At 40.9% G+C, this 144,179-nt stretch overlaps 7 protein-coding genes, 2 long non-coding RNA genes and 1 pseudogene across 12 annotated transcripts in view; 7 read left to right on the top strand and 3 right to left on the bottom strand.

Moving 5' to 3' along the window:
* Window positions 1-17,245: 17,245 nt before the first annotated feature.
* On the top strand, window positions 17,246-29,989 carry LOC117439748 (sine oculis-binding protein homolog B-like). Of its 4 annotated transcripts, none has more exons than XM_034075783.2 (7): window positions 17,246-17,533; window positions 20,142-20,271; window positions 20,577-20,771; window positions 22,008-22,159; window positions 23,329-23,424; window positions 23,621-25,522; window positions 27,714-29,989. In XM_034075783.2, the coding sequence occupies exons 1-6, from the start codon at window positions 17,435-17,437 to the stop codon at window positions 25,511-25,513; spliced, it is 2,565 nt and encodes an 854-aa protein (XP_033931674.1). In that variant the 5' UTR covers window positions 17,246-17,434; the 3' UTR covers window positions 25,514-25,522; window positions 27,714-29,989. The 4 variants fall into 4 exon arrangements, with proteins under 4 accessions (XP_033931674.1, XP_033931676.1, XP_033931677.1 ...); XM_034075785.2 differs by having other exon boundaries at window positions 23,642-25,522; XM_034075786.2 differs by having other exon boundaries at window positions 17,246-17,527; window positions 23,642-25,522.
* Window positions 29,990-31,035: 1,046 nt separating this feature from the next.
* On the top strand, window positions 31,036-61,463 carry LOC117439793 (rho-associated protein kinase 2-like; annotated as a pseudogene).
* Window positions 61,464-69,605: 8,142 nt separating this feature from the next.
* On the top strand, window positions 69,606-71,097 carry LOC117439792 (leucine-rich alpha-2-glycoprotein-like). Its single transcript, XM_034075868.1, is given in 3 exon segments — window positions 69,606-69,688; window positions 69,953-70,316; window positions 70,318-71,097. Coding segments are annotated over 2 exon segments (996 nt in total). The 5' UTR covers window positions 69,606-69,688; window positions 69,953-69,954; the 3' UTR covers window positions 70,952-71,097.
* Window positions 71,098-73,346: 2,249 nt separating this feature from the next.
* LOC117439791 (rho-associated protein kinase 2-like) lies at window positions 73,347-92,549 on the top strand. The gene is made up of 27 exons (XM_071201920.1): window positions 73,347-73,356; window positions 74,118-74,277; window positions 75,457-75,544; window positions 75,644-75,723; window positions 76,203-76,251; window positions 76,340-76,475; window positions 76,858-76,949; window positions 77,177-77,423; window positions 78,872-78,978; window positions 79,212-79,371; window positions 79,730-79,890; window positions 80,665-80,849; window positions 81,181-81,250; window positions 81,427-81,530; window positions 82,232-82,418; window positions 84,872-84,965; window positions 85,259-85,353; window positions 85,643-85,831; window positions 86,361-86,529; window positions 86,772-86,993; window positions 87,620-87,687; window positions 87,810-87,898; window positions 88,029-88,107; window positions 88,211-88,478; window positions 89,296-89,575; window positions 90,824-90,934; window positions 91,712-92,549. The coding sequence occupies exons 1-26, from the start codon at window positions 73,347-73,349 to the stop codon at window positions 90,906-90,908; spliced, it is 3,474 nt and encodes a 1,157-aa protein (XP_071058021.1). The 3' UTR covers window positions 90,909-90,934; window positions 91,712-92,549.
* Window positions 92,550-96,567: 4,018 nt separating this feature from the next.
* On the top strand, window positions 96,568-98,061 carry LOC117440102 (leucine-rich alpha-2-glycoprotein-like). Its single transcript, XM_034076353.1, has 2 exons — window positions 96,568-96,650; window positions 96,915-98,061. Exon 2 carries the CDS (start codon window positions 96,917-96,919, stop codon window positions 97,913-97,915), a length of 999 nt encoding a protein of 332 aa, XP_033932244.1. The 5' UTR covers window positions 96,568-96,650; window positions 96,915-96,916; the 3' UTR covers window positions 97,916-98,061.
* A 2,528-nt stretch (window positions 98,062-100,589) lies between these two features.
* LOC117440061 (phospholipase A2 inhibitor beta-like) lies at window positions 100,590-101,917 on the top strand. Its single transcript, XM_034076282.2, has 2 exons — window positions 100,590-100,697; window positions 100,823-101,917. Exon 2 carries the CDS (start codon window positions 100,823-100,825, stop codon window positions 101,789-101,791), a length of 969 nt encoding a protein of 322 aa, XP_033932173.1. The 5' UTR covers window positions 100,590-100,697; the 3' UTR covers window positions 101,792-101,917.
* A 22,356-nt stretch (window positions 101,918-124,273) lies between these two features.
* Window positions 124,274-144,179, bottom strand: part of LOC139433155 (uncharacterized) — a 130,016-nt gene continuing 110,110 nt past the window's right edge. The window contains exons 2-3 of the long non-coding RNA XR_011642728.1: window positions 125,025-125,048; window positions 124,274-124,383 (exon numbers count right to left, since the gene is read on the bottom strand). This is a non-coding gene — a long non-coding RNA (uncharacterized lncRNA). The remainder of the gene's footprint in view (window positions 124,384-125,024; window positions 125,049-144,179) is intronic.
* Window positions 126,283-127,375, bottom strand: LOC117439484 (uncharacterized). The gene is made up of 3 exons (XR_004551163.2): window positions 127,185-127,375; window positions 127,017-127,086; window positions 126,283-126,671 (listed from the first exon to the last, which is right to left on the bottom strand). It is a non-coding gene; the product is annotated as an uncharacterized lncRNA (long non-coding RNA).
* Window positions 134,410-137,296, bottom strand: LOC117439681 (voltage-gated potassium channel regulatory subunit KCNF1-like). The gene has a single exon (XM_034075665.2). It carries the CDS (start codon window positions 137,128-137,130, stop codon window positions 135,631-135,633), a length of 1,500 nt encoding a protein of 499 aa, XP_033931556.1. The 5' UTR covers window positions 137,131-137,296; the 3' UTR covers window positions 134,410-135,630.
* Window positions 139,445-144,179, top strand: part of pdia6 (protein disulfide isomerase family A, member 6) — a 9,367-nt gene continuing 4,632 nt past the window's right edge. Inside the window, exons 1-8 of the mRNA XM_034075666.2 lie at window positions 139,445-139,552; window positions 139,863-140,004; window positions 140,644-140,701; window positions 142,140-142,266; window positions 142,893-142,996; window positions 143,113-143,246; window positions 143,619-143,733; window positions 144,144-144,179. The exon at window positions 144,144-144,179 is cut by the window's right edge and continues 105 nt beyond it. Coding sequence (XP_033931557.1) covers window positions 139,534-139,552; window positions 139,863-140,004; window positions 140,644-140,701; window positions 142,140-142,266; window positions 142,893-142,996; window positions 143,113-143,246; window positions 143,619-143,733; window positions 144,144-144,179 — 735 coding nt within the window. The 5' untranslated portion in view covers window positions 139,445-139,533. The remainder of the gene's footprint in view (window positions 139,553-139,862; window positions 140,005-140,643; window positions 140,702-142,139; window positions 142,267-142,892; window positions 142,997-143,112; window positions 143,247-143,618; window positions 143,734-144,143) is intronic.

Raw genomic sequence — 144,179 nt, forward strand, 5'->3', positions numbered from 1 at the left:
TACAGTCTTTAATTAACTATTAGTAGAGAATAACGAGTAATGAATATACTTTATAGGGATCCTATTAATAATAAAAATAATGAAATTCAATAACATGCTTTAACCACTAGGTGTCCCTTTATATCAGCTGTGCACCTTTATGGTGTAAATACAGCCTATCTACCAATTGGATCAAATATAAAAGTCAGCCGAATTAGTGTTGATACTGCAAGGAGACGTATTGTGTGAAAAGAAATGTAAGATGTTGTTTAATGGCTGATATATTTATGATCCATGTCACGTTTTCAGTTCCTCATGTTTGTCTTCTCATCAGGGCTCTATAAATACAGAACTACGGCAGATATGTAATATGTAATGCAGCCGAACCGTGTATTACAATGCCGTTATGTGATGACTTTCAAAGAGAAAAGCAAGCACACTTCTGGGTAGTGTAGTGTCTTCTGCCATCCTTTACTCCGAAAAAATATTTGTTTCTCCGAATCGAAGGGGGAAAATACAGAAGCATTGCACACAATTTAAACCAATCAATGTTGTGTAATTAACATAAATTAATTAAGGATAATCTGGGGGTTTTTAGTCGATGAGTAGTGCAGATATCACTGTAAAATCAATCGACAGTAAGAGGAATACTTACTTCCGGGTGTACAATTATCCGTTATCCAATGGGAATGGACGCTCACATTGCCTTTAAGGGCAGCCGACACAAACGAATGCCGTGCTTCCATGAGCGTCAAATCCCGCCGCAGATGGGAATACATTGCAATCAGTTGAAAGCTATTTGCGTCCCTTTATGACGCTGAAGGAGCCTAGGAGCGTCACAACTGGACGCCACGGACACTGACCAAACGTCGCTCCTGGACGAGGAGTGAGAGTGTGTTGACAAAACCATGAACATTGATTTATCTGTTTTCCCGTTTTGGTTTAAAAAGGTAATAACGTTGGTTTTCCGTTTTTCGGAAAAACCAAAAAACGATTTTAAACGTTATTAATATGTTTTGGATGCATATTGTTCTAGTATTTGTTCAGGCTGTTGCATACAATTAGCCTCTGTTGCTACCTGCTGGTGAGTAAATATTAAAATCAGTTAAAATTGACAACCGGTCCGCGATTTTTTTTTTATGTATCTGCCGGTCCTTGGCACAATAAAGGTTGAGAACCCCTGGGTTAGATAACAGGTGTGTGTAAGTCCTGCATCTGTATGATACACGTGTGTGTAAAATGATACCGGGTGCTGTAATCACTCATCTGGTTACGTTATTGCATTGACCACCACACGCCCCCGACCCAAAAGAAAGGACGTATTATTGGCTTCCCCTAATTTTTTTCCCACGCCACGCTACTGCATTGGACCCCTTTGTTTACTTCAGCAACATAGTAAGCGGTTGACCAAATACTGTATTACAGATTTGGCAGGCAGCATGAGAAAGATTAAAAACTTTTTCAACATTAAAGCATCTAAACATGTCACAGTATAGGCAAAAAAATACAATTATGAAACCTTAAAATTAGCATGTTAGGGCCAAAGTTAGCATGTTAGGGCCAATGTTTTAGCTATGCATGCTGAAATTCAAATCGATTTTTTGAAAAATGTTCCTAGCATTGAACAATATAACTTCAGTTTTTCAGTTTTTTTTAATGAGATCCCCTCAGACATCCCTGGCAGGAAAACCACTCCTGAGTGTGTTCAGCTTTAAAATTGTCGGATGTTTCTGACAGGCGAGTGCAGCTTAAAGTAAAAGCATTGATTCTCTGTTGCCTCGTAGACCAGATGGTACTGAGACACGGAGTCTCCCTCTCACAGCTCCAATGTATTCAACATTCATTGTTTGCAGGATTAGTTCATGTACATTGAAGGTTCCAGGCTGGGGCTTTATCGTGTGGTCTTCTTTCGACACAGAGTGGGTGGAAGCTATTCCCAGCAAACAGGTGCCATCTTGTGGCATCAGGTGTCCCTCAGAAAGGTTAGACAGAGAGGGGAGGATGGTTTGTCCTAGATATGCATTTAGTTAGATCAGAGCTGCTCTCAGAAGAGTTTGGTAGCCTGTGGTGCTGTAAATCTGGGGTGCAACCTGATTTGCTTTTGAAATCAGGTTAGTTTTGTGGGTGCTCGTGTCATGTTAAACAGGTCACACATCACTCACAAGACGATGAGAATTAGCATTGAGTGTGAAGTGTACTTACTTAAAGCCCCACCTGTATCACAGACAGACATTTGAGTGTGTTCAGCGTTAATAAGGAGGATGTGGCCCCAAATACTCAAGTGTGCATTTACCTAGAAGGACAGTTTTTCAGGATTGGTGTCAAACGTCTTTCTAATGTTTGGTTTCCATGGCGACTGCAGCCTCTGGACATGAATCGCTGAATCTGCAGACAGGGACAGAGGATCCATTTATGCACCTAATTGATGAGCCACACTGTACATGTGATTAGTGAAAAATGAAAGAAACCGAACAGCTGTATGTGAGGTCTACCTCCATCATGCTAATCGGGTTCCTCTATCTGTCTGTTTAAAGAGCAAAGGAAAGCCTCATTGTGTCTAAAAAGCAACACGTCAAGGGCAGAAACAAACGCACAGCTGACCATCTGGCAGGAAGGACCTGTCAGCTGATTTACAACCTGTTGTCTTCTTTTTCCTTTTCCTTCCTCTATTCAATTCATTAGGGTATACTGTTATTGAAATGTTTTATCCTGAGCAAGTTTTGTCCCTTTGTACTTTGGTTTGGCAGCTCAATTAATGAAAAACAGAGTTAAATAGCTTGGTTAAAAAGCGTGCTTTCAGGAGGTAGGAAGAGCAGAAATCTTCGACAGAGGCAGTAGAAAGGAAACAGTTTTCCCCGGTCAGAGATTAATCTGAGCAACGCCCTTTTGGTGCTGCAACAAAAACAATTAAAAGCACATATGCCTCAGCATGAGCCCTGTGTTTAGCAGGGATGAGATGACTTTATATTACTCTCTCTTGAGCTATTAAATGCTTGTCTGGTCCATTAACTAATGTTGGTCCATTTAGATGACAATCCTTTGTCTTCTATTGGATTGTCTTTGCTGATTAATGTTTTATTATTAAGGTTTTAATTTGTACGTAAGGGGTTTGTTGCCTTTTTTGTTTTGTTTGTTTTTGCATTGATAGGCCAATTTATCTTTTCAACTATATCTGTCCGTGTTTTTGGCTTATATCGAAATCAATGGAAAATGGCAGTGAGTCCAGTTAGCCAAATGGAGCAGCTTTAACAAGAAATGCATCTGTAACTGGTTTGACAGTTTCTTGGTAAAAACAACTAAGAATGATGTAATTAATTGAATTTTGCTGGCTCAAATTGAGGATAATAAACAGAGGAGGAACATGTCCTCGAAACAAGGACAGCAACATCTCGTTCCAGTCCAGACAGTCAAATGCTGACAGGAATAGATGATTTGCATAAAGAAAAAGATTAGGATAATCGAATCATCGCAATATGTTACATTGCCAAAGCCATGAGAAACCACAGAGCGTTAACATGTAAAGCTTTTGAGATAACAGTTAATGATTGAGTTATAAAACACATCAAATGAAATGATTGATTGTATTTGTGCAGTAATGTGGGTATCCAGGTACCCTAACGACATTTGACAGTACTTTTTAAATATGCAGCTTTTCATTACCATCATCGTAACTATATGTATTTAGTGTGCTTTGGATACAAGTACATAGTTGCTGATGTTGTGATGACTAGAGTCACCATTTGCTTCTAAATAAACTAGTTTATTTGAGAGTAAAGGTTGAACTCAAAGTTATAAGTGCATGTTTATGAAATGGAAAACTTGCAAATGTGAGAGAGAAGGTTTGCAAGAATGTAAATGTGTGTAAATGTCTTGGGTAAACAAGTAACTCAGAAGGTGCTTTTGTGCTTGTGACATGGTTTGTTGTTTGCTAACGAATTTGGGTCTTCAGCAGCACGACAGTCATTTGAATGGGTTTGTTTTTCGTGAAAACACACCTGACTTGGAGAGACTTTTGGGTAGTCCATTTAACTTCTATAGATACACAATTGGTTGAGAATTGTTAGAGAATTATCCCAAGGAAACCTCAGTTAGTAGTTAAAATATCTGTTTGGTTTGCTTCAGTGTCGTAAGATAATGGATAGTGTTGTAAAAGGATAATACATAAATATATAGATTTGTTAAAAGACCTTAATAAAAAAGGGTCGCCAGGTTATGATCTTCTGGCAAGACTTGTGTTTTCAAGACCCACTAATGGACCACTTAACTGTTGTAGCGGCTGTCTTCACCAGGAAGTATGAAAACCCACAAATACTTTTGATAAAGCATTTGTAAATCATATTATTAACTATTAATACAATCCATCAGTTACAATTTATAAACACTATGCAAGGGATATAATAAGAGTGCCATTGTGTAATTCCCTTTATAGCATCTGTAGGTCTAGTATGATCAACTAATGTGTCCCCTATAATAGATTGTTTTGATCTAGCTGCCATCTGTGTTCTTTTTAATTTGTAACAAGCAAATTAGTGGTTGCTGTACTGAGGTTACTGTGAGAACAGCGTGTGAGCAGCTGCTGTTTCTGATTTGACCATTTGAGAAGTCAAACAATTATTATCTCCCATCTATGAATCCTCCAGAGAAGAGAGAGTTTTCTTGGACACTAGGCAACAAGCACAGGGTTGGACAGGTGTGACACCAAGCCTCAGAATTGGGTGAGGTGTAAACTGGATTATGCATGAGCCCAAAACCATCTCCATCAGACTGAAAGCTAAACTCTCCCATATAGCAGAATCATTGCAAATCAAGCTACAGTATTTGTAGTTTTGGAAATGGTTAATTTTAGGACATATGTTTTATTGTTGTCTGAAAAATATAAGCGTGTTGTCTAAAAAGATACTTTATTGTTCCTGAGCAACTCAGTAGGGAGTCGTCTTACTACAGTCCTGAAATTTGGCGGCTGTCTGAATAATTCATAAAGCCAATCAATGATTAAAGGTCTATGGGTGTCACTCCTAAAACCAAACGAGAGGTCACTGTATGTTATTCAGGTATATAGGGATAGTATGTTTTAGTAAACTGACAAGATGTAGTAAAGGAGAATGGAAGTGAAACTGTACTAAAACATAATTAAACTAAGATCTTTATTTTATCTATTACTAAAAGTCATAAGTGTCATCGAATAGACACAAAAATCCACTTTTAAAATGTCATTTGATGTAACATGATAGCGACTTACCTACATCATGAAAGCTTACAGTTCACGACTGATTTCATGGCTAACATCCTGTGTCTAATGGATCTTCACAGGAAAAAAGAATAACACTGGGGCACACAGGAAGTCATGCTTATGATGTCAATGGAAGCAGCAACTCTGGCTTATACAGACATTCAGATTGGACTTGACACAATGGATAAACAGACAAAGCAAAGCACTGTAAACTCTATGACTGATGGGAAGTGCTTTATGGTAATGTTGCCGCAATGTGGCTAAAAACTCTTGTCCTGAGGCAAAGAGATGTTTTACTTCCCATATTGGATCTCATAATCATAAAAAAGAGGAAAGGAGCACTGTACTCACTGCACTCTGTAGAAATGACTCAGCAGTCCTGTATTAGTAAGTATTACTGTACATACTACATTCTGCTACTCATAAGCCAAATTCTAACAAGTATTAGGGAGACAGTTGAACGTTTTCTGCGTAACAGGCGTCATTGTTAAAAATGTATCAAGGTTGGAGATTGGCTCTCTGTGGAATGAAAGCAAAGGGTCATGTGATTCATGTTTTTAATGATTTGGTAACATTTTGTGTTTGTTTCAAAGTCTATATACTGTATTTGAATTTGGTCACAAACAGTGGTTGCTTTAATGTGTCCACAGTAAATCCATAGCAGTAAGATTGCTAGATGACAACTGACTTTCTTCATTGAGACCTCCATGCTGATGACACAGCTATCCACTGACAAAATAAACGTAGTGTTTTATACAACTTTATTAGCCTTAAATTAAGCTTTACATTAAATGTATGAAAGTATACAAGGGATAGAACAAATGTAGTTGACACATAGCCAATGTAATCCCACAAACTAAAAGAGGAAAATACCATACTAAACTACTACCTTTTTAATTACATCTATGTTAAGTTATTCTTTCACTGAACCATGGACACCTTTTTATAGCACAATGCAATCCAATAACAAAACTGCTTGCAATGACTTTAAAGGAATGGTCCACTCATTAGATAATTAATCAAAACTTCAGTATTTAGTGAAACGTTATGTTTAAACCATACCCTGAAGAAATCAGCGATATTCCCCGGTAAATAATGATTTTATAGCTCTGGCCGCCGCCATGTTTGCCATTTTCAGTAGTCACGTGATGGTCGTGACGTCATCCATGCGTTCACTTTGTCAACACATGGAAACATGGTGGAGTATTTCAGTTCGGACTCGTCAGCAGAGGAACAAGTTTTGACCAATGTGAAGAGATTGGATGGGGGAATTCAGCCATACATATCAGTATGACAATACGACACCCTCTGTCCTTAGACCCTCACATCGTACAAGGAAAAACTTCCGAAGAAAACCCACAGTTTAAAGGGAACATGGGAGAAACCTCAGGGAGAGCAACAGAGGAGGGATCCCTCTCCCAGGACGGACAGACGTGCAATAGATGCCGTGTGTAAATTGAAAAGATAATACATTTGCAACATAGGTAGTCCAAATGTTTGGAAATGCATGTGTGTATAATGGGAAGATGATATAAGATACTATATGTATGCATGTAGTACCACCCTTGCTAGCGATTCCCTCTCTAGTTTAGCATACTCAGCTTCGTTGTCCCTGGCCATAGAATCACGATTTTATGGGGCCGGAAAAACTGGGGGGAAATACACACTAGCCGGTACTACGCTATATGGAAAGGCCACCAAAAACTGTCCTGGCCTGGACGTTAAAACGGGGCTAGCCGCTGCAATGGAAATGCGCTATAACATACCTTATTCTTACTCCGAGCACTACTTCTGCTCCTCCGTCGCTTCACACTTGCAGAGGGCGATTTCTCTACTGGCCGAACTGGTGTCCTGGTCGGTGATGACACCAGAAAGACCGATGGTACTGCATCTCCATTGAGTAATGGTTGTTCTTTAAATCCCATGTTATGTTTGATCATACTCTCAGAGTAGTCGTCCGGAAATGTGAAATGTTCGCTGCATACATGAGCCTGTAAATCTCTCGGTTCGGGCCGGCCACATTTCGCTAGCCACTGCCTCCGAATGTACTTCTTATGCTTACCTTTTGGCAACAGATGGAACCGAGCATTCCGTGGATTGTTCCTATCCGAATTATGGCAATATTTCGCGATACAGTGAGGCATATTTGAATAGAGAAACTACAGTAAATAACATGGAGATCAACGTGTCTTCGAAAACCAAACGCATGGATTACGTCACGTCCGGGAAATGGCGGCGCCCACAGTGTTGATGTTATTTCGGTATATAATCAGTTTAAAATCACTGATAATGTCATCGGATTAAAAAAAAAAAAAGAGAGACTGGCAGAGACTGGTCTGTTTTATCGGATGATAATTTTTAAAAAATGAGTGTCATGAGCATACCAGAGCCATTTAATAGAAGAGTTACGACATCTCCGTTCACTCCAATGGACCACTTTTTTACAGCAATGGCGGATCGTGGAGCCTCTCAATCGTTCCCCGGAAGTTAGCGCCAAGGCTGGCAGAGCTGTGGAGTTGCAGCATAATACACCGTTCGTGACGGACTTTTAAAGGTAAGAAGACGTTTAAAGATGTATATTGCGGATATTATCAGTACATCTGATTCAAATGAACATGTGTATTAAAGGATGTCAGTGGATTATCCCTAAATTAGTAGATTTAGGGAACGTTTACAGATAACAGATTAAGCTAGCATACCGAAGCAAGTTAGCAACACACGTTGAACAGCCTTTTAATTGTAAATTCCGTTCTCTTAATGTCATTTCGTCCAACATGTTGAATTAGAGAAGAGGGGCTTCTAAACGGGATTGTATGCGGGGGTGGAGGGAGTTAAATATTAGATAAATATAACTTTGGTGCGTGTAAGAGTGAGTGTTTTTAGCAGAGCCATATTGTGTCCTTGTGATTCTGTTGATTATTACCCGTCTGTATAATGTTGCAGCCCAGCTGATTCTGGATTGATGGCAAAGGGAGAGGGACTTAAGTGAGAGTGAAAACACAAGGTACGTTTAATACTACTGTTTTATATAAGTAAACACGTTATCTCCCCAAGGCAATAGGTGTGCTATATAGGTGTGTATAACCCTTTCTCCTGTCTGTTGCTCCCTCTCTCAGCACAAGAACCAGAGGGGGATTCAATGGAGCCTGAATACCTGCACTGAGACCCTCACCCTGCACCCTGAGTCTCAACTCTCAGTGTTTTTTCAAGCCTTTCCCTGTTTTTTTGTATTAAACAAAACATTAAGCTCTCCCAATGGTGTGGTTTTCGTTTTGTGAAAAAGTGCAAATGCAGTGTTTGTATATAAATCACATATTTTGTTGCTGTTGGTCGTGAAATTGCTCCTGCTGACTTGAGCCAGCCATTTTTTCCTCCGCTCTGTGTCAGTGGGGAAGCCGTACATTCGTACTCCTTTCTCTGAGCGATTTGAGCATCCCCAGGCAGCACATCAAACCATGGTGGCGACTAGGAGGCAGCACAGCAAACCATGGTGGCGACTAGGAGGCAGCACAGCAAACCAGGACAACACGGAGGAAAAGGCACCGACAAACTGCATGATATGCTCTTCTATGTTTATTGAATTCCATGTATTTGCAATGGATGTTCCTAAAGCAACACATTTAACATCATCATCATCATATCCTGTCGGTCTCCTGTCCTTTCTGAAAGCCATAAAGACAACATTAGTCATTTAGATAACTTGTGTCCTCAATTACCAGGGGATTACTGAAACTACCATGAATTTAAGAAAATGGTAGAAATGAATCCAATCTGAATTTTAAAGCATTACTTTAGATCCCCTCCCTCTAAATGTATCAATAAACATTAGAAAGTGATCCTCCTGACTACCATACAAGTTTAAGAAGATAATATTGGTTTGAAAGAATTCAAAGCTATAAATAAACAGCAACAGGCTCTTTAACCAAGGCACTGTTAGTAACATGTAAACTAGTTGTTCACACTAATCCTAATATTATCACTTAATATTAGCAAATTCGATTTTATTTTTGAAAACATATTGATGTAAATACATACACATATCGATTTGTTGTATAAATATTGCAAATCAAAACCTTTATTCACTAATAATTACCAAAAATCGTAGTTCTATCTCCTGTTATCAATGCATTCACATTGCCCGCCATGAACTTCCGGGGAACGATCCCTCGTCTACATGAACCACGTGACGATAACCGTTTTTGGACTTCCGGTGTCGTAACTCTTCTATTAAATAGCTCTGGAGCATACCATTCCTTTAAAGACTGCAGTGTGGTGTGCAGGTGTTCATTACCCACGTCCCTTTTATCATAAGGGCTCAAATACTACCATCAAATGTCAGTTCAAAGCAAGACAATTTCTTAACAAACATGCTGTATTTGTCCATTTCCAGACCATTTAAATGTAATTAAATCAATTATAGTGAGCTCTGCATGCATAGGGCTGAACAAAGAAGCATTTACTTCTGTTTTTAGAGTGTCACAATGCAGCCACCTACGCACTTAAGCCCTTAAAGATGTCATGTTCATTTACAGACAAATGATTGTGTTATCAGCAATGCCAATTGCATTTGTCAATCCATGTTGTATCAAAGAGTGATTTGGCAAACACTTTATAGCTATGACATAATAGTATGAAGGGTTTTAGTGAAGTAATTCCACCAAAAGATTTGATAGTGGGTTTATTTTTGTATTGATTTCAAGTCCACCACATTCACCTGATGTACAAGGCATCATACGAGAAACATCATTTCACGTCATTATCTGGGACTATCCAAACATCAGATAAAGCAAATTATAAGATGAATGCTTAATAATGTTGCATGGGCTTTTTGAATTGGTGATGATGAATGTTTCAGTTAGTATTCTTTTTGTCACTTCTTAAAATCAAGTAAATTATTATCATATAGAAGTGAAATACTTCCACTTTAGCAAAACTCTTCTTCAACAGTGTTTAGGAGAAGAAAAGCCTTAGTCATTTTTGAGAGCCCACGTCTATAGGGTCCCTGCAGACCAGACTGGTGGACAGTAAATGGATAGATCCGGAAAGAGGATGTTAAAAGGGAGCGGAGATGAGGGAACAGCGTTGTGCGGGTAGAGGTTAATAGTGCAGAGAGGATTGAGAGACAATAGGATGAGTTAATGAGACATGAGGCTGGCTTTACTGGTGCTGATGCATTTCCGAGCTGCACGCTACTCACTCTGCCATCACTGTGATCAGCCACACATGCATACAGTAGTGCTTTTGTAGTTTTGCTTCCCGTTAGTCAGGTTTTAATACTTGCCAGAAAGAAATGCACCGTGAAGGTAGGAAATGGAAGAGGTTTGTCTCAAAACACCACATATTTTATTGCAGTACTGCACAATACGCATTCCTCTTTATTATTCTACCTATACAAATGTGCCTTTTTAATAACATATTCTACTTTAATGCTGGCAAATTACTATATAAAATGATTTGTTCCCAAGAGCATGACTTCCTATTAAGCTAAACTCTTTCATTTGTGTGTATTTAAAATAAATATGTACGTATTCATCTCTTTACTATTAGTTTTTGTCTATACACTGTATATACGTTTTCCTTGCTTTGAAGCTGTTAGAGAGTTGAACAAAGACAGTGTTAAGTAATAGCAACGAAGCTTTAGTTGTTCACCTCATCAAATATGTTATTGTTACCCCTCAGGGAATCTTAAGGATTACATTTTTTCTTCCAGTTATTGAAAGATTTAAATAATGATATACTGAAATAACAGGTTCCTGCATGCTAACAGCTTACATCGCTTCTGGCTTCCTGGTAGAGACAGGGGAAGAATCGTTCTCTAAATGTTGTATGCAGGCTTGTTTAGACCTTGTAAATCACTAGAATACCATAGAGCCTGTACTGTTTCATATCCAGTTAGAGTCACTCTGACACTTATCCCGTGGAGATCAAAGGGGGATCAGAGAAAACTGAGTCCATCTTTGGTCTCAAGCTCAGGCAGTTGCTTGACATGCTGGCAGCTAAGAAATGATGAATACAACATCACCAAACCAGTCAAAAGGAGAATATTGGCTTTAGTGCTGCTTTCCCTGAACAGATAAACCAATACAGATATCAAAGAAACAAGTAAAGTTGTCGTAATTTTTCATTATTTATTGTACATTTTCATTTCTTCCATTATCATATCCAAACTAATAAACAGTACAACATTTCCATGTATACAAAATATAAACTATAAGGGAGAAATATAAATCTAACATCAACCCTTCCCATATGGTTATACAGACAGTAATTTCCTGGGTCTAACCCATGGATGAAGGGGGTAAAGGTGTCAATCAAACCCTCATTGTAAAAGACCACGCATCTTTAAAAATCACAAGGCAGAACTGACACAAGTCTTGTGGCAACTTATTTGCTACATACATCTCTTTGACTTTTCTAATAAAAAGACCCAAGAGCCAAATTTATGAAAGAGCCCAACTAAAAATCCGACCCACCATTTTGTTTTTAATCGCCTCTGATTGCGCGGTGGATTTAAAGCCACAGAAAGAACCTCTGTACACTCAAGTGGTCCGCATTTTAATAAGACATGTGACATGACAACCGCAGCCCTGAGCATCTCCATAATGTGATGGTGTGACTATGGAAACAAAAGCCAAAAGGGAAGCTGGGTGAACGGCCATTCATTTCAATTCCATGCAAGGGGCTGAGGGGGTGACGATCTCCATGTTAAACCCCCTTTTATTGAAAGAAATGTCTTGAATTATACATAATATTATCATTACTTAAGGAGGACAAAGAAGGTTGTGGTGTGTCCATCCATGTTAGTCTTGTGGTGTCTGTGTAGTGCGGCGAAGGCGAGAAGAGGGAGGTTGGACTGGGAGGTGCAGAGGCAGAAAAGAGGGGGCTTTGGGGTTGGGGGTCCAGGGGCTTCAACAGTAGCGCTGCAGGAGAGAGGCTGCCATGGTGACGGGGATCAGAAAGGAGAAGGTGCCTGCGTGCAGCGAGATGCCTGCTCCGGTGGTGTCTGTGGTGTTGGCCGAACTGCTGTTGGTGTCTGTGGCCATGGTGGTGGCGTTAGGGTTGGAGTTGGTGGAGTTCATTGATATTGGTTCTGTGTTGTTTTCTGCCGCCTGTTGTAATAATAAGAAGAGGAGGGGTAGGGTTGAGGGTTTGAAACTTGACAAACTGTACTGCAACAAAGCCTCTTTTTCTGTGCTGAGCTGAGACGTCATACAATGGAATCCACTGATGATAAACATCTGATGCTTTACATAGAATGCAAATTGCCTGATACATTTGAACAGAAAGAAGACGGAAGTACTCTTATGATGAATGCTTTACATAGAATGCAAATTGCCTGATACATTTGAACAGAAAGAAGACGGAAGTACTCTTATGATGAATGCTTTACATAGATGGCAGATTCCCTGATACAGTTTACAGGAAGCTATTATCTGGACTAAAACTCATTAATGCATACTGAGATCTTGCACACAAAATTAAATGCAAAACAGTGTTCAATTAAAATGTCAATCAACCTTTACCAAGTTTCAAATTGTTTCCACAGTTGTTTTTGATTACTCATCTTACTGTAATAGGGTGTGTGCTTTACAACAAAAAAAACAAAAAAAGGGACCTAAGTTACTGCTCGTGCGTATCAGGTTGCGTTTGGCACACACCGAAAAGAAACTTTAGATTCTCACCCCGCCTTTGCACAGCAAGACAATACACGGCACCTGAATCATTAATTCACCCGAGTGTACTCTGAGGTAAAGACAGGCTAAATGTGAAAAACAGAATTATGGTAGAGAATAAAGTTTAATTAAAGACATAAACCAATTTAAAAATCGACTGATTCAGGGTCTTGTTAATTTCCCAGGAGAATGTATACTGTCTAGCCTGATGTAATCCAACCCATCACACCGACTATTAGCGTCTAAACTCCATCTAAAAACATCATTAAAGTCAAATAACCCATCGGCACACGGCCATTTCCATCCGTAAAAAATAAAGATCACATCCAAATGAATGTCAACCTTTTCCTATTAAATACAAATGTAATTGGAAGCGTATAAATACACAAAAGATATATCAGCATACCTGTGTTGATAAACATATGGCGAACACAATCACTCCAAGCTGAACGATCGTCATTTTGGACATTCTCTCGCCTTTTTTGTTTTGTTGTTGCAGTAATTTGACCAGATGGAGGAGACTGCCCACAGACGCTGCTTCTCTCTAATGTAGTCGCAGCATCAGACGGAGCTTTTTATATCAGCTACAGGTCTGTGACGTAGCCGATAGGACCCTTACACAATCCCGGACATGATTGAAGAAAGAGTTTACATTTAATATATGTAAATATATGCAAATAATAATGGTTTTGAACACAGGATTCTTAATTGTGCACACGATGACACACGTCATGCTAATTGTATTCAGTAGCGGGATTTTATAAAACATTAAGGAAGTCAGCTGAGCGCGCATGCTCTATCCAAGCCCCAAACGGTCCTCTATCTTTCCAAATGATAAAATGCCTTGCTCTGAGGAGAAAACCACTTTCACCAACGTAGTTAAGCCGGACGTACCATCTTTATTCACCTGCACACTGCTCCCACCGTTATGCTGCCATGGTGATACTGATTCAGACCGTTAGATTTCTGATGTCAATACCTATTTCCACTGATATAACTCAGACGTATGTAACTTATATTAAAAATAAAGGGACATAGATCTGAGGGAAAATAAAAAATCTCAAATGGAAAAGTTATCACTACCTGTTGAGCTCTCGTGCCAGGCCATAGCTATACATTTGGCCACAGCGACACCTAGTGTTCAGCACAGGGTTCAACTGTAACTTTGTAATCAGTTTGAAGTAGTCCTTGTTATTAATGTTATTTAATATTAGCTAGTTTCTACAGAGTGCGTTAGTAGGCTATATCAGGTTGCACCGTTAAAATTGTTGAAATGTCTCTTTTTTTCTCTGTGAATGGACAGACATTCAGCATGCAAGAAAAGCAGTGGTGGAAAGTACATTACTCAAGTACTGTACTTAACAACAATTTTGAACTTTACTAAAGTATTTTCATAAAATGTTTCTTTACACTTCTATAAATCTGCGTTTACTCCACTACATGTTTAGTTACATGTATAGCTACTTTTCAGAATGCAGCTCTAAATAATAAACTAGTGGACTTAATGTTGAAGGTAAAAAAAGTACAATTATCCATCATACTGTTGAACAAAAAGTAAATCATTTTTTTGTATCAGAACTTATGAGTAAAATGCAACATGATACACTATTAACTAATAATGTCATATAATAATAAATTACACATGGAGGCATTTTTTCTGCAGAATTACTGCTTTTACTTTTTATACTTTAAGTACATTTAGCTGATAGGCTAATACTTTTGTACTTTTTCTGAAGAAAGATTCTGAATGAAGGACTTTAACTTGAAATAAAGTATTTTGTCATTAATGTATTGGTACTTTAACTCAAGTAAAGAATCTGAATACTTCTTCCCTGCAAAAAAGTGAATGCCAATCAAATTTAGTAAAAAAGTAAAGCAATAACTTTAATTAAGAAAAAAATGTATCTAAACATAATAAATTATTATAACACTCATGAAAAGTAAACAGCTTAACACCTTAATCATGAGCTACAGAGGAACAATCATGAGCTACAGAGGAACATCTTTAAGCTGATTAACGACAAGCTGAGCAACAACTTATTCATTTGTATGATAAGAAGTGTGCGTGTTTGCTTATCTTTTTATCATAACAGGTCAAACAAAGTTAAATTAGTTGTAAATGCTACAGCTCAGTGTATTTTGTCGCTGATCCAGAAACACAGATGCCCTAATCAGGAATGTATTTGCATGTAATTTGATGCAGGGCAAACACCATGGCTATATTCATCTGCACAACTATTCAAAACTAGTAGGTGGACATCGCCCTCTACAGGAGGAAACACATTACTGTAAGCCAAAGTAGATCACACTATTTATCTTTATTCTGTGAAGACCAGTAGGCTATAACATTGTCAATCATCTTCTAAAATGGACAGTATAATCGTATAGTTATGTATTCATGGTAAATAATGCAAGTATTGATACTCAAAGCGACCACTTTTTATGACTCAGTCCAGATGTTGGGGAGTGTAACTTTGGACGTATAGTGTTCTCATTTGTGTGTTTCTTGAGGAACAGTGAGACGGTCTTATCCCTGCCTTCACCCCCCAGAGGAACCTAAAGGGACAGCGCTCCCTGCAGAGGCACCAGATGTGCGCTGTTATTGAGAGCCGGAGAGAGGGGCCTTTTGTAAGGCATCAGATAAGCCCTGTTCCCAAAGCTGGGCCCGGATCGGGTATCATCAGCGGGTGTACGAGGGGGCGAAACCCAAGCCCTGCGCTGGATCGGGTTTCTGTTTACACGAGCCGTGGTCGCTCCTCCAACCAGAGAGGAGAGAGGCTCTGAAACAGGCCTCACGTCCCGCCTGTCTGTCTACCTGTCTGTCTCTCTGCATGGGGTTTAGCCACCAAGTGAAAGTTCTGCGAAGGAAACACATTAAAGAATGCAGGACACATTGACTTTAATCAAATGTATTATGTCAACAGACTACACATAATTGTATTAGGTTAGTTGAAAGCAATAATTAAGTTGAACCTAATATCTTAACATTAAAGTTACATTTCATTTTTTTCAGTGTGGTGTCATCTAAAGCCCATTTGCCTATTACTTGGCAATGTCATTACCAACTTTATGGCCTAATTCTTCATGAGTATGAAACCGATGCGAGTTCAAGTGGAATGGAAATGAAATGCAAAAAAAAAGATTATAACATTATTTATCTCCAACATGAAATAACATGTGGCTGAATGCAACTCGCCCCTCTCCATGTCTTCCTTACTGGACCTAGACACATGATATTGTAAGCGTAATAAACTATCTGGCCCTAACCATTAGAATAATCATAAGCAATGTGCTCGTCCATGACTGGAAATCCAGCCTGTGGTAGTTTTCCAAAACCAAAGGTTGCCCTGGAGCCAAACGTGCACATTACAGGTGGATTTTCTGTATGCAGTGCACACAAATACACAAACAATGTCATACAAGGAATCACTGATCAAACAGATCCCATTTGAGAAAAGCCCCTTACATTCTGTCATGGTATCGTTTAACTCACAGCGTTCTTTTCATCTCTTTATTTTAAGACGAGTTTACAGACAGTGTTTGTACTGTGTCCCCTCAGATAAAACACAGTCTTTGCATTCCTTTTGAAATGTATCTGTTGAGATTTGGGAGGGGTGGGCGCCAGGTGTTGGGTTACATCAAATCACAGGGCCCTCCCTTCCCTATCCGGAGAGGGCAGCGTCAAGTTTAACAGAGAGAGAGCAGGAATTATACCGGAAGCTAGGTAACTTTGATTTCACAATAAAAGCCAAAGATGCCTTCCGTCTAAGGATAACTTTATTAAGACGATACAAAAAACATATCTATAGCCTTTTATTTTGAACATATATTTGCTCAAGGCAATATGTTAGACCTGATACAGAGAACAGAGACAATTAAGTCTAACATGAACAGTTTTATGGTTGACATGGTATTTTGTCAATGATTTGTTTGATTTTAATGTGAGTTAGACTTGTGATCTTTAGTTTGATTAAACCAAGACGGAGAGCTTTCATTGTCAGGTTTGACTATGATTTGTGGCACACATGCTGTTAATATTCAAAATGACTTCAATTGGCATTATTATTTGAAATACAAAAGAAATGATCAGCATCAGCAACGTTTTAGTTTCCTAAAGTTTACGTTGTTCATACATTTTGGTCATTAATCATTTTAGTAATTTTGAGTTTTCTTTTTATTCATACCGAGATCAACTGTTTAAAGTTTAATTATTGATCATAACCTTGGTTGTCCTTAGAAAACACATTATGTCAGGTTGAAGTTCACACTTTAGTTTGAAAGTCTCAACCGGAAGCCTTATCTTTGTTACCTGCAGGTGTTTGTCAGCGTTGCAGAAGAGAGAATGCGGATTGTTCTGCTGCGGAGCCTCCAGCCCGGAGCGCACGCATGTTCAGTCCACTCCAATGGTGTGAAGCCCAGATGAGGGACTCAGACGTCCGGGAATGACAGCCGCTGTCACCGGGAGTGACAGCTTTCACTATAAGCTTCTCCTCTGAAAACCTCCAGCTGACAACCAACACTGATCCGGTTCGGATCCTGCCAGACAAGGACTATGCCAGAGATGGAGAAAGGGAGACCACCGGAAAATAAACGCAGCAGGAAACCTGCGCACCCCGTGAAAAGGGAGATCAACCAGGAGATGAAGGTGGGAGTGAGTTTGTTTCCAACTTCTATATTTCTATCTACAGAGTCGTGTTGACCCAGCCAAAACTGTTGTACTAAGCGCAAAATCACTTTCCACTCAGAGAGGAGAATGAACGGGCAAAGCTCAATTCTGGAAAAAGTTAAACATTCTGTGTTTGTTTTCAGTGAATGCTCTCCTTGTGTCTTTTATGTAAGCATTATGAATATACTTTTGTGGCACATTTAGAAAAACAACTTTAAAATGTGCTCCCCTTTGGAGGACAGAACCTTATTAAACTTTTCTTATAAATATCAACTCGAAATGTCTAACACAGAGACACAGGAAGTTTTGATTATAGAGTTTCGCAGTCATTGTGAGTGGACTGGTCTTGGGAGGCCATGTCAGGCCAGCTGTGGCCGGACGCGCTCACCGTAATGTCCAGCGGAGATCCAGATGTGCGTCACTTGTTCCCCGCTCTTTCAGTGCGCACACTTGCTGTACCACAGAGGCTTGCCCTTGTGCTCACCAAAAGAGAGAGTGCATTTATTTCCTACAAATAGTCAATGTCATACACCGGAAAACACTTAAGCACTATAAAAAAGTTTTAAATTGTGTTCATTTCACACCAGAATAACTTGCCTATAGAGATCATGTTCATTGGGGCATGTCCTTTAAGAATGCCTCCTGTTTCTTTCTTTAAAGGACAGTCACAGTTAAATCACAGTAACAGACTTTGATTCCCTCCCACCATTATGAGCCCATTACTGCATGGAAACTAATCCATGGATTGTCTGCTTTGTTTGGGTTTGGACACTGGGTATTTGAGAGTGTTGACGGTGGTTGTAAGTGATATCTGAAGCTCCTTCAAGCAACAGCTCAGAAATCAAAAAAGACAAGCAACTCTTTTGGGGCGAAGGAAGGAGATTTTGGCCTTTTCGTGAGAGAGGAAATGTGCTCTTAATGTGTAAGTGGTTTGGATTGTAGCGTTTGATATCCAGGGGAGGTGTAGAGTTACAAATCAACTAATTTTAATCAAAACATGTGAAACGCTATCCCCTCTTGATGTGAGCCTGCTGGGCTGAATCTCAGGGTCGGCCCCAGTTTGTTGCCTTTGGCTGCAACTCTCTCTGTGGTTTGGGATATGGCTTGTCACTCTCACAAAGCAGATGTTTGTCTGAACTGCCAAAAAGAAACAAAAACAATATTGTGGGAAGTGGACTGGTGGGGGGGGAAACAAGAAAACAGAGAGACTAAATGAAACTGAGCTGTGTGAATAAAGAAGAGGATACCCAAATTAGATGTGATGGGACAAATTAAAATCATAAAGATGTGCACCTTTTTTTTTAAAAGAGTCAAAGGGGGAGGATAAGGGGGAGAGAAAGAGACAGACAGGAAGGCAGGCCCACTGATTTCTAGCTCAGCTGAGGTCCAGCCTTGTGTTGTCTCTGTAATACATCTGTTTCAACACCACATTCGGACCTACTCCCTCCACGTCAGACCCGAGCGCAGCACCAGACACCGGATACTTCACTTTAATCATCGTTAGGCATATTTAGCTGGATATGATACCACTGCTTGCACTCACCCACACACTCTCCCAGACACACACACACACACACACACACACACACACACACACACACACACACACGCGCACGCACGCACGCACGCACGCACGCACACACACACACACACACGCACGCACGCACAGTAGAAAGTGAGCAAGCAAGGGAGGGATCCATTTCTTTGAGGCCCTAGAGCAGCACAGAGGTCGGAGTGAGGAAAGCAGGGGAAAGAATGTGCAGTCAGTACTACAGCACTACAACACCACCACAGCAGACTGGCTGTGCTCGAAAAGGGTGAAACCTGAGAGGCAGAGCTGTGTCGGGTGTCAGGGCTGGAAGGTGCTGGAGTGGATGGTGAAGATGGGAGGTAAAGGGGGGGGGGCAGAGGAGAGGAAGAGAGGCAAGGGGAGGGACATGGAAAGCAGAGGAATAGAGTGAGAGTGGTGGACACTGGAGAGAGGAGTGGGGCATTTCCGAGAACCGTGGGACCTCGCTGTGGTGTAGGGTGTCCCGCTCTGATTTCTGCCCGTTCCGGATCAGGTTTCTCCTCCAATCCGGTTCGCCCAAAGCCACAGAGAGAGGTGGGTGGATAAAGAGAGAGACCTTTGTGTTTTCTGTTTTTTCTTTTTCATCTGGACGTAATAAAAAAATAAAAAAGGGACCACACATCCCATCTGCGGGGAACAGTTTTCTTTTCTCCCTCTTTTTTCCAATTAAGAGAGATAAACAAAGGATGATTCATAGATTTCACACTGGTGTTAGGTTTTAAACCTTTCCGTCTCAGATTTAGCAAGAGTAAACAACTTGAATACATCATGGAAAAAGCGTCATACTGTACTCCACTGTGCCCATATTCATTTCCCCAACTGGGCTGGGGCTGAGAAAAAATCCCTTGCATTGATTCTGAGAAGGAAGGTCTGATTATGTTTAACATAGGATAAAAAGTTCCACTAACAACCCTAAGACGTACGGTTACAATTTCCCACATGCAGGCAGACTATGGCTCAGTTACCGTATCCCTTTACATAGAGCATTAATCAGTGATTTATGTCCCTCTTTTTCTCATGCAGACGTTTGCAGAAAGCACCATGAACGAGCTCCTGGGATGGTACGGCTATGACAAGGTGGACCTCAGAGACTCGGAGGCCAACGAGATCAGAAACTACAGAGAGAGGCGTCAGCATGTGTCTGTCCTGAAAGGTGAGGGCAGGTGTCAAGAGTTCAAGAGGCTTCTTGCATTTACACTGACAGGTTCTGCAGGTTTCTGTGCAGACATTGAGTCACTGTTCAAATTAGCCAGACATACTCTGCTGTAGTTGCAACTTCTCAAGTTTCATTCACTCAGATGCATCTATTGTTTCTCAACACCACTGTTCTAGAAAGTCAGTGTAGGTCATTGTTATTTGCAAAGAAGACATTACAGTTTCATGTTAGCCATACCGTGGATGTATGCTATTGTATTACATGACAAATATACAGCTTTATATTGTGTTTTTGTCTTTCAGAGAACTCAGTGCCAAAATCCAAGAGCGTCGACACCAAAGTCAGTCACTCGGTACTCGCCATGAAGAGTGGAGAGAGAGAGTCCTCCAGTGTCCCCTCCTCTTCATCCTCCTCTTCCTCAACATGCTCGTCCCTCACCACTTCCAACGAGCACAAGAGTGCCCCTGTCATTGTCCCCCTCATAAAGCCATCAGCAGGTAGTGCTACTCGACTACACATCAAGTGATGTCAATTAGCTCATGGCATGGCTGTAGCTCTCAGACTTACACATGCACATATGATTGTCAATTTGAAGCAGCAATGTGGATGGGGCATATATTGGTTTCAGCATTTCTTCTCATGACATTCCTAAAAGATCTTCAGAGAAATTGTAATACTGTTTAATACAATATGTCCTTTTGCTCCAAGAATGAATTTTCTTCTAAAATACCCATCTGAGATCGATGGTTATTTTGCTTTTAAACTAAAAACGAGTTGCAACTCATGAGGAATCGGCTTAGTTCATCTGAACAAGTTAAATCGGTGCAATATTATAATTTGATATGGACCTATGTGTCTGAAAGACATTACACTTTCTGATGTTTTGACAGCGTACACAAGCCTAGAGTCTAGAATTAAATAATGATAAAAATAGACATGTGTTGACTTCCAAATGCATCTGTGTTATCAGGGTGAACGGGGTAGTAATGGTAACCCAGTGATTGTCCCGCTGCACTGTATCATTGAAGTTATATAATAAGGGCTACAGTTCTTACATTGTACACTCAATGTTGAATCTTGAACCCATCATTGTTTAATTTCAAACATTTCAAACTGTGTCGGGGTTCGTACCCCTATGGACCTCATAAACTGGTGGTGCAGATATTGAGAAATAACAGGGGGTGCAGCCCCAAAGCAAACTTTGAGCATGGTACACCTGGAGTACTGCCATTTTTATCGCTATCTCCGACTGTTAAAAAAAAAAAATTATATTTTATATTTTATTTTTTGATTTCTTATTATTATTACAATTATTTGGTTAATCTCTCAAAGTGTATCAGTATCCCTTGTTGTGAAGCACTTCAAAATGTGTCTTGGCAGATGAGAAGCGCTATATAAATTAAATATATTATTATTATTATTATTATTATCTCTGGCTTCCCTGAAATAATGTTTAAGTACTCCTTAAATTATTTAATTGTCGGAAATATCTCACTTGACGTTTTGGTGGCCCCCCAGCTGTGGGCCAGTGTACAATAATACGTTAACATACTGACATTAAGATAAAGACTTTTAATATGGCCACAGTACAAATGATCTTCTTACACTTGCATCCCTAACTCTGGCTTTACAACTGAAACAGAGATGAGGACTGTTTAAGCAAAGCGCAATAGTAAAACTTTTGCAAAATGCACTCATAAACTGACGTGACTTTATTTCTGTTTCCCCTGCAGTTGAAGATGTACAGAATGTGCAGATAGTGTGTGTTTGGTGCCAGAAGGAAGGAGTAAAGCGCTACTCTCTATGCATGGGTTCAGAGCTCAAAAGCTTCTGCAGTGAGAAGTGTTTTGCCGCCTGCAGGCGCGCTTACTTCAAACGCAATAAGGTCAGTAGCAAACCACAATGTATTCTTCACTAATAAGTTTCACTTTTAGGGCAAGCTTCTTGTTGGTGAGACTTTGGAAATATTTGTATTTATGGCATGATTATCGGTAGATTTATGTTTCGATTTTTCAAATGATATGGTCCAAGTTTTTGCCAGCCATGTTACTCTATACGCAGCAGACCCAGGTATCAAGTTTCTGGCAGGTTAAAACACCTTCAGAAACAGAAACTTCTGATCTTGTGAGGTCATTACTTTTAAAAGAGAGGATCTCTGAGAACACACTTTCTAGATGGACGACCCAGTATAGGAATGGAGCGAGGGAGGTCAAAGTTTGTAGAGGACACTTAGTATAAGTTTCGCGTTAATGGAGGAGGGGCCAGCCATTAAGTGGCTCTGGACAGGAAAGTATGGAGAACCGCTCTGATGCACATTGCCATGATATTTCACCTTCCATTACGACATGGATATACCCTCTTTAGAAGTGCGGTGTGACAAGCAGCTATATCGCCTTTCACCTTCACTGTTGGTTAAACTGTGATAGGTTTATTCACAGAGACAATAATAAGGAGGGCTGAACAGACTATCTGTGAAACAAGCCCTCAAGTTTTTCGAAGGCCGGGAGGAAAACATTGCCGTTGGCTTGTCGCTGCTTGTCTAAGAGGAAGGCCAGGAGGCCTGGGGCGAGGTGTCCACTTTCAGTGCATACCTTACCTTCAGCTGCCTCATGTTTCGTAACTCAACACGACTCAATGGGTCACAGAAATGGGGGAGCACTCAGATCCACAGCAGATCAGCTTTCATGAATCAAGAGGAATTTCCTATATTAATACTGGCAAGGCCATTAATAATATGTCAATACATCATCTACATTATCTCCCTACTCCTTTGTAGACTTGTATCTGTTTCACAACACAGTGGTTTCCCTTTGTTGTTTTGACCTTTAGGGTTGGGTGTCATGTATGAAGTTCAAACCGTTTTTAACCTTTTTTTCTGCATTAATGACCACAGCATGATTTCACTGTAGCACTTTCAATTGAGGCAACCGCAGCTACTTCCTCATAAAATGGAGAATACATCCATCAAAAGAGGGGGGGTTTTACCTCAGGGTTGTCAAACTGCTTCACATTGGTTTATGTCATGAGTGTCATATTGTGGTTTTCCCCTGTCAGGCCAGAGATGAAGACCTCCACGGTGAAAGATCCCCTCAGCACCCCCATACAGAGGACTCGCCCAGACTGGTGTTGAAGATAAACAGCAATGTCAGAGTAAGAGGACACTATCAATGCAATCTTTTGTTTTACAATGTGAAGTGTTATTATGAGTAAATGGCTTTTTATGCTTGTATATTCCAGCTAGACTTTTCTTCTAACCTTAAGACAAGTCAGCATACTATTACTGTGTATTTGTAAACATTTCTTAAAGTTTCCAGACTGAATTTATAACTTAATTGACCCTCCACAGTCTCTCTCCCCTGTACCGCAGGTATGCGATTGGTGCAAGCATGTTCGTCACACTAAAGAATACTTGGACTTCGGATCTGGAGAAGAACGACTCCAGTTCTGCAGCACTAAGTGTCTGAATCAGTACAAGATGGACGTTTTTTACCGAGAAGCCCGTGCCGCTCTCACCAGCTCCAGCCCAAACAGAACCAGCCAGGAGGGGAGGGCGGACACCATTGGGGCCGGGCAAAAACTACTCACTCCTGAGTCTTGGAGCAGCGCAGGGGACCCCCGTCATAGAAACCTTTCTCCCAGAGGGCCTACGACAATCCATGGATCAGCAGAATCCATGTCCCCCTCAGAAGCATCCTTTTCTAATTCAAAGATCCCTGTCTCTGGACTGAAGAACCTGGAGAGACCTATCCTGTCTGCTCCCCCTACCGTGGATATGTCCCCCCGCCCTGCTAACCTTCATCCTGCACATCATCCTCGTCCTCCTTTGGAACACCAGCCTTTACCACAAATCCCCATGCCCTTCATCAGACCTCCTCTTCATGCCCAGGGCCTGAAAAGCCCTCTTGGCAACCCTTCCAGGCACCCAGGCCCACCTTCAAGCCCCATCTACAGACCTTCTCACTCTCCTCACATGCAGCCCCCGAACTCTTCCATGAATCCACCTATGATGCATCCCTTCCCAGGCGCCTACTTCCCTGGCTACTCCCCTCCTCTGAACATGATGCAAAGAGGTCCAGTCCCAATGCATCACATGATGAACTATGGTATTCCTTCCTTTAGCCCTCTTCTGCCCCACCCCACTATCCTGGTGCCTTATCCAATTATTGTCCCCCTACCTATCCCCATACCCATTCCTATCCCTTTTCCTTTCCCTACTAAGGCAAACGTAGAAACTCCAAGTCACAGTGGTGTTATTCAGCCTGTGCCAGAGGGGGTAGACAGAGGTAAATCCAGGGCTACCAGGCCGCCATCTCCAGGGGTCCCTGAAGGAGAGAGCAGATATGTAGCCAACAAATGGGGTGCGACTATGAGTCAAGGTCTCCCCTCACCAAGTCATCCCAACACGGATTGGGTTAAATCAGAGAGGCCATTCGCTTCTCCGACATCCACCCCTCACAGTGGAGCATCCTCCCCCCGAGCACAGTACAATGAATCCCCCTACTCAGCATCAGGGTCGGAGGGGCTGACAGACTTTAAGCAGCATCAGCAGTCGGAGCGACAGGTTATCCAAAGGGTTCTCCAAAGGACCCAGGTTAAGCCAAGTGCCAATGGAGTAGTGGACCTGTCAGGGCTGCGAGAGTCAGGAACTCTGCAGGGTCCCAGATCAGGGCTCCAAGAGGTCATCAGACCCACCCCTCCTCTTCCACAGTCCCCACCACATGACACTCTCTACCATCTCCAGGACTCCCACACACCTTTACACAACCCAACCAGCCCAACAGGGAGCGGCCATCTTTACGATGCCACATCCTCTGCTCTGAAATCTCAGGACCACAGTCCAAACGGGATGTCCTACTCATCCCCACCCGCCAGTCCAGACTCCCCCCTTCCCCTGAGAGTACCAGCACCACCCCCTGACCCTGCGCTCAGTGAGCTGGAGGCCATCAAGGAGAACAAGTGCTCTGTTATTGGCCCAGTGCGAGTTGAGGGGCCAGTCAGTCAGTCAGAAGAGCCTTTAGCAGTAGTCGGGGAGGTAGGAGATGACCCCCATGTTCCTGACGAGGACCATGCCTATGCCCTGCCCACAGCGCCAAAGACAGGTGGGACCACCACCCCTCTGCTCTTGCCCAAACTCAGGGACAAGGGTTGCCTGCGGAGCCCTGCTAATACGGCCAGTGCTGGAGACATGGAGCCAGCTCTGAAGAGGCGATGCCTACGACTCCGCGATCAGAATAAGTAGAGGATGGAGGTGAGAGAGATTCTATTACAAGGCAAAGTATAGATAGACGTGCTTTCACTTGCTGCCCCATCTAATATTACAGAGTCGTACATTGAAAAAAGGAGAACACTATTTTCCCTTGTTATCTAACTCGTACATCAACAACAGAGTTGCCACAAGCTGCCCATGAGTTGGATTCATTGCATTTCCGACATGTGATACAAGAGTATAGGAACTTGACCCTTACTGTATGTTCATACATTTCTTTAAATCCCATGGCTTTGCTGTGTGTGGCAAGACCCATCAATGTGATGTTCTAGTTTGGTTTCATTGAAAACGAGCAATTGTTTATAAACGGCATTTGAAGAGGGATTGGAAAATGGGCGCATACACACATTCACACATACACAAGGCAAGCTTAATCACAGGTCTCACAGTGTGCACATGGTCACTCAACAGCATGGCGCCAATGAGAGAGAATCCTAGTAACCTGGCACTTCTTTAGGCTCTAAGGTTACAGCGGAGGGCACAGGCAGAGAGAGTCACTTTGAAAGGCGATCACTTGAACACAAACTGACAGTCACAATGCTTTGTTTGCATGGCATCCTGTTTCGTAGGCTCAGTTTTGATATGCGAGTATGTGTCTGTTTAAGAGGGAGGGAGACTTTTCTCAATGTGTACCTTTTAGCTGATGCTTTTATCCGTAGTCGTTTGCCATGTATGAGAAGGTAGTAGGTGTAAGACAGATGGTTGCTGATAAATCGAAACCGTGACCTTGAGGTTATGGGATGGTCTTACAAACCTGACACTGAGACAGAGGGACGAATCAAGTGAGGTTGATCAAGTGTCACCCCCAAGTCAAACTCTTGCGTCTTGCTGTATGAACGGTGAGGCAGTGCAGACATGTTTCTGGGGTCACTGCAGAGACAGAGGTGATTGTCAGGCAGACTAGAAGGCGCTGTGAATATGAAAGCTGGCCCTCATGTGATAAGGCTCTGGGGCTTCACTCGAAAACACAGGGGCAGAACCAGAGCGTTTCAATTACACATGTCATAGTGACACCCTGTTCTGGCTTCGGCTCGTCTCTTTCCCATGTAGGAGTTGAGCACTCTGCTCTCTTCTCACATTTCAATCCCTTTCCTTCTCTTCACTCACCACCACTGTCCCCTGCCAACCAGATGTTGTTGTTAGAGTAGAGCAGAAAATTCTCCTTACTTTAAACCAATCAAAGAGCATCTTAATATCCCTCTCCTGATTGGTAGTATAAACGGCTGTAACACCACCCATCTTCCTCACCTGCTAGTATCTCCGCATAACAAGATCAGGTTACCATTTTACTCTACGTCATGAGATTAATCTGCTGATATTACTGGTTTGATTTCAACTGGCCTGGTTTTCTCTCGAAAGGCCACGGGTTATATATCTGTTTTTAAAATGATGGCTGTTGATAGAGAAAGCACAACATAAACCTTTATACTTTACCCCAGATGTTTTGTGTCTAAGTTACAGGCTTCTCTTTCACTCAATGACTTCCAACCTTTGTCATTTGTTGTGGGTCAGTGCGTCCCCTTAGTAACCAATACATATTAAATCACATCATGCTGCTTGTGTCGTGCAGACGGATTTATGGCCCTGCGTTGTGTGTAATGGGAGCTGGCTGCCGTATGCGTATTACTTTAGCTCGCCACCTCTATGCTCTGAGTTGAACATTGCCGTCTTGTTCCATTGTCCCCACTGCTAAAAGTCTTTAAAACATCTCCCACTTTGACAGAATCTGCAGCCAAGTGAAGGATTTCACCTCAGGAAACAGCCCGTTTTTTCGTCTCAGTTTTCCCTGCCTTTATTTGGGATATTTTATAGCCCCGTGTAATCTGATCCCACCACATGGGTATTCGCTGAGCGTTTGAAACTAAAACGCAATGGGACAGAGGGAGTACAGAACCCTGGTTTGGCCCTTACATGACGGTGTGTGTGTTTACGTTTAATATGTGTGTGTTTGAATGAAGGTCTGTGTTAGTGTGTGTGAGACAGAAAGAGGCCAGATGTTCTTAGTTTGATTGTGCCCTGTGCGACAGTTATCTGAGTGTTGAAATGACTAAAAGTGACCAGAGCAGAAGGGGTTGATATAAGATATCTTAGAAATTGAAATTAGAATCAGCCCAGAATCTATAACATCTCATTTCTCTTTCTCCCTCTCCCTTTTTCTCCATCTAATGAACAGACTCCCTGTTTAACACTGTATGGCAGTGCCAGATTCAGTGCCACGCCCTCTTGTGGACAACGCCAGTGTTCACACCCTCCAGCCTGTCCCTCAGCCTGTCAGCCCACCAGAGTGTTGCTCTGCCTGTAGACCAGCAGGGTGCCAACACAGGAAGCAGTCCAGATGGCCATATTATCACAAGTCAACGTGAGGGAAGAACACAACACAGTCACACGTTTTGTCTTGGACCAAAGAGTATTGCTGGAGTGTTATGTTGTGTTCATTGAGCCCTTGAAATGGAGCATCTCAGATCTTCTCCCAGTCTGACATTGCCCTGAAGTGTGTCTGTGTGTGTGTTTGTGTGTGTTAGTGTGGCTGCCCAGATGCGCTCCTCCTCCTACTCCTACTCCTCTCCTTGCTCCATGCAGCAGACAGGGCTCTGATCAGCCTTGTGTGGTCTTCTCAGATGGAGCCTGAACATGATCTCTTTCCAGGGGAAACGGTTTGTTTTCCTTGCCCGGCTTGCACAAAGAGCCACATTGTTCCTCTCCCCATATCCCACGCTGACTCCCCACTCCAGGTTTTGGGTTACCTGGCCGACAGGGGCTCAGACTTCAGGAGCTTTTTTATTTTTTTGACCGACAGCCAGGAATATAGTATACCCTTTTCCCCTCCACCTCACCGCCCAACCTAAATATGATACACAGTAACCCACTGGTTCTGAAGCTGATCCCTCACAACCGATTGCCTGTGATTACTCTGAGACCATTTCTGGTGAGATTAGGTCTTTATTGGGCAGTTTATATACTGCCGGGAGAGAGCCTGGCTCTGAAGGGAAGGATTCTCCCTCTGCCACCTCTAAAACAAGGTGAACACTTCACTGAACATATGAGTGGACACCTACTAGTTGAGAAGGTCTGTAAACAAAGATAACGCTGGTCCCTCAGCTTTCACATGATCTGCCAAAGATTTGATAGCAAATCAGAAATTGAGTATGTTTTAGCATCATGTCAGGCGCAAGACAGTTTACCTGATTCAGATTTGTTTGAATGTCCCTCGATCTGATCATAAAAGTCTTAAAATCAGACTGGTAGTAAAAAAAAAGTAATATTACACTCAACCGTCAAATGCTGTAATACGCAGCAATCAGTATTAGTTTCCTTTGCTATACCGGATACCTGATGAGAGATGATCCTGATTAGATTACTTTGACACTTTTTCAACACTTGTCCCATTGTAAGATGTTCTTCTTGTACTCCACACAGATACTATATGATGTTATATTAATTTATGGATGATGCATCTGTAGATTTTCACAAAAAAGTGCTTTATTTCTTCCTTTGTTTTGTTTTTTCTGTAATTATTGTACTTTGTGAGTGCCGAAGCTCTTAAAAGCCCCTTGTCTTTATGTTTATATACTGGATCCCCACTAGAGAGCAGTGTTTGCCTTTGTAACTTTGCACCTGCCCTTAGTTGAGAAAGCACCAGAAGGCCCATAGGCAGCCTGCTGAAACCCATATGAGTACACAGAACATAACACTGCTCTCAGTGCCATGCCAGTGCCATATGCAATGCCAAGTCAATCGCTTTTCGTCAACATCTCGCTGCCATTATTTTTTCCTTACATCAATTACAGCAGTGTCAAAAGGACCCAGGCTGCCCTTCAAGGCCTCTTTTTAATGAAGAGTTAATCTGCCCCTGGGATAAGTAGTCATCATTACCAACTCCTAGAATAACTCCAAATGTGACCCACCCCTGCCATCATTCCAAAACGAAATGCCTATCGGTTAATGTTTGTGTGAGTGTGTGTGTGTGTGTATGTGTGTGCGCGTGTGTGTGACACATCTCTCCCCACTCATTCCAGCCTACATCTTCATCACAGGTCATGCCATTATGTTAGTGTCATCCTCGGCTGGCCAGGGGACTTTGTCAGTGATGACATCACTCCATGCAAATAGCTGGGTTGTCAACAACCAGAGGCGTAAAAATACATTGTTAAAGACTGCCATTGTTGGTTCTATTGCACATTTTAATCATTGCCATTTCTGACCTGATACAGTGTGTGTGTTAATCCAATGTTTGGACAAAAAAACAACTTTTGTGTCAGAAATGATATTGCTGTTGTTGCCTGAAATGCATTGGTACTTTCTGACCTCCCCTATCAAACATTTAGCCCACTGTCTGAATAGCTTATTCACAGATTGTTTGTATTTGAATATAGATGCAGTAACCAAGAGCTTTGGTGAAGACCTCTTTGTAAAGTAAAATAAATAAAAGTTATTCTAAGAGCAAAATAATGTGTTCTGTGTTCTTTAATTGTTTTCATTTATTTCAAAAAGAAGCAAATGTCAATCTCAACCAATCATTGATCTTGTGTTGTGCTGTAACCTTCTACATTTAAATATTATCCTTAATAATGTATGGCCATAAAACAATTATTTTAGATGTTTAAATGTAGATAAGGACAACTAGCACACCGCAGTCCCTGTCATTTTCTATTTTTAGTGCCAGCGTGTCTGCAAGGCAGCGCATCAGCATTCCTAAAATACTGAAAGTTGGTCGAGGCCGTGTGACGGTAAAAGAGATGAATGAGATAAGAGGTCAGGAATTCTCGGTGAGGGCTGGGGGGGGGATCAGTGATTGGAGGCAGTTAGGGGACTGGTGGTGACCCGGCCAGGGGCAACTTTCCTGGGTAAGATATGGAGCAAAACTGCTGCACAGGAGAACTCTTATCGGTACTCACCTACACAGGGAAAGAAGAAACTGATATGGCATTCATGTGTTTTGTTTTCAAGTAACCTACATTACGGAAGAATAAGCCGGATACATGGGCTTGCCTTCAAAATAAAAGCATAAATCAATCTGACCAATGAGATTGTTTTATGGTAGTATTTTGTCATAATTTAATTATTTAGATCTGATGTATAAAATGAATGCATTCAAAATACAATTGTGAGAAAAAAAGTTATATACAACTTTATAATGAGTTTCATTCAGAATGGTGCTTTTTCGAAAATGTGTTTCTCAGCTGAAATCACACAAAAAGACACACGTTGAAATAATAGCTGAAAACAGACGGTAAATATGTTTAAATAAAACAAATGTCTGTGCATAAACTAGCCATAATTCAGAACAGTTATATTACATTTAAATAAACATATTATTAAGGTTTTAGATATCTTTTTAATGTGTTAATAATAATATGTACTATAAATGTTATTTATAATTCAGCCTTATATTTACCATATTTGTTAACATTATAAACTGCAGCATTTTATTCTAAGGTGTAATGTTTAATTAGAGATTTATTTTGATAGTTCTAACCGGAAGTCATGCTGTCTGACTTCGCAGCAGTCTCTCTGAGTCGACAGGTTGGACACGTTGTGGTCGGATCAGATTTTGTTGTATCTACCTGGTAGCAGGTAGTGGAGCCCGCCTTCTCCCGGCTCTCAAATAAGTCCGCTTGGTTTACACTTTGTTGAGAGATTTTAATGAAAGAAGGAGGGTGAGCCGAACAATGTACTTTGGCAGCGGATAAATAATTAACCTGGCAACTCAAGCAGTTTACAGAAGAGCTGACATGAGGAGCAGAGCCAAGCAGTAGCGGAGTGTGCCCCCCGTACGCCTGTGTCTCGAGACTGAAAACAGGCCTACAGGTGTTTTTGTATTTCTGTTGTTTAATGCCATTTGACCTGGATACACTGCACTGTAATCATGCTGGGAGCCGAGGGCAGACTGGAGAGCCGGCTGGAAAAGCTGGAGTCCCTCATGAGGGATCCACAGTCGGGACTAAACTTGGAAACACTACTGGTAAGTTTTATTTCTTACTACTCAAACTTATAAGACACACTCTACACGTAGCCCACATAGCTGTGCTCCGAGTTGTTGGTCTGTCATGATCAAAAATCACCTGAAGGGAAGTGTCCCGCGTCTCAGAGGACAGCTGGAGTAAACAAATCAAAGACCAGTCTAAAAAAACACGTACTCATTGATGACCAAGAGTGAGAGATTACATCATCTGTATATGATAACAGCTTGTTAAAAGTGTAGTTGCCATTTGTTTATCATTACTTTAGCTTTTAGTCCGGGATGTAGTAGAAGGGGAAACCCCACCTAAACTATGTGTTGCCTCCTTTTCCTGTGGTCAATACACTTTAATCCTCACTGTTACGGTTAAAAGGGAAATTAACAGGGGTTTATAATTATCCAATATTATGATACATTTCTAAAAGGGGCATTTAAGTGAATTTTTACTAACAGTGAGTGCATGCCCTGGGGGGTATACTGCGAAGCAGGATTTTCGCTTAGCCGGCTAAATTCAGGGCAAACTCCGGCTTTCCGGTCATCCGAAGCTGGTTCTCTTTTTAGCAGGCTAGATCTCCATGGTAATATATGCTAAGCAGCTAACCTGGTCGGGACCAGGTTAGGTTGCAGGCTAAGAGATCAACTCAGTGAAAGCACTGCCTGCTGACCAATCAGAGCTCAGTGTGCGGTGTTTAAAGCGATCAAGTCATATTACAGGAGAAAGGAAATACAGAAAAGCTGCCGTTGCAGGAAAGACGGCCGGCAAAAATCACCGACTGTGTGAACGTGAACATTAATAGAATATCACCTCCCATCTTCAGAGCAATCTGACTATTATAACATTAGCGTTAAGAAAGCTTAATTAAATATCGGCCACAACATAAGTAACCGGATCAGAGTAACATTAAGTACAGTCCGCGGCATATCACTTCATAATGTATCATATATCTCCTGATCTGAGTCAGCTGAGCCGTATCTGGCCGTGCAACACTCACAGTGTCACATATTGTATGCAGAAGTATTATTTTAAGCAACACATTAAGTTGACGAAACACTCGAGACAAATGTAATTAAAGTCAGATCGTGTTTTAGACGGGGCAGTGATATCAGAAACCTGTTAATGTACGCATTCAAACACTTGTTCTTTTACCAGCTGTCTTCACCTTGCAGGTGCAGCTATGTGGCTTTGATCCTGGTGGATCAAGTGTTTAATTCATGGATGTTTAAAGTTTAACTTCTTCATTTTTGACTAGTATTAAAGTTCACTTTTCATTCAGGAAGTATGACGCTGCGCTGTCAGTGCGCTTCTCCATGTTTGTGATTGGTCGAATGCTCCAGATACCACCCCTTTCATGTGAACGCGCACCAAACTAGATAGGACACGGCTGGCTTGAGCGATCCACTTGATAACCAGCGTCGTAGTACAGTTTAGCGAGAGCACGTATGTTTTGGATTAGGCCAACCGGCTAACTCAAACATATCCAGGTTAGGTTGAACCAGCTTCGTAGCATAGGCCCCTGGATTCTAATTATTGTAGCCATTCATCTTACCTAGCCACTTCATCATTGTATGTATGTTTGTGATTAGTCTCTGTGTGGCCTCTAATTTGACGTGCCCTCTCTCTAACCTGTCCTAAGAATGTACTGGGCCAACTTTGTTGAAACATACTGCCACTGTTCAGCTTATCTGCCTCAACTTCTGTCAACAATTACACACTTTTGAGCTGATATGGAGCAGCTTTTGTTTGCTGGGCTTCTGTCTTGACAGTATTTCCCACCAGGCCTCAGCTCAGAACTTTCTTTACTTTGTAAGTGTGCACAAAGCGCTCTGGAAGTGAAAACATGTTATAGTTTGCCTTCCAAACAATCCTGAGATACCTGAGGACATTTTCTGACTGGATCAACATGCTTTTTTACATGATCGTCACGCTTGCTCGCAACAAATGGAATAATCAATGTACAAATGTTCTGAAATATCCCTTTACTGTGAAATGTGTTGAGCTGCTTCATACTGGTTTTATATAGCAGGAAGCCACCAGTTGTGTGTACTGTCTGTTTACACAAAACAGCCCTTCCATCTGGGTATTTCCTGCTGGGGGACACCATGTCTATTCTCAGGGCTGATGAGTCACAGGTCCTGTGTAAAGCCAGAGCAATCTCATGGCATTCAACGACAACATATAACAATGTGAACTGATCCATTTTAGCCCACATCATCCCAAACGAACCAGTCATTATTCTCAGTCTTATTTCTAGTCATCTGCATGTTGTTTCAAGCAGCTTTGTAGTGGTCCTAACAATGGCTGCGCAACGCAGGGAGCTGCCACACAGGAAGCTGAGGTCACATCCTGGAATTGAGATGGAGTAAACCTTCCATGACCTCACATCGCTATTTCCTGTTTGTCCACAATCATCTTTGTTGTGTTGGTATCTCAAAATATGTTTTTTTTGGCATTTTGTTTTTCTGTAGAGGAAAGTCGATTTAAGCTTTTGAGAAGATAAGCTGTCGGAACTTTTTCTGTATTGATTGTATTTCTTTTTGGATCAGCACGGCTTACATTTCCATTTGAAGAAGCTCTCCATTGTTGCTGACTGTGCTCAGGCAGTATCCGCTCACAGTGATGGGAGGAGGTGGGAGGTGTTGTCTGAGGAGGACACAACCAAACTCCAGGATCATGTTCAGATTTGTTTAGATGCCTGAATAGAAAATCAAACCAGATAGATCTCATTATGTTCTGCTCTACCTGTTCTGAACCTAGCACCCTCGTTTAGATGACATGTGATGACTTACTTGACTTCATTGACTTAATTGTTAATAAGTAGTTGATGTTATCAGCAAATAAGTCACACCTATCACAACAATCATGATAGAATAATGAATACGATCTAATACCTCTTTTTATCAGTGTAATACATGTGTTCCTCGACATTAACCCCTTGGTATTCTGGCAATTCCTTATAATTATAGCAAGCTTCAGGTTATTCTTGGTCCAACATCCTTCCTCCAAGAAAAAGTAGAAAGGGAACCCCCAGTCGTAGTTTGCTTAAATCACATGTGAGTTCTGATAAAAGCCCAAAGTATACAGTATGGTAAATAAAAAAAAATCCTATGTTTATCAATTGTTAAGGCTGTTTTGGGATTGTCTCACTTCGATTAAATGGAATCCTTGCGTCCCTCACTTGCGTCGTTTCCTTGCGTCTAGTCCCTCCCACCAGGGAAGCATGGAGAGACGCAAGGAAACCACGAGAAGCAGGGAAATTAGTTTTAAGAGCAATGGGACGTCCTTTCTTCCGGAGCATCACATGAAGCGGCGTCCGTTTGTGATGGCGGCGCGCAGCTGATCGTCTGACAGCAGCCAGCTCTGTCCCCGTTATTTTCAACACCCCCGCCTCTGTTAGTAGGCTACACATTTACTGACACAAACATTTGTATCATCTGTTGTAGACCCAAATAAATAAAATAAAAGAAGAACTCATTCTCAAAAAAGATAAACGCCATTCTTAAAATGTATGAACGAACAATAGTTGGATTAATATTGATTAGAGTGCACAATAGAAATAGAAATAAAATAATTGAGATATCTATCAAAACCCAGTTAGATTAACATTCATTGGATTGCACACTTTGTTTGTTTGTGTGGATATGTAACAAATTAACATTTTAAATAGCACTTAATGACTGACAGAATGGAAATGACAATAAATGAAAATGTAAAACGAAAAAATGAAATGAATACAATTATTTTTGACCACTTTGTTGTTCAGATCACATATTTGTAACTAAATGATCCATTAATTGAAACAAAACACAGGATAAACTGAGGCGTGAGTCCCGTGAGGTTCATGTGTTTTCTTCACTCCACTGGGAAACTGAAGAGCCGGCTCTTTTAAGTGAACGACGGGAGCCGGCTCGCGCCCGCGAACAAGCCAAGTCATTTTTACTTTTGAATACTTCAGTACAAAGGATGTATTGAATAATTTAAGTGATATATGTGTACACATATAAATCATTATGGCTACATTTGATTGAATTATAAAAGGTATATTTCGCAGATTAATCCTGCCCCCTTAAAAAAAAAATCTGCTCTTTTGAACGGCTCTCGCAAAGGAACGGAGCCATACGATCCGGCTCCCTTCAAAGAGCCATCATTCCCATCACTAGCTCGCATGTCAAGAAGCAACCGATCAGTGCATGCGCTGCATCGTCCAATCAGTGAGCGATACACAGTAAGGGGGCGGGGCGAGTGCCTGAGGATTTAACCGGAGGATGGTCTGGTGGTTCCTCGATTATCGCTCCTCGATCCTCGGTACTCCGGCACAAATAAGGCCACTGGGTCGCTACTCAAGATGGCGCAGACAAATCAACTTCTGGTGATACCGAGACCGAGGAGCGAGGAAATGAAAAATAAGAGAAGTGAGATGCAGCCAGGCTTGGGTTTAGGAAGCTGGTCAAATAGGCAGATTTGATGAGCACATTTATAATATTTTTTTCATTGGTAAAGAGAAATACAATAGTCACCTATTGAGTGTATCACTCATAAAACATTTGCAAATCAAAATGTTGTAATTTTTAACTGTGCAATGTTAACATCCATGTTTACCTGGTAGTCTTCTTCCTGACTGCCTCTGTTCTTGCTTCGCTGCGTTCACTTTGCATCCCTGCCAACTGTTGATAGTGCAATAGCGTAAAACCGGTATCGTGTTGACGGCATGTTTGTGTGTGTGAAGGTATGTCCTTGTGACCCACTTTTGAAACATAGCTCTGTAGTGTCACCAGTGAAAAAAAAACCATTTAGTTAAAACTCCTCAGGGTTCCTTTTAGCTATCTGTCCAAACTTGTTTTAGATGACATATGTGTTCGTTTGTGACAGATTTGACAAGGAAGTAAAACGTTTTTGAAATTCATTATTAGATTTAATGCTGGATTTAGAGTTGGTACAGAGCTCCAGCATTGGTGGCAGACACATTTTTAACTCTTTAAACATTTACATGTATACTCCTATTTTCTGTTCCAGGTGATTGAATACAAAATGGGCGCGTTCAGCCTTAATGTTTCACAAACGGAAGCATGACAAGATGCAGCAGCCCAAAAAAAAGTAGCCCAAGGAACTCCAAAAGCTTAATTTGAATTTGCTATAATTAGGTATAATTTGCATATGTACATAGAGTTCAACATTTCTCGCAGTCTGTTGAGTTCCCTTGCTACTGCAGTTACCATGGCAGTTATACACACACACACACACACACACACACACACACACACACACACACACACACACACACACACACACACACACACACACACACACACACACACACACACACACACACACACACACACACACACACACACACACACACACACACACACACACACACACACACACACACACACACACACACACACACACACACACACGGTGTAAAATGATCACAGATCCTCGAGCATTCAGCATGAATCCAGTACCATAAGCTGTTTGTCCCACAATAACTTCTGAGCCTTTTGGTCTATTTCTACCCGTCTGCGGTGGGGGAGATCTCTCCGCACCGCTGCTATTTAAAGGTGCAGAATTGTTCCACATGCCCCTGCCCACCCACCCACCCTAACAAACAGACACCGCTGTGGCTCTACCACACACACACTGGGTGTCTCTACATGACCCTTGTTTCTGGGGAACTTAGGGTCATACCACCCCCCATTCCCCCCCCCCACACCTGCCCTGCCAGCCTCATGCGTTTGAATCAAAGAGACATGGTGCCTCTAAGTGAAACTCTACACCGCTGATCTGAGCACTGATGGCACTATTGAGGCTGCCGCTCTTAGTCTGCCGCTGCCCTGTGTTAAGCCATCGGGAGGGGTTTGTGTGTGTTAGGATGGATCTGTGTTTGGGCAGGGGGCTGCAACAGCACCGTGTGACTAGTTATTGTTGTTCGACTTGTTATGTCTTTACAGCAAACCTCCATTGTCCTCCTTGTCCTGGTTTTGTTATGCGGCACATGAGCAGTCTCATTTTCTCTTCCCTTTTAATGTTGCATATTGGAGCATGCAACCTACAAGAATGTAATTCCTTCCTTCCTTCTTTCCTTCCTCCATTTATTCAGTTATCTTTTCATCAGCCAGCAGAAGGTCAGGATTGCCTTACAAGACTTGTCGTGACGGACTAAAGAAAGACTCGTAAAAACATATATTCCCTTCCCCAGAATAAACAAATCAGCTTGAAAACATGACTATACTTAGATGTGTCTTTTGTTGTTAGTTCAGCAAAACCCAAGCAATAATAAACCCACAACATATTGATTAAAATGGGAGGTATGAGAGTGACATTATTAGATAATGTGTTACTACTAGACCAAAGGTAGAGCTAGAAGTTAAATATATATAAAAAAAATCCATACTGTGTTTCTGTTCATTTGTTTGTTTCAAGTTAACCCAATGTTTCGTCTTTTCTGTGTTTCAGGATTCCATGAACGCGCTGGCTCATGATCTGAATTATCCTGCCCTGAGGAAAAACAAAAACATAGAGGCGTTTCTGAGCCGATGTAAGAGCTACAGTGTGTTTGGTGAAGGTCAAGATTCTCGTGCTTAGCTTGAAAAATACCTATAAAGTTGGAAAGTACAAAACAGATCACTCTGGTCACGAGGAACGGAGTCGGTTTCTTGTTTGTCATTGCCCACAAACTAGTTTAAACGAGTTCAAACTTGCTACCTTCTATCAAAGTGTTGTATTTACAGTAGTTGGTGTTTCAGCTCAAGGTCACAGAAAAGATAAGAAACATGAATAAACACCTCTGTAGCATGATTTGGTAATCAACTGCTGTTCAGCCCTGATAGATTTTACAGCCAAAACATCGCTAAAAGTTAGATATGTGTCACTTTTGTACAGACTTGTGTGCTTAATCAATTTGTTGTGGAATCTCTTTACTCTGTTTGAACTTAAAACAAAGACATTACCATCATGGGTCAACCTGTGGCTAAAATGTGTCTTATGTAAGATAACATAAATACATCGGCATGTCCTCCAACCCCAGTACTATTAACCTGTCTTTCTCTTCTAAAAATACTGTGGGTTTAAAGGGGCTCTATTATGCTTTTTAGGGTTTTAAAATGTAAAATAAAGCCAGTTTGGAGCATTAAAGCATGTCAACTTGTCACAAAATAGACACAAATAAAAATGTGATTCTGAAAATTAGCATAATAGGGCCCCTTTAAAACGGCACAGGACTGGTCTAACTTTACATTTTCACTTTGGTCAGTCGAAGAGCATTTCTGTCCCTGTGCAACATTTGGACTCTGACGCTAAATTGTTGAAGCGTGACCTGTGTGTTGCCATAGTAACACGTCTATCTTTCCTGCAGATGAAAAGGCAGCGAGTCAACTCCGAGAGCTGCAGGTGAAGCTTGAAGACTTCGACAAAGTGAAATTGATCGGAAAAGGAGCCTATGGAGAAGTGCGACTGGTGAGAAGTCTTTGTCAATAAATAAAGGGTGTTATTATTTTAATCACGCTGCAGTGGTGCTGTGTGATATTAAGGGGAATTGAGCAGGAGCAGATACAGATCAATTCAGCCATTTTAGCACCAAAATACAAGAAATGTGAACCACTAGAGGGAGCAACAATCTTTCTAATTTACCAAAAATATGCAATATGTAACATCTGCAACTTGTTGTTGGTGTTCCAAGTATAATTGCCACCTTTCTCCTCATCATGGCCTTCATTATGTTTAAAAAAAAAAGTAATTAGGGCAAGCAGTAAGTCCTTGCAAAGCCCCAGTTTATCCAGATGTCTGTCTCTGCTGAGCGTCTTGTGGTAGGAACGAGTCTGGACAGGCTCAGTGTGTGGGAGGGGAGCGTGAAGTCTGCTGTGGGGGTTTGGAGGGGATGCTTCGTGTGTTTGTGTTTGAATTCTTGTGTAAGCATGTCTTTCTAAGGGCGTGTGCCTTCGATTATGGGTTCCCCTCTCTCCCTCTGTGCCGTGTTATCTATGGTCATTAAGACACTCTTACTATCTTGTTCTGATTGTCTCTGGGCAGTTATTGCTGTTTACACGCCAACGTCCCCTCTCTTTTCTTTGTCCTCCTCGGCTGCAGGTTCGTCACAAGGCCTCTCGAAAGGTTTACGCCATGAAGCAGCTTAACAAGTTTGAGATGATAAAGCGGTCAGACTCTGCCTTCTTCTGGGAGGAGAGGCACATCATGGCCTATTCCAACAGTCCATGGGTCGTACAGGTGGGCTCATTCACCGGCTTTTATTCTGCTGAAATCACAAAATATGAAACTTAGTGTTAGGATGAAACATTTAACCATGACAGCAATAAGCCTGTGCTCTGTCACACACCCTTCTTACAGTGAAGACCCTAAAGAGTGTTTTGATAAATGTTTGACCCATTTGTGAATACACACAATACAATTTGTATCACGCTTAAGATAGTTTACCAAATATAATTAGAATCGTTTAAATATTCAGTCTGGTCCCCCTGTCTGCTTAAGTTTTGTTATGATTTTTATTTAGAACTTCTTTATCCCCTGTCTTTACAAATGATTATAGTTCACTTCAAGAGAAAGAGAAGATTTTGCAAATATACCAAATTGGCTAAATATTAATTCTAGCCATCAAGCCATCGTGTTTTGTTTTTATTCTTATTCATTAAACCTATTCAAAGCATGTTATTGAGATAAGAATGTTTACTTTCTTACACAGTTGAAATATGTTGATTCTTCAAAGATTGGCATCACGATTATATCTATTACATTTGCTGTTTGATTACTCTTTTTATATCATCAATATTTGCTTCATATGTCATCGGGGCAATGAAATCAGAAATCAATATATTGTTATATTTTCCAAAAAACAAATGTTATCATTAAACATCGCTATGCCTGAAATGTGGCCATAGCAGTCTGTTAAACATAATATCATTATTATAATATATTCCTAATTTGATTTACTCTAGTAAAGTAATATACTATCTAATTATTTTTCACATGATTAATAACCTTGTGATGTTTATATCAAATTGGAGTTAGTAGTCCATAACAGTCTGTTTTATCTGAGTCACAAATCATCCAGAAACAACAAAGCCACTCCTTGTAGTGTAGTCTGTATCAAAGTAATGGCATGACATCTCAAGTTGGAATTTCAATCACATTAAGTGACTGTGTTTATCGTGCCGCGCAGCTGTTCTGCGCTTTCCAAGACGACCGCCACCTCTACATGGTGATGGAGTTCATGCCCGGAGGCGACCTGGTCACGCTCACCATGAACTACGACATACCTGAGAAGTGGGCTATCTTTTACACGGCTGAAGTAGTGCTGGCGTTGGACGCTATCCACTCCATGGGCTTCATCCATCGAGATGTGAAACCTGACAACATACTGCTCGACCAACACGGACACCTCAAACTGGCAGATTTCGGCACGTGCATGAAGATGGACTCGGTAGGTCACCGTGTTAAAGGTGTGGTGTTGTTTTCAAATGTCTGGGACCTGGATAAGGGGTAAGGTTGTGGAAATATGCGCATTTTTGACTTTTTAGATTTGAATATAGATTGAATGTTCTTTTCTGTCTATAAATACTGGTGGCCTTTTTTTCATGCCCTAATGCAGTGGTTCTCAAATGGGAGTACGCGGACCCCTAGGGGTACGTTGGAGTACTGCAGGGGGTACGTGAGATTTATTTTATGTTAATGAAAAAACAACATAAGTAATGCATTTACACAAACTACTAATAGTAGATGAACTACTTTATTCGAAAGTTTACAGCAATTCTGGATAATAAAATGGGAACAATAAACGGGGTGCTCTCTCTCCCTCTCCTGACATCCCGTCAGTCTCGTGCAGCTCTCTAGGTCGTCCTCAGACGAGCCCTCCATCGTTGCTTCCAGTCATCCTGGTTCTCCATACATCTGGCCAGTTCAGTGGTACTTTGTGCTCCTACGTCATTCTTGAGTACGTCCACGTATGTTTGTGCGGGACGTCCTCGTGCAGCTCGCTGAACCTGTAATAAGTGACCCGACAGCAAAGATAAGAATACACATATTTATAACTAGTATAGCTAGTTCCAGAGTAAATAAACTAGCCAAGTGTGTTAGGTCTAACTCTTAGTGCGGAGCTGTGATCATGCAGAGCTGCGTGTTCTCCGTCAGCAGATCTCTCTCTCGCGTCCGGTTAGACTTCACTCGCGTTTATGTCCAAATCTATCAGATCTAACTAGTTCTAGCTAATGATATGACTGCTTGCTTATCAAAGGACCTAAACAATAAGCGTGCTTGGCAACGGCTTGTGGCTTGTAGCCAAAGTATAGTGCAGCATTATGCATAAAATGCTCATATATTTTTTCTCTTCATTCCACACGCCCCAAAATAAATATATAAATATACCAATTTTAGGGATAGTAACAAAGTTTAAGCAGTGTGGGTTTTACATTAACAGAGTTACACATATTTCAAAGCGCGAAGTGTAATAACTGCAGTTTGCCTCCCTGTCAGAATGACAAAGATCCTCAGTGAAGCACAAGCCCATGTTTCTCACTACATTCTAACTACAACTTATTAAAAAGATCAGTTCAATGCAACTAATGTCGTCTTAGTGTTATTGCATGATGTTAAAATTGGTTTGCCATGAATTTAGTGATGGATTGTAAACATTTGCAATGTAGCATTTAAGTGTTTCTCAGTTACAAGGTTGTTGTTTTAATAAATCAGACACCGATGGTGTTTTCAAAGGGGTTACATTATTGAAAAAAGTTTGAGAACCACTGCCCTAGTGCACCACCAAGTGTTCAGGTTGCAACGTGAAGCTCAATCTGGCATTCTTGCATTTGGTTGTTTTAAAAAGGCCCCAGCAGTTATTGTGCGAAACATAGAAACATACATTCTAGAGAACAACAGATGTCCCGTCTCTGCTGTGAGTCAGGAAGTTTTGCTCCAGCCTTTTTGTTTTGACCACAGCCATTTCTAAGTAGCAGGTTCAACAAGTGGCTGCACACATTTGAGCTCTCTGAAAGTCTTCCAGCAGCATAGCAGTGTCCCATAAACATTTGTCTCAGAATATCTGGAGCATTGTTAACATTTTTGAGATATTTTAAACAAGAACATTTTTTGAGAGGTCATTAAAAGGAGTAACGTGTGTTGTGGTCATGGTGCCTGCATCATGTCTGTGGAAGTATGTTGCATTTTTCTGTCCTCTCTCTGAAATCCAATTCTTGCTTTCTCCCTATAGTTATCTGGGTGTGTTTTTGTGTTTGCAGACAGGCATGGTGCACTGTGACACAGCTGTAGGCACGCCGGACTACATCTCCCCCGAGGTGCTTCAGTCTCAGGGCGGTCATGGTCACTACGGCCGTGAGTGTGACTGGTGGTCCGTAGGAATCGTTATCTATGAGTTGCTAGTCGGTAAGTGACTCGCCATATTCATCATCATCATCATTTTTATACTGTTTGGCAGTTAAAATCCTACACATTTCCGTCCTAACAATCTATTTGTTGTGAACTCCTTCCCTCCCAGGTGATACTCCCTTCTATACTGAGTCCCTGATTGGAACATATGGGAAGATCATGAACCACAAGAACTCCCTCGTCTTCCCAGAGGACAAAGAGATGTCTCAAAGCGCCAGAGACCTCATCTGTGCCTTTCTTACTGACAGGTTCGCACATGGAAATCATATAAACTAACGCTTTAACAACAATTCAGAGCATTTCATAACCTCAGGCTGCCTATGACTCTGGAGTAATGCAGTGACATTGTTTGCACCATGAGAGTGAATATGACACTTCATCTCTGTTACCTACCACTGAATTCACACCGGGCTGTGGTCGCCCATTTGGGATGAGCAACGGCTTAAATAAACAGTGTTAGAATTGTGTTAGCTAAAACTGACAAAAATCACCTAGCACAACACGTTGCACAACCCTTCGTTAGTACATGGTGTCATTAGACAGCTGGGCACTGTAGCTTTTAACACGTGTAAAACAACAATATGCAGTGTCCATTTTAATGAAGAGAAATGAAACCAGTGTAATGGTGTGGCTCTAAGTCAAGATGTGGTGAAACAATCAACTCTAGTTTGTAGGATTGATTCATGGTTGTGTTTGTTTGTTTCCAATAGATTTGTTGACAAAACCCCCAAAATATAATATTGCCAGAAAAATACTTTAAAATAAAACTAATACTAATCAGTTTGCGTAAAACCATATCAGCAACTTCAGTCCGGCTAGTGCTGATCCCAGCAACCATAGTGCCATTTTGACATGTGTCATCAAATATTATTATTAAAACGTGAGTGTGACGGTCATGTACCACTTCCTGTTTACATTAGTAGCCCCGCCCCCGAGTGGACTCAAACACAGGCCCATTCTGCTTCAATACAGAGCGTCCTTTCATTTTTCCTCACTCAGTGTATTTACCTTCTCACTCACCATTCTCTCACCACAGACAGAATCTCGCATGTGTGAGGCTGCCCAGCCACACACACACACACACACACACACACACACACACACACACACACACACACACACACACACACACACACACACACACACACACACACACACACACACACACACACACACACACACACACACACACACACACACACACACACACACACACACACACACACACACACAGCTTGAACACTGACCGATACATTCATTCACCACTTAACCAACATACTCTGTCACTGTCCTGCTGAGTCACTCCTGTAAGCCCACCTCCTTCCCTTCTTTTCCCATGTGTTTTTCATCACTCCTCATGTGTAATTCTCTCTCTTCTACCTTCTCTTGGTGCCACTTTCTGTTTCTCCATCCTTGTCCTTCTCTGGCGTAGCTTTTCTCCTAAACACTCATGCACTTTTCTGGGCATGAGACATGGCCTGTTTTTTTTGCGGAGGTTTAAAAGCATTCTCCCTCCCCGCCCCTGCCCTCTCTTCCTCTTGGCTGGGTCTGGAATGTCCCACACGTGGCAAGCCCAAACTGCCGCACCCCTCCGGCCCTGTACCCAGCTCTGGAAGAGGGAGGAAAGGGGGGTGAGAAAGAGAGACTAAAAGTGTTTGTAGACTTTTACAGAGAGAGAGAGAGAGGAGAAGGAGGGAAGTCAGCACTAGCAGTCAGTGTTTGAGTCAGTGAGAGTTGTTGATGTTGGCTCCTGTGCTCTGATCCTGCTGTCTTCACTCCTCTCCTCTTGGATCTACATTGTCTTGGCTTGGAGGAGGTTCCAGTGCCCACCAGCGGTCATACAGCAGTCCATACTGGTCAGTGTAGTCAGCGCCTAGTGGTCACTCTGCTTGCCTGTGTTTTCAGGATGACATGTTGATGGTGACGGTGGGTGGAGTGGACGAGAGGGGTGTGTTTTGTCTTCAGTCTCTGCTCACACTCCTGTCCTGTTGTTGTGTGCAGGGAGGTTCGTCTGGGTCGCACCGGAGTGGATGAGATAAAGTGCCACCCTTTCTTCAAGAACGACCAGTGGACCTTTGACAACATCCGAGAGAGTAAGTGTGTGCAAGTTTAGAATATTATGTTTTTTTTGTATTCCCTACAATGCAGGTGCAGACTTTTCCATTTCTGGAAATGTACTTCCTTTTCCACCATTCATGGCCATTCCTCTATTGCTTTCTATTTTTGGTTGTTCTTCTTATCATCTCTCGCCCATTCCTCTGCAGATATGCGTCTTTTCAGCCTGAGTTCATAGTTTATTTCCATCTCCTCAGCCATTAGGGCCTGCATATAGGGTCTACATGCTCTCCATACCTTCATCTTTTAATGATGTTGCTGAATGCTGTGCAGAGCAGCAGAAAACATGATGCACAAAACCTACAGGATAACCAGCTTCATACACTTCAGAAGAATAGCTAAGAGACAGGTGAGAGAATATCAAACGAAGCTGATTTTATTATCATTATTATTATTATTATTCTAGTACCCATATTAGCATACGCAGTGATAAAACTGAGATGCTCAATTAAAAGTCTCAAACAATGGAAAATACAGTCAATTCATTTATTTTAGTTTTTTAAAAAAGAAAAACAAAGAACGCTGAAAGACATTGACCAATCTGCGTCAACAAACAAATCACCTTAATCATTAATTATGACATCCATTGGTGGTTATGTTATGAAGCTCAAACCTTACTGTATTCTTTTAAATATTGAAGCTCATTTCCCCTTATGTAGTTGTATCAGAGTCAACATCACTGAAGAAGGAAGGAAGGAAATAAGGAAAGGGATATATATATATATTGGGAATATGACCAGGATCCCTGTGTATGTATATAATCACATACAGGCTCTTTCTCTTGTGCTTCACCTGGCTTTGATTAAGACAACAGACACAACTCCTGACTGAACTCCAGACTGGCTGGCACTGTGTAACACAAAACCACCGCTGTGCCACTGTCCAGTCTCACACACACACACACACACACACACACACACACACACACACACACACACACACACACCACACACACACACACACACACACACACACACACACACACACACACACACACACACACACTCCTGCTCCCAGTCTGGCATCCCGCAGAGCTGCACTTGCCTCCTCACCCCGTGTGTTAGTAATTTCTTTACTCCCTGCTGAGTGTGGCCATGTTTTCCATGTTTGGACTCTATTGAAGATTCCCCCAGTTGTCTTCATGTTTGTAGAGATAATTAAGCAGTGAGAGGGTGATGAAATGAAGCCGGATGGATGGATGGATGGATGGATGGATGGATGGAGGCAGCACCCCTGTAGCGGCGGGTGGGGCAGGCAGTGTGGCCTGTGTGGACTGCTTTAATGAGAGGGGAGCCCCAGTTTGGAGTATTGCTCCCGCTCTCTCACTCTCACTGTGGCCACGGCTGCCTGTCATTAGCCGCCCGCTATCAGAGAGCATTCTGGGAAGCCGTTCCACAAGGGCCTCCATGGAGCATCCCTGTGTCTCTTTCGGTCTCACCACATTTTAGCATTTATTTTGTTCTGCCTCTTCTTTTTATTTACCCCTCATTTGTTTCATTCCTGTGCTTGAGATCTCTCCCTGTACGTTCTCTCCACCATCTTTGAGTCACATTTGTCACCCTGAGGGTTAGGGTTCGGGTGACTTGACCTGACGGTAATGAGCTCTTTGCTCAGAGCCAGAATTGCACTGGTGTGAGGAATTTGATCCGTAATGGCAGCTTTTTTCTTCTCAATAAGAAACTATTTATAGGTTAAAGGACTAGCTTAGTTTTATCTGATTGGCTCTTTTGACACATTCTTGTCTGCCTGTTGTGTCGTGCAGACTTTTGTGAGGCACGCCTGCTCTCTTCTCACCGGAGCTGGCTAGGTTTGTGAATGGCACCGTGTGTGGGGCACAAAGCGAGCACTGTGTGGGAAAAGGAGTGGTGTCAGACTCACGCCAACCTGCAGAGCGCTTACGTTACTACAAGTAGAGCTATACATGGAATATTATTTACTCAGAAACACCTGAAACATGTTTAGTCTGTTCAATATGTACTGTAAATTGAAATACCCGTCTCACCAGATTTTAATCTTTAAGTTTGTGTCAAAAACATTGTTATTTTTTCTCGACCCCTCTTAACCCCTTTTGGTTTGCACCTCCTCCTCTCCCTCTTTTCTCCATGACTCTCTCTCTCTTTTTCTCTCTCTTTCTGTCGTCCAGCTGTGGCTCCAGTTGTGCCTGAGCTGAGCGGCGACATCGACACCAGCAACTTTGACGAAGTAGAGGTTGATAAAAAGGATGTCGAGACCTTTCCTCCACCCAAAGCCTTTGTGGGCAACCAGCTGCCATTCATCGGCTTTACTTACTTCAAAGAGGACCAGTAAGTGTTCAATTCTGACAAAGTATTTCAGGTTGTCGCTGTTGTTGTGCCTGGAAATTGTGTCTGGATTGTTGATATTTTTGATTGTACACTTTGGTAATTTAACTAAATCAAAATGTAGCTCTTTTTGTGTGGGAACTTTATGTACTAGTCTCAGAAAGCAGGTTTAAGGACAGCGCTGTGCCTGTAATGCAAGAGGGAGAAAAGACAGCTTCACACCCTTACCTTTTAATACAGCCTTACAGCAGTCAGACACTGTATGCCTGTTCCTGCTCCACACTGCTGCCTTGTTCTGACAGCCCCTTTTTAAATACCTTTGCTTATGATGGAGTTTTTTAACCACTGCTCTCTTTTGGTTGCAGAAGTAGTCAAAAAAACGTAGCAGATTTATGATCCTATTGTGCTTTTTTTTGTAAGACTTTATTCATACAGCATTCAACTGATTGTGTGCAAGCAATTTATTCTTTTACATGAATCTGACAAAATGGAGACGAGGGCAAACGATGACATTGAAGTCAGTAAATGACCATCAATCAAATGTATACGGCCGCTGGTAAAGATTACGAATACATTCTTGATAATACATGAATGATGAGCAAGCAATACAAAAAAGGCTTACGGTCAGCATTTCTTGGATGTAAGAAACATTTCTGTTGGCTGTATGTATGCGTCCATTTCCATTTTTAGAATTATGAACACAGGCTAAATCTGTTGAAGCACAAATTGTCTTATAAAGATTGTGCCAAACAAATGGCTTTACTTTGTCATTATGAAGCCATGTGGCAGAGTCATGTAATGGTTCCCAGGGAGAGAGATAGTTGCCCACCATGACTAGTCCACCACCATGTTGGTAAACAGTTGGCAGACACTGTGGGTTTCTCCAAAGGTAAACTAATCCAGATGAGGAAGTTCTAATATCCTCAGTCCTTCCTGCTTGTTCTTCACAGCACCACAGTGTTTTGCTTAAGGCATGAATATAATAATGCAATACATTTGGCGAGAATATTGAGTTTCCAATGAGAGCCCAGTTGGCATAATGGTTCTGGTTTGGATCACATGCGTCACTTGGTTGTAGAAATGTGGACATGTGGGTAGTCTTGGATGCTGGTGGGGCTGGAAAGGCTCCACAAGTGATCTCAGCTGAAGACATTAACAGTTCTCCACTTCCTTCTTTATCTGTCAGGCTGCTGAAGGTAAATAATAACTGCTCTGTGGAGGATTCAGAGGAAAACTCTGAGGTAAAGGATCATTGCTCGGACAGTAAGAAAGAGGTGGGCTTCTTGTCTTAATATTATGGTAAAAGAGGACAAAAACAAACATGGAAATTACTCTTATCTAATACCATTTTTATTTTCTATCTGTCTGAGCAGCTGCTGAAAAAGCTTCATGAGCTGGAGGAGCAGGTCTACCATGAGATGCAGGCCAAAGATGAGCTGGAGCACAAGTGCAAGTAAGACCGGACAAATAACAATACTGACCCCTTTTTATTATGTAATACTTATTCCGAACTTATAAACTTGTTAATACAAGATGAAATAATTTGCAAATGTTTCAAACCTTTTGCACTTAGTGGATATGATATTTATAAATAATGACATAATCATCTAATTCAAACCAACATTTTAAAGTTTGTGCAGGTATAATTAAAGTGATCAATTCCAAATGCACATTTTATTATATAGTATAATTACTCAATTTGATTTCATGTTGTGTGCTATCCAGTGTTGAAAGCAGAACATGTTCTTGAATGCTTAGTGACATCCCACAGAGATAGAGATTTGAGACTTTCTCATAATGGACAATGTTGACAGAAACAGAAAATAAAATCACTTTTAACCATAATTAAACAAATAGTACCATTGTTATAGTACACTTTATTCAATGATTTGTGGGAAGAAGTCTGTAATAAAACTGTTATTTCTTTCCCAGAAATGCCAACAACCGTTTAGACAAGCTTGTGGAAGAGTTAGACAAGGAGGTAAGGATGGATTGATCCTATTTAATCCATATACATGTGATAAAGTAGGTACTTAATTCCACTGACACTCTGTGATTTCCCCCATTAGATGAGTAGCAGGCAGAAAGTGGAGGCCTCGCTGAGGCAGCTTGAGCGAGAGCAAGCGCTGCTGCAGCACCAGAGCGCTGAAAACCTACGCAAGGTGGATATGGAAGCGGACAGGAAACGCATCCTGGAGAACGAATGTGAGCGCCTGGGGAATATTAAATCTGAACATTGAGGCATGAAACTCCCCAAAAGGATTAATAAATGCATTTCTTATTCTTAAATGCAATGGTATTTTATCATACGCAGAACATATTGCTGTCAGAATCCATGTAGGTCTTAATTTGTTCTAATTTTCATATATTTCACTTGCAAAATAGGTCTCACATAGCAGTCTGACTCCTGCAGTTGATCATTAAACATTTTAATTAACCACAAGGATATATGGGAGCTCCACATACCAGTGTTCCTTTCACAGTATATATGGTTTTATGTGCTGGCTATTAGTCGGTGGTGTATTCCGTATCTTCTGAATGTGTTATATCACATACTGCATTAACTCTTATGTGTCGGTATCTTCAGTGAACCTTCTGAGGGACCAGCTCGAGGATCTTAGGAAGAAGAACCAGAATTCCCAGATCTTCAATGAGAAGAACATCGAGCTGCAGAGACAAGTGAGACAAGAGCCTTTAACTCCAGCTAACTGTTTTAAATTGCTTCACTGTAGGATACATATTAATGTAAATCAAATATTCTAATGTTATAATCCGTGTTAAAGCAAGAAACGGTTTGCTTTATTCCTCTGCTTTTCCCTCATTTAAATCCCTTTACATTTTGCTGCTACGCTGACCCAGTTTAGCCTGCAGGGAAACGTTTCATCCTTCCTGTTTCTGGTCTGTAGCTCGAGGAGGCCAACACCGTGCTGCTGGCTGAGCAGGAGGCGGCAGCGCGGCTGAAGAAGAGTCAGGCAGAGGCGCAGAAACAGGCTCAGTGCCTGGAGCTCAGCCTCAGGGAGATGCAGGAAAAGTGCAGCCAGCTCGAAAACAGCAAGCAGGAGCTGGAGAAGCAGCTGAGGGGGCTGCAGGCCGAGCTGGAGGAGGAGAGGAGGGGCCGCAGCATCGGAACCGAAACTATTACTGACCTGCAGGGTGAGACTTGGCTTTTAAACTTCACCTAGGCTTTAAGCTAACTACTAAACATTAAAATGTATCTGTCTTTTGTTGCTACATTGACTGCTTTGTAATAAAAGTAACATTGTCTAAGTTAAATAGTGCATTGGAACTAGGACTGCCCAAAGTGGGGCCCATGGTCCAAAGTTGGCACACAGGTGGTTTGCTCTTTCCTGTAGTGAGTTATCTAGGTTTGTGTGCATGCCTCAAAGGCTTATATCACACACCCCCATTCCTTCATTGGACTACTTGTTTACTTCTTTTACATTATGATATCACTATGTAACACCTGCGGTTCTATTGGCTCGCACTCCAATACATTGTATGGGTAAAGCTTAGGGTCGGGACATCCCAAGGCGGTTGACCAATCACAACAGAGCAGGACAGCTAACCAATCAGAGCAAACTGAGCTCTGGTTTCAGACAGAAGGTGAAAAATCTAAAATAGGGGCCATTTCTGAATATTTTTCAAATGTGTCGGGTTGCCAAATGATCTTGATATTTTTCATGATCTGAGCTTGGGGGGGGTAAAGGAAGTCAAAGGCATGAGGAAGACAGTGGCACAGAGACACATATATTACAATTAACTTTGGATCTAGGAAACATAGCATCCATTTTTATTTGAACAAAGCAATAGAGTACAATAGTTATGTGCTTTTTGGCCTGTGGCCCGCTATTAAGCTCCAGTTTTGGACCCCCCCCCCTGACACCTACACAAGGTCGGCCCACAGTCTTTATTTAGATGAGCCAATCAAAAACACTGTTGAAATGTGGTTACATTTGTCTTTAATAGTCATCCCCGAAGCATGCAGCCAGATTACTTCCAAAATCTAATATGCATTGATTAAAATGTTATAATGTTAGTCAGAAAGGTTCATTCACTGCGATAACTGCAGGTAATCAAACTGTGATCTTCATTCAGTAAACATTACTCAACTTGGAGCTGGAGGCTTGGTATTAGATGTGAATCATTTTTGGACCGGGCCTTGGGAAATATCAGATCATAGGTGGAAACATCTATTCAAACGGCCGAGAGTGGAGCAAGAGGCTGTGAAAGCCAAACACGGAGCAGAGCCAGCACCTCTTGTGAGACGATGTTTGGAAACGTGCACGTGCACACGTACAGAGAGTCCAGTCGATGAGGTTAGAGGGGACACAGTCAAACAAAAGTGTTGCCTGTTTGCTGCGATGCCTCATGCTTTTTTCCTAGTAACACTCTCCATGTGGGTGGAGTTAGTTGAAGGAAAATAAACATTAAGAGTTTTTGTTTTTCACACTTTGGAGGCTGAACCTGTGCTGGAGTATATCATATCTTACCTAGAATCACTTTAGTTTGAAACTGAGCAGTTCAGGTGCGTTTTCTTGTAGTGTTAACTCTCACTGGAATACATTTATTCCTTATTTAATTTCCTTATGTCAATCAACCTCAGGACGCATCTCTGGCCTTGAAGAGGAAGTAAAAGAGGTGAAGTCCTCTGTTTCTAAGGTCCAGACTGAAAAGAAGCAGCTACACGACAAGCTCAACGATCTTGAGAAGGTTGGTTGTTATTTCTTATTTCTAAATTCCAATTCCAGAATGGAGAATTAAGGTTAGTCAAGTAAATGTTCTCCTTTCGATCTTCATTTTGACGTTTCTAGATAGCATTGACATTGTTATCCAACAACAAAAGTGCACCATTGCCTGTTCCCATGCCAGTTATTACAGCACAAATAAATCCTATGTATCGATAGCCATTAAAAGACTGTATAATAACCCATTTGAATCCATAGGAGAAGAGCAACCAAGAGATCGACCTGACGTTCAATCTGAAGTCGCTCCAGCAGAGTTTGGAGCAGGAGGAGGCCGAACACAAAGCCACCAAATCCAAGCTCGCAGATAAAGACAACATCTACGAGTCCATCGATGAGGCAAAGTCTGAGGCCTTAAAAGGTGAGCTAGTAGGAGGGGAAATAAGTGAAAGATGAGCATCAGCATGTGTTCAGGAGATCAAATTGTGTTTTACTTATCGTATGATGGACGAAAAGTGGCTGTAAAAGAAACAATACATCACATATAAAAGATTAATGAGTGAGTGATTAAGTAGACATTGAGACACTGCCTTTCCTAACAGAAACTAAAACATCCTGGCTTTCCAATACAATACACTGCCCTCTGATTGTCCTCCTGAACATTTATTTGGTGCTCCAAGCTGTTTTAAACAAAGACAACAACAAATTGTTTTGTCAATACCGTGGTATTGAGTGCAGGGTGGATTATCCCCTGATGGATTTCATGGTTGTTTTGTTTCAGAGATGGAGTGCACTCTGCAGGAGGAGAGGAGCCTGAAGCTGCAGGTGGAGGCGAAGCTGCTGCAACAAGAGAAGGCCCACTCCATGCTGGACTGCGACTACAAGCAGGCGCAGCAGAAACTCAACGAGATGCAGGCGCAGAAGGATAAACTTTCTCAAGAAGTTAGTCCCAGTATTAATGAATTAATCACTTTATAGAAGGTAAAACATTTTTATTTTTTTTATATATTTATTGAATTTCCACAGGGAAACACAAGCAAGATAAGAAGGAGCATGATACCAATATGTACCCCCTATTTTCCACTTATCCCAAACACTGAACACATTCTCCACACATGCAATACAATAATAAAAAGTATAAATAAATAAATGACGTCAAAGAGAAAAGAGAAAAAAAATTATAATAAAAAAGTAAATAAATACCAAAAGTAAATAAGTTATATAAAGAAACGTTCAGAGACAGCACACCAGTAGAAGGAATATACAGATGGGTACACAGAGGGGGATAAGACACAACAGTTACATAAAGGCTTGTTGCACATTGTAACTATATGGAAATAAGCCTTGAAATCTCCGTCCATGATATTATAGTCCAGAAAAAAGTTCCATATGTGAACAAAGTTAAAGGGTTTGCGTAAAACCATTTTTGAATACTTAATTTCAGAATTCTTATACAAAAACACGTTACTTTGTGGATAGTTGCAGCTTTCCCTAGCACATTTCTCCAAGTCCATTCAGATTATTGAACTAACTAGTACATTTGTACTCTTTTGCAATGGGCATTTATCCTTATTTTGAAACTTTTTTTAGACTAAGAATTTCATTATTACACAACTAATATAAACATTACTTGGAGCATCTGTTCTCCACATTTATCACATAACTGTCATTTAGTGCCAAAACTGAAAATGCTTGTGTGTGCGTGTGCGTGCAGGTGAAGAGTCTGAGCCTGCGTCTGGAGGAGGAGATCCACAAGCGTAGCATGACCCAGAGCGATCTGAAGATGCAGAACCAGCAGGTGTCGGTGCTCAGCTCCTCCGAAAAACAGCTCAAACAGGAGCTCAACCACCTGCTGGAAATGAAGCAAATCATGGAGAAACAGATCCAGGAGCTACGCAGGTCAAACACGCAAACTGAGCATAATGCACATTGAACACACACACACACACACACACACACACACACACACACACACACACACACACACACACACACACACACACACACACACACACACACACACACACACACACCACACACACACCACACACACACACACACACACACACACACACACACACACACACACACACACACACACACACCACACAGACCAGAGCAGCTCAATGTGGTTTGTTGATAAATTGCTTTGTGAGAATCTTTTTCATCGTATCTGGTTTGAGGCAATGTTTTTGGCTCTGGTGGATAGTGACTGACAGACTGTTGGTCCTCTTCCAGGGAGAGGCAGGAGGCCGGCGGCCAGCTGAAGGAGCTGAAGGACCAACTGGAGAGTGAGCAGTATTTCACAGTAAGTCTCACCATCAATTTGTCTTTTGTGCACATTTTCTACACAGATATACTGCCAGAACTGCAAAACAAGTCTCAATCGATCATCAATAGGGGACTTGAATAGAAAGATATGCGACTTCATCCCAATAGGTCATGAGAAATACATTTAATCTCCAACTGTTTTCCCTCCGAAGACTCTTTACAAGACGCAGATTCGTGAGCTGAAGGACGAGTGTTCTGAGAGGAGTAAACTGTACAAAGAGGCGCAGCTACAACTGGGACAATATCAGGACGAGAGGTAAGCAGTCACACTGTAACACTGTTTTCTATTATGGTCTACCAGCATACAATTGTACATTTATATGGGTTTAGTTTGTGAATATCCAAACGCCCTACACACATTTATTCTAAGGGGAGACGATAAAGGCTCATCTTATCTTTTCCAAATATCAACTAAAACTAAGATTAAACATACAAACTAAAATACATATTTAATCCAAGCTAAAACATGCACATGCAAAAACAAACAATATGTTAATGTAAAGCAAAGTATAAGTATGTAAAGTTGTAAAAGGAATTAATGCATGATAAAAATAAAACTCAATTATTTAGGTTTAAGAGGTGAATGTTAGTGATAGCAACGCATCCATAGGACAACAATACCAAGATAAGATGGATCTGTTTTTTAAATAATGTACCACACTTTCCAGATTAGTGTTATTTGCCCTCTGAATTAATCTCACAGCCAAAATGGGGGAGTTGAACCTTTAGCAGAATGAGTGAATCAGATTAGCAGCCCCCGATGCCCTGCAGCCAAAGATAACTGTGGACAAGAAGTTAAAAATATGATCCAGTGTAGCGCTCGCTTGGCAAATCGTGCTTTGACAAAAGGTCATTCAAAGAATAATGTTTGTCCAAACTATAGGCAGCCTGCTTCTGACTGTGATAATAACAGCTTCATAATATGGCAATAACATTTCGTCCCACTCTTTCCTCCACAGGAGCTCCATGTCAGCACAGCTGGAGTCCAGTCTGACAAAGGCGGACTCAGAGCAGCTGGCTCGCTCCTTCGCTGAGGAGCAGTACTCGGATCTGGAGAAGGAGAAAGATCATGAAGGAGCTGGAGATCAAAGATATGATGGCGAGAAACCAAACTGGACCTCGGAGACAAGGAGGCCACAATCAGCTCGGTAAGATCAATACATGTTTTTGTTAGATCCAGAGCGTTTTAAACACTTTCAAATACTTTTTTTGTTTTATTATAAGATTCCAGCTAATGATCCTGTACTAGACATTTATTTAACAAACCTATATTGTTGATATATATAAATGGCACATTTCTGACATCCTTGGCATGTTTGCACTACAAACTGCTGTTACTGGTGTAACAGAAACTCCAAGGGTGACATGAATAAGATCAGAGTTTTACTAACTGGGAGGCAGGCTCCCCGGGGGGCTCCAAACTCCTTCAGAAGAAGTTCAGTGAGTAGAAATGGAAAAATACAACACAAGTTATCGAATGAAGATCACATAGAATAGCTTATTATGTGTGATTTACACTGAACAAAAATATAAACGCAACACTTTTGTTTTTGCTCCCATTTTTCATGAGATGAACTCAAAGATCTAAAACATTTTCTATAAACACAAAATAACCATTTCTCTCAAATATTGTTCACAAATCTGAAAAAATCTGTGATAGTGAGTACCTCACAGGTGTGGCATATCAAGATGCTGATTAGACAGCATGATTATTGCACAGGTGTGCCTTAGGCTGGCCACAATAAAAGGCCACTCTGAAACGTGCAGTTTCATCACACAGCACAATGCCACAGATGTCGCAAGTTTTGAGGGAGCGTGCAATTGGCATGCTGACAGCAGGAATGTCCACCAGAGCTGTTGCCCGTGAATTGAATGTTCATTTCTCTACCATAAGCCGTCTCCAAAGGCGTTTCAGAGAATTTGGCAGCACATCCAACCGGCCTCACAACCGCAGACCACGTGTAACCACACCAGCCCAGGACCTCCACATCCAGCATGTTCACCTCCAAGATCGTCTGAGACCAGCCACTCGGACAGCTGCTGCAACAATCGGTTTGCATACCAAAGAATGTCTGCACAAACTGTCAGAAACCGTCTCAGGGAAGCTCATCTGCATGCTCGTCGTCCTCATCGGGGTCTCGACCTGACTCCGGTTCGTCGTCGTAACCGACTTGAGTGGGCAAATGCTCACATTCGATGGTGTCTGGCACGTTGGAGAGGTGTTCTCTTCACGGATGAATCCCGTGTTTCCACTGTTCAGGGCAGATGGGCAGCGTGTGTGGCGTCGTGTGGGTGAGCGGTTTTCTGATGTCAATGTTGTGAATCGAGTGGCCCATGGTGGTGGTGGGGTTATGGTATGGCAAGCGTATGTTATGGACGACGAACACAGGTGCATTTTATTGATGGCATTGTGCACAGAGATACCGTGACGAGATCCTGAGGCCCATTGTTGTGCCATTCATCCACGACCATCACCTCATGTTGCAGCATGATAATGCCACGGCCCCATGTTGCAAGGATCTGTACACAATTCTGGAGGCTGAAAACATCCCAGTTCTTGCATGGCCAGCATACTCACCGGACATGTCACCCATTGAGCATGTTTGGGATGCTCTGGATCGGCGTATACGGCAGTGTGTTCCAGTTCCTGCCAATATCCAGCAACTTGGCACAGCCATTGAAGAGGAGTGGACCAACATTCCACAGGCCACAATCAACAACCTGATCAACTCTATGCGAAGGAGATGTGTTGCACTGCGTGAGGCAAATGGTGGTCACACCAGATACTGACTGGTTTTCGGGACCCCCCCAGACCCCCCCAATAAAGCAAAACTGCACATTTCAGAGTGGCCTTTTATTGTGGCCAGCCTAAGGCACACCTGTGCAATAATCATGCTGTCTCATCAGCATCTTGATATGCCACACCTGTGAGGTGGGATGGATTATCTCGGCAAAGGAGAAGTGCTCACTATCACAGATTCTTTCAGAATTTGTGAACAACATTTGAGAGAAATGGTTATTTTGTGTTTATAGAAAATGTTTTAGATCTTTGAGTTCATCTCATGAAAAATGGGAGCAAAAACAAAAGTGTTGCCTTTATATTTTTGTTTCAGAGTAGTTAAAGGAGACAGTTCAGAGGTACATAAGTGAGTTTTTCTAACTTTCCCAGACTCAAAATCGAATAATGCCTCAAGACAGACATTCTTTATGTATTGATGTAGTCATAAAATATGACAAAACGGCAATATTAGTCTATCTTGGCTGAATTGTTGAGTGTCTGATGTGATCAATAAACTAAATGAGCTCACAGGCATCCAGAAATACAGTCAAAATGTCAGGACAACTAAGAGAGGGTGAGGGGGCGTCATTTTCAGACCTTTGGCCTTGGAGTTACCCACTTGTTTAAATAAGCTGATTATCAATAAGGTGAACTGTCTCTAGCTAGTGGCCCTGATGTCAAATCAACCCTGGACGGATGGATTAGATTCGAACATTGACAACCACAAGAGTTGACATGATACAGTAAAACAAAAAATGGTATTGTTTTTAAATGTTGCTATATCAATTAATTTATCTTGTTTGCCCCCCTGTCACCCCCTGCAGCTGGAAGAGTCCAATCGCACTCTGACGGTGGATGTTGCCAACCTGGCCAGCGAGAAAGAGGAGCCTCAACAACCAGCTGAAAGACATGCAGCAACGTGAGTTAATGAGAACCACATATAGAGAACACATTTACAGGAATGACATTTCCCTCAGTCCTGGAAAACGTGTTCAAAATCTGTCTTACCTATCCAGATGATTTATGGTGATAGGGTTGTTTAAAATATCATGAAATAAGTCATTCATCTATTCAATCAAGAATCCTCTGTAGAACTGCAGTATATTGGTCTTCAAAGTTGCAGTATCATTTATTGATATCTTATCTAAAAGTTATGTTAAGTGAGTAAAGTATATAAGCCCGGATTTAATATTCTTCTCTGCTGTGTATACAGAGCTCCAGAAAGCAATGGAGGAGGAGAAGCAGATGAACTCGCACAAACTGTCCTTTGAAAAGCTGCTGCAGAATGAAAGGACGCTCAAAATTCAGGTGTGTGTCTGGGTGCCTACGCAGGTCTGGAAAGCCTGGGATATTTTCTATACATTTCTACTTTCACTGTCAGACTTTTTACAACTGTTATGTCACATCAATTGTTGTTAATAATACTGTTCAGCTGCAGGGCTAGTGTTGAACTCTGGGCAAAATCACTGAGATCTGAAACTAGTTTTAAAAAGTTATCTCTCAGCCAGGATATCCCTGCAGGCTGCCCTGAGTATATACTGAATTCATATTAATCACATATGGATCCCTGAGAAGCTGCTGTGTTTTTTGCTCCCAGGCTATCAACAAGCTGACCGAGGTGATGAACAGGAGGGAGTCGAGGCGAGGAGGCCAGCGCACGATCGACACTGAGGTGCACAGGAAGGAGAAACTGAACAGGAAGCTGCAGCAGGAGCTGAGGACGGAGAAGGAGAAGCTCAACAGCACCATCATCAAGTACCAGAGAGAGATGACAGATATGCAGGCGGTCAGTATGCGACGCGACACTCCAGCACAGCGACAAATCGCATGAATATATATACTAAGGCTGCACAATTAACCAACATTGGGCTGCCTACAAATAGACTTAACAAAACATATGTTTGGTACAGATTCTCTAAAAAAATGTTTTTCAATGATAATGAGATTAATGTGGCAATTAAAAAAAGAAAGATTCAACGTTTTATTGTCATATGCACATAAGCTACAGTGTAGAAATGGCAATGAAATTATTCCGACCTGAGCTCCTCCAACAATGCAACATATATAAAAAAAAATAAAAATCTATATACATGTAATAGAATATGATATGTACAAGAACAGAATATGGAATTAAATAATGTACATTAAGACAAAAAGGATCTATCCTAGTCGCAATATCGGTCAATAAAATCACAATTACTTATTTTTTCCAAATTGTCCAGCCCTAATATATATATACATTAATGTGTATTATAACAGCAAACAATAGGGAATACAATGAACTCCAATTAAACAATGGTTTGTGTTTCTCAGCTGATAGCAGAAGAGAACCAGGTGCGTCTGGAGCTTCAGATGACGTTGGACAGCAAAGACAGCGACATCGAGCAGCTCCGGTGTCAGATCACTTCCCTCAGCATTCACTCTCTGGACACCACCAGCATCAGCAGTGGCAACGACCTGGACATGGGTGACGGATACCCAGGTAGACAAAGGACACTTTACGCTCATCCTTCTTTAATTTGGCCTAGTCAAATTCTCAAAGCCTGCATGCACTTCCTTCCTTCCTCTTCCTGCAGTCTCTCTTCCTGAGTTCTCACTGTTTCCTTTGTTTTCACTTTGAGTCTCTTCCAGGCCCAATTGTTTTCTGACCTTTTCCTCTTTATGCTTTTTCCTTGTTCCCCGTCCTCACTTCACCTCAAATTCTCCCTTCCTGGTCCGGCACAGTGCGCATTCTCACTCACAAACCTCAGAATCAATGTCCTTCACCTACCAGCGCACACACAAATCTGTCTGCATCGACACCCGGCCAAACCTTCGCTCTGCTCACAATCTCTTCGACTCTGACTCTGACTCTGAGGATGAGGAAGAATACGGCAGGAGGGCGGAGCAGGGCCCCCGTCCCCTGGCCCTCACCTACGAACAGCCCCTGAGGCTGAACCTGCAGGTGACGCTGCATGGCAGTTCAAACCTGGGATGGGGATGCAATAACACTTTTAAATCGACCTAATATCATTATCTATCCATTAAAATGTCCATGTTTTCAAATTGGATGTTAATAAAGATTTAAATTGAGAAAGAAATACTGCAACCTCAACCCTGGTTCAACCTTGCAAAGGTTCTAATTCCCTTTACTCTTTTGACTTGTCACTGTCTCTGCTGTGCTTTAATCCTTTGTAATGCTCACTGCACACGTACATTAAATACTCACAGCGTGATGCTGGTCCCTTTTGGTCTAATTTATTCCTCTGAAAAAAATGGAAGTTGGTGAAGTGTGTTGAGAAAAGTAAAAAAAACCTGCTCATTTTAGTTTGTTTTTCCTCACCAGACACCTGCCCACGTTGTGTGCTGGAGAATTTGGTTTTTTTAATTAGAGATTTTATATTCCTTGGAGCTTTCTGCCACTTGCCCTTACGTTTTAGCGAGGAATCATTCCTTCTTGGCAGTGATGAGGGTCTGTTTGAAGGAAATGCCACCATTTCAAAATGTCAAGGTGTTTTTTTTGAAAGTGGTTCACATGATTAAAGGCTGTTCTCTTTGTGTTAACATCTTCCTGTTTTGTTCTCCTCGAACTAGACTCCAGGTTGCAGGGCTGGATTTCCCTTCCTACCAAGAACACAAAGCGTTTTGGCTGGGACAAAAAAGTAACGTATCGTCCACCACTATATCTCATACCTACAGATTTGTTTTCCTAGTAATCACCATTTTCCATTAGAGCAATTTCCCGGTCTAACCTTTTGACCCTTGTTTTTCCTTTTCCTTCAAAGTATGTAGTTGTGAGCAGCAAGAAGATCCTGTTCTACAACAGCGAACTGGATCGAGAGCAGGCTAATCCTTTCATGACCCTGGACATCGAGTGAGTCATATAAAGCATGGTTTGAACATGTTATACTAGAATACTTGATGCTGCTACAACATTTATGTATTCCTATTGATTACACGTATTATCCTGGGTCCACATCAAGTGAATCTCTCTTCCTGCTATAGAAAACTTTTTCACGTCCGACCTGTCACTCATACGGATGTTGTACCGTGCGGATGCCAAAGAAATTCCAATGATATTCCAGGTGAAAAGCTCCGACATACCCGTCTCTTTCCTTTCCCTCTGTTCAGACTCAATATAAATCCGTTGTTCTCAATTCAACTTTCTCCTTTCCTTTCTTTCCCCAGATCCTGTATGCCAATGAAGGCGAGATTAAACGTGATCAGGAGGGTGGCAGTGGATCCGGGGACGTTTGTGGATCGCCCCTCCTTCATCCCTCACAAGGGCCATGAGTTCATCCTCACTCTCTACCACTTCCCGTCCAGCTGTGAGGTCTGCACCCGGCCCCCTGTGGAATGTTTTTAAACCCCCGCCGGCCCTCGAGTGCCGTCGCTGCCACACCAAGTGCCACAAAGATCACCTGGACAAGAAGGAGGAAGTTATTGTGCCTTGCAATGGTCAGTATGCTCAATCATATAGAAGCGTTTCTCAACATTAAAGGGGAACCTATCATGCAAAATGCAACTTTGTGATGTCTTTTATACATAAATGCGTCCCCGGTGCGTCGGGGAACTCACGCAGCATCAGAAAATAAAACCCTCTTTCTTTTCCTCCGTACCCACATCGTTTAAAACGGGGGACAACGAGCGATCCAGATTCCATCCAAACGGACGTGTCCATCCGAGGTGACGTCGGCGGACCCACAGAAAGATGCTATCAGAAACAATGCCCGACGTGCTTTGGACGTAATCTCGTCTTTGTTTGCGTTAGCCTCGCTAACACTCAGAGCTAACCTGTACTGCAGAGCACGTGTTTTTAAAAAGCAGGAAATAAAAAAGGAACTCACCTTGTGATAAACCCGCAAGAGAAAAGGCATTTGAGCTCCATACTGTTTCAGAAATAATCCTTGACGTGGTTTAAACAGGATGGTGTTTTATCACAGCAGAATTTAACTGTATCTCCGGTAGAATTCTGATCAGGCATTAGCTCCGCCTCCTCTTCTTCTTTTTTTTCAAGCTAAGGACCCAAGATCTGCGTTTCTCTAACAGGGCTTCAAAAGAGGGTTTGAGCAGTATGGAGGCATGGCTACAATGGGCGATCTGTTTGGTATTTTGAAAAAAACACTTCACAGACATGTTTTGTATGTAGGTATGGCCCTACAGTATATTTTTCAAATATAGCATGATAGGTCCACTTTAAGTGAACATCACAACCATTGTGCTTGTTTCCCGGAGATCATCTAACAAATATGTTTTTTTCTTCTGCAGTGAACTCTGACATCTCCACTGCCAAAGAGCTGCTTCTGCTGACCAGCTCTCAGGAGGAGCAGCAGCGCTGGGTCGGCCCACCTCCTCAAACGCATCCCGAGGGAAACACCCGACCATTAGTCCTCCCGCCGCAACACAAAACAACCACCCTGACCCACCGCCACACCTGTCTCCTCGAAACTCCCCGAGACCCTCACCCAAGGTTTCGCCTCGTCTGTCGGCCCATCGCGGAGCCATTAAGATCCAGCCCAGCAGACAGCAGCTGTCTTCAGGGAAGCCCAGGTGAGGACAAGGAACATTTTACTGCGTACAGATATACTTATATTAAAACTCAGTTTGTTTTCAGTGTTAACATGGCTTGAATTACTGTTTTCCCACGATATGGTCATGTTAAACTCAATATGGAAGAAATGTAGCACTTGTTATTTTCAGGTTTAATAATTCTACCATTTTTTGAAGTTCATTTTGCATTATTATAGCAGGTATGTTGGCAACAAGGGAAAAGCTATATAAAGAAAAAAGCCACCTACACAGTGAGATGTTACCCAAAAACAGTTTTTATTAGGAGTCGCTTTGTCGTTTAATTCCTGTGAAGACAAATTGGTGAAATACCGTAGCTGTACCCAATACAACCGTAAGTCATTTTTGTGATAGTAAAACTGTGATTTTATTATTATTTTCTATGTTTTGATTGTTAAATGTCAGATACCAAAACATTAAATGTCATTATAAAGTTACCATTTACAATGCATTTACATTTGGACAACTAATCTGCTAATCTCCTAATTTCCTTTTAATGTCACAAGATGCCTTTATTTATGGTGTTTTAGCATAGAGAAACATTTCTTGTGTGTACAAATATCAGGGTGAAAAGCTTTATATTTTTGCTTATTTTACAAAATATAATTGTATTTTTCTGAAAAAACTGAATCAACAATTTTAACAAAAACCCTAATCTTGTTTTCTCTTTTGATGATTCTAAATCCTGTGCACTTTAAAGGGGCCTAAATCTGTGGCTCACCAATTTGTTGCTTTAAGATTCCTGAACCATTTACATAACGATGTAGCAGCTCAAACATGGCCTCTCACAGCGTCAGTAACAACCTAATAGTAGTAGGAAACCATTTTAAGCGTTGCTAACTGCCACCATCTTGTAAAAGTTTGCTTTCTCCTCCACAACCTAACTGGCTCTCATCCCTCAGCGCTGGCCCCATGCTCCGTATCATCCTCCACTGACCTCTGACCCCATGCTCCGTATCATCCTCCACTGACCTCTGACCCCACCTTCTAACGTCTCTCATGCTGGGAGACTGTAAGTAACAGAGCTTGTCACGCCTGTCCGTCTCCATAACGATGTGCTGCCGTGTCCATTAACACTCACCCCGGTATAACAAGTACTACTCAATCAGTCGGTTAACTCCTCGCAGCTCTACACTGCCCCCTGCTGAACCGGGCATGTATTACCCTGGCAGTTTATGAAGCTCGATAGGCTTTTGACCCTTCGGTAAACCTCATACTTACTTTTCAGATTGCTTGAGTTCGGCCTCAGAGACTGGAGTTGGCCATTGGATGATGAAGATGATGATGATGATGATGATGATGATATGTTCTTCTGAATGAAGTGAAAGAGGGGGGTCAGAGGGTAACTGGACCTCTGCATGTGTTTGCCGTGTGCAGGCAGCCTTACTGGAGACAGAGACATGCTTTGTTGTGATTTCAAAATTGACAGCTGAGTGGAAACATGAACTCTATGAATGTCATCGTGGCTACAACGAAAGTAACAATTATGTCTGCACTAAGCAGACATTTTTGAGAATAATGATTTGAGGATTGGTCTGCATGTTTGAAGTCAAATATTAAAGAAATAGTTGGTAATTTGGGGAAATACACTTCACTTTCCTGCAAAAAGGTAAGTGATGGTACCAGACACATATATGTACATTCAATAAGAAGCTGCAGACAGTTAGCTTAACTTAGCATGAAGACTGTAAACAGCTAGTCTGGCCCGTCCACAGGTTACACATTTTGCCTACCAGCACTCTATCTCACTCAAGCAAAAAGTTATTTAAGAATAAATAACCAGGCTAGTTGTTCCAGTCTTTTTACTAAGCTATATGTCTGCTGGTTGTATCTTTACTTTACTACTGTGAGTGGTATCAATCTTCTCATTAAAAAAGCAATACGCATATATTACAAAATGCTTTAATATTTAACTTCTTTCAAACATGCAGACTGAAGATGAATCCGTCTGCTCTTTTTGCATTTTACTCATGCATTGTGTGGCTACTGGAAAGCTTCCTGGTTTAATATGTGTGGTTCTTGTGTGGGTGTGCCTTTGAAGTCCAGCCATTCTGTTGGTAGCATCACCAGGTGTTCACATCATTTTCTTTCTCACCCTTTTCTCTCTCTTCACAGTTACCCTGGCTCATCAAAGATGTGTATTTTCATCTTTATGGATAAACACCTGCAGTCTGGACTCAGTGCCTTCATGTGTTATTTCATCAGGACAGTAGACTGAAAAGAACCCTGCTAATCATGGACAGAAACATTCACAGAGACTGGCTGTCGTCATGAGAACTGAGGCTGCCTTTGTCATTTTAACAAGATGAAAATGAGCAGTCATATTAGAGTGAGACTACATCCAAAGAAAAGTTTTTAAAAAACGGATTAAAAGTGCTTTATTTATAACCATCATGAAAAACATTGGCGTTTTATTCTGTCAGATGCAGTGGATGACATGGATTTATGTTTGTTAGGCATGTGTGTGAACATTTGTATATAGGATCAAGAGGTCTGTGTATTGTAACACAGAAAGCGTAGCTCATAGAATATGATTATTTTTATGGATGTCAGCCAGCAGCACATTATACAGTATGCTTGCCTTATAAATGAATAAGGTTTCCATTACACAAAGTAGACTTGTATAACATACGACAGAATAATGTGAATTGAATAGAAACCATGTGTCTGTTTCTCGCCATTCATGACAATGACATTTAAATAAAGTTCTGTAACCCTAATAATGAGTAATTCATTTGTAATGTATTGTTTGAAATCCAATGTAGAGGTTTGTGAGATTTGTCTTGATATAACAAAGCATGACTATGACCCTAAATATGTAATCAGTGTATCATGTCTTGTTTGAAACCTTTCAAGGATTAAATACAAAAACTCCTCCCTGCACTATAATCACTTCAAAAGCAGCGGGTGTAAATGAAATGTGTACTGAATGAGTTTGTCTTGGGGTTTTTGACAGGAAGATTAAGGGAAAACCTTTTCCCCTGCTTCTCTGTATAGTAAGGTAGTGTCAGTGAATTCAGTTTCAGTTTTTTCATTGTTCAAATAATAGTTTGACATATTGGGGAATACATTTATTCGCTTCATACCACTCAGCCGGTTAGCTTAGCAAAAAGACTTGATATGTGAAACTTGTGACCAACAAGCCCCTTTAAAGCTCCCTAAACATATCATGATTGTTTAAAGGGGCCCTAATATGCTAATTTCCAGGTTCATATTTGTATTTTGTGCCTTTATTGTGACATGCTTTAATGTTCAAAATGTGCTTTACTTTTCTCATGCAGCACCTCTTTTCCCCCACTGTCTGAAACCAGAGTCCATTCAACTTTGATTTGTTAGCTCTTTTATGATTGGTCAACCGAGGTTTCACCCCTTAGCCAATCCCGTATAATGTGTTGGATCGCTAGCCAAAATAAGAGTGAGTGTTATTTAGTGATGTCACTATGTCACAGAAGTAAACAAAGGAGTCAAATGGAGGCGTTTCAGGCAGGGGGGGAGAGAAACTCCCTCTGGAGTGAACTTTGGGATTGTAGACTTTGCAGACCAGCGTGCAGAAAAACCTATAAAAACACACTACAGGAAATGGAAAGCCCAAAAAAGCATAATTCCTTTAACTCAATGCATTCTACCTAAATTATTTGTGATGCATCAGTGAGATCTTGGTCATCTAAAGATATAGGCCTACTCATTAAAAACTAATCTGTATTTTAGACTGTACAATACTGAATGTTCAGGTCATAAAATGAAGAATACCAAAAAAGACAATGATATTATAAATACAGAATGTTATAGAAACACTGCGGTGATCCTTGGCAGGTGTTAGATCGGACTACTGTGTATTTTAGGAAACTATTTGAACTCTACCAGAATAGTTCTGTATCTCGCAAGTGCACGTGGAGTGAGTCGGCTCGGCTGAAATAAATCTTTCAGAACAGCCTAAAGCCAACTGGCACTCAACATACATAATGTAATGATTCGTCATGTTGCCCATCTGCTGAACTCATATTTCATACTGCAAGTCTGATCCATTCTGTCTATCAGCCGTGTGACTCTATGCTCTGCTTCAATACCCTGAAACCTGCTGTACCGACAGCGGTGACCTCATGTGGCACGCAGCCTTCGCTCATCACTTTCTATATAGATTTGTATTTACATTTCGGAAAATAAAATGTATTTCTTTCAGGAGTGTCAAAACTGTTTTCAAGTATTAATTTGAGGTCAATTTCATGCTGCTACTCTACTTCATCTGGGAGGGAAATATTGTATTTTTTACTCTACTGCAGTAGTTTTACTTATTTACTCTTAACCTATGATTTTATATACAACACATGAAGATAATACAAAATGATTCATTATAAATTAAGGAAACTATGAGCTAATTAAAACAGGATTTACTTCAACAGTACAATTTATATTCTACTGTTAAGCCCCGAGCCTGTTTTTCAGGTCTAGGCTCGAAAATGACATTCCCAGAACAAATGACCATATCTTTCCTCCTAAAAGGGTTAAATTAATAATCTTTTTTCTCAAAGCAAGGTTACATCTGTGAGTTGGATGTAGAAGTGTCAGAATCAATATAGATGTTTTTATTTTAAAGTAAATTCAGATTGAACACAGTAAAAAAACGTAAATGATTGTGTCTGTCCAAAAAATTAAAATTACTTATAGTGAAAACCACCCTTGAACGATGGGATGGTAGACTAAAAGCTTTAGGAATCCAAACTACAACATATAATAAGTACCCTGTATCAAGATTGATGCAAAACAAGTGAAATTTGACCTTTTTGGAGAGATTTAGCAACAAAAAAACACTTCTGGGGTCATTTGGGTGGATTTGACCTATCTCTGGCCCCCTTGCTCGATTTTGCTGATTGACATCTCTTTCTAACCGTCAGAGCCAATGGAATAGAGGGGAACTCCCACATACTCCTTATTTAGTAATGTGTGTGTGTGTGTGAGACTGACGCATAGCCAAAACCGGAAGCTGCGATAACTCTGGTGGCTACCATTAGCAGCTAACTTTTACTCTCCGATGTTACATATAAATGGATTATGGATTATAAATAATTATTTCAGTTCCACTGAAACATTATCAACCTATGGATTAACCGATTCAGCCGCGTTTTTTCTCGTTTTTTTTCTCGTTTTCATGCTATTGAACAAGTCTTTTGATCAGATGACAGCTACGGTGAGACGATCTCCAGTTAAAAGCTCCGTAAAGGTACGTGTTGTGATGTCTGAGTTTGCTTCCCCTGTCACGAGTTTGGATCGTTCAGTGATGATACTATATACCTAAATGATCTGTGGAACCTCAGCTTTAATCGGATATCTTGTATGTGCAGCTATACGAAGTAATAATAAGGGTATCTTTTATCTTTGAGTTCTGTGCCAAAGTGCGTTAGCATTTTTCGCTCAGGGGTCATTTAGATGCTTCTTATGAGACTTGTGTTTTGTTTTGGTAAAATAGTTGTGGGTCATTCCAGAATTGGAGGACATTTCATGTCCCCCATATAAAAAATCTAATAATCCATGCCCCAAAATGCTAAAACATGCACTTGTTGTGTGTTAAACATACTTGTATTGAGACAAAATGTATATAAAGTTGTAGAAAAAGTGGTTTAAAAATATTATTTAATGATCAACAATAGCTCTCGAAACATCCCCTAAATGGCATTTTTCTCTTGTCCCCGCTTCTTGGTGACCAACTTGCATGTCAAATATAACATTTAAAATAGGGATTTTATTTACTTTTGTTGGTATTATTCTATTGATATATGTCTCTTGTAATGGTAAAATCAACTTGTTAAATCATAAACATATTTTAGATAACAGTAATTTTGCACAGAAGGTGTGTCCCTCACATGCGTTCAACCCTGTTACCCAACCTTTTTAGATTGGCACAGGAAGTGAAACAACTGTAAATCAGATGACACAGTGGAAGTGACCTCAGCAAGCCATGTGCTAGTGCCATGGGTAGACCAAAAACTCAGTCCTCTCTTTTATTTTTCATATTTTTACAATATTTCAGTCTTAAAGAGTGTGGCACTCTGACCCACTCAACCCTGTTACTGATATTATCAGAATAAAGCATATTCATTTCAAAGTATCTTTCTGCATTAGATATTCAAGTTTGTCATTGCCTTGAAAGTAGTATTACATGCTACATCTAGCAATAATTCCTGAGGTTAAAGCTCAAATTAGCATTGATTTTCAACCCTGTTACTATAATTAGAGTAATAGGGGTAATTCTTCATTGGAAAATATTAATTTGATGCCTAGCTGGGCAAATCTTTTTTTGATGGTTTATTATCTGTTTTTCCTAAATACATAAAAAAAATTATAAATAAAAAGTTCATTTTTCAAAAATGTTGGTGTCTAAATTGTCCTCCAATTCTGGAATGACCCTTGTATCGTCAGTTAGCTGAGATTATTCCCGTTAATCTGGTATAACACATTAATAGGTTCTTAAATATTAAGATCCCCTGAGACACAGTGTCGTGAAAAACAAAACAAAAGGACCCGCCGAGGGGGTCCTTGGGGCTTAGGGGCTATTTTTCTGCCTTGTGGTTTTCTGCATTATTAAAATGATAATTACTGTATCTGAATACTACTAACATTTTGAGCAAATTAAATCGAATTGATCTCATTTTACATGGATGATATTTACCTATGCCCTATTTCCTCCTTCCCATATCTAAAAAATCCAAAGTGCAAAATAATGTAAACATGTATTTCACTCCATGGCAAACTATTAGAATCATAAACTTCATATGCTCACATTAAAGCACACACTTAAACATCATACTTGACAATTATCATAAATGTAAAATAAACCAACATAAACTAAGTGTCCAGGTTTTGTACTTTCCCTGCAGGTTAGAGTCTCACAATCTGTTGCAACTGCCTGTCCTTGACAAATGACTGTTTTGAGCCGTCCTTGTTTACTTAATAAGTAATGATTACATCGGGGGATTCTGCTCCCCAAATGGCTCAATCATTCGCAAGTGACTGCTGCTGAATCTGATATAAGGAGCGGTTGGAAAACCACAGTAAGTTTTACTTTGTTACTTAGGGAATCTAAATCTTGTATATGGACAAAACTTCTATTATTATTAACAAAAGTCTTATTTTGTTACTCGTGTACATACATTTTACTTTAATGTTCATAAGTTTTATTTTTGTTTATGTTCATGAACATCATACACTGGAAATAATTTGTATGTTTTGCAGTGCTGAAATACCTCGAGATATTTGATCCATTTGATCCATTTGTTATTTTTCTTGATCTTTAACTCTGTGTCCTCTTCTCCTAGAAATGAAGTCCTGGTGTGCCCTCGCTTTCCTCTGCTTTGCATATTTCTTCCATGGCGCTCTCTCCTGTCCGCCACTTTGCAAATGCTACCACAGAAGAGCTGAGGTGGTCTGTAATGCAGTTCCCCTGACAGAGTACCCCTCAGAGGGATTACCGAAGAACACCACCATTCTGACCATCCAGTTTACAAACATCACCTCGATCTCCGAGCAGCACCTAAACGCCACGCCTCGGCTGCGAGGGCTGCACCTGTACAGTAACCACCTGCAGAGCCTCACCCCTCATCTCCTCAGAGGCGTTCCTCTCCTCAACACGTTGGATCTTACAGGAAACAGACTGAGCGACCTGCCTGAAGGCGTCTTTAACCCCGCCCCTCAAGGACTTGGTGCTGAAGAATAATCGTATTGAGATGGCGGTGCCCGAGTGGCTCCCTGATAACTGCAGCATCACCTGGTTGGACTTATCTGGGAACAGTCTAACGAAGGTCCCGACTGCTCTGCTTCAGAAGCTGCCCCACCTGGAGACACTGGACATCGCCAACAACCGTCTGGAGAAGATTTTTGCAGATTCTCTGGTCCCACTGACCAAACTAGAGAGGCTGAACCTGCAAAACAACAAGCTCGAAACCCTGGATCCATCCGTACTCCATAGCACCCGTAACCTCACCTATCTGTTCCTCTCTCGAAACAAACTCAACAAACTCCCCCAAAACGTATTTCAAGAGCTCACTCAGCTCAGACACCTGAGCCTGGATGACAACCAGCTGAGCCACATCCCTGCAGGTTTGCTGGAGCCCTTGATTTCTCTGGAGGACGAGGGGCTGGACCTGACCAACAACCCCTGGCACTGTGACGGGAAGGTGGAGTACCTCTGGAGGTGGCTTCAGAAGAACAAGAAGAAGGTCTTCCTGCCAGAGACCATCACATGTTCCCGCCCACAGCCTCTGGCAGGGCGCTCACTAATGTTGCTGACATTAAGTGAACTAAATCTGTGGTCTTAACTTTTTCCATCCTCATACTGGTTACAATCTATTAAATGATATACCCAGTTCAGCTGTCTTATTTTACAATCACTGAAACATGTTCTTTTGTCAATATCCCTAAATGTATTATTGAATATGGTGCGAGTAAAGAAAGCTTCTAAGAATTTCTGTCGATCTGTTAATTGCGCACAAAATAGGTTAAGCCAAATATGACGCAACAGCCACAAGACATTTCGCTTAGCTTAGCATTAATGCTGTGAGGAAAACTTGGCTATATTTGACGAATTCCCTTACAAACACCATGAGACTTCATCAAATCATCACCATTTTGTATGAGGTTAGCAAACCAGATATAATGTGTGAAGGGAATACTTTGCATACAATTTAAACCACTGTTGACTCGCACTGACAAGAAGCGAGAAGTGTGAGACTGTTAAAGCCAGTGGCGAAACTATCGATGGTGCAACGCACCGGGGCCCAGAGCCGGCAAGGGGCCCATGCAACAACAAAAAATTCCTTTTTTTTTTTTTTTTTGTTTTAATATTCTTTTTTTATATATATATATTTTTGGGGCCCCAATGGCATTCACCGGTTCACGCAGTCTTCAAAGTAACCAAGCAACCTAAATTAATTTGTAATTTCTCTGTCCAATGACCTTGCTCTCTTTCATGTCATGTCACCGTTTAATCAACCTGAACTGTAGCTGGCAGCAGCAAGTTCGGTAGCATTATAAAAAATGTAATAGCTTGCATTTATAATTTGCAGCAAACCAAAGCACAAGAGCGGCACTCAAAAGAGAAAGGACAAGAGAGAACGTGCTGCTGAAAAAGATTTAAACAAACTACAAGTAGCACAAAATAAGGCAGCACGATGTGCACTGCAGTGCTCCTACAGAACCAGTCACTGAAATGCTGGAGACACTGAAATGGTTAACTGTCAGACAGAGGTCAACTTATATTTTATTACATTTTGTCAGAAATATTACAGTGACTCACTCACCAGATATATTATCACAAAGGTTTATAGCGCAATATGCACAACATAACTATCAAACACGACATACAATAGAAGGAAGGTTTGTATTAGCCAAATCTAAATCAAATATGGGACAGAAAACAGTCATGTCCAGAGCCATGATCAGCTGGAACTCTTTACCGGTTCACATCATTCAGGAAAATTCTCAAGTACATTTCAAAAGGTTGCTAACATATTATTTAAGTATTACAAAGTAAATTTGAACTGTGCCTGTGGCTATGTATGCATATATTATTATGTACACTTATTTGTATTTACTTTTGTTTGGCCTTAGGATGGTGATACATTGGATAACCATTTTAGTTTCACTTAATTTCACTGTAAATAGCATGAAATTATGAGCTGTTTTGTTTTAATTTTGTTGTATGTTTATGTATGTTTTGAGTGTGTGAGGACCCCAGGAAGAATAGCCAATGCTCATGCTAGTGCTAATGGGGATCCTAATAAAGACATAAAGACATAAAGAACAAGGAGATGTAATAACTAAACTGACAAAATTAGGCCGTTTTTATTATACCAACCGGTCTACATGTATGTAGGCCTACCGGCCCATTCCCCAGAGACAAACATCAAGGAAACAGGTTGAATCCTCTTCTTAGTTCGCTGTGCCGTTGTCAGGCTGTGGTGGTCTGAGGCCAGGGCAGGCTGTTGTTGATAGCCTATACATGTGGCGCTTCTGAGTGGTTGTGTATGTCCGTGCGTGTGTGAGCGCATCAGTGTGCGCTTATGTTTGGGGCGATTGGGTGGGGGTCCCAAAACAATATTTGCACCGTGGCCAATCACAACCTTGTTACGCCACTGGTTAAAGCAATAGTGTTTTAAATAGGAAGGATATAGCAAGGCATGTTTGTTAGTATGTGACCATACAACTATGCAAATGAATGCTTGTGTGAGGGTTTTGATACATTTTTGCCGTGTGCTGCCCCTAATTTACTTTATTTTGTCATGGATTTCCTCCCACTTCTGGACATTTCTCCACTGTTGAAACGTGAGGAAAAAAAGAAAATGTTCTTCCAAAAGTTCAAGAAAACATAGGGCGAGCAATTGTTATCCAAATGATAATTTTGTGGTTCAAGTATACCTTAAATAAATAAGCTTAAGAGGTGCTGGTATGCTTATTTCTGACGGAGCTGTTTCCCCTTGTTTCCAGTATTTAAGATAGGCAAGGCAAGGCAAGTTTATTTTATAGCACCTTTCAACACAAGGCAATTCAAAGTGCTTTACAAAAAACGAAAGACAATAAGAAAATGGCATTTAAAATCAGTCATTAGGATTAAGATAAGCTAATTAGCTAATGTCTGAAGCCTCACGATGAATTGACAGATGAGTTGAATTGATCTTCCCTATAACTCTCAGCAAGTAAGAAAATAGTCTAGTAATGTCGGCCTGTTAGTTGTGTATGCTCTTTAAAAGTGAAATGTAAACACCAACATTGTGTGATTATTAAAAAAGGATTGAAGGGTCAAATCAAATACCTCATTCATTCTGTTATTTTGCCCGCATTTCATTCCTGGCTTGAGATCTCCCCTGTACGTTCTCTCCACCATCTTGAGTCACATTTGTCACCCTGAGGGTTGGGTTCGGGTGACTTGACCTGACGGTAATGAGCTCTTTGCTCAGAGCCAGAATTGCACTGGTGTGAGGAATTTGATCCGTAATGGCAGCTTTTTTCTTCTCAATAAGAAACTATTTATAGGTTAAAGGACTAGCTTAGTTTTATCTGATTGGCTCTTTTGACACATTCTTGTCTGCCTGTTGTGTCGTGCAGACTTTTGTGAGGCACGCCTGCTCTCTTCTCACCGGAGCTGGCTAGGTTTGTGAATGGCACCGTGTGTGGGGCACAAAGCGAGCACTGTGTGGGAAAAGGAGTGGTGTCAGACTCACGCCAACCTGCAGAGCGCTTACGTTACTACAAGTAGAGCTATACATGGAATATTATTTACTCAGAAACACCTGAAACATGTTTAGTCTGTTCAATATGTACTGTAAATTGAAATACCCGTCTCACCAGATTTTAATCTTTAAGTTTGTGTCAAAAACATTGTTATTTTTTCTCGACCCCTCTTAACCCCTTTTGGTTTGCACCTCCTCCTCTCCCTCTTTTCTCCATGACTCTCTCTCTCTTTTTCTCTCTCTTTCTGTCGTCCAGCTGTGGCTCCAGTTGTGCCTGAGCTGAGCGGCGACATCGACACCAGCAACTTTGACGAAGTAGAGGTTGATAAAAAGGATGTCGAGACCTTTCCTCCACCCAAAGCCTTTGTGGGCAACCAGCTGCCATTCATCGGCTTTACTTACTTCAAAGAGGACCAGTAAGTGTTCAATTCTGACAAAGTATTTCAGGTTGTCGCTGTTGTTGTGCCTGGAAATTGTGTCTGGATTGTTGATATTTTTGATACACTTTGGTAATTTAACTAAATCAAAATGTAGCTCTTTTTGTGTGGGAACTTTATGTACTAGTCTCAGAAAGCAGGTTTAAGGACAGCGCTGTGCCTGTAATGCAAGAGGGAGAAAAGACAGCTTCACACCCTTACCTTTTAATACAGCCTTACAGCAGTCAGACACTGTATGCCTGTTCCTGCTCCACACTGCTGCCTTGTTCTGACAGCCCCTTTTTAAATACCTTTGCTTATGATGGAGTTTTTTAACCACTGCTCTCTTTTGGTTGCAGAAGTAGTCAAAAAAACGTAGCAGATTTATGATCCTATTGTGCTTTTTTTTGTAAGACTTTATTCATACAGCATTCAACTGATTGTGTGCAAGCAATTTATTCTTTTACATGAATCTGACAAAATGGAGACGAGGGCAAACGATGACATTGAAGTCAGTAAATGACCATCAATCAAATGTATACGGCCGCTGGTAAAGATTACGAATACATTCTTGATAATACATGAATGATGAGCAAGCAATACAAAAAAGGCTTACGGTCAGCATTTCTTGGATGTAAGAAACATTTCTGTTGGCTGTATGTATGCGTCCATTTCCATTTTTAGAATTATGAACACAGGCTAAATCTGTTGAAGCACAAATTGTCTTTAAAGATTGTGCCAAATAAATGGCTTTACTTTGTCATTATGAAGCCATGTGGCAGAGTCATGTAATGGTTCCCAGGGAGAGAGATAGTTGCCCACCATGACTAGTCCACCACCATGTTGGTAAACAGTTGGCAGACACTGTGGGTTTCTCCAAAGGTAAACTAATCCAGATGAGGAAGTTCTAATATCCTCAGTCCTTCCTGCTTGTTCTTCACAGCACCACAGTGTTTTGCTTAAGGCATGAATATAATAATGCAATACATTTGGCGAGAATATTGAGTTTCCAATGAGAGCCCAGTTGGCATAATGGTTCTGGTTTGGATCACATGCGTCACTTGGTTGTAGAAATGTGGACATGTGGGTAGTCTTGGATGCTGGTGGGGCTGGAAAGGCTCCACAAGTGATCTCAGCTGAAGACATTAACAGTTCTCCACTTCCTTCTTTATCTGTCAGGCTGCTGAAGGTAAATAATAACTGCTCTGTGGAGGATTCAGAGGAAAACTCTGAGGTAAAGGATCATTGCTCGGACAGTAAGAAAGAGGTGGGCTTCTTGTCTTAATATTATGGTAAAAGAGGACAAAAACAAACATGGAAATTACTCTTATCTAATACCATTTTTATTTTCTATCTGTCTGAGCAGCTGCTGAAAAAGCTTCATGAGCTGGAGGAGCAGGTCTACCATGAGATGCAGGCCAAAGATGAGCTGGAGCACAAGTGCAAGTAAGACCGGACAAATAACAATACTGACCCCTTTTTATTATGTAATACTTATTCCGAACTTATAAACTTGTTAATACAAGATGAAATAATTTGCAAATGTTTCAAACCTTTTGCACTTAGTGGATATGATATTTATAAATAATGACATAATCATCTAATTCAAACCAACATTTTAAAGTTTGTGCAGGTATAATTAAAGTGATCAATTCCAAATGCACATTTTATTATATAGTATAATTACTCAATTTGATTTCATGTTGTGTGCTATCCAGTGTTGAAAGCAGAACATGTTCTTGAATGCTTAGTGACATCCCACAGAGATAGAGATTTGAGACTTTCTCATAATGGACAATGTTGACAGAAACAGAAAATAAAATCACTTTTAACCATAATTAAACAAATAGTACCATTGTTATAGTACACTTTATTCAATGATTTGTGGGAAGAAGTCTGTAATAAAACTGTTATTTCTTTCCCAGAAATGCCAACAACCGTTTAGACAAGCTTGTGGAAGAGTTAGACAAGGAGGTAAGGATGGATTGATCCTATTTAATCCATATACATGTGATAAAGTAGGTACTTAATTCCACTGACACTCTGTGATTTCCCCCATTAGATGAGTAGCAGGCAGAAAGTGGAGGCCTCGCTGAGGCAGCTTGAGCGAGAGCAAGCGCTGCTGCAGCACCAGAGCGCTGAAAACCTACGCAAGGTGGATATGGAAGCGGACAGGAAACGCATCCTGGAGAACGAATGTGAGCGCCTGGGGAATATTAAATCTGAACATTGAGGCATGAAACTCCCCAAAAGGATTAATAAATGCATTTCTTATTCTTAAATGCAATGGTATTTTATCATACGCAGAACATATTGCTGTCAGAATCCATGTAGGTCTTAATTTGTTCTAATTTTCATATATTTCACTTGCAAAATAGGTCTCACATAGCAGTCTGACTCCTGCAGTTGATCATTAAACATTTTAATTAACCACAAGGATATATGGGAGCTCCACATACCAGTGTTCCTTTCACAGTATATATGGTTTTATGTGCTGGCTATTAGTCGGTGGTGTATTCCGTATCTTCTGAATGTGTTATATCACATACTGCATTAACTCTTATGTGTCGGTATCTTCAGTGAACCTTCTGAGGGACCAGCTCGAGGATCTTAGGAAGAAGAACCAGAATTCCCAGATCTTCAATGAGAAGAACATCGAGCTGCAGAGACAAGTGAGACAAGAGCCTTTAACTCCAGCTAACTGTTTTAAATTGCTTCACTGTAGGATACATATTAATGTAAATCAAATATTCTAATGTTATAATCCGTGTTAAAGCAAGAAACGGTTTGCTTTATTCCTCTGCTTTTCCCTCATTTAAATCCCTTTACATTTTGCTGCTACGCTGACCCAGTTTAGCCTGCAGGGAAACGTTTCATCCTTCCTGTTTCTGGTCTGTAGCTCGAGGAGGCCAACACCGTGCTGCTGGCTGAGCAGGAGGCGGCAGCGCGGCTGAAGAAGAGTCAGGCAGAGGCGCAGAAACAGGCTCAGTGCCTGGAGCTCAGCCTCAGGGAGATGCAGGAAAAGTGCAGCCAGCTCGAAAACAGCAAGCAGGAGCTGGAGAAGCAGCTGAGGGGGCTGCAGGCCGAGCTGGAGGAGGAGAGGAGGGGCCGCAGCATCGGAACCGAAACTATTACTGACCTGCAGGGTGAGACTTGGCTTTTAAACTTCACCTAGGCTTTAAGCTAACTACTAAACATTAAAATGTATCTGTCTTTTGTTGCTACATTGACTGCTTTGTAATAAAAGTAACATTGTCTAAGTTAAATAGTGCATTGGAACTAGGACTGCCCAAAGTGGGGCCCATGGTCCAAAGTTGGCACACAGGTGGTTTGCTCTTTCCTGTAGTGAGTTATCTAGGTTTGTGTGCATGCCTCAAAGGCTTATATCACACACCCCCATTCCTTCATTGGACTACTTGTTTACTTCTTTTACATTATGATATCACTATGTAACACCTGCGGTTCTATTGGCTCGCACTCCAATACATTGTATGGGTAAAGCTTAGGGTCGGGACATCCCAAGGCGGTTGACCAATCACAACAGAGCAGGACAGCTAACCAATCAGAGCAAACTGAGCTCTGGTTTCAGACAGAAGGTGAAAAATCTAAAATAGGGGCCATTTCTGAATATTTTTCAAATGTGTCGGGTTGCCAAATGATCTTGATATTTTTCATGATCTGAGCTTGGGGGGGGTAAAGGAAGTCAAAGGCATGAGGAAGACAGTGGCACAGAGACACATATATTACAATTAACTTTGGATCTAGGAAACATAGCATCCATTTTTATTTGAACAAAGCAATAGAGTACAATAGTTATGTGCTTTTTGGCCTGTGGCCCGCTATTAAGCTCCAGTTTTGGACCCCCCCCCCTGACACCTACACAAGGTCGGCCCACAGTCTTTATTTAGATGAGCCAATCAAAAACACTGTTGAAATGTGGTTACATTTGTCTTTAATAGTCATCCCCGAAGCATGCAGCCAGATTACTTCCAAAATCTAATATGCATTGATTAAAATGTTATAATGTTAGTCAGAAAGGTTCATTCACTGCGATAACTGCAGGTAATCAAACTGTGATCTTCATTCAGTAAACATTACTCAACTTGGAGCTGGAGGCTTGGTATTAGATGTGAATCATTTTTGGACCGGGCCTTGGGAAATATCAGATCATAGGTGGAAACATCTATTCAAACGGCCGAGAGTGGAGCAAGAGGCTGTGAAAGCCAAACACGGAGCAGAGCCAGCACCTCTTGTGAGACGATGTTTGGAAACGTGCACGTGCACACGTACAGAGAGTCCAGTCGATGAGGTTAGAGGGGACACAGTCAAACAAAAGTGTTGCCTGTTTGCTGCGATGCCTCATGCTTTTTTCCTAGTAACACTCTCCATGTGGGTGGAGTTAGTTGAAGGAAAATAAACATTAAGAGTTTTTGTTTTTCACACTTTGGAGGCTGAACCTGTGCTGGAGTATCATATCTTACCTAGAATCACTTTAGTTTGAAACTGAGCAGTTCAGGTGCGTTTTCTTGTAGTGTTAACTCTCACTGGAATACATTTATTCCTTATTTAATTTCCTTATGTCAATCAACCTCAGGACGCATCTCTGGCCTTGAAGAGGAAGTAAAAGAGGTGAAGTCCTCTGTTTCTAAGGTCCAGACTGAAAAGAAGCAGCTACACGACAAGCTCAACGATCTTGAGAAGGTTGGTTGTTATTTCTTATTTCTAAATTCCAATTCCAGAATGGAGAATTAAGGTTAGTCAAGTAAATGTTCTCCTTTCGATCTTCATTTTGACGTTTCTAGATAGCATTGACATTGTTATCCAACAACAAAAGTGCACCATTGCCTGTTCCCATGCCAGTTATTACAGCACAAATAAATCCTATGTATCGATAGCCATTAAAAGACTGTATAATAACCCATTTGAATCCATAGGAGAAGAGCAACCAAGAGATCGACCTGACGTTCAATCTGAAGTCGCTCCAGCAGAGTTTGGAGCAGGAGGAGGCCGAACACAAAGCCACCAAATCCAAGCTCGCAGATAAAGACAACATCTACGAGTCCATCGATGAGGCAAAGTCTGAGGCCTTAAAAGGTGAGCTAGTAGGAGGGGAAATAAGTGAAAGATGAGCATCAGCATGTGTTCAGGAGATCAAATTGTGTTTTACTTATCGTATGATGGACGAAAAGTGGCTGTAAAAGAAACAATACATCACATATAAAAGATTAATGAGTGAGTGATTAAGTAGACATTGAGACACTGCCTTTCCTAACAGAAACTAAAACATCCTGGCTTTCCAATACAATACACTGCCCTCTGATTGTCCTCCTGAACATTTATTTGGTGCTCCAAGCTGTTTTAAACAAAGACAACAACAAATTGTTTTGTCAATACCGTGGTATTGAGTGCAGGGTGGATTATCCCCTGATGGATTTCATGGTGTTTTTTTCAGAGATGGAGTGCACTCTGCAGGAGGAGAGGAGCCTGAAGCTGCAGGTGGAGGCGAAGCTGCTGCAACAAGAGAAGGCCCACTCCATGCTGGACTGCGACTACAAGCAGGCGCAGCAGAAACTCAACGAGATGCAGGCGCAGAAGGATAAACTTTCTCAAGAAGTTAGTCCCAGTATTAATGAATTAATCACTTTATAGAAGGTAAAACATTTTTATTTTTTTTATATATTTATTGAATTTCCACAGGGAAACACAAGCAAGATAAGAAGGAGCATGATACCAATATGTACCCCCTATTTTCCACTTATCCCAAACACTGAACACATTCTCCACACATGCAATACAATAATAAAAAGTATAAATAAATAAATGACGTCAAAGAGAAAAGAGAAAAAAAATTATAATAAATAAGTAAAGAAATCCCAAAAATAAACACATTATATAAAGAAAATTACAAAGACAGTACAACAGTAGAAGGAATATACAGATGTGTACACTGAGGGTGATAAGACACAACAATGACATAAAGTCTTGTTAGACATTGTAAACTATATGGAAATAAGCCTTGAAATCTCCGTCCATGATATTATAGTCCAGAAAAAAGTTCCATATGTGAACAAAGTTAAAGGGTTTGCGTAAAACCATTTTTGAATACTTAATTTCAGAATTCTTATACAAAAACACGTTACTTTGTGGATAGTTGCAGCTTTCCCTAGCACATTTCTCCAAGTCCATTCAGATTATTGAACTAACTAGTACATTTTGTACTCTTTTGCAATGGGCATTTATCCTTATTTTGAAACTTTTTTTAGACTAAGAATTTCATTATTACACAACTAATATAAACATTACTTGGAGCATCTGTTCTCCACATTTATCACATAACTGTCATTTAGTGCCAAAACTGAAAATGCTTGTGTGTGCGTGTGCGTGCAGGTGAAGAGTCTGAGCCTGCGTCTGGAGGAGGAGATCCACAAGCGTAGCATGACCCAGAGCGATCTGAAGATGCAGAACCAGCAGGTGTCGGTGCTCAGCTCCTCCGAAAAACAGCTCAAACAGGAGCTCAACCACCTGCTGGAAATGAAGCAAATCATGGAGAAACAGATCCAGGAGCTACGCAGGTCAAACACGCAAACTGAGCATAATGCACATTGAACACACACACACACACACCACACACACACCACACACACACACCACACACACACACACACACACAACACACACACACACACACACCACACACACACACACACACACACACCCACACACACACACACACACACACACACACACACACAACACACACACACACACACACACACACAGACAGAGCAGCTCAATGTGTTGTTGATAAATTGCTGTGGAGAATCTTTTTCATCGTATCTGGTTTGAGGCAAATGTTTTTGGCTCTGGTGGATAGTGACTGACAGACTGTTGGTCCTCTTCCAGGGAGAGGCAGGAGGCCGGCGGCCAGCTGAAGGAGCTGAAGGACCAACTGGAGAGTGAGCAGTATTTCACAGTAAGTCTCACCATCAATTTGTCTTTTGTGCACATTTTCTACACAGATATACTGCCAGAACTGCAAAACAAGTCTCAATCGATCATCAATAGGGGACTTGAATAGAAAGATATGCGACTTCATCCCAAATATGTCATGAGAAATACATTTAATCTCCAACTGTTTTCCCTCCGAAGACTCTTTACAAGACGCAGATTCGTGAGCTGAAGGACGAGTGTTCTGAGAGGAGTAAACTGTACAAAGAGGCGCAGCTACAACTGGGACAATATCAGGACGAGAGGTAAGCAGTCACACTGTAACACTGTTTCTATTATGGTCTACCAGCATACAATTGTACATTTATATGGGTTTAGTTTGTGAATATCCAACGCCCTACACACATTTATTCTAAGGGAGACGATAAAGGCTCATCTTATCTTTTCCAAATATCAACTAAAACTAAGATTAAACATACAAACTAAAATACATATTTAATCCAAGCTAAAACATGCACATGCAAAAACAAACAATATGTTAATGTAAAGCAAAGTATAAAGTATGTAAAGTTGTAAAAGGAATTAATGCATGATAAAAATAAAACTCAATTATTTAGGTTTAAGAGGTGAATGTTAGTGATAGCAACGCATCCATAGGACAACAATACCAAGATAAGATGGATCTGTTTTTTAAATAATGTACCACACTTTCCAGATTAGTGTTATTTGCCCTCTGAATTAATCTCACAGCCAAAATGGGGGAGTTGACCTTTAGCAGAATGAGTGAATCAGATTAGCAGCCCCCGATGCCCTGCAGCCAAAGATAACTGTGGACAAGAAGTTAAAAATATGATCCAGTGTAGCGCTCGCTTGGCAAATCGTGCTTTGACAAAAAGGTCATTCAAAGAATAATGTTTGTCCAAACTATAGGCAGCCTGCTTCTGACTGTGATAATAACAGCTTCATAATATGGCAATAACATTTCGTCCCACTCTTTCCTCCACAGGAGCTCCATGTCAGCACAGCTGGAGTCCAGTCTGACAAAGGCGGACTCAGAGCAGCTGGCTCGCTCCTTCGCTGAGGAGCAGTACTCGGATCTGGAGAAGGAGAAGATCATGAAGGAGCTGGAGATCAAAGATATGATGGCGAGAAACAAACTGGACCTCGGAGACAAGGAGGCCACAATCAGCTCGGTAAGATCAATACATGTTTTTGTTAGATCCAGAGCGTTTTAAACCACTTTCAAATACTTTTTTTGTTTTATTATAAGATTCCAGCTAATGATCCTGTACTAGACATTTATTTAACAAACCTATATTGTTGATATATATAAATGGCACATTTCTGACATCCTTGGCATGTTTGCACTACAAACTGCTTTACTGGTGTACAGAAACTCCAAAGGGTGACATGAATAAGATCAGAGTTTTACTAACTGGGAGGCAGGCTCCCCGGGGGGGCTCCAAACTCCTTCAGAAGAAGTTCAGTGAGTAGAAATGGAAAAATACAACACAAGTTATCGAATGAAGATCACATAGAATAGCTTATTATGTGTGATTTACACTGAACAAAAATATAAACGCAACACTTTTGTTTTTGCTCCCATTTTTCATGAGATGAACTCAAAGATCTAAAACATTTTCTATAAACACAAAATAACCATTTCTCTCAAATATTGTTCACAAATCTGAAAAAATCTGTGATAGTGAGTACCTCACAGGTGTGGCATATCAAGATGCTGATTAGACAGCATGATTATTGCACAGGTGTGCCTTAGGCTGGCCACAATAAAAGGCCACTCTGAAACGTGCAGTTTCATCACACAGCACAATGCCACAGATGTCGCAAGTTTTGAGGGAGCGTGCAATTGGCATGCTGACAGCAGGAATGTCCACCAGAGCTGTTGCCCGTGAATTGAATGTTCATTTCTCTACCATAAGCCGTCTCCAAAGGCGTTTCAGAGAATTTGGCAGCACATCCAACCGGCCTCACAACCGCAGACCACGTGTAACCACACCAGCCCAGGACCTCCACATCCAGCATGTTCACCTCCAAGATCGTCTGAGACCAGCCACTCGGACAGCTGCTGCAACAATCGGTTTGCATAACCAAAGAATGTCTGCACAAACTGTCAGAAACCGTCTCAGGGAAGCTCATCTGCATGCTCGTCGTCCTCATCGGGGTCTCGACCTGACTCCGGTTCGTCGTCGTAACCGACTTGAGTGGGCAAATGCTCACATTCGATGGTGTCTGGCACGTTGGAGAGGTGTTCTCTTCACGGATGAATCCCGGTTTTCACTGTTCAGGGCAGATGGGCAGCGTGTGTGGCGTCGTGTGGGTGAGCGGTTTTCTGATGTCAATGTTGTGAATCGAGTGGCCCATGGTGGTGGTGGGGTTATGGTATGGGCAAGCGTATGTTATGGACGACGAACACAGGTGCATTTTATTGATGGCATTGTGCACAGAGATACCGTGACGAGATCCTGAGGCCCATTGTTGTGCCATTCATCCACGACCATCACCTCATGTTGCAGCATGATAATGCACGGCCCCATGTTGCAAGGATCTGTACACAATTCCTGGAGGCTGAAAACATCCCAGTTCTTGCATGGCCAGCATACTCACCGGACATGTCACCCATTGAGCATGTTTGGGATGCTCTGGATCGGCGTATACGGCAGTGTGTTCCAGTTCCTGCCAATATCCAGCAACTTGGCACAGCCATTGAAGAGGAGTGGACCAACATTCCACAGGCCACAATCAACAACCTGATCAACTCTATGCGAAGGAGATGTGTTGCACTGCGTGAGGCAAATGGTGGTCACACCAGATACTGACTGGTTTTCGGACCCCCCCAGACCCCCCCAATAAAGCAAAACTGCACATTTCAGAGTGGCCTTTTATTGTGGCCAGCCTAAGGCACACCTGTGCAATAATCATGCTGTCTCATCAGCATCTTGATATGCCACACCTGTGAGGTGGGATGGATTATCTCGGCAAAGGAGAAGTGCTCACTATCACAGATTCTTTCAGATTTGTGAACAACATTTGAGAGAAATGGTTATTTTGTGTTTATAGAAAATGTTTTAGATCTTTGAGTTCATCTCATGAAAAATGGGAGCAAAAACAAAAGTGTTGCCTTTATATTTTTGTTCAGAGTAGTTAAAGGAGACAGTTCAGAGGTACATAAGTGAGTTTTTCTAACTTTCCCAGACTCAAAATCGAATAATGCCTCAAGACAGACATTCTTTATGTATTTGATGTAGTCATAAAATATGACAAACGGCAATATTAGTCTATCTTGGCTGAATTGTTGAGTGTCTGATGTGATCAAATAAACTAATAATGAGCTCACAGGCATCCAGAAATACAGCAAAATGTCAGGACAACTAAGAGAGGGTGAGGGGGCGTCATTTTCAGACCTTTGGCCTTGGAGTTACCCACTGTTTAAATAAGCTGATTATCAATAAGTGAACTGTCTCTAGCTAGTGGCCCTGATGTCAAATCAACCCTGGACGGATGGATTAGATTCGAACATTGACAACCACAAGAGTTGACATGATACAGTAAAACAAAAAATGGTATTGTTTTTAAATGTGCTATATCAATTAATTTATCTTGTTTGCCCCCCTGTCACCCCCTGCAGCTGGAAGAGTCCAATCGCACTCTGACGGTGGATGTTGCCAACCTGGCCAGCGAGAAAGAGGAGCTCAACAACCAGCTGAAAGACATGCAGCAACGTGAGTTAATGAGAACCACATATAGAGAACACATTTACAGGAATGACATTTCCCTCAGTCCTGGAAAACGTGTTCAAAATCTGTCTTACCTATCCAGATGATTTATGGTGATAGGGTTGTTAAAATATCATGAAATAAGTCATTCATCTATTCAATCAAGAATCCTCTGTAGAACTGCAGTATATTGGTCTTCAAAGTTGCAGTATCATTTATTGATATCTTATCTAAAAGTTATGTTAAGTGAGTAAAGTATATAAGCCCGGATTTAATATTCTTCTCTGCTGTGTATACAGAGCTCCAGAAAGCAATGGAGGAGGAGAAGCAGATGAACTCGCACAAACTGTCCTTTGAAAAGCTGCTGCAGAATGAAAGGACGCTCAAAATTCAGGTGTGTGTCTGGGTGCCTACGCAGGTCTGGAAAGCCTGGGATATTTTCTATACATTTCTACTTTCACTGTCAGACTTTTTACAACTGTTATGTCACATCAATTGTTGTTAATAATACTGTTCAGCTGCAGGGCTAGTGTTGAACTCTGGGCAAAATCACTGAGATCTGAAACTAGTTTTAAAAAGTTATCTCTCAGCCAGGATATCCCTGCAGGCTGCCCTGAGTATATACTGAATTCATATTAATCACATATGGATCCCTGAGAAGCTGCTGTGTTTTTTGCTCCCAGGCTATCAACAAGCTGACCGAGGTGATGAACAGGAGGGAGTCGGGGCGAGGAGGCCAGCGCACGATCGACACTGAGGTGCACAGGAAGGAGAAACTGAACAGGAAGCTGCAGCAGGAGCTGAGGACGGAGAAGGAGAAGCTCAACAGCACCATCATCAAGTACCAGAGAGAGATGACAGATATGCAGGCGGTCAGTATGCAGACGCGACACTCCAGCACAGCGACAAATCGCATGAATATATATACTAAGGCTGCACAATTAACCAACATTGGGCTGCCTACAAATAGACTTAACAAAACATATGTTTGGTACAGATTCTCTAAAAAAATGTTTTTCAATGATAATGAGATTAATGTGGCAATTAAAAAAAGAAAGATTCAACGTTTTATTGTCATATGCACATAAGCTACAGTGTAGAAATGGCAATGAAATTATTCCGACCTGAGCTCCTCCAACAATGCAACATATATAAAAAAAAATAAAAATCTATATACATGTAAATAGAATATGATATGTACAAGAACAGAATATGGAATTAAATAATGTACATTAAGACAAAAAGGATCTATCCTAGTCGCAATATCGGTCAATAAAATCACAATTACTTATTTTTTCCAAATTGTCCAGCCCTAATATATATATACATTAATGTGTATTATAACAGCAAACAATAGGGAATACAATGAACTCCAATTAAACAATGGTTTGTGTTTCTCAGCTGATAGCAGAAGAGAACCAGGTGCGTCTGGAGCTTCAGATGACGTTGGACAGCAAAGACAGCGACATCGAGCAGCTCCGGTGTCAGATCACTTCCCTCAGCATTCACTCTCTGGACACCACCAGCATCAGCAGTGGCAACGACCTGGACATGGGTGACGGATACCCAGGTAGACAAAGGACACTTTACGCTCATCCTTCTTTAATTTGGCCTAGTCAAATTCTCAAAGCCTGCATGCACTTCCTTCCTTCCTCTTCCTGCAGTCTCTCTTCCTGAGTTCTCACTGTTTCCTTTGTTTTCACTTTGAGTCTCTTCCAGGCCCAATTGTTTTCTGACCTTTTCCTCTTTATGCTTTTTCCTTGTTCCCCGTCCTCACTTCACCTCAAATTCTCCCTTCCTGGTCCGGCACAGTGCGCATTTCTCACTCACAAACCTCAGAATCAATGTCCTTCACCTACCAGCGCACACACAAATCTGTCTGCATCGACACCCGGCCAAACCTTCGCTCTGCTCACAATCTCTTCGACTCTGACTCTGACTCTGAGGATGAGGAAGAATACGGCAGGAGGGCGGAGCAGGGCCCCCGTCCCCTGGCCCTCACCTACGAACAGCCCCCTGAGGCTGAACCTGCAGGTGACGCTGCATGGCAGTTCAAACCTGGGATGGGGATGCAATAACACTTTTAAAATCGACCTAATATCATTATCTATCCATTAAAATGTCCATGTTTTCAAATTGGATGTTAATAAAGATTTAAATTGAGAAAGAAATACTGCAACCTCAACCCTGGTTCAACCTTGCAAATGTTCTAATCCCTTTACTCTTTTGACTTGTCACTGTCTCTGCTGTGCTTTAATCCTTTGTAATGCTCACTGCACACGTACATTAAATACTCACAGCGTGATGCTGGTCCCTTTTGGTCTAATTTATTCCTCTGAAAAAAATGGAAGTTGGTGAAGTGTGTTGAGAAAAGTAAAAAAAACCTGCTCATTTTAGTTTGTTTTTCCTCACCAGACACCTGCCACGTTGTGTGCTGGAGAATTTGGTTTTTTTAATTAGAGATTTTATATTCCTTGGAGCTTTCTGCCACTTGCCCTTACGTTTTAGCGAGGAATCATTCCTTCTTGCAGTGATGAGGGTCTGTTTGAAGGAAATGCCACCATTTCAAAATGTCAAGGTGTTTTTTTGAAAGTGGTTCACATGATTAAAGGCTGTTCTCTTTGTGTTAACATCTTCCTGTTTTGTTCTCCTCGAACTAGACTCCAGGTTGCAGGGCTGGATTTCCCTTCCTACCAAGAACACAAAGCGTTTTGGCTGGGACAAAAAAGTAACGTATCGTCCACCACTATATCTCATACCTACAGATTTGTTTTCCTAGTAATCACCATTTCCATTAGAGCAATTTCCCGGTCTAACCTTTTGACCCTTGTTTTTCCTTTTCCTTCAAAGTATGTAGTTGTGAGCAGCAAGAAGATCCTGTTCTACAACAGCGAACTGGATCGAGAGCAGGCTAATCCTTTCATGACCCTGGACATCGAGTGAGTCATATAAAGCATGGTTTGAACATGTTATACTAGAATACTTGATGCTGCTACACATTTATGTATTCCTATTGATTACACGTATTATCCTGGGTCCACATCAAGTGAATCTCTCTTCCTGCTATAGAAAACTTTTTCACGTCCGACCTGTCACTCATACGGATGTGTACCGTGCGGATGCCAAAGAAATTCCAATGATATTCCAGGTGAAAAGCTCCGACATACCCGTCTCTTTCCTTTCCCTCTGTTCAGACTCAATATAAATCCGTTGTTCTCAATTCAACTTTCTCCTTTCCTTTCTTTCCCCAGATCCTGTATGCCAATGAAGGCGAGATTAAACGTGATCAGGAGGTGGCAGTGGATCCGGGGACGTTTGTGGATCGCCCCTCCTTCATCCCTCACAAGGGCCATGAGTTCATCCTCACTCTCTACCACTTCCCGTCCAGCTGTGAGGTCTGCACCCGGCCCCTGTGGAATGTTTTTAAACCCCCGCCGGCCCTCGAGTGCCGTCGCTGCCACACCAAGTGCCACAAAGATCACCTGGACAAGAAGGAGGAAGTTATTGTGCCTTGCAAGGGTCAGTATGCTCAATCATATAGAAGCGTTTCTCCAACATTAAAGGGGACCTATCATGCAAAATGCACTTTGTGATGTCTTTTATACATAAATGCGTCCCCGGTGCGTCGGGGAACTCACGCAGCATCAGAAAATAAAACCCTCTTTCTTTTCCTCCGTACCCACATCTTTTAAAAACGGGTGTACAACGAGTGGATACATATTTCCATCCGAACTGACGTGTCCATCCGAGGTGACGTCGGCGGACCCACAGAAAGTTGCTATCAGAAACAATGCCTGACGTGTTTTGGACGTAATCTCGTCTTTCTTTACATTAGCAAGCCTCGCTAACACTCAGAGCTAACCTGTACTGCAGAGCACGTGTTTTTAAAAAGCAGGAAATAAAAAAGGAACTCACCTTGTGATAAACCCGCAAGAGAAAAGGCATTTGAGCTCCATACTGTTTCAGAAATAATCCTTGACGTGGTTTAAACAGGATGGTGTTTTATCACAGCAGAATTTAACTGTATCTCCGGTAGAATTCTGATCAGGCATTAGCTCCGCCTCCTCTTCTTCTTTTTTTTCAAGCTAAGGACCCAAGATCTGCGTTTCTCTAACAGGGCTTCAAAAGAGGGGTTTGAGCAGTATGAGGCATGGCTACAATGGGCGATCTGTTTGGTATTTTGAAAAAAACACTTCACAGACATGTTTTGTATGTAGGTATGGCCCTACAGTATATTTTTCAAATATAGCATGATAGGTCCACTTTAAGTGAACATCACAACCATTGTGCTTGTTTCCCGGAGATCATCTAACAAATATGTTTTTTTCTTCTGCAGTGAACTATGACATCTCCACTGCCAAAGAGCTGCTTCTGCTGACCAGCTCTCAGGAGGAGCAGCAGCGCTGGGTCGCCCACCTCCTCAAACGCATCCCGAGGAAACACCCGACCATTAGTCCTCCCGCCGCAACACAAAACAACCACCCTGACCCACCGCCACACCTGTCTCCTCGAAACTCCCCGAGACCCTCACCCAAGGTTTCGCCTCGTCTGTCGGCCCATCGCGGAGCCATTAAGATCCAGCCCAGCAGACAGCAGCTGTCTTCAGGGAAGCCCAGGTGAGGACAAGGAACATTTTACTGCGTACAGATATACTTATATTAAAACTCAGTTTGTTTTCAGTGTTAACATGGCTTGAATTACTGTTTTCCCACGATATGGTCATGTTAAACTCAATATGGAAGAAATGTAGCACTTGTTATTTTCAGGTTAATAATTCTACCATTTTTGAAGTTCATTTTGCATTATTATAGCAGGTATGTTGGCAACAAGGGAAAAGCTATATAAAGAAAAAAGCCACCTACACAGTGAGATGTTACCCAAAAACAGTTTTTATTAGGAGTCGCTTTGTCGTTTAATTCCTGTGAAGACAAATTGGTGAAATACCGTAGCTGTACCCAATACAACCGTAAGTCATTTTTGTGATAGTAAAACTGTGTGTGATTTTATTATTATTTTCTATGTTTTTGATTGTTAAATGTCAGATACCAAAACATTAATGTCATTATAAAGTTACCATTTACAATGCATTTACATTTGGACAACTAATCTGCTAATCTCCTAATTTCCTTTTAATGTCACAAGATGCCTTTATTTATGGTGTTTTAGCATAGAGAAACATTTCTTGTGTGTACAAATATCAGGGTGAAAAGCTTTATATTTTTGCTTATTTTACAAAATATAATTGTATTTTTCTGAAAAAACTGAATCAACAATTTTAACAAAAACCCTAATCTTGTTTTTCTTTTGATGATTCTAAATCCTGTGCACTTTAAAGGGGCCTAAATCTGTGGCTCACCAATTTGTTGCTTTAAGATTCCTGAACCATTTACATAACGATGTAGCAGCTCAAACATGGCCTCTCACAGCGTCAGTAACAACCTAATAGTAGTAGGAAACCATTTTAAGCGTTGCTAACTGCCACCATCTTGTAAAAGTTTGCTTTCTCCTCCACAACCTAACTGGCTCTCATCCCTCAGCGCTGGCCCCATGCTCCGTATCATCCTCCACTGACCTCTGACCCCATGCTCCGTATCATCCTCCACTGACCTCTGACCCCACCTTTCTAACGTCTCTCATGCTGGGAGACTGTAAGTAACAGAGCTTGTCACGCCTGTCCGTCTCCATAACGATGTGCTGCCGTGTCCATTAACACTCACCCCGGTATAACAAGTACTACTCAATCAGTCGGTTAACTCCTCGCAGCTCTACACTGCCCCCTGCTGAACCGGGCATGTATTACCCTGGCAGTTTATGAAGCTCGATAGGCTTTTGACCCTTCGGTAAACCTCATACTTACTTTTCAGATTGCTTGAGTTCGGCCTCAGAGACTGGAGTTGGCCATTGGATGATGAAGATGATGATGATGATGATGATGATATGTTCTTCTGAATGAAGTGAAAGAGGGGGGTCAGAGGGTAACTGGACCTCTGCATGTGTTTGCCGTGTGCAGGCAGCCTTACTGGAGACAGAGACATGCTTTGTTGTGATTTCAAAATTGACAGCTGAGTGGAAACATGAACTCTATGAATGTCATCGTGGCTACAACGAAAGTAACAATTATGTCTGCACTAAGCAGACATTTTTGAGAATAATGATTTGAGGATTGGTCTGCATGTTTGAAGTCAAATATTAAAGAAATAGTTGGTAATTTGGGGAAATACACTTCACTTTCCTGCAAAAAGGTAAGTGATGGTACCAGACACATATATGTACATTCAATAAGAAGCTGCAGACAGTTAGCTTAACTTAGCATGAAGACTGTAAACAGCTAGTCTGGCCCGTCCACAGGTTACACATTTTGCCTACCAGCACTCTATCTCACTCAAGCAAAAAGTTATTTAAGAATAAAATAAACCAGGCTAGTTGTTTCCAGTCTTTTTACTAAGCTATATGTCTGCTGGTTGTATCTTTACTTTACTACTGTGAGTGGTATCAATCTTCTCATTAAAAAAGCAATACGCATATATTACAAAATGCTTTAATATTTAACTTCTTTCAAACATGCAGACTGAAGATGAATCCGTCTGCTCTTTTTGCATTTTACTCATGCATTGTGTGGCTACTGGAAAGCTTCCTGGTTTAATATGTGTGGTTCTTGTGTGGGTGTGCCTTTTGAAGTCCAGCCATTCTGTTGGTAGCATCACCAGGTGTTCACATCATTTTCTTTCTCACCCTTTTCTCTCTCTTCACAGTTAACCCTGGCTCATCAAAGATGTGTATTTTCATCTTTATGGATAAACACCTGCAGTCTGGACTCAGTGCCTTCATGTGTTATTTCATCAGGACAGTAGACTGAAAAGAACCCTGCTAATCATGGACAGAAACATTCACAGAGACTGGCTGTCGTCATGAGAACTGAGGCTGCCTTTGTCATTTTAACAAGATGAAAATGAGCAGTCATATTAGAGTGAGACTACATCCAAAGAAAAAGTTTTTAAAAAACGGATTAAAAGTGCTTTATTTATAACCATCATGAAAAAACATTGGCGTTTTATTCTGTCAGATGCAGTGGATGACATGGATTTATGTTTGTTAGGCATGTGTGTGAACATTTGTATATAGGATCAAGAGGTCTGTGTATTGTAACACAGAAAGCGTAGCTCATAGAATATGATTATTTTTATGGATGTCAGCCAGCAGCACATTATACAGTATGCTTGCCTTATAAATGAATAAGGTTTCCATTACACAAAGTAGACTTGTATAACATACGACAGAATAATGTGAATTGAATAGAAACCATGTGTCTGTTTCTCGCCATTCATGACAATGACATTTAAATAAAGTTCTGTAACCCTAATAATGAGTAATTCATTTGTAATGTATTGTTTGAAATCCAATGTAGAGGTTTGTGAGATTTGTCTTGATATAACAAAGCATGACTATGACCCTAAATATGTAATCAGTGTATTCATGTCTTGTTTGAAACCTTTCAAGGATTAAATACAAAAACTCCTCCCTGCACTATAATCACTTCAAAAGCAGCGGGTGTAAATGAAATGTGTACTGAATGAGTTTGTCTTGGGGTTTTTGACAGGAAGATTAAGGGAAAACCTTTTCCCCTGCTTCTCTGTATAGTAAGGTAGTGTCAGTGAATTCAGTTTCAGTTTTTTCATTGTTCAAATAATAGTTTGACATATTGGGGAATACATTTATTCGCTTCATACCACTCAGCCGGTTAGCTTAGCAAAAAGACTTGATATGTGAAACTTGTGACCAACAAGCCCCTTTAAAGCTCCCTAAACATATCATGATTGTTTAAAGGGGCCCTAATATGCTAATTTCCAGGTTCATATTTGTATTTTGTGCCTTTATTGTGACATGCTTTAATGTTCAAAATGTGCTTTACTTTTCTCATGCAGCACCTCTTTTCCCCCACTGTCTGAAACCAGAGTCCATTCAACTTTGATTTGTTAGCTCTTTTATGATTGGTCAACCGAGGTTTCACCCCTTAGCCAATCCCGTATAATGTTGTTGGATCGCTAGCCAAAATAAGAGTGAGTGTTATTTAGTGATGTCACTATGTCACAGAAGTAACAAAGGAGTCAAATGGAGGCGTTCAGGCAGGGGGGGAGAGAGAAACTCCTCTGGAGTGAACTTTGGGATTGTAGACTTTGCAGACCAGCGTGCAGAAAAACCTATAAAAACACACTACAGGAAATGGAAAGCCCAAAAAGCATAATTCCTTTAACCTCAATGCATTCTACCTAAATTATTTGTGATGCATCAGTGAGATCTTGGTCCATCTAAAGATATAGGCCTACTCATTTAAAACTAATCTGTATTTTAGACTGTACAATACTGAATGTTCAGGTCATAAAATGAAGAATACCAAAAAAGACAATGATATTATAAATACAGAATGTTATAGAAACACTGCGGTGATCCTTGGCAGGTGTTAGATCGGACTACTGTGTATTTTAGGAAACTATTTGAACTCTACCAGAATAGTTCTGTATCTCGCAAGTGCACGTGGAGTGAGTCGGCTCGGCTGAAATAAATCTTTCAGAACAGCCTAAAGCCAACTGGCACTCAACATACATAATGTAATGATTCGTCATGTTGCCCATCTGCTGAACTCATATTTCATACTGCAAGTTGATCCATTCTGTCATCAGCCGTGTGACTCTATGCTCTGCTTCAATACCCTGAAACCTGCTGTACCGACAGCGGTTGACCTCATGTGGCACGCAGCCTTCGCTCATCACTTTCTATATAGATTTGTATTTACATTTCGGAAAATAAAATGTATTTCTTTCAGGAGTGTCAAAACTGTTTTCAAGTATTAATTTGAGGTCAATTTCATGCTGCTACTCTACTCATCTGGGAGGGAAATATTGTATTTTTTACTCTACTGCAGTTAGTTTTACTTATTTACTCTTAACCTATGATTTTATATACAACACATGAAGATAATACAAAATGATTCATTATAAATTAAGGAAACTATGAGCTAATTAAAACAGGATTTACTTCAACAGTACAATTTATATTCTACTGTTAAGCCCCGAGCCTGTTTTTCAGGTCTAGGCTCGAAAATGACATTCCCAGAACAAATGACCATATCTTTCCTCCTAAAGGGTTAAATTAATAATCTTTTTTCTCAAAGCAAGGTTACATCTGTGAGTTGGATGTAGAAGTGTCAGAATCAATATAGATGTTTTTATTTTAAAGTAAATTCAGATTGAACACAGTAAAAAAACGTAAATGATTGTGTCTGTCCAAAAAATTAAAATTACTTATAGTGAAAACCACCCTTGAACGATGGGATGGTAGACTAAAAGCTTTAGGAATCCAAACTACAACATATAATAAGTACCCTGTATCAAGATTGATGCAAAACAAGTGAAATTTGACCTTTTTGGAGAGATTTAGCAACAAAAAAACACTTCTGGGGTCATTTGGGTGGATTTGACCTATCTCTGGCCCCCTTGCTCGATTTTGCTGATTGACATCTCTTTCTAACCGTCAGAGCCAATGGAATAGAGGGGAACTCCCACATACTCCTTATTTAGTAATGTGTGTGTGTGTGTGAGACTGACGCATAGCCAAAACCGGAAGCTGCGATAACTCTGGTGGCTACCATTAGCAGCTAACTTTTACTCTCCGATGTTTACATATAAATGGAATTATGGATTATAAATAATTATTTCAGTTCCACTGAAACATTATCAACCTATGGATTAACCGATTCAGCCGCGTTTTTTCTCGTTTTTTCTCGTTTTAATGCTATTGAACAAGTCTTTTGATCAGATTGACAGCTACGGTGAGACGATCTCCCGTAAAAGCTCCGTAAAGGTACGTGTTGTGATGTCTGAGTTTGCTTCCCCTGTCACGAGTTTGGATCGTTCAGTGATGATACTATATACCTAAATGATCTGTGGAACCTCAGCTTTAATCGGATATCTTGTATGTGCAGCTATACGAAGTAATAATAAGGGTATCTTTTATCTTGAGTTCTGTGCCAAAGTGCGTTAGCATTTTTCGCTCAGGGGTCATTTAGATGCTTCTTATGAGACTTGTGTTTTGTTTTGGTAAAAATAGTTTGTGGGTCATTCCAGAATTGGAGGACATTTCATGTCCCCCATATAAAAAATCTAATAATCCATGCCCAAAATGCTAAAACATGCACTTGTTGTGTTAAACATACTTGTATTGAGACAAAATGTATATAAAGTTGTAGAAAAAGTGGTTTAAAAATATTATTTAAATGATCAAATAGCTCTCGAACATCCCCTAAAATGGCATTTTTCTCTTGTCCCCGCTTCTTGGTGACCAACTTGCATGTCAAATATAACATTTAAAATAGGGATTTTATTTACTTTTGTTGGTATTATTCTATTGATATATGTCTCTTGTAATGGTAAAATCAACTTGTTAAATCATAAACATATTTTAGATAACAGTAATTTTGCACAGAAGGTGTGTCCCTCAACATGCGTTCAACCCTGTTACCCAAACCTTTTTAGATTGGCACAGGAAGTGAAACAACTGTAAATCAGATGACACAGTGGAAGTGACATCAGCAAGCCATGTGCTAGTGCCATGGGTAGACCAAAACTAAGTCCTCTCTTTTATTTTTCATATTTTTACAATATTTTCAGTCTTAAAAGAGTGTGGCACTCTGACCCACTCAACCCTGTTACTGATATTATCAGAATAAAGCATATTCATTTCAAAGTTATCTTTCTTGCATTAGATATTCAAGTTTGTCATTGCCTTGAAAGTAGTATTACATGCTACATCTAGCAATAATTCCTGAGGTTAAAGCTCAAATTAGCATTGATTTTCAACCCTGTTACTATAATTAGAGTAATAGGGGTAATTCTTCATTGGAAAATATTAATTTGATGCCTAGCTGGGCAAATCTTTTTTGTTGATGGTTTATTATCTGTTTTTCCTAAATACATAAAAAAAATTATAAAATAAAAAGTTCATTTTTCAAAAATGTTGGTGTCTAAATTGTCCTCCAATTCTGGAATGACCCTTGTATCGTCAGTTAGCTGAGATTATTCCCGTTAATCTGGTATAACACATTAATAGGTTCTTAAATATTAAGATCCCCTGAGACACAGTGTCGTGAAAAACAAAACAAAAGGACCCGCCGAGGGGGTCCTTGGGGCTTAGGGGCTATTTTTCTGCCTTGTGGTTTTCTGCATTATTAAAATGATAATTACTGTATCTGAATACTACTAACATTTTGAGCAAATTAAATCGAATTGATCTCATTTTACATGGATGATATTTACCTATGCCCTATTTCCTCCTTCCCATATCTAAAAAATCCAAAGTGCAAAATAATGTAAACATGTATTTCACTCCATGGCAAACTATTAGAATCATAAACTTCATATGCTCACATTAAAGCACACACTTAAACATCATACTTGACAATTATCATAAATGTAAAATAAACCAACATAAACTAAGTGTCCAGGTTTTGTACTTTCCCTGCAGGTTAGAGTCTCACAATCTGTTGCAACTGCCTGTCCTTGACAAATGACTGTTTTGAGCCGTCCTTGTTTACTTAATAAGTAATGATTACATCGGGGGATTCTGCTCCCCAAATGGCTCAATCATTCGCAAGTGACTGCTGCTGAATCTGATATAAGGAGCGGTTGGAAAACCACAGTAAGTTTTACTTTGTTACTTAGGGAATCTAAATCTTGTATATGGACAAAACTTCTATTATTATTAACAAAAGTCTTATTTTGTTACTCGTGTACATACATTTTACTTTAATGTTCATAAGTTTTATTTTTGTTTATGTTCATGAACATCATACACTGGAAATAATTTGTATGTTTTGCAGTGCTGAAATACCTCGAGATATTTGATCCATTTGATCCATTTGTTATTTTTCTTGATCTTTAACTCTGTGTCCTCTTCTCCTAGAAATGAAGTCCTGGTGTGCCCTCGCTTTCCTCTGCTTTGCATATTTCTTCCATGGCGCTCTCTCCTGTCCGCCACTTTGCAAATGCTACCACAGAAGAGCTGAGGTGGTCTGTAATGCAGTTCCCCTGACAGAGTACCCCTCAGAGGGATTACCGAAGAACACCACCATTCTGACCATCCAGTTTACAAACATCACCTCGATCTCCGAGCAGCACCTAAACGCCACGCCTCGGCTGCGAGGGCTGCACCTGTACAGTAACCACCTGCAGAGCCTCACCCCTCATCTCCTCAGAGGCGTTCCTCTCCTCAACACGTTGGATCTTACAGGAAACAGACTGAGCGACCTGCCTGAAGGCGTCTTTAACCCCGCCCCGCTCAAGGACTTGGTGCTGAAGAATAATCGTATTGAGATGGCGGTGCCCGAGTGGCTCCCTGATAACTGCAGCATCACCTGGTTGGACTTATCTGGGAACAGTCTAACGAAGGTCCCGACTGCTCTGCTTCAGAAGCTGCCCCACCTGGAGACACTGGACATCGCCAACAACCGTCTGGAGAAGATTTTTGCAGATTCTCTGGTCCCACTGACCAAACTAGAGAGGCTGAACCTGCAAAACAACAAGCTCGAAACCCTGGATCCATCCGTACTCCATAGCACCCGTAACCTCACCTATCTGTTCCTCTCTCGAAACAAACTCAACAAACTCCCCCAAAACGTATTTCAAGAGCTCACTCAGCTCAGACACCTGAGCCTGGATGACAACCAGCTGAGCCACATCCCTGCAGGTTTGCTGGAGCCCTTGATTTCTCTGGAGGACGAGGGGCTGGACCTGACCAACAACCCCTGGCACTGTGACGGGAAGGTGGAGTACCTCTGGAGGTGGCTTCAGAAGAACAAGAAGAAGGTCTTCCTGCCAGAGACCATCACATGTTCCCGCCCACAGCCTCTGGCAGGGCGCTCACTAATGTTGCTGACATTAAGTGAACTAAATCTGTGGTCTTAACTTTTTCCATCCTCATACTGGTTACAATCTATTAAATGATATACCCAGTTCAGCTGTCTTATTTTACAATCACTGAAACATGTTCTTTTGTCAATATCCCTAAATGTATTATTGAATATGGTGCGAGTAAAGAAAGCTTCTAAGAATTTCTGTCGATCTGTTAATTGCGCACAAAATAGGTTAAGCCAAATATGACGCAACAGCCACAAGACATTTCGCTTAGCTTAGCATTAATGCTGTGAGGAAAACTTGGCTATATTTGACGAATTCCCTTACAAACACCATGAGACTTCATCAAATCATCACCATTTTGTATGAGGTTAGCAAACCAGATATAATGTGTGAAGGGAATACTTTGCATACAATTTAAACCACTGTTGACTCGCACTGACAAGAAGCGAGAAGTGTGAGACTGTTAAAGCCAGTGGCGAAACTATCGATGGTGCAACGCACCGGGGCCCAGAGCCGGCAAGGGGCCCATGCAACAACAAAAAATTCCTTTTTTTATTTTTTTATTTTGTTTTAATATTCTTTTTTTATATATATATATTTTTGGGGCCCCAATGGCATTCACCGGTTCACGCAGTCTTCAAAGTAACCAAGCAACCTAAATTAATTTGTAATTTCTCTGTCCAATGACCTTGCTCTCTTTCATGTCATGTCACCGTTTAATCAACCTGAACTGTAGCTGGCAGCAGCAAGTTCGGTAGCATTATAAAAAATGTAATAGCTTGCATTTATAATTTGCAGCAAACCAAAGCACAAGAGCGGCACTCAAAAGAGAAAGGACAAGAGAGAACGTGCTGCTGAAAAAGATTTAAACAAACTACAAGTAGCACAAAATAAGGCAGCACGATGTGCACTGCAGTGCTCCTACAGAACCAGTCACTGAAATGCTGGAGACACTGAAATGGTTAACTGTCAGACAGAGGTCAACTTATATTTTATTACATTTTGTCAGAAATATTACAGTGACTCACTCACCAGATATATTATCACAAAGGTTTATAGCGCAATATGCACAACATAACTATCAAACACGACATACAATAGAAGGAAGGTTTGTATTAGCCAAATCTAAATCAAATATGGGACAGAAAACAGTCATGTCCAGAGCCATGATCAGCTGGAACTCTTTACCGGTTCACATCATTCAGGAAAATTCTCAAGTACATTTCAAAAGGTTGCTAACATATTATTTAAGTATTACAAAGTAAATTTGAACTGTGCCTGTGGCTATGTATGCATATATTATTATGTACACTTATTTGTATTTACTTTTGTTTGGCCTTAGGATGGTGATACATTGGATAACCATTTTAGTTTCACTTAATTTCACTGTAAATAGCATGAAATTATGAGCTGTTTTGTTTTAATTTTGTTGTATGTTTATGTATGTTTTGAGTGTGTGAGGACCCCAGGAAGAATAGCCAATGCTCATGCTAGTGCTAATGGGGATCCTAATAAAGACATAAAGACATAAAGAACAAGGAGATGTAATAACTAAACTGACAAAATTAGGCCGTTTTTTATTATACCAACCGGTCTACATGTATGTAGGCCTACCGGCCCATTCCCCAGAGACAAACATCAAGGAAACAGGTTGAATCCTCTTCTTAGTTCGCTGTGCCGTTGTCAGGCTGTGGTGGTCTGAGGCCAGGGCAGGCTGTTGTTGATAGCCTATACATGTGGCGCTTCTGAGTGGTTGTGTATGTCCGTGCGTGTGTGAGCGCATCAGTGTGCGCTTATGTTTGGGGCGATTGGGTGGGGGTCCCAAAACAATATTTGCACCGTGGCCAATCACAACCTTGTTACGCCACTGGTTAAAGCAATAGTGTTTTAAATAGGAAGGATATAGCAAGGCATGTTTGTTAGTATGTGACCATACAACTATGCAAATGAATGCTTGTGTGAGGGTTTTGATACATTTTTGCCGTGTGCTGCCCCTAATTTACTTTATTTTGTCATGGATTTCCTCCCACTTCTGGACATTTCTCCACTGTTGAAACGTGAGGAAAAAAAGAAAATGTTCTTCCAAAAGTTCAAGAAAACATAGGGCGAGCAATTGTTATCCAAATGATAATTTTGTGGTTCAAGTATACCTTAAATAAATAAGCTTAAGAGGTGCTGGTATGCTTATTTCTGACGGAGCTGTTTCCCCTTGTTTCCAGTATTTAAGATAGGCAAGGCAAGGCAAGTTTATTTATATAGCACCTTTCAACACAAGGCAATTCAAAGTGCTTTACAAAAAACGAAAGACAATAAGAAAATGGCATTTAAAATCAGTCATTAGGATTAAGATAAGCTAATTAGCTAATGTCTGAAGCCTCACGATGAATTGACAGATGAGTTGAATTGATCTTCCCTATAACTCTCAGCAAGTAAGAAAATAGTCTAGTAATGTCGGCCTGTTAGTTGTGTATGCTCTTTAAAAGTGAAATGTAAACACCAACATTGTGTGATTATTAAAAAAGGATTGAAGGGTCAAATCAAATACCTCATTCATTCTGTTATTTTGCCCGCATCAAAGACACTCAATACTATATACTGTACATACAAATCAGGCAGGAGTGGGAAAAGAAAATATTGATTTGTGTGTGTGGTAACATCTTTACTTTTGGAAATAACAGAAAAAGTAACCACTCACTGGTTGATGAGCTGGTTTGTTTGCTTGGTTTTGTTTGCCTCTTGCAACATTTTGTTCTGACTCATTTCTGGGAACAAATTCACTCCGCTATAAAACCCAGTCTGTGATCAACAAGAATTCTCCCGTGCCCTTAAGGTAAGAGTGCATTTATGATTTGTTTTACAATGCAGTGATATTACTTGTGACCCTTTGAGAATAATGTTTGCGTGATCCTGTTTGAATCTGCTTCTCCCACTGAATGTTTACTCTGTGTTTTAAAGATGAACCTGTGGATGTTCCTTACCTTCTCTGCACTGGCTGGATGCGCCCACTCCTGCCCCGATCTCTGCTCCTGTTCGGGTTTAAAGGTGGAATGCAGCCAGAGCTCCCTTATGAATTTCCCTGAAGGCGGTTTTCCCCCCTATACCAGTCGAATATCAATCCAATCAACCAAACTCAGCAGTATCACAGCCAGCCATTTGAGCGCTGTGCCCTTTTTAAAAAACCTCCAGCTGTATCACAACAACCTGACAAGCCTTCCTTCCGATCTACTGAAGAACGTTCCTTACTTGAACGAGTTGGATCTGACAGGAAATCAGCTGGTTAATCTTCCTCCAAATGTCTTCAGCCACGCTTCACTTCGGAGTCTTGTGCTGAAGAATAACCTGATTGAGGTTGCTGACGCTGAGTGGGTTCTTGGCAATAGTAGCCTGACCTGGCTGGACTTGTCTGGAAATCTTTTAACAAGTGTTGAAGTCGCTCTGCTTCAGAAACTGGCCAACCTGACGAATCTAGACCTGAGTGACAACAATCTGCAAGACCTACAACCTGGTGTCCTGAAGAACCTGCACCGCCTGGAGACACTGAACCTCGCTGGTAACAAATTAAGATGCTTGAAACCTACAACATTCTCCCACAACGTCAAACTATCAAAACTGTTCTTACAGGAGAATCGTCTCCAAGAGCTGCCGGAGACACTTCTCCACGGTCTTCAGCATCTTCAGCTTCTACTGCTAAATCAGAATCAGCTGCAGTATTTACCCCCGGGGCTGCTGGACAGAAACTCGTCTTTCCAGGTCATCCTAAGCGGAAACCCCTGGGTGTGCGATGAGAAGATGGAGTATCTGTGGAAGTGGCTCACTGTCAATCCTCAGAATGTCTTCTTTTTGGAAGAAGTGACATGTGCAGGACCTGAAGCTCTTAAAGACCGGAAAGTGGTCTCTTTAACTCGCCATGAGCTAGGACTGTAAATTATTTAAAATTAGTGATGAAAAAGAGTCAAAATTAATTCTGTTTACCCTTTTACATTTTAATGAAAACTTATTTCAAATGATTTATTTTTATGTTTGTATGTCAGAAATAAAATTTGCAAATCATTATGTTATTCAGCATTATTTTTTTATATTTATTATACTTGATCTCTCCATTGGTGGGATATTGTCAGCCCACAGGGTGGCGTGAGACTCAACAACAAATACATAAAAAAGCTGAATTTACTATTTAAGAAACAATTTACCTAAACGATCCCAGACAAAAAATCTATCAAGTCAAACGATGATCGTTAATATATTCTGGTTATATTGATTTGTGATGCACATCATCTCAATGATGGGTACTATAATTCAAAGTATGGACAAACTAGGTTGTTAATCATACTTTTTTAATGGAATGCATGGTCCAAAAAAAGCTGTGATCAAGACATGAAATGGGCATCAGTAGTGTTTAAGAATCGCAACAAATCAAAGCGTTCGGTTTTTTAGTTTCTTCCATTGAGTTCTTAATCCAACGATGCGTCTCACTTGGAGTTGGTTGCATCACAGATTGCTGCATTGTTTCAGTCGTGCCCATTTGTTTTTAATGATGTTGTTCAGCACGTGGGAGTGTGTGGGCAGTGCAATCGATTCTTCGAGCTTACCTCTGCTGGGTGTGTTTAAATCTAAGTTTCTCTTTCTTTAAGTCTTTCTCTCATTCTGTGTTTGAATATACACACACACACACACACACACACACACACACACACACACACACACACACACACACACACACACACACACACACACACACACACACACACACACACACACACACACACACACACACACACACACACACACACACACACACACACACACACACACACACACACACACACACACACACACACACACACACACGTCCCCAAGCCTTGATCACAGTGAGTGCAACCTAAATGTAATTTATTATTGTAACACATTGCCCTGTCTAGAGGCAGTTACTTGTGAAAATGAAATCGTGTTTATAAAAGCTCCCAAAATAGTGAAGCGTAAACTCATAGAGGTGTGATGTATGTCTTTTATTTCACCTCTCTAAATTGTATCCTGGAGGTTAAAGGGTTAGGAAGTGTGAGTAAGATAATTCCTTCTGGTTGGAAACATCTGCTTTGGGGAAAGTGAACCAATAACTATTGCTGTTCTTTTGGGAGAGACATTTAATCTCCATCTTAGTTATCCCCCAGGCTGTGATGTTTTATAAGTGTGTAATGGCACACAGGTTGTTCCTTGAATAAATGAGAATGATTAGTTTGGAATAATGGAGCCGCTCTGGCTCAGTACTGTCAGCTAATGATGACTGACTGACACTGACATCTAAAAGGTCAGGCTAACACTTGGAAATGACTGTGGCCTTTCTGACTTGGTGTTATAATAATTGAGACATTATCCTCTTTGAGTGCTGCTCATTAGCACATATCATATCAGGGCAATAATTATTTGACAAATACGTTTGAAATACACACATTTCATTTCATTTCAAACCTTTATTTATACAGATAAATCCCATTGAGATCATTGATCTCTTTTTCAAGGGAGACCTGCTCAAGTAGTTCCACATGAAACATAAAAACATAAACAGAACAATTGTATTATATTCATTTTCTTCCCTTATCTCTCTGGACATCTACAACAAATGATTTCCATTTGACTTATGCTCTATTACATTTCATATGGATATGCTTGATTTTACATGGACACTTTTATTTAACAGCTTTAAATAGAAAGTCACTCTGACGGTGGGCTGCTGAGTCAGGCTCTTCATATAAAAGTGAATATGAAATAGCAAGTAAGCCCGCAACCTATGAGCCCTTTTGATACGAGTTGAATTAGACATAAATGCGTTCCTAGTCTTTTTTTTGCATGCAACCTTTCCTGTCTAGAGGAAAAGGGTTGTTGACTCACTGCCAGCTCACACGGAGCGAGCAAATCCTCAATATCCGCTCCTCAGGAGGATACCCTCGGTCCACTCAGACAGCACGGTCTTCGGTGTAAATGTCCCGGGTTGTCATGTGTTGATATTGTTCGTGGTAGGAGACTGACGCCGTTTGTCTATCAAAATGTCTTGTTTCCTGCGCCTTCCTCGGAGCAGGATGCAGCTCTCAAAGTTAACCCAGGTGTTTCACACAGGTGCAGGGGTGCCGTAAGAGGGTGAAAAGTTAGGACGATTCGAAGGGCCCGTGACTGACAGGGGCCCAAACAATTTTAGAACATTAAGAAAAAAATGTTTAAGTAACCAATGTGATATATTTTCATGGGGCCCAAAATCCCTGGCGGCGCCCTGCACAGGTGTCACTAATGCATGGCTAATGAGTCAGCCAACGCCCCCCAACATCTCAAAACACATTTGCAGATAAGTATTTTCCATGTTAAGAAATTATAATATTTAATATATTTTGATAACAAACAGGAATATAATAGTTGTCGATCAAAATAATGTTACATACAAATAATAATTTCTATTTCAATAACTATTATACAAATTTAATATTTATAATCATAAAGTAATAATTCGTATTTATAATCATATTTTTTGTTATCATTTATTTAAAATAGTAGCACTCACAAAAGGGCCATTGTGCAGTATACTACCTTTGGTCAAATCCACTTTTGCTAAGCTAAGCTAACCGAATGCTGAATTTAGCTTCATAAAGTAGCATTTTTCCCATACATAAATTGTTAGATTGGTATCATATTGTCATCTAACTCTCCACTAGTAAAGCAAATTGGTGAATTTACCTGAATGTAAAACTTTCCTTTTACAAGATGTATATTATAGTTTTGCTCCTTTTGGCTTGAGGATATGAATGTTTCTTTAGCTATTAGAAATGAGTCAGCCATCCAACATAACTCATCCGTTTTATGAAGAAGTGTCCCTACAGGGCAGTCGAGGTAACTTCAGTGGGCTGAGGTAAAATTAATCACAGAGAAATAAATTCCCAAGGCAAAGTTTCCTCGCGTTCATTAACTTGTTCACTGCAGCGGCATCTCTGTTCTTACACCTTGAAACTTTGAAGCTCACCTTCTGATGTTATATGTGTTTATGCTCGGGCTGATCTAAGAAAGAGGTTGCAGTCTCATTAAAAGCTTACCTGGAGGTGGGTGAGAGGAGAGGAGTCACACTGTTGCTGCCTTCAGAAGCATGAGGCCATTATGCAAGCACTTAACAGCAGTATAACACTCCCACTGACCTTTATACACTTCCACACGTTCTTTTACTTAGCATTGACAGCATTTTGTTTATGCCTACAAACTAACATCCCTCATCTCGCTTGTTTAATCAATGTTTCCATTAAGCGGCTGAAGGTGGCGAGTGTGGCAAAGTAGCAAGATCACATGCATCTTCATTTATCACAATCATAGATGCATTGTATTCATCCTGATCTGCTCATAAATAAACCCTGCACTTGACTACAAAAACACAGGGAAACAAATGTGCTGTTACCTTGGTGCATTATCTCATTATTTGGGAAGAGAGGTGAGGAGATTGGTTGTTGTAAATGGCTGCACGCTCTCCAAGGAAATGGGCCATTAGAAAGCTCTTTCTAGATGGACGTTGCGTTTAACACCCTGCCACAAATCCAGCCGGCTTTATAGCGGGAACAAATGTGTTGATGGAGGCCCTCTCAATATCCCCACACAGCAACCACACGGAGAACACATTAACCCTAAAAGAGATGTAGCAGCTACTTATCCATCAATATCGGAGCTGGGAGAAAGTGTGAAGTACAAACCAAAAATATCCGCATGACAACAACATAACATTAATGGAGACACAAACAGCAGTGATGACGCATGTTAGGAGAGATGAAACAACAATGTTATGGATGTTTTCTCAAGGGGCCTTTCACCAAAATAACAAAATTCATATTTTCCCACTTAGTGTTTATCTGCATCCAGCCGTGCTGTTTATTATTTTTATTTTACCTACTCAATCTTAAGCAATTAAAGTAAAAGGAAATTGTTTTTGAATCAGACATCATTTAAAAGTTCCATTCAGAGAATTCATCAGCACTGTGTTTTTCCAAAATAAAAGCCGGGGGCGGTTTTCTAAAGAAAATAGTCATGTTTATTCAAAAGCTGCACTTAATTATAATGTTTTTTACTTTAACTAGTGCATTTAACTTGAAAACTTTGCATTTTTTACTAGACTATTTTGTCATTGTAGTTGCAGATACAGATGAATAATACAATATTTAATCCAAAATGTAAAAGATGGCATTATTAATGATTGAGATCAAAGTTAATAGAATCTTGGAAGAAATTCACAGGCTACACAGCTGCATAATTTATGTATACAGTATTTTTGTTCATTAAGGGAAGTACACATTTTAAACCAAGTCTTTTGTTGGTAGCACTTTGACTGCAGTTTATATCTAAATTAAGTCAGTGAACTGATTTATAGCAATATCTATCTACAGTATGCTCGCCTACAGCATGACAAATTACAATGACATTGCATGCTGTCGGCAATACGATGTTTTTTCGTACGAAGAAGAGTGTGTCATTTCTTGAAGATCCCCTTTCAGATATGGAGGACCCCTTCTGTTTTTTGTCATTAGCCCACCCTCAGGAAACACAACAGCTTTGATCTCATTGACATGCTCATAGCCTCCTCAAAAGAAAATCACTGACATCTCTTACTCCTCCCCAAACTTCAACCATCTCATCTGACTGAACACCTCCACTCTCTCTAATTACTGCAGCTTTGATCCGAGGCTGCTGTGAGAGGTAAAATCCTTCGAGCTACTTCCGCCGACACTATTCCTTTTGTGTCCTACTCTGTAATTTGTCTTCCTGGGGACAGCAGATTGATCCCCACACTGCAATCCATTGTAATCTCCCACAGTGACCCACGCATGGGACAATAGGGGGTGAGGGAGTTTAATTACCTCAGGGCCCAAAAGACAAGGACATAATATTCCTTCACTGTTTGATGTCTAAATCTCCTCGATGACTCCCCATATACTTTGCTATAAATCTTCACACTGACATTATTTCCCACTGAGCTCATGGATTATCTTCAGGCTCACTTTGTCATATGCTCTTTCTGCAGTGCCAATATCAGACCTTTCACCTGTTGTTGGGGGGGTTGGCGTGGAGCCTCGTAGAGCCTGCAGCTATCAAAACGTGTTCACAGCATGTAAAAACAAGTTTATGACTGTGAGTGAGAGTATGGGTCAATGATGAAGATCGAGTGGAGGTCAGGTCAACAGTGTGTGAGGGCAGGCTAGCATAAAGGTTTTTATTGAATAACTTATTGATTTGAGCATTTGAGAAGCTTCTGCAAACGTTTCTGTTTCAGTAATCCATTTTTCAGGCTTGGCTTTACATTGATTAAGGAGCTGGGAGCCAATTAGCCAAGCTTAGCACAATGACTGGAAGCAGTGGGAAACAGCTAGCCTTGCTTATTGTGTTCAAACATATATTGAGCCTTCAACCAGCTCTAAGTCTTACTTAGTTACAGTGGCGGCGCTAGGGGGTGGCTACCTGGGCTCAAGCCCCGGATGTTTTCTGAAAAGCCCCGGATGTTTCACTTAAAACATTTTTTTTAAATGTCTCGGGTGTAATATGCAGTACCGGAGTCCACCAGAGAGGCAGCCGCTGCGGGACATTAGCCTGCGTACTGCGTAGCCTTCCCTGCACTGAAGAAGAAGTGATCCTTCCTAGTGCCTGACGAGTTTTAAGCTAATAGTAATAGCCTATAAAGTTATGGATATTAGAAAGTTATTTTCATCGAAGCAGACGCCACAAGCTGCAGCAGCAGCAGCAGCAGCAGCAGCAGCAGCAGCAGCAGCAGTATCAACAGCTGACAACAATGTCATCACCAGCAGTGAAGAAATGGATGATGTTTCAAGTTTGTGAATCTAATGGTGATCTGCACTCTGGCTGACTGAGTAAGAAGTGAAAAAGAGTGATGTACTGTAACGTTAATCTTATAGCTATAGTAAACATGGAGTAACCAAGGCAAGGCAAGTTTATTTATATAGCACCTTTCAACACAAGGCAATTTAAGGTGCTTTACAAAAATGAAAGACATTCAGACAAAGGCATATAAAACAGTAAAAGATAATAAAAGAAACATTAAAAGAAAAAATACATGAATAAAAAGTACATGAATAAAAAGTTACAGTGCAGTTTAAGATATGAATAGTTCACACAGAAGTTCCACTTTACTGATGAACACAACAGCTCAGTTTCAATTAAAACCAGCGACAAAAAGATAAACCACACTAAGTCAATACCCTTATATGTTAGTATGTATACAGAACATGACTAAAAATTATTCTAAGATGTAACGTTAACCCTTCATACCTCAGTCTACTTTTAAGACACTAAAATAACGTATTCCAATTTTTATTTTGTTTTCGCGCGTGGAATTATACCGGCTCTCGTTTCAGTACACATAACAACGGAACCATAGCAACGGAACTGACAGGCAACAGTCAGAAACGTGACTCTTACACTCTTTACGTCACAAACAAAGATGGTGGATGAGAATAGATCTATAAAACGATAAGCAATGCGCCAGAATCAAGGTGAGACTATCCGCATCCTTTAAAACTCTACGCACATTCATTTCACTGAAATAAGTAAACGAATGTATTTGAGTGAGTTAATGCATTAGTTTGCTTCATTAAAGGGTGTTAATGAATAAGTGTTCTCCAGTGCCTTTTGTCCGCTTTAAAGGGGACCTATCATGCAAAATGCACTTTTGTACGTCTTTTATACATGAATATGTGTCCCCGGCAGAGATGGGGACTCGAGTCTGCGACTCGGACTCGAGTCGCACTTAAGTCGCACACACAGAGACTTCAGACTTGACTTGGACTCGTGACCAAAAGACTTCAGACTCGACTTGGACTCGTGTGTTGGGACTCGTGAACAATCATTGTGTTTTCTATTTTTGGCGTATTAAAGGTGGGGTAGGTACATTTGAGAGAAACCGGCTCGAGATCGCTAGAATTTGAAAATACACAACCGGAGATAATCTGCTAGAGGCTGCTACTTCCTTATAGAGCCCGCCTCCTCCAACACACACGAACGCGCACATGACCAATGAGGGCACGAGATATATTTGTGCCCAGATGGAAGGCTGACAGGCAGGTAGGCCATCCAGTTATTTTAGCCGGGCTCATTACGCAGACGTGCGCGCCTCTGTTACTACCTCGTAGTAACGGAGCGTCCACACTACAGCTCCAAAAATAGCTTGGAGCTGGGCGTGTCTGGAGCTTGGGGATTTTATTCAAGCAACACGGCCAACAACCAATCACATGAATCTCCCGCCCCCAACATACAAAGCAAAAACCCCCGGGGATTGTATGGGAGCAATATATATATAAACTCCCCAAACAGGCGAAAACCTACCAGTTTCCCCCACTGTCTCTGCCACCTCCCTCCATGCCTGGTTCCTCCGGTTTGTATCCCGGTAGGTGAAGAGGGTCTGGTCATACAAAACCGGGTGATTCGCTACGGCGATAGTTAGTTTCTCCTCCGACTTTTTTTGAAATATAGAAATGAACGGCGGGATATCTCTCCCAGCTTAGACGCGGTTTGATTGGCTACAGCTTCAGCTGTCAGATTTTGGGAAACGGGATTTGATTGGCTGGCGCTGGCTACTCCGGCGTCCAGGCGATGTTCAACTTCTGGTCGCCTGGGACGCCTGAGACGCCTCGCTCTGCTACCCACAATTCAGTTCGGCGAAAAAGCGCGGCTACGTGACGTCACCCCATTGAAAGTGAATGGGCAGCTTGGAGCAGCTTGGAGCTTTCGACGCTGTCGACGCTGTAGTGTAGACGGGCCGTAACACAATAGCGACCGGCGGCACATCTGCGGCTTATTATACATCCATGACCTGCGGTTGTACCGCTTGTAATTAGGTTCAACTACAAAAACTTCGAACAAAACGCCGGCGGCACCAACAAAAGGAGCGCACACTGCAAAGTCTGCAATATCAAAATCAAGGATGCTGGCGCAACAACGTCGAATTTCATCAGGCACTTGAAAACTCACCCGGAGAGGTCAGTCACATTAACGCATGGACGGTTAGCAAACATGTTTAGCTCAGCATCAGCTATGTAATGTTAACTTAGCTTGCTACTAGCTTTGTATTTGTATTACTGATTTCTGATTCTGAAGTGTTTTGCTTATAAGTTGTTTGCATTTAGCTAAAGTGTGATGTTTTTCCTCATATTGCATTGCAATAGCCTGTTTAAAGTGATCATATAACAAACAACTAATCAGTACTGATACTGTATGCTAATAGATATAGGAGTGATAATAACATAGTAAATGCTTTGAATTTCTTAGATATAGCGTGCAGTATTCTTATCAGACTGGATAGCAGCAGACAATAGAAGGCTTATTACAACCAGAAGAGACATGAGACTTTTATTTTTTAGAGACTTGAGACTTGACTTGGACTCGTGACCAAAGACTTGAGACTTGATCAAGTCTCACCCCACAAAGACTTGAGACTTGACTTGGACTCGTGACCAAAGACTTGAGACTTGACTTGGACTTGCAAAAAAAGACTTGTGAACATCTCTGGTCCCCGGTGTTCCAGGGAACTCACCAAGTGTCAGAAAACACAACCCTCTCTCTTTTCCTCCACCCAAATCTCTAAAAATGGGGCTGCAACGGATCTGATACAGACTGATCCAGATTTGAATTATTTTCTACGTCACAGAAGTGGTGCTCCGCTTAGTGGTCAATTCTCCACCTATCAGGGGAATGTGGAGTTGGGTCACGGCCGGCCATTGCGCTGGAGACGCTGTAGTACATATGCCAGGCCTGTAAGTGGCGCTGTAGTCTGCCACAAAAGCAGCGAAGAAGACTTCCCGCGCATGGTTGCCATGGTTGCCCTTCTGTTTATTCTCCGCTGTGGCTCTTTTTCTCCCTCCCCGAGGCAAGCGTTTGCTCCCGCTGCTGTAATTCAATGCAATCCCTCCCTCGCTGTAATTCTCTCCGGTAGTCCACCAGTAGATGACAAACACCCACCTCTCTGCCTATTCCAAGGAATGAGGGGACCGCCGGTCAACATGTCCGTTAAAGTTTAAATCTTCCGGACAAAATTAGAAAAGTGCCGGTCAAAGGTCTTCTTTGTTATTTATTGAGCTTTAAAACAAATGAATAATGACTCTATATAATCATATAAGAATAAAACACGGAGGACGGAGATCTCTTTTTCTCCCCCTCTTCTCTCCGCTGCAGCCCAGCAGCTGATCTCAAAGCACGCTCCCCTCTCCTGCAGGGGGGCATGGTGCAGCTCACAGAATCAGCCCCCTGCAAAAACAGGGCTGGAAAGAGCAAATAGAGCGAAATGAGGCATGGCTAAAATGCAGGATCTGTTTGGTATTTAAAAAAAAAAACTATTTATATACTTTATATAGGTATGGCCCTACAATATATTGTTCAAATATAGCATGATATGTCCTCTTTAAGGTATTATTAAGGTAGGGTTAATGTTGCTCTCAAAGTGCACCAGATTGATGCTTTTAACTTCAATATTAAAAAAAAAATCTTCCCAGGGGAGCATGCCCCCGATCCCCCCTAAAGGAGGTGACAACCCCCCTAAAGGATGTTCGGTCCACCCCCCACTTGTAAAAAAATAGCACTTTACCCCTGCACCCCCCCCCCCCCCCCCCAACAACTCCTCATTTCAATTTCAAACCTTTATTTAGACAGATAGGTCCCTTGAGATCATGGATCTCTTTTACAAGGGAGACCTGCATCAATTTAGTTCCACATGAAACATAAAAACAACATAAAAACAAACAATAGAGGACATCATATTTACATATTCCCCAACACTTACAAACACCCATAGTGTCAGAAAGCATCTCGTGCAGACGTGCCTTAAAAACATTCAGAGAAATAAAATTGCTCAATTTCAATTTGGACTGTAGGCTGTTCCAAGCAAGTGGAGCTGCGCACATAAAAGCCGTCTTACCTAAGACAGTCCTCACTCTTGCCACATCTAACAAGACCACATCCTGCGATCTCAGACAAGGCTAAGCCCCGGATCTCCTACAATCCTCAATCCGCCACTGCTTAGTTACATATTGTACCCCATTTGTTTAATCCACACACAAACGGAAATGTAAAAAGTATTGTTTTAAGGTGAGTTACATGCTGTAATTATATTAATAAACATTATTTCTGGGCAAACAGTTTAACGGGCCCTATTAAGCTTTGCTTGTGCTTTTGCCTTTTTGAACATTAAAGCATGGAAACATGGAACAGTAGAGGAAAACAATATCATTATGAAACCTGAAAATTAGACCCCTTTAAGTATTGTTGCTTTTGATTTTATTTTTTGATTTTATTAATCTGTGTGAATCTTTGCTGTCCGGTTTTTCACGCTTATCCTGTTGCTGCTTGTACAACTGAATTTCCCCACGGGGATTAATAAAGATCCATCTTATCTTATCTATGCTAAGTCCCTAACAGTTAGGAGTAAAAGTATACTTCTTGCTATTTAAAGTGGACCTATCATGCTATATTTGAAACATATATTGTAGGGCCATACCTATACAAAACATGTCTGTGAAGATCCTGCATTTGAGCCATGCCTCATTTCGCTCTATTTGCTCTATTCCAGCCCTGTTTTTGCAAGGGCTGATTCTGTGACGTAGCTTTAATGCAAATGAGCTGCAGCTGACCACGCCCCCCTGCAGGAGAGGGGAGCGTGCTCTGATCAGCTGCTGGGCTCTCAGAAGAGGGGGAGAAAAAGAGATCTCCGTCCTCCGTGTTTTCTTCTTATATTATTATATAGAGTCGTTATTCATTTGTTTTAAAGCTCAATAAATAACAAAGAAGACCTTTGACCGGCACTTTTCTAATTTTGTCCAGAAGATTTAAACTTTAACGGACATGTTGACCGGCGAAAAAAAATCGAGTTCATAAACATGTCTGTGGTAAAATATTTAGAACACACAAGCAGAAATCTGCCGGAGTCTTCTGCCACAGATTCTTGTCTTTTTCCAGGGATGGCATTGCATGCAGTCCCTTGTCCCGATTATTGCAGCCAACGACAGCACGACGTTTAACTCCCTTAGACATCCTGGCAAGAGCAGGCAAAAACACAGATGTGACTGGGGGAGATTTAGCTTTCCCTATATGCGAATGAGAGGTTGGGCAATGGGCGTGGCCCAACCTCTCATCCCCCTGATAGGTGGAGAGTTGCCCATATAGGCGGAGCACCCCTTTTCTGATGTCAGAGAAATTCAAATCTGTATCAGCTCCGTTGCAGCCCCGTTTTTAGAGATTTCGGTATGGAGGAAAAGAGAGAGGGTTGTGTTTTCTGACACTTAGTGAGTTCCCTGACACACCGGGGACACATATTCATATATAAAAGACATACAAAAGTGCATTTTGCATGATAGGTCCCCTTTAACTAACTTTAAAAAAACATGCATTTGACACGTTTCTCTTAATATCTCTGTAAATAGTTAAATGGAATACCTCGTATTGAAATTAGAAGCTCAGTTTAAAAAAGTATGTTAAAGTATATATAAACACATCTGTTATGTTGCTGTTTTGAACGCCAAAGCCTTGATATAGATCTAATTTCTCCAAAGGGAATTTCACTTTCATTGCAATGATACATCTTTGAGCCTTGATCATACATTTTTCATTAGAGAGATGTTTCATTTTTCCTCTGAAATGTCACTAGGAGTGTCACTTTAGCCCGAGGCAGGTACCCAAGGCTTAAATTGCAATAATACAAGGCTGTCACAATTTTACATGTGTGAGTAATGTTGTGACAGAGACAAGTCATATGTCCCAGAGGAGCTATAACTCTAATGACACCCTCCTAAAAAATATAGTTTTTAGGACCCCACATCCCTGAATTAATTGCAATCATTGTCGTAAGCAACTGCGGGACAAGGATGTTCCACTCTATAAAACATCATTGTCTGGGGATGAGATAATCAGCAGGGGCAAGTGTATCAAGAGCTGGTCAGATCAATCACTACGGCAACAGTCCCTCGAAGCCAATTTCCTTAAATAGATGTCCATACATTTATCAGCAGAAGAGACACAGGGCCACTAAAACATGGCTGATGTAGTGAAATGTGGGAGACATTTTTAAGTGAGGACTAACAGCAAAGGACATAAACTAAGTGACCGAGTGGGAAAGGAATAACAACTTGGAGCAGACAGTAAGCAGACTCAGTTTTATTATGCAGGTCGTTGTACACAGGAGAGCCAGAGTGTATTTATTTTATGTGTTGTTGTTTATAACCTTCTAATTAGATTAAAATGCAACGGGTGGGTTGATTTTGAATAAACTTTAACAGGCTTTGAACAAATTATTTGAAGCAGTCTTTGGACCTCAAAGCCCAAGTTCATGTGGGGACTGGCATAAATGTGAAGTGTGTTATGTGTTCAAAGCAGTCAGTCAACACAACAGTAATCAAGAAGCAACACAAAACACACCGCAACTAAATAACAATTCAAACATCACAACATAATACATTACAGGGTAACAACATGAATAAATACATCAGGATTTCTGACTTTTAATTTAAATATTCATAAGTGATTGTTTACACGGGGGACTCGCGGGGACTCGCGGGGGGACAGTCGAGTGTAAAGAAGGGATTTGACATTATTTTCAGCCCTCTGTGAAGTTGGTTTAAACAAAGCCTGAGGGAAATAGTGCTGCATCACTCGTGTGACCTTCACTGCTGAATATCAATGATATTTTGAATTGAACCTTTAGAGGAATATTTGATCAGAAGATCATTGAAACGCTTTGGCTTTCAAATCAAAGCTGGAATGATGTGGTGAAAAACATCGCTTAGCGTAAAGACTGTCAGCAGGGGGAAACGGCTAGCTGTACTGTTATTTTTACATTTCTCGATGTGCGAGTGGGCATCTATTTTGGACATTATTTAGATGAAGTGTTTCTTTTGTATCGATTCAATGTGAGACAACAGACCCACGCTGCAGGCTAAACAGTAATTCATTCCTGTTTTGTAGGCTTTTGAAACAATAACAAACAAAACTAATGGAATATAATCAGAATCAGAATCAGAATCAGAAACAGGTTTATTGCCAAGTAGGTTCACACATACTAGGAATTTGACTTGATGTCATGGTGCATACATAAAATATAAAAAACAAGAAATCTAATATAAAACACAAAATCTTATAAACCGTAGTAAAATACAGTTAAATAGCTGTGTTATGAATATAATGAGAGAATGTAATGGATTCGACCAATATAACAAGTTCATTTACAGTTTGATTGCTTTCCTTGGTTTACTGTTCAATCTATAATTATAATCAGGTATTTTCCACGAGGCAGGATCTGATGTTGGATAACTTTCTCTGAGTTTTTATTCACAGCAACTTGGCTTCTTCTTGGGGCAGCAGTGGGCTGGTAGATGTTATGGAGATATTAAGTAGGAGCCACCCCACTTTTGTTTAGTGAGTAAAGGCCACATCACCTCCTTGAGGCTCAGCATTTAACTGTGATGGCCTGAAGCCACCAGGTTTTTATTTCACATAAAAGGCACAGCAGTACTCGCCTCGGGTAACAACCTGAAAAAAGATATAACTTGCCTGCCGAATCTCAAGAGCTCCCACTGAGACTGGGCAGCGTTGAACGTTTCTTCCATATTCTTAGGCGAACGATTTTCTGCACACTGAATATTATGTCTACTGAGTCTACACTATCTATCACACATTTGCACACACTATATTATCATCCAAAGGTAATACAAGACGAATGTTATCCATTAGGATACTCACGGCTGGTTTAAAACACCCTCAGCTATCACTCAGTATTCTCCTGCTGCTGTCTTTGAGCAGAACTTTAGTGTTTGCAAAACACCTCATTCAATTTTCTGCAGGAGCTTTGATTCAGATCACATCTTTATTAGTCAGTCTTACGAAAAAGAAACCGGTTCACCAGTGAAATCTCTTTTTATAGGCAGACCTCTCTACTCATATTCCACTTCCTCTTACATTTTCCCTTTGTATAAGTCCAGGGTTATGTACCAGCAAACAGCAGATGGCTGCACTCACTGGTCAGTCTCTGGGTGCAGAGCCACAGTCATAGATTTGAAATGAGTCCTAGTTTTATTGGCACAACTGAATTGGCTTTAATGGTTAACACTTTACATTGACATCTTGAAAGAGTATGGCATAGTCAGCTGCAAGACTATTTAGTAATGCATCTGAAACAATATACTGTCAGGGCATAAGCTACTCAAAATTGTATTATTTTCTGCAGGGGCCATGAAAGTGCAGACGTGATGATTTTGCAAGAGTGGAGCAGGACAGGTGGGAGAAGTGATAAGGTTAGTAGAAAGAGAAGATGTGGAAAAAAACTTTTATAGAATACGGACAAACAGCTAATTTGTACACAAAAGTCACTTTAAGATTGGGCGTTTCTGCATACATGGACATAGAGATAACAATTAACTCATGAAAACATTGTTATAAAAAAAGTCCCTTTAATTGTAACTTGGCAGTCATGTCTTTCATCAAGTCAACGTGGCTTTTAAGCTGTCAATCTGTTTAGATACTTCTTTAGTTTCAGAAATTCATTATTTCAGGGGAATAATTGAGTAGTTGTACGTGTAAGAACAAAGAGATGGATACAGAGACAAATGGAAAGGCCATTGACGCCGTTATCATGACTTCTTATTTGCTGTTTTGACCTTGTACTCTTACTTTCTGCCATTTCTTTACCTTTCAAATGCCATGTAGAATGGAGGGACAGAGATAATATGAATAGAAGGACATATTTAATTGCATGTAATTATTGTCATGCAATTTTATCCCGCTCTCTGCCTGAATCGAAGTGCTTCAGGGTGCACCTACGCAGCATTTTATACCTAAACTGTTGAAGGAATGAAAGTCATTTGCTCCTAAAGCATGTTTTTTCTGTTCCTTTCCAATCTGACATAAGGGATATTACCTTTTCCTTCTCCTGCAGCTGAAAATATCTTTCAAACAGAGATAGTGCACGGAGGGGATGGGCTGTTAAGCCATATCATTATGCAAACATATTCTTATTCAAATGAATGTGTTCGACCATCTACTGCAGGATATAAATCCATAAAAGATATCCCATGTCTACCATTTGAGGGGAGAAATAATCTGCTTTTAGTGTGGCCTTGAGAGCAATCTCTTCCGGATGTGTTTTGAATGCCTAATATTCTTCTTTTCTATTTGTTGGTCTTATTTTCTTTCCTCATATTGGAAATCTTTGAACATTTCACTTTATTAGATTTATCAGTCTAAAACGCAATCATAATACTTAATTTTATGACTGAAACTCTCAGATATAGTGGAAATTGAAATTAGAAATGTGAAAGGACAATGTTCTTCTCCTATTACAGTTGTAAAACAATCATTAAAAAGCAATAAAGATCCTAACACCAAAGGACTCTTTAGGAACGTGCTTGCAAAACCAATTTAACTCAAGTTTGTAATGAACCTCCATTTGTATGTACCATTTGTTTCCTACAGGGATTCCCCTATTTTAGATGTGTGGAGAAGAAGATCCCCGGAATGGACACGTGAGTTTCAGGAAACATTTTGATCGCCTTAAACACTTTAGATGGCACCTAAGTATGTCTAATGTGATAATGCTTGTTAGTGTATTGTATAAAGTGTTTGAGGGTTGAGGCAGAATGTCATATCCTGTTTATTCACAGCATCCTCCGAGCCGGATACATAATTTAACACTAGATATGACATTTTAAAGTGTGATATGGAAACAAACATAGCATGCTATAGACCTTACCTTGTTAATTATTCTTCCTACATAAAAGCAAGATGTAAATACCAGTACACATAAAATAGGGAAGTAATATAATTGCCAGAACTTTCCTCGAACACACACGAACACAGAAAGGCATCTTTTTAGACTTTTCTGTGTTGCCTATAGACAGGCATCAGACATATTTTTAATTCAAAGGCACAAGAGACAAGTACAAATGTTGTCCACCATTCTTCAAAATGGACTAAAAAACTAAAAGTAAAGCCTATGTCTCAAAATAAATTGCCTATAACAACCAACATTCTCACAATGACTGACTATTCTTGTGAAGGGATAATGAGCACAGTTTTGAGTAAAGGCCCAGGAATACCTCTCATTTTACACACCCACTGAATGCTGCAGATGACCAACATGTGGGTGTACAAATTGGTGATTAGCCAGCGTATCGCAGCAGTTCACTGCATCACACATGGCTGTGCATATGGGTCAGGAAGTGTGTGTGTATGCAATTATTTGTGTGCATTTGAAGGTAGGCGGTGGAGAGGAGAGGGGATGTTTGTACACGGCTGTGTGTTTGTATATCTAAATTTGAACCTGAAGTCGTATGTGTGTTTACATGCATCTGCTGGAGGAACATTGTTCTAGTACAATACACGCCTTTGACATTCCAGCTCCCCCTGTCAGCGGTCACAAAGGCCTTTCTCCCGGGCTTTGACATGTGTGAATCTGCTGCTGGCCTGCAGAGATAGCAGAGTGCTGTTAAGGACATGAGTGGGTGGACAGGCTGTGGAGACCTGCACTGAAAAAAAGGCCATTGGATTAACATGATTTTAATATGGAAACCGGTTGCACACATTAAAAACATGTGTACTCAAAACTATTCCATTATGTTAAAGACACACAACTATATGTCAAAGAAACATGAAATTGTTATGTTCATTTGAATATTTCCTTTAATATAGGTATATTCATTTACCCTATGTTTAACCAACATAACTTTTTTATGTTCATTTTAGGCTTTTAATATGCTCAGTATATTTCATTTGTACCTGTTAAAGCAACATGATTACTTTATTTAAGCTTCACTGTAAAAAGTCTGTTGGACTTAAGTAATGAAAAACATGGAGATCGGTTGCACATATTAAAATCATGTGTACTCAAAACTATTCCATTATGTTAGAGACACACAACTATGTTATGTCAAAGAAACATGAAATTGTTATGTTAATGTGAATATTTCCTTTAATATAGGTATATTCATTTACCCTAACCAACATGACTTTTTATGTTGATTTTAGGCTTTTAATATACTCAGTATATTTCATTTGTACCTGTTAAAGCCACATTAATGTTTTGTTTAAACTACATGCTATAGTTTTCTGTTTAATCTACCTCGTGCTCAAGGGGTACATAAGATTATTTATTTCATGTGAATAGAGGCATGTCGTACATTCTGATACAGGATCCATCCTAATCTCTTATATCTACAGCATGTATCATAACATTGTAAAACAGGTTGTGTCAAGACAAACACATTTATTTGAACAACGTTCATGTATTTTTCTCAAAAAATAAAACAATATTAACAACCACCACACATCCAGATGAGCTTTTGGTTTTTCCATCATGCAGCCCCAGGAGAATTAACAAATACATTGAAAATAAAGAAATAGAAGAAATAGAAAATGTTTGTGATGCATGTACATATACATTATTGTGTTAGAACACAGCAAGGAAGCTTGAAGGAAACTATTCTCCCGACCAAAATAAAGGTTTATTGGGCCAAATGGCAAAGAAAGGCTTATTTTTGTAACTCATTCATAATAAACAATTAACAGAAAATGTCAACGCCTAGCCGAAAAAAGGTTAATGTTCTTGCAAATCCATTATTTAAATAGTAACCTGCTAATATGAAAGGGCACTTTAATACAACAAAGCAATGGCATTGCTTTGGAAAAATACATGGAAGCATAATAATGGCCTGGTTTCTCACCACATATGCACTAAAGAAAGTATTACAAATAAAAACAAGAACTGACATTTTGAAGTTAGTACATTAGTACAATCAGACCAGGCGTCATGGCCGGGCCCCATGGGGCCGGGCCCGCCCATCCAGGATTTGGGCCCGCTGTTTTAATCAAGGCTGAATACAACATTTTAATTGTTTTATTATTATGTTCAGTGGCGGCGCCAGGGTATACTTGGGTAGGCTACAGCCATACCAATAAATGGCTTAGCCCCACCATGAAAAATGATTTTAAAGTAAGCTAAATAAAGTCCGCCAACTCGCACGGAGTAAATTGCACAGACAGCAGTTAGTAAGATTGATTTCAGCAGTCACTTGTCTGGAAATACGAGATGGGTCTGGCTGCAGACCGCAGCAAGGAGGCGTTTCCTATAGGGGCGTTTCCTATAGGGGCGTTTCCTAACTTTTTTGTATCCAATAGCAACTTAAGGGATTCCAGCTGCTTTTATAAATCCTCGCAGAAGAAGTCATTCGTTCTAGTGATGGGAATTCCGGCTCTTCTTGGTGAGCCGGCTCTTTTGGCTCCCAAAGGGCTCTTCAGTTTACCACATATTATACCTTTTAATTAAATCAAATGTAGCCCTGTTTTGACTAATGATGTATATGTGTACACATATATCACTTAAATTATTCAAGACATCCTTTGTACTAAAGTATTCAAAAGTAAAAATTACATGTTTAATATAAATTATTTGCTGTGGCCAATTGTTTTCATTGCATTTACAGACCCGTGTAACTCTCTGATACCACCCAATGAATGCATTGACTTGCTTGTAGAACCACGCTACACAAAACAAATGGCAACACCTATAAAAACTATTTAAAAAAAGGGGGCTACTGTATCAACCTATATAAAGTATATAAATATAGTTTTTCTCCCTGCAGGAGAGGGGAGCGTGCTTTGAGATCAACTGCTAGGCTGCAGCAGGGAGAAGAGGGGGACAAAAAGAGATCTCCGTCCTCTGTGTTTTATTCTTATAGAAGTAAGAAGAGAAGTAATGGGTCAGAAACCCTCCTTTTTACGCCGCGGTCCAGACATAGACATCATAGCTACGGCGACATATATTCAGTTGCCAGTTACTTTTGGCATTAGGGCAGGGATATCTTTCAAGGTTTGACATAATGAATTGTGCTACTTTTAAAGCAAGCAACGATGTTTTCAAATCTGTAATCAAAAAGCTCCTCAAAAACACTATAGAAGCAGTTCCTGCCGTTGTTACGTTAGTTCAAACAGTAACAACGGACTACTTTTCTTAGCGGATGCATGTCAATTTAAATCAATGCATAAAACTATTTTTTAAATCAATAAAATCTTTTTCTAAATCCATAAAAGCATTTCAATTATTATTGGGAGTCATGTCGTTACTTTGTTGAGAATTTGGCCATGTGTAATAAGCGGGATAATGTCCACATTGCACATTGCATAATGTGCCTTCATGCCGATCTTGATACCTCCGCAAAAACTAAACAAAAAACGTCTCGTTCGCGAGCGAGAGCCGGCTCCCGTCGTTCACTATAGGAAACGCCCCTATAGGAAACGCCCCTATAGGAAACGCCTCCTTGCTGCGGTCTGCAGACAGAGTAGGCTTGTTTGAGACAAGCAAGACCTGCGCAGACCTACGCAGTTGCGATGAACGTCTTGCTAGTGCGTTGCATGATGGTTAGTCATTTTGTCCGACTTGCTCTGGAGGCTCGCCCACATGAGACTTTGAAATCTCGCTGGACAAAGACGCCCGCAGCCTTGAGAGCGAGGCGAGGCGAGTTGGCGCAGTTGCTCTCCACGAGCTGCGGAAACGAAATGCTTGATGGGAAACGGCTCGCTGGTATCTCGAGCTGAGCGCTCATTGGTGGTTTTTACCACGTGCTGCTGATGAAACTCTCCAATTGGCTGGCAAAAGTTTGTTGTTGTTTTGTGTCAGTTTTACGTCGCCACATCCATTCCCATTTTTCATCATTGTTCCACAATGTTTATCATCATGAAATTAATATCTATATATTTTATACTATACTGCTTACCGTTTTCATACTTTATATATCTTAGCATATTCATACACACTGTTCATACTGCTCACAGGCTGATATCTAGTGTATTCATACCCCACTGTTTATTCATCCTTCAATTCATTCTATATGTTATTCTGTAGATTATGTACATTACTTTCCACTTCACTGCTTGTTGCACCTGGTTAGAAGCTAAACTGCATTTCGTTGTCTCAGTACCTGTAATATGTGCAATAACAATAAAGTTTCTCTATAAGTTAAACCAAATCATTAAAATAAAATCTATTGTAATGTAATGATATGGTTTAACCTTATTTATTGAATACATCATTTAAAATGGCAAGATTAAATCAAATTACATCCATGTTGTACACATGATAAAGCTTAAAGTGGCAGCTAAAGAATTAACACAGCAGCAGGTCTGTTCAATTCATGCTCATGAAGCTTCATGTGTGCGGATCTGAAGGGACTGATCATTTGTAGCCTGTCACCTATCAGTTTTGCAAACATTAAGAGGGAGGAGCATTTCTAATTATGGAACCCAGTCACTGGTGTGGTTCCTCATCATGACTGAATTAACAAACCTATATAAAGCAATGGAGATCACCTTTGTCTACAGTGGGTAAAATGGAATTTGTGGTGCTTACACTGCATGATGGACAGGGAGACATCACTGTAAGAGTCTCACAAGACATTTCCCAAAGACTACAAAATGGTGAGTAAACAACTAAATCTGGATATGATTTTAAATGATGTAAATTATTTTTCAGATAATAGTTTAGCAGCTGCACTTATGCAGCAAGCAAGGGCTGCAACAAATGCACAAGGTAATCTATCATTTAAATCAAAAATGGTATTGTCTTTTAATGCAAATCAAACAAATGACATTCATGTTTATTGTAAACAAATATTTAATTTTCTCTCAATCACAGTCCCTTTAGATCATGTCATTCTCCATACAATACATGTGGGATTTCTATTGCATCCACTTCATCTGCAACGAAAAACGCCAACGCAATTTCCGCCATTGCAAACCCAGCCAGTCAAGCCGACTCCGAGTCCGAGCTGTCCGACTTAAGACGAGCATTTTGACACCTCCCCGGCTGCGATCGGCTACTCTCGTCTACTTTCGAGGCGAGCCGCAATGTGTCTCAAACAAGCCTACTCTATTGCTGCAGCCAGAGAGCATTGATTAATTAATAAACTACACACTGAGTCTAGATCCTGACCAAATCCTTTTTTATTGTTGATCAAATGTTTTTCAAAAATGTATTCATACACATTTAGAAAAATACAATGTACAATCACAACCAGTACAACACACATTACAAAAAATACAGAAAAAAACAAACAACAACATTCAGACAAAACTATGGAAAAATAACCCCTCCCACCCCCAGATCCTGACCATCCTTGTATTATTGCCCATTCAATCTATTATAGCATGCTAACAAAAATGGTACTTACTTTATTTGTACAGATCTGCATGGGAGACGATGGCGCGATGCAGAGCGCTGTCTGTGATTGTGCACGGGGGATGTACAAATGCAGCCACGCTGCAGCATTGGCAATATGTGCCATGTGGCAGATCAGCTCCACAGATGTCGAGTGCCAGTGGAGGAAGCCTGGCACTTCCAAAGTAGTCCAGCCGGTGTCTCAACTCTACCAACAGTGAGAGGAGACATACAACCCACTGGCCAGAGACATCGCCACTCAGGATGTAGACTGGTTCAGGTCTGCACTGAGGGGCGCACAGTGTGGCATGGCATGGCTTTTGTCACCTGAGCCAGAGCCGCGGCCTCAACATCAGGCCATTGTCACCGTGCCGGAGCTGGTGAAGGGGCATGGGGCAATTCTTGCCTCAATGCGACTGAGCAGAGACCAGCAAGCTGCCATCCAGACAGCCACCGGAGGACAGCGGACAAAGTAGCAGTTACACAGGCGGGGCAGGTTGACAGCCAGCAAGTTTGGTGCTGTGCTGCGGTCGGGACTTTCATCCACTCCATGCGCGTCCCTCATGAAGAGGGTGCTCGGGGGGTACAACTTGGACGGAGTCATGGCTGTCAACTGGGGGGTTGTAAACGAGGCCGAAGGGGTGAAGGCTTTTGTGCAGGCCTATCAGGAGACAGTGTTCGAGTCTGGTCTCTTTGTGAGTGAGTCGGTGTTTTGGGAGCATCCCCCGATGGACTTGTGCAGCCATCTGCCCTGCTGGAGGTGAAGTGTCCACCATCATTATATAGGATATATATATATATATATATATATATATATTTGTATACATATCTGTAAATTGTATAATTTTATTTGATTTAAAAGTATTTTTGATCTCTGTCTATAAACACAAACTGAGTAAGATTGACAATAAAGTTGACTTTGAAAAATATATATATTCTTTATGAAAATAGTTGACTGTTGGAGAAATGAATCCAAATGAAACGTTGGACTGAACTACAACTACGCCTTTAAATCTCTACGGACTGTTTTTCAGTGGGATGGCAAGTTCCTATCTTTAAACATGTATTAGTTTTTTCTCAGAACAGATTTGAAAAACAAGTTGCCACTCCTACAGTTTTCTAGTATGTAAAGATGATTTCACTTGACCTATGCACAATATCACACTCAATACATGTGTGTCTCTGGGGGGTGCATTGTGCCTTTGATGTATATAAATAATATACCATAACCAAATACTATTACGTACAGTGGAAATCAGGTTGCCAGAGCAGGTCAGTCCAGTGTGCATGTTCCTCAGGGTCTCAGCAGCTACAGGTGAGGTAAAGAAAATAAAAGAGAAAAAGGTCAGTAACAACACTTTATCTCTATTCTCTATCACTATTATCTCTTTTAATAATGTTCTCTCAGTAATCACTCAACTACTGTCTTTCCAACAAACAGATTGACTCACTATCATCACAATGAAACACGTCCAGAAGAATGGACCACAGATGGAAATTAGCTATTAGCTATAATCTGGCATATTGCATCTCTTCTCTTTGCTGAGATTAATGTTTTTGTATGCATGGTCCTTCTATAAATAAATTAAATAAATGTCATGCAAAGCTGCCTGCCTGCCTTCCTTCGACTCTCCCTGAACTGCCTGATCTTTTAATGTTCAATGTTAACCATTTGAGCAGATAGCATTAAGTAGAAAAGATCGCAGATGCTAATCTGCCGTTAGCCTACCTCCCGCCCCCTTAGCACCTGGTGGAGGGGGCGATAGACTCCTCTTCAAATGTTTCACAAAATACTTAACATCATGACTACTCTTACTGTTTAACATTTGGGTTCACTTCATGTTAAGGCTAATACAAATGACAAGGCTAAGTAATGTGATGCTAACTAACGTGCTCGCTACTAGCTATGTAGCTAGCTTGACTGTGTTCCATGCACAACATGTGTATTACCTGATATGTTTGGTCCAACGACTCCTGGTCCTTTCATCAGACGGGAATCGATAGAACGAGCTATGATCTATAAGTATGATCACTTATGTGATTACAACCTGGTACAAAGCACACAGGCATCTTGTAAAAGTGAATTTATTTTTAGCAATCTCTTATTTATTGGAGGGAATAAATCAGTTATGAGATCTTCTTCTTCGCTTTAATTACGAGTCGCAACCACTTGGAGCATTATCGCCTGTGACATCACTTACGCGAGCCAGAATGGGATTTGGGATTTGTAGTCGCGTATTTTTCATCGTCTTATATTTCAACAGTTTTACGACAAAATGTGACTTTTTTGACATGGAACTTATTGTTTAAGATTGACAAACATCATATGTGTAGTTCGTGGCACAATTCAAACGGGATCAAAAGATACGTGTTCTCTCTCCATTGAATTCAATGTTAATTTTTCGCTTCCGGGGTCCCATGGGCCGGAAGTAGATGGGCGTGACTTCGCCTCTCTATTGGGAAATACCGAAGACTAGAAACGGTTTGAAAACTTTTGTCACGTAGTAATAGAACATAGAACATCTTTGATAATGTCTTCTGGCCAATCAGAATCAAGATAACGACGTGGTGTTGTTGCAGGAAGTCCCGACGGAGAATATTTTTGCTGTAGTACATCTCTATATACATCGATACAACATTACGTGTTGATAGAAATCAACACGTAATTAAATAAGACCCCACGGTTTGATGATTGATGTGTGGGCTGTCTTTCATTTTGACACACAGAACAATGGGGGCTATCCACCCTTATCCACAATGTAAAGTAATTCACAGCCTCTTCCCTCTTCTCTCTGTGAGGAGCAGCAGGTTCAGCTTTCAGAACAAAGTAACAAAAAACTGAAATGGCATTCGTTTTTTTAAAAATATGTTGTGTAGTAATATATTTATTTATTTTTCTTCTCAAGAGAGGACCAGAATGTGTATTTTATGTTAGTATTTCAAAAAATCTCCTGGGGGAGAATCTCCCCAGACCCCCTGCAGGGGTTGGGTTTTCAGCATGTCAGCTCTTTCACAATTCAGTTTTCCCGGGAAATGTAAGTTTCGGGGTGGGCCCGCCCTGGTACAACAAATGCCCGCCCAGAGACGTATGTCTGCCGCTGGGTCTGAGTACAATTAGTGCAATTAGTACATTCTGAAAACACATGACCCCAGGAAAAACCCACATTTCTGAAACATGCAAATCAAGCAAAAAGCATGAGCAAAGGAAGTGCAAGACGTTGTATCGATGAAAGTCCAGTATGAATGCTGTAAAAGTTCACAATGGTCCAGGGCAACAGCTCACTCAAACAGTTTGTTTTTAAACGCTTGGGCTTTCTTGGAGAGTATGTTGCCGTCTAGCTCCATTAACATTTGCTGGAGCACTTCGAACGTGCACTTCAGTTTAGGGGGGTCGTTCAGGTTCATTGCATACATTAGTCCAAACAGCATGGTAGCAGCTAATGCAATGTTGTCCACATCAGTTAGTACCTGTTGGCCTTCCAGGACAATCTTTCCTCTGGTCTCATCTGTCCTCTGGTCTCATGGTGGAATTGTGTTCCCATAAAGTCCCACTGTAATCCCCTGAATGGACCGCAGAATGACGTCTTCATCTTCTGCCTGCAGAGCGCACAGTCACAAAGGGAACAGAGTGAGATCTAACAAATCAATACATAAATATACCCATTACTAAGTCCCTGTGTTTAACAAGTACATTTGGTCAGATTTCAGTACTTTTAAGCCTCCTTGTTATCTGATATACTCCTGTCTGACCTGATAACAAATGTTTAATTTCCTGTATCCATTTTAAATTACAAGCCCTCAAGCTTTTCAGTGTAGTCTGGCTATTAAACAAAAAACAGGGATGTTCACATACTTTAGGCTATATACTATGTGGTGTTTCAATAAATACATATTTTAACGCCCAACAAAAAAATCAAAAGGTCAAATATTACTTCTACTGACCACAAACTCTCTCATTGAGGTACACACACAGCCACTTGAGAAGACAATCCCAGCCTAAATCGACATCAACCTAAGTGAAGGGGAATAAGAAAATAAATAATCTATTTTGCTCAATGAAATGTGTACACTATTGACTCGATGTATAATTTCCTAAAAATGAATTCTTACTTGAGTCATGTTTGACATAATACAGTTCAGACGCTGGCCTATCTGTCCTCCTCTCTTCTCAAAAACCTTCAGAAGTTTGTCAGATAGCACATCCAGCTGAGAGAGAACTCTTGATTGGAGGGGCAGGGTTGTTATGCGCTTAAACTCCGCATTTATCAAAGAAAACAAAATATCACAGTCATAAAAATCATGAAATCATTTCATTTTCTAATTATGTTATGATTGTAGTTGTGTGCTTGCCTCAAAACGATGCAGAGAAACTAGTCCATGGATTTGTTACTTCAAGGCTAGCTTATTGTAACTCTTTATTATCAGGGTGTGCCAAAAACTCAGTTAAGTTGCTTCAGCTGATTCAAAATGTATTGACCAGAGCACGGACAAGGGACCACATTACTTCTGTTTTGGTATTATATTGAGAATCACTTTTTATAATTAAGTACGAACAACCAGGTTAGACTACATTACATTTCATTTAGTTTATGTTTTTTTCCAAAGCGACTTAAAATAAGTATTACTGTAATATAAGACTACATATAAGAAACACCCTTATAGCCATTTCAACAAACAAAACATTATCACTTTTGTGAAGGAGGCTTTATCGCATGTTTGGCTTTTGCCTCTCACTTTCTGAATAACTTTTGCCTAATAAATCAGAAAATGTGTATATCCTTGCAATGTTTACAGTATGTAAATGTTATGAATAAATATTCAGAAATTGTCAGACTAATACCAGTTTTCAATTAGTTAAAGATCAAGTTTAAGTTAGTCAAGTAAATCACAGAAAACATTTGAATACTCACCATTTACTACAGAGCATTTGGAACAATGTTCAAAGCAAGGCTGAGGTCAATCTTCTCCACACCAATTACCTATCACAGAAAAACATATTTGAAATTATTTCATTATTCACACACAAATAAAACTAAAATGTTCTGCTCCTTAAAGGCGACATTTACCATTTAATTATGTACCTTTAGGTTAATATGAACCGACTGTGTAAAAAGCTACAGTAGCCTACACTAATGCAATGAGTCGCCTACAACTTTGTACGGAGCCATACACATCAGCGTTGCGAGCTCATTCCCATTGGTTTCAATGGAGACTTGCACCGCTCGTCATGTGACGAGGAACAACCAATCACAACCGAGAAACATCTCAACATCCGTAAACACAAGTGTACGGCAAATATGGAAGATAAGTTAATTTCACAGCGGGTGGATCGTCACCCTTACTTGATCTATCCGGCATGTTCCCATATTCATGGTATGTGTACCGCTGCTAAAATGCACAAATACAATCATTAATATCCTCCACTTTCCAGTATCGCTTTCCGCGACACACCCCCACACACAATATTGTGTCTCTGTTTTGATCTGTGTGTATTTACGGTATTTACATGAACACAGAGCGGATCAAAGCAGAGATATAAACACAGTTTTTTAGGGAAAACACTGCGGTCCCACAGACAATATTGTATCTTTAACAATCAACACCCTAAATGGGTAAAGATGGTCGCTTAACCTAAGGTAGGCCTATAACCTGCATCAGCGCCCTTAAAAGTCGGCACAAGAGTATACATGCAGAGCCGGACCGACGCAGTAAAGTTCTACACCGCCTGACAGCAGACATGAAACAATCATTTAAAACAAGACGTAGCCTATAGACATGCAAACATGCCGCAAGCTCATCCATCAGGGGCCTATGCTACGAAGCTGGTTCAACCTAACCTGGATATGTTTGAGTTAGCCGGTTGGCCTAATCCAAAACATACGCGCTCTCGCTAAACTGTACTACGACGCTGGTTATCAAGTGGATCGCTCAAGCCAGCCGTGTCCTATCTAGTTAGGTGCGCGTTCACATGAAAGGGGTGGTATCTGGAGCATTCGACCAATCACACACATGGAGAAGCGTACTGACAGCGCAGCGTCATACTTCCTGAATGAAAAGTGAACTTTAATACTAGTCAAAAATAAAGAAGTTAAACTTTAAACATCCATGACTTAAACACTTTATCCAGGATCAAAGCCTCAGAGCTGCACCTGCAAGGTGAATACAGCTGGCAAAAGAAAAAGTGTTTGAATGCGTACATTAACAGGTTTATGATATCACTGCCCCGTCTAAAACACGATCTGACTTCAATTACATTTGTCTCGAGTGTTTCGTCAACTTATGTGTTGCTTAAAATAATACTTCTGCATACAGTATGTGACACAGTGAGTGTTGCACGGCCAGATACGGCTCAGCTGACTCAGATAAGGAGATATAGCCTATGATACATTATGAAGTGATATGCCGCGGACTGTACTTAATGTACTCTGATCCGGTTACTTATGTTGTGGCCGATATTTAAGAGCTTTCTTAACGCTAATGTTATAATAGTCAGATTGCTCTGAAGATGGAGGTGATATTCTATTCATGTTCACGTTCACACAGTCGGTGATTTTTGCCGGCCGTCTTTCCTGCGACGGCAGTTTTTCTGTATTTCCTTTCTCCTGTAATATGACTTGATCGCTTTAAACTCCGCACACTGAGCTCTGATTGGTCAGCAGGCGGTGCTTTCACTGAGTTGAGCTCTTAGCCTGCAACCTAACCTGGGGCCTATGCTACGAACCTGGTTCAACCTAACCTGGATATGTTTGAGTTAGCCGGTTGGCCTAATCCAAAACATACGCGCTCTCGCTAAACTGTCCTACGACGCTGGTTATCAAGTGGATCGCTCAAGCCAGCCGTGTCCTATCTAGTTAGGTGCGCGTTCACATGAAAGGGGTGGTATTTGGAGCATTCGACCAATCACAAACATGGAGAAGCGCACTGACAGCGCAGCGTCATACTTCCTGAATGAAAAGTGGACTTTAATACTAGTCAAAAATGAAGAAGTTAAACTTTAAACATCCATGACTTAAACACTTTATCCAGGATCAAAGCCTCAGAGCTGCACCTGCAAGGTGAATACAGCTGGAAAAAGAAAAAGTGTTTGAATGCGTACATTAACAGGTTTATGATATCACTGCCCCGTCTAAAACACGATCTGACTTCAATTACATTTGTCTCGAGTGTTTCGTCAACTTAATGTGTTGCTTAAAATAATACTTCTGCATACAGTATGTGACACTGTGAGTGTTGCACGGCCAGATACGGCTCAGCTGACTCAGATCAGGAGATATATGATACATTATGAAGTGATATGCCGCGGACTGTACTTAATGTACTCTGATCCGGTTACTTATGTTGTGGCCGATATTTAAGTAAGCTTTCTTAACGCTAATGTTATAATAGTCAGATTGCTCTGAAGATGGGAGGTGATATTCTATTAATGTTCACGTTCACACAGTCGGTGATTTTTGCCGGCCGTCTTTCCTGCGACGGCAGTTTTTCTGTATTTCCTTTCTCCTGTAATATGACTTGATCGCTTTAAACTCCGCACACTGAGCTCTGATTGGTCAGCAGGCGGTGTTTTCACTGAGTTGAGCTCTTAGCCTGCAACCTAACCTGGTCCCGACCAGGTTAGCTGCTTAGCATATATTACCATGGAGATCTAGCTTGCTAAAAAGAGAACCAGCTTCGGATGACCGGAAAGCCGGAGTTTTCCCTGAATTTAGCCGGCTAAGCGAAAATCCTGCTTCGCAGTATACCCCCCTGGTCCCGACCAGGTTAGCTGCTTAGCATATATTACCATGGAGATCTAGCCTGCTAAAAAGAGAACCAGCTTCGGATGACCGGAAAGCCGGAGTTTTCCCTGAATTTAGCCGGCTAAGCGAAAATCCTGCTTCGCAGTATACCCCCCAGATATGACTCCCCCCTCCCCACTGAGCTGGGTTTAATATGCATAACTTTGGGCAAGGTTCATAGTTTTAAATATTGTAAATCAAGCAACTGTCGGACTTACGCTCTACAAATACTCACAGTATAAAAAAATACGCTAAACACAAGTCAATCAATATAAACTCACCTTATGATTTTCATGGCTTTATCCTAGCTAACACCAGTGAATGACAATGTTTACAAATTGACAGCTGTATTTACGTTGCTCGTTGTAACGGCAAATGTGAACTCTGCTTTTTGCAAACAATGTGTCTTGTGATAACCTGTAACTATGACGAACATTTGATGACATTAAATAACTTTAAATAACTTTTACCTTGTAGAGATGTTCTCGGGACAGAACCATCTTACTCCTCCGATGCGGGAAGAAAAAATGGTAGAACCCCTCCTTTGTTCAAAAAAGAAAAAGCTTCACATTTTTAAAAATAAATATATTTTGCAATTTTTTTCTGCTTTACATCTTGTCCATTAAAGTGCCATATTGTTCAGGTTAAATTACGAAACTATTAAAGTACGGGTTTGAGTCCGACCATATTAATTTGTGAATAAAATGTTTGTAAATAATAATTCGAAGCTGAGTAATCGGCTGCGGACTGCGGAGCAAGATGCTGACGTATGTGCTATGGGCGGAGTTACAGAGACAAACATAACTTTTTTCTTATTTCTTAACATGATTGAGATTTATAGAACGTACACCCCTCAAGATTAACATAGTTCTACATGATTGATTCATGTTTCGACGAGAAACATGAATAAATTATGTTTCATATATTAAATGCATATTTGCAAATTGAACAACCCCACTTTCCCCTTTTTTTCAGTGTGCCGGACCTCCATCATGATCTGTCTTTCAAGCGGCACAACTTAAACTGTTGCTCATTCAAAAACATCAGTAAAGAGCTAATACTGAATGAGTGTCCTCCAAACAATCTGACGTCCTGTCCCAGTGATTGATGCAATGAGCAGGCACTCTGTCAGTGAGGCAGCAGTAAGATGTATCACTCCTCTTCATTTGATTCAAATGTGTGGGTTGTTGTAGTAATCACACTTTAAATGTTACTTTCAGGTACCAATTTAGGCAAAAAAGCTATTGTTTAATCCTTCACAAAACAACATAAAGACATTCCCTCGTTACGATAAAAAGTAATTACAAGATAAATACTTTTACTACTACCCATTTTCTAAAAACGTTCTTTTAAAATATATATGGTTAAAATATGTATTAAAAGTAATGGACAAATTGTTAAAATAATACGCTTAAAGTCAAAGAAAAGTCAAACGAATGGTTAGCTGAAAGTAAAGGATATATATTTAAAATGTCGACTTTACTCCAAAAGGTAAAAGTAGGCCTAAGAATGCATACTTCAACAAATTGTCAACAAATAAAATAATATTTGAACAATATCCACTTCTATAAAATTAATCAAACATAATGACTGGTGTTGCTTTAGTTGAGTTAATGTGGACTGTAGAGGAATATCAGATACAGATTAGGAAACACTGTGATACAGTTTGGCTTAAATGAGGGGAAGGAGTCCATTGTTAGGGAGGCTGTGTAAATATGTTTATGTGACGTACATTCAAGCTGAAAGATGATCTCACATATCTCCATACATCCACCACCCAAACCATCACGGCTACCTGCTGATAATATCCTCATATTTCCATCTTTGTATAGGTCCCATATTTGGTGGGAAAACTGGATGCACAAAGCATGTTTTTACATTCAAGACATTTCATAAAATGTCACAAAAAGAGACTGGGCACTGGAACACAGTCTTGATAGAAATCATACATTTACAGAATCTAACCACTGACATTTGACACACGACATCTGAATTAAATGTGTCAAACTTTAATTATATCTCCCCTACCGTGCCAACTAATGTAGTTTCTAAAGATTGTTCTTTTGGTGCAGAACGTTTCATGTCACTTAGAGTAATGGTGTAGGAGTTGAGACCTTTCAAACTGTGAAACTCTAACCTTTAAGTATAGTGCCCATCAAGCCAATTTAGAGATCATTTTTAAACATGGGGCACAGTGTGAATGCAAATCATCCTTTCAAGTTTCATCCAACGAAGAGCAGTAATGCATTAAAGGGGACCTATCATGCAAAATGCACTTTTTGATGTCTTTTATACATAAAGATGTGTCCCCGGTGTGTCAGGGAACTCACGCAGCGTCAGAAAATAAAACCCTCTCTCTTTTCCTCCGTACCCAAATCTCTAAAAACGGGGCTACAACGGAGCTGATCCAGATTTGCGTCCGATATGACGTAATATCGGAGATGTAGGCTGGCTTTACACCCACGGCCCTATCAGAAACGTTGCTATCAGAAACAATGCCCGACTGTTTTGGACGTAATATGGTCGGTGCATGTTTACATTAGCATCGCTAACACTCAGAGCTAACCTGTACTGCACAGAGCATGTGTGTGAAGAAGCAGGAAATGAAAAGGAACTCACCTTGTGGTATAACCGGCAAGAGAGAAAGCCTTTGAGCTCCATACTGTTTCAGAAATAATCCTTGATAATCCATGATATGGCGTTTCATCACCGTAGTATCTCCCGCATGAGCTCAGCCCCCTCCTATTTTTTTTTAAAGCTTTATACATAAAATCAGCACTGTTGAAACAGGAAGTGAGATAGAGGGGTATGGCTAGAATGGGTGATCTGTTTGGTATTTTGAGCAAAACATGTTTTTTTATATATTTTTATATATCTGAGACAGGATGCTATTGCCTAAAAATAGCATGATACAGTAGGTGACCTTTAAGACACATGTTACACACTGACACTGCCTATTGATACTCTCACACCTTCTATTTGAGATGATAAGCTGCTGATAATGTTTATTTTCATGATTCATGAATGATATTTTTTATTTATATTCTCATCTTTTCCACCCAGACGTTCAGGTTGGCTCGCCTGCACTCTGAAAAAAAGTTTAATAATTTAACCATTGGGATATTTTTTTCTCTAACCTCTAGCCTGTTGCTTCTTCCCCTCGCCCATATCTTGGGGATCCAGTTATTCCACTAGACCTCCGGGGATGATTAGAGTTGTGACGGCTGCTAAAAAATGTAATGTTCATATCCTGGAGTCATGAGAGCTTCTGACACAGACACTGCTTTTATCATGCCTGCACAGCAGATGGGTTTTATATCTGATATAACCTCATACTAATGCAGTGTCGGTTACAGAAAATACATTTACGATCACCCGCTGAAACAGAAACAAACTGTCCAGATGATACTTTATTATTCTTTACCCGTATCTTGTTTACCATTAATGTATCTTTATGGCTCTATAAGTCTCTATACCAACAGGTTTTTCTTCAGTTTTGTTGTCACGCCAGTACACCCTCCTTATAAACATACCAAGAGTATTTCTCTTTTCTCCTGGTGGAGCTAAGAATCTTTATTATAAAAAAACATCCATTTTGATACACAATATAGTATATATCTGTACAAAGGAATAGGCTACAGTGCAGTCTACAGTATGAGTGTGAGGATTGGGGATGGGGTTTTTATATAAGGAGCCTACATGGGGGAATTGGTGTCGACTGGCAGTTCAAACAAAATTCCTCAACCCTCACTGCACAAAGGCACAGCTCATAAAGTCAATATCTCACAAATATGTCCCTTTAATAGGCGCAATTGCTCAAATGCATTAACGATACTTTAGAGCAGTGGTTCTCAACTGGTCAGGCCTCGGGACCCACTTTTTACTTTGTCAATAAATCGCGACCCAACATTTCGAACCACAAACTATTCAACAAAAAATGGTGCTGTAATATACGCTTTTCAGCAAACATTATGAATGAAAGTGAAGTACAGTGCATATATCCCTTATATCCCTTCACAGAACTAAAGTATGCTTTAAAAAAAGGTTTAATGAGATGATGAAATCAAAGCTGAACTGTGTAGCACACATGCTGAAAACCAAACCCCAGAAGGGGGGTCTGGGGGGATTCTCCCAGGGAGATTTTTAGAAATACTGACATATAAACTACGCATTCTGGTACACACTGAGAAGAAAATAAATAAATCTATTACTACCCGACATATTAATAATATTTTATGCCATTGTTTGTTTTTCACTTTGTTCTGACAGCTTGCTGCTCCTCACAAAGAGAGGAGCAAAGAGGAGATAGTCTGTGTGAATTACTTTAAATTGTGGGTAAGGGTCGACATCAGAAAAGATGTTTTATTGAGAAGATGATCACTACAACAGAAGTTTTCAAAACCGTTTATGGTCTCCGGTACTTCCAGTCCAACGCCTGCATGTCCAGCGTTAGAACACCGGGCCTTCAAAATAAAAGTTTGACTTTTTCCCCAAAAAATAAAAAAAAGAAGTTTCAATTTTCTTTTTTCAATTTTTTTTTCTTCACTCACACATCCGCGACCCACTCGAAACGTGTCCGCGACCCACCAGTTGAGAACCACTGCTTTAGAGAGCACACTGCAGCCCTATAATTTAACGAGGCTATTTACAATCCAGTCATCGTGCCCATTAACCCTGAAATGTGCGGGTTAAGTTTGAATAGGTCAAATATTAATGATTCATTCGATGTTTTGTTGTTGTTGTTGTTTTGCTGAGTGTTTTCTTGGAGTCTTTAGTGTTTATGAGATGAAATACTCAGAGGCCTCGGCTGTGCTTTCAAAGCTTGTGTCCATGCTGGGGGTCTGGAACCCCGCCCCTCCTCTGGGATCCTTCAGTAAGGGGATGTATGTGTCGCTGTGACAGGAGCGCATGGCGTGGTCCCACACTCCGGCTCCGCAGACATGTGTATGGGCAGCGGGAGCCGCCTCCAGCTCACCCTCGCCCGAGCGCAGAGCCATCAGTTCAATCTCATGCTTGGCAGCGGTCTCCAGCACCTGTTGTTTGTTGTAGAACAAAACGAAATTGTTGATGATGGGGTGTATAGGCAGTGCTATGGCTATCACTCCGCACAGAAAGCTGAGGGCAGCATTGCACCGACCTAAAGTAGTCTTGGGGTAGACGTCTCCATATCCCACCGTGGTCATAGTGATCACAGCCCACCAGAAGGACTGTGGGATGCTGGTGAACAAGGTCTCCGGGTGGCTCTGCTCCATTGTGTAGCCCAGTGCGGAGAAAAGGAAGACCCCCACGCCCATGTACATGAGGAGAAGCCCGAGCTCTTTGAAGCTGCTCTTCAGAGCAGATGTGAGGGTCTGGAGTCCGGAGGAATGTCGTGCTAGCTTGAAAATGCGCGCAATGCGCATTATGCGTAAAGCCTGCACCGCCTGCTGCACGTTGGCCAGCTCCATCACTCCTGTGCCGAAAGAGGTCAGAATGAGAACCACGAAGAAAGGCATGATTGCCATGAAGTCTATGATGTTCATGAAAGCCAGGACAAATTTCATTTTGTTTGGTGCGGAGATCAGGCGCAAGATGTACTCGATAGTGAACCAGCCGATGCACAACGTCTCGATGACCTCCAGAGTTGGGTTCTCCGTGAGGTTACCCTCCGAGTCCTCCACCTGCAGGTCGGGGATGGTCCCTACACACATCACCACGGAGGAGACGAGGACGAAGATGAAAGAAACTATGGTGATTATGTGCGCAGGCAGCGAGGACTCCGGCTTCTCCATCAGCCTCCAGAGGCACATCTGGAAGCGCTGCCAGCCAGCTGCAGACGGATCTCCCTCTCTGTCCACCAGGATAGTCCTCACTTTCTCTGCGATCTCTGCAAGTTCATCCTCTACCTCATTCAGGTGGCATTTACAACAGTCGTCCAGAAAATCAGGGTCGATCTTCCAAAACTCCATCTCCTTCATAAAACAAATTGGACAAATGCCTCGTTTTATGTGAATCTCTCCATAATAATACAGTTCAATTATACACTTAAAAGCTTTGGGGTCTCTGTCAAAATAAAATTCCCTTGTGTCCGGGTCGTAGTCGTCACATAGTGAGGATATTTCTTCAGGGGACTTAAGTGAACAGTCCACCAGTTCTGCCAGCCGCGTGTCCGGGTAGCGATTCAACACGTCCCCAAACAACACCTGTTTCACACCGCCGATGTTGACAACAATCTCATTCTCTTCACTGGCTTCCGATCCGTTGCAGTCTGCATACCGCGTCCTCTGGATACCCCACATTTTGATGACAACAAGTCCACCAAATAACAGCCCAGGTGATCGCGATGCACTGTCAAAGTGAAACACAAGTCACCAGAAATCCTGGTGCTGTGCGAAAAACATCCAAAACCCTCCAATCTGCGAGTAAATGATATGTTTGCTCAGAGGTGACTGCAGCGTGAAGTGTTCTTAGCGCCACACAGCCGCGTCTGACAGAGAACAGTACGCCTGTGCGCTCTGAAAAGTTGGCATTGAAGTGCGCGTAATGTCAAGTCAGCCATAATCAAACCACTAGACTTCCGGTGAAAAACTTTCCAATAAAAGCCTATCTGCCTAAGTTATTTTTTGCTACACCTCCAAACGTTCCTTAATGTAATTTGAGCCCATCATATTTTAAATTGTCATCTATCAGTTCACCTATCTTAATACTTAGCAGATGTCTCAACAAACGCTTCCCATTATCAAACCTTTATTTTTGATTTCATCTAGTTTGCTGCATGTGTACAAGCTCACACATCTGGATCACTTACCTAACTTCAAATAACATACCTTCAGCACAGCCATAACAACATTGAGTTATCTGGCCTTTATTGCAACAAAACAGACCATGCTTTTATTTTTAAGTATCCATCTGTTCCGGTTGATATGTCTCTGTGGTTGTATTGATGCAGCGCAGTGAAGCCAGGCGCAGCACATTATAAATGTATGCTGCATGTAGGCCTACAGTAATTAATTGTGAAGTAGCAAACAGGAAAATCACAGACACGCACTCCGCTGGGCATCCATGCCAGCCAGCTCGACTTACAACTATAAGTTTATCGATTGATAGGAAACACAACCAGAAACATAAAGCGTCTTTTTTTCACAACGAAATACTACAACATGTTTGTTTTTGTTCATACCCGCATTATCTATCATCCATTTTGTATGTATTGTAGGCTATCACCAAATAAATCATACAATTCAAAATACACAGACGCTTAGTTAGTGAGAATATGGGCTCTGTAAATATAGTGCATCAATAACAATAATAAGAATACATATTATTATGGTTGTTGGGTTATTATTATTATTATGGCTATTATTTTTTGTATTATTGTTTTTTTTTAGCATTATCTTGCAATAATTCATTAGGTTTTATGAGGCTACTCTCCATTATAACTGCATACATTGATTTGTAACAACTTGAACTCTGAGTTGTCTGACCAGTTCTGCGTGTGCATTCAATGAATTATGAATGTTCAGTCAGACAGACCATGACACTACTTTGCTGGGTTGTCTGTCTCCACCTAGTGGCTGAACATCCACAATACAGTATCCTTAATACTTCTGTTGTTCTGCTTTCAAAGTATGGTGCAAACTACTGATGATAGGAATCCTTTAACAAGTGATGAAAACAAAAGCTACGAAAAAGTAGGATGTGTTTGTGTTATAAAATACTGTCACTTCTTAAAGCCAAAAACGACCAAAGTAAAACCTGCAATGCAGTGGAGTGAAGTCAATGTCTCTATAGTGTTTTAACCTTCTGACAAGAGTACAAAAACATCAAGTAAAGCTTTCATTTTTGGATTAAGATTAGTAAATCAACTGTGTATTACCGTGAATCTATCAAATTTGAGGAGAGAAGTAGTCATTAACTATTGTAATGCTGTTGAGTTCACATTTGAGGTACTTGTACTTTACGTGAGGGTTTCCATTGTATACTTGTATACTACTCTACACGTATACTGCAATTATACAACTGCTGAAGTAACTTTGCAGAACATGAGTTTGTAAAATGTTATGCATTGCTTAAAAACACACATCCAAAAACATATCCAAAAGTATGTAAAGGCATAAATTAGCTCCTCTCTACCAAATTAAATAATGGCTACACAACCAGTAATACAAATTCCAGTCCACACTGACAAGGGCTGTTTGTGAGTACTTTTACATCTGATACTCAACCAATATATTTGATCATACTGGCAATACTTTCTGTCTGTATTTGTATTTGTGGTTCCATTACTGCCAATCATAATAATGAAAACACAACAGTAGCTTTTAATAGCCTTTTTTAATGTTGAATTTACTTTAAAATACACATCACTTTACTTTCTATTCTGTATAAACATGATGTACTTTACTTTCTATTCTGTATAAACATGATGTACTCTTGCGTAACACAATAAGAGGTACATCCTTGTTTTAGTTAATGCATCTTCACTGATGCAATTTACATGCTCCCTTCTTTATCCTCCACTTGTCTTCAGCGTACCGGTTCCCCTTAAACTACACGGCGTTCGCTGATTGGATGAGGCGCAGCGTCGCCGCCTGTGGACCAATCAGCGTGGGCCACGGTGAGATTTTCCGATGTACTTTTTCTGAGGGAAGCAGCGGCAGCAGTTTCTAACACAGAAGCCTTGCAGAGAGCAGCTATTAACTATGAGATCGTTTATACTTGGTGAGTGAAAGCATTCATGTAACTTATTTCCTGTAATTAAAGTAGTTTTGTTAATGGTTTAACGTGAGGTGTGCTGGGGTGTTTAGGCTACTGTGGTTAGCTCGAATAGCTAAGTGCACAGAACAGTGCCAGGCCTGCGTTATCGTTGAATCAATTGATAAATAAACGCCAATTTCACTTGCTGTTACATCATTCTGCATATGAGCTGTGTATAATAGCCTTACAATGTCATTTCAGTGCCAAGACCATTCCATTGGACACGTTTGAGCATGCATTGTTAAGTAAACCGTGTTGTCTCCCTTGTCCTCAGGAGTGCTGGGCTGCTCCCTGGTCCTCTCTGCCCAAGCCTTTTACTCAGCCAGTGATGATGTTGTTGAGCTCAACCCCTCCAACTTCAACAAGGAGGTGCTCCAGAGTGACAGTCTGTGGCTGATTGAGTTTTACGCTCCCTGGTGAGTCCATGTAACTTTGGTGGCCAATATTCAGTGGCAACAAGTGTCCTCAGATCAACCTGGTAGTGGCACAGGGGCCATAGTTTTCACTCATTGTAGTTACTCCTCCTCATAGAAACATTAAACATATGATCTGTGGAGACTGGTAGTTCCTCCTTTGGTCAGATTGCTTTTACATCTAAGTTTCTTTTCAGGTAATTCAAAGTGCAGGATATAATGGCACAGGATATAAACAATATTCAATGTGTTATACAATAGGTAGAAGTAGACAACATGCTTACACACACTGAAGAAAATGACTTTCTTCTGAAAAGTGTCCCTTTTTGATTTAATTTGGATAACATGGCTGTCATGGGAAGAATCTGCCAGGTCAATAACATGAACAATTATGTTGCATATTTATTCAGTGGCAATAAAAGGGACCATAAAATACTTTATATACCAAGAGCGAAGTCAATTGTGAAGTGAACAAGTATCCAGGAGATTTACATTCCTAAGCATCTTAACAGAAAGTGAAATGTGTTATATAAATACAGGGTGTGTTGATATCCAGTCATTTATTTTGGTATTTCTATTGTAATTCAATCACTAACCATCAATGTTATTCAACCCCCTTTCTTCTCTTGTTCATCACCACAGGTGTGGTCACTGTCAGAGTCTGACTGCTGACTGGAAGAAGGCTGCCACTACCCTCAAGGTAAACAAAACGCCTCAGGCCATCTGACATTTACCTGTCAAATCAAATCAAATATCAGTACGTTGTTTACTACAATTAGCAATATGACTCATACGGGTTAGACCAGTGGATCCACACCTGGGCAGCACGCCCCCCAACCTGAGCAGCACGCCCCCCAACCTGGGCAGCGCGCCCCCCTTGGTAAGATTGCAGGGGGTGAGCCAGGCTTCAGATGATTTGAGGCCAAATATCATATTTAGACTTCTTTTTTTTTTTTCATATAATTGTAACGCAATACATGATTGTCGCTAAAAGCCTTGTCTCTACATTACAATATTTAAAAAATGTATTAATTAATTTTTAATAAAAATTCAAGTTACCGTGGTACTGTAGCTAATAAAGGCATAAAAAGACAGAAATGTATAGTTTTTTCTTTAATAGAAATGTTTCTTCTGCCCGTAAAGTGTCCAAACCAGGCTTGTCTGGATAAGCGCATTTTTAATACATAGTCATTGTCCACGCCAGTTTCAGATTATTTGTCACAGTTGCTCCGATCAGATCGGTCTCCTCCATTCTGTAGATTATTTACGACTTTTGAATCCACATAAACACATCGGCAAAATCCGGCTTACTTTGAGCATGTGTTTTAAACCGTTTAGTCCCTTTGTGAATTTTTTCCACTTGCGCCGTCCTTTTAATTTCTTCATACAGCGGGAATCCAAATGAATTAATCCTGAGTCCAATAACCATCAAAGTCACTCCAATAGTGCTCCTTAATTAGGCTTTCATTGTCCTTTAACAACATACTTCACATTCATCCAGTTGGTGACAGTAGTTATAGCATTTTTGAGACTTTTAAACTTTAATTACCGCTGTTGCGTCATTTGGGGGGGCTGTGGAAAAAAGGGTGGGAACCCCTGGGTTAGACGATGTACTTTCCCTAGATAATTGCAGACATGAAAATAATGGAATAAGGAAGATATTATGGTATCAGATAAGCTAGAGGTATTATTGTTTATTTCACTCACGGCAAAGACAACATTGAAGATCAATCCCGATTGCGAGGTTCACAGCTCTGTTCCCCCTACGAGTGTTTTAGTAGTTTGTAGCTCAGCAGTGAGAATAACAGGCGTGAGGCGTGGGCCGATATGGGACTGTAGTCAAATATTAGTGAGTCTTGTTCTTATTTGAAAGTTAATATTATTCATTGTTTATTTCATGGAATGTGCTTTTCCGCACATAGTTATCACCTCGGATTTTATCTATCCAAACCATATCGTATGCGTGGACAGATCCTGCATACATAAGTGATTGTGGCACTTGTTACTGTTTATCGATGCGTCACCTCCAGAGTTTGTGAATCAGCACACCAATGTTCTGTGAGGAAATGAATAACAAGCTTGCTGTAATTAAAAGTTGAGACTGCACTCTCCAACGTGTCTGTTCTGAAATCCTTCAGGGTATCGTGAAGGTTGGGGCCGTGGATGCAGACCAGCACAAGTCACTGGGGAGCCAGTTTGGTGTCAAAGGTTTCCCCACCATCAAGGTCTTCGGAGCCAATAAGAACAAGCCAGAGGACTACCAAGGTACACTCGACACCTCTGCACCAAAAAAAATAGCTTCCGTTTTTTATTTTACATCTTCGAATCTAGAGTAACCTTATCAGGCCCTGCTAAAAGCTGTTTCCTCTTAGGCAATGAGTGGAAAAACGTAATTGCCTTTTAGGGTATTTTCTAAATGTTGGAGTTATCAGAATCCGGTTTATTACCAAGTAGGTTTACACATACAAGGAATTTGCTTCAGTGTAAATGGTGCATACAAAGACACAGGCAAAATATGGTGCCATTATTAAAAACAATTTTAAGACTATTGTAACAAATAAAAATAAAGAACATTTTCACACAAAATATACATATACAAGAAACTGAATACCGTACAAATACTATATTCAAAGTGGAGAACTTTGCAGATTTAAAAAGAGGAGCAGAACTGTGCAGATGTTCAAGGGGGTTGTGCAGGATTTACAGTATTATAAAGAACAAGATATTGTTTCCATGATGTGCATTTAATGTAATGTTTTTATGGGGTGGATAGTAGTCACTGCCAGGGGGGGGTCACAGGCCTTGTTAATGTTTATTGTAACAAAGTCTTTAAGTTTCTATAATACATTTTTGGTTGGATTAACTGAGCTCTGCATCTCTTTGCTCTGCAGGGGGTCGCACTAGCCAAGCCATCGTGGACGGAGCGATGAAGTCTCTGAACAGTCTGGTGAAGGACCGGCTGAGCGGAAAGTCCGGCGGCTCCGGGTACAAACAGGTGAGCTCCAGCAGGGATCCTGGGGAGGACATTTCTGACGCAGACTCATTATTTAAAATGAATAAGATCAAACTTCTGACAGCATTGATGAGTGACTCTCCACTGCCTCCCAACAGAGCGGTGGGGGTGGTGCTGGCAGCAAGCAGGATGTGGTCGAGCTCACTGATGACAACTTTGACAAGATGGTGCTGCAGGGTGAGGAAGTGTGGCTGGTGGAGTTCTTCGCCCCCTGGTGTGGACACTGCAAAAAGTGAGTATGGTGTCCAAATACTGCAGAGCTAATCAGGGTTTGTTTGTGCTTCTCGAAGAACTAAAATGCGTTGTTGGATAGACTAAGCAATGTTTCTTTCTGGATAAAATGGCCCAGTACATCTGGATATTCCACGGACCAGATTGACAACACTGTTGGAAGTATTATTCAGTAGACTATTATCTTCATTAAAACTGAGATCTGAGCTGTTTTTATTTCTTTAATGTGACACCACTCAGAAGCATTTCAGAAGCAGATGTTTAAGAAAGAAAATGTCTTATTTATAATAACAAATTCTTTACTGCTGAATTATTCCTTTCAGTATATCATAGTGTGTGTGTTTTAAGCGTTGCTCTCTTGTGTGGTCTGCAGCCTGGAGCCTGAGTGGACAGCTGCAGCCTCAGCAGTGATGGAGCAGACCAAGGGCAAAGTTCGCCTCGGAGCGATGGACGCTACCGTCCACCAGGCGGTGTCCGGCCGCTACGGGGTGAGTGAGGAGTCACTGTGGGGCAAAGTTCTGACAACAACTACTGTAATGAAAGTCAAAGAAAAGTTAGAAAGTTCTCCTTTTTAGACTTTAAGAACAATACATCTGTTACCGAGAGAACAAAGCGATTTAAACCAGGTGTGCAGTAAGTCAGAACATGTATTTTCAATCAGGCATGAGGACATCTAACTTGTTAATGATTTTTTTTTCCCTGTACTTTTTTATTTCTCGCGCAATGTCATGCTGTTCCAGCTACTGATAACATTTTAGTTTAAGCAATCATTGCAACATCAAAAATAAATGAAAGGGTATTTTAGCAAAGCTGAATCTCTAGTTTCTTATTAATGAGCAACTGAATCAATGGCATTTATTTGCAGCGCTGGAAAAATATATGCGTCTTGTATTTGTAGATCCGTGGATTCCCCACCATCAAGATCTTCCGTAAA

Source organism: Pseudochaenichthys georgianus, chromosome 24, assembly GCF_902827115.2.
Source record: "Pseudochaenichthys georgianus chromosome 24, fPseGeo1.2, whole genome shotgun sequence".
NCBI lineage: Eukaryota > Metazoa > Chordata > Actinopteri > Perciformes > Channichthyidae > Pseudochaenichthys > Pseudochaenichthys georgianus.

Bases quoted from the DNA above. Each gene is read 5' to 3' on its own strand.
- LOC117440061 (XM_034076282.2), top strand. From the start codon at position 100,823: ATGAACCTGTGGATGTTCCTTACCTTCTCTGCACTGGCTGGATGCGCC.
- LOC117439748 (XM_034075783.2), top strand. From the start codon at position 17,435: ATGCCAGAGATGGAGAAAGGGAGACCACCGGAAAATAAACGCAGCAGG. The intron at 20,272-20,576 runs GTGAGGGCAGGT...TTTGTCTTTCAG, and splicing joins GCATGTGTCTGTCCTGAAAG to AGAACTCAGTGCCAAAATCC. The intron at 23,425-23,620 runs GTAAGAGGACAC...GACCCTCCACAG, and splicing joins AGATAAACAGCAATGTCAGA to TCTCTCTCCCCTGTACCGCA.
- LOC117439681 (XM_034075665.2), bottom strand. From the start codon at position 137,130: ATGTGGGGTATCCAGAGGACGCGGTATGCAGACTGCAACGGATCGGAA.
- LOC117439791 (XM_071201920.1), top strand. The intron at 79,372-79,729 runs GTGAGCTAGTAG...TGTTTTTTTCAG, and splicing joins AAAGTCTGAGGCCTTAAAAG to AGATGGAGTGCACTCTGCAG. The intron at 86,530-86,771 runs GTAGACAAAGGA...GGTCCGGCACAG, and splicing joins CATGGGTGACGGATACCCAG to TGCGCATTTCTCACTCACAA.
- LOC117440102 (XM_034076353.1), top strand. From the start codon at position 96,917: ATGAAGTCCTGGTGTGCCCTCGCTTTCCTCTGCTTTGCATATTTCTTC.